Here is a 144,179-nt window from a genome sequence, read left to right on the forward strand (position 1 = left end):
CACCTAAGCAAGAGGCTCCACTAATAAAACAGTGCCATGAAGACCAAGGAACAAGTAAGGGACAAGATTGTTGAGAAGTACAAGTCAGGGTTAGGTTATAAAAAATATATAGAGTTGTGGCCTCTAAGTCCAAACTAGTCAGGCTCAGAGACAGAGGTCAGTGTGGTGGTACCAGCTCCACCTGTGGGCTTGGACACTAAAATATCCAATGCAAAATGAAACTGAAAGGAGAGAGTAGCCACACTGAGGGGGAACTCCAATGCTGACATATATTTAAAAAAATAAATAAATGAAAAAAATACATAACAGCTGCCAAAAATTATCTTGGGATATCCACTGTGTTAAAAATATAATGCTCCAACCCTAAGCTACTGTTACCAAACGACCAAGTAACTCATTATGACTAACTAGTATGTACCTAGCCTGTTGTATTAACCTAAAAATGTGTGCGTTTCATCTAAATGCTATATAACAGTTAACAAATCTGTATGTTCAAACTGAGAATGCTGTTGTGGCATTGCTGACATGCGAATGTTAGTCATGCACAACAAAAAATACTCACAGACCGAGCAAGGAGGGCATTAATCAGAGAGGCAGCAGAGAGACCTTAGGTAACCCTGGAGGAGCTGCAGAGTTCCACAGCAGAGACTGGAGTATCTGTACATAGGACGACAATAAGCCATACGCTCCGTAGAGTTGGGCTTTATGGCAGAGTGGCCAGAAGAAAGCCATTAGTTTCAGCAAAAAACAAAATGGCACCTTTTGAGTTTGCGAAAAGGCATGTGGGAGACTCCCAAAATGTATGGAGGGAGGTGCTCTGGTCTGATGAGACTAAAAGTTAAATTAGGCCATCAAAGAAAACGTTATGTCTGGCGCAAACCCAACACATCACATCATCAAAAGAACACCATCCCCACAGTGAAACATGGTGGTGACAGCATTATGCAGTGGGGATTTTTTCAGCAGCCGAGACTGGGAAACTGGTCAGAGTTGAGGGAAAGATGGATGGTGCTAAATACAGGGATATTCTTGAGCAAAACCTATAACACTGTGTGTGTGATTTGAGGCTAGGACAGAGGACAATGACCCCAAACACACTGCCAAAGCAACACTTGAGTGGTTTAAGGGGAAACATGTAAATTTGTTGGAATGGCCTAGTCAATGCCTAGACCTCAAGCCATTAGAAAATCTGTGGTCAGACTTAAAGATTGCTGTTCACAAGCGCAAATCATCCAACTTGAAGGAGCTGGAGCAGTTTTGCAAGGAGGAATGGGCAAAAATCCCAGTGGTAAGATGTGGCAAGCTCATAGAGACTTATCCAAAGCGACTTGGAGCTGTGATTGCCACAAAGGTGGCTCTACAAAGTATTGACTTTAGGGGGGTGAATAGTTATGCACATTGACTTTTTCTGTTATTTTGGCCTATTTGTTGTTTGCTTCACAATAAAAAAAAAAGTTGTGGGAATGTTCTGTAAATTAAATGATGCAAATCCTCAAACAATCCATGTTAATTCCAGGTTGTGAAGCAATAAAACACAAAAATGCCAAGGGGGTGGGAGAGGTGAATACTTTTGCAAGGCACTGTATGTGTAAGAGGCACTGCCCAGATGAAAGTTTGAACTCTCTTGAGATTATGACCTTCGGACCTTCACATGATTAAATATTTTCTGATTAGTTCAACAACAAAAAAATACCATCCTTTCAAATCCATCGTTTAATTCTTCAAATCCATCCTTTTATATATGCAACCAGTTATATGCATAGCACAAAATTGTAGTGCTTTAGAGAAACAATGGGGAAGGGGTAAGCAGGAGATTTTTATAAAGAGAAGTTCTTTCCAATACCAGCTATTTTTGGTTTGAAGGAGGTCTAGGTTGTTTCCACTATGAAGATGGATTAAAATAAAACTATAGCATTGGCAGCCGGCAGAACTGCAATATTTTACATTGCAGGGTTAAAACAGGGACATGACACCCAGGCTACTTCTACTCAAAGTCAGGGCCGGACTGGCCCACTGGGATACCGGGAAATCTCCCGGTGGGCCGTGGCACCTGGGACTGGGCTGACAGCCCCATTCAGTGATCATGCTCCTGTGATCCCGGCCGGCCATGTGTGAGCTGTGCGGCCGCACAGGGCCCCATGGGAGCAGGGGGAGCCAGGTGGCCGGCACAGCTCACACATGGCCGGCCGGAATCATAAAAAAAAAAATTTGCGGCAGGGGCGGGGCTTTGCATTCGGGTCTTCCTCAAGGTCTTTTGCTGCCTTCTTTGTCAGTGACAGCAAAAAGAACAGACTGATTTAGATGAGTTCTGTAAGTGTATAGTAATTTTTACTGGTGGAAGATAAATACAAATGTCAATTCTTGGGTATAAGACATACAGTACTGTTGTGTATGGGACACTTAACATTATTTTCAGCATTTGTATACATGTGGCGATTTACTCCCCAACAACAGCATCTATATGTGTTCTAAAAGCTAGGTGCCTACTTTATCAAACTTTTCTTCTCAGTGAGAGCAGTCTCTCTCAGGTTGGTACAATCAGAAAATGTTTTGCCATATCTTTTACTGCCACTAGGTGCTGCTCACCGTATGCAGCATGTCAGAAGTTCCTAGTTAAAATACCTCCTTTAAGATCTTGTCATCAATTTTTGTGATCACTTACTTAATGCACACTTTATCACAATTATACCTTATCCCTTAGAATGCATTTATAATTTAACATAGTAAATAGCAATCCTGTAAGTACTGCAGCCACTGGTTGGCCTGCATTTCAGCACTGACCAAACTTATTCACTTAAATGTATGAAAAGCCAAAATAAATTGGTCTCACAAGAAGTATAACTTCCAAAGGGTTCGTTTTGAAAAGCCTTTAAGATTATGAAGTATTTATTGAAATTATGCAAGAGCATACACGAATAAAAAACATCAATTTCTATAGCAGATGTACTCACACATAGGTATTAACTGCAACCCTAGATATATACTCCCCTGGTCTAGCTGGTAAAAAAAAAAAAAATGGCTTTGGTCCAGCCACCAGCCACCTCTTTATTGGCTGTAAACTACAAATTTATATCCCAGTTTTGACTATTCTATGAATGGACTGAATAGATATCCCCCAGTTCCTAAGGTAGCACAGTCTGTTAGCCAGGGTTTCCCTGACACTTGTCAGAGATACACATGCCGGGTGCTCTTTAGTTACTTGAAATGGACTGAAAAACAAATTGCAAAATTCAATCCAATATAGCCAAAATATTGGGAGTCTAACAAATGTTTTTTTTGCAAAAATATTTAGTGCATATACCTGTGTATTTATACAAGTATGTTTTGGATGTGAAAGGGAACATGGCCTAGGTATGCCAGAGGCTTCTTTTAGCCTGTCCTGTTCATATGCTTACTTCCTGAATTAACCATCACCAAAGAAAGAGTTAAATATGTTTGTGTGCTGTTTATTTCTGTTTATTTCTTTAGTATTTTACATTGTGATGCTCTGGCCAACTGCTGCTTTTTAAGTTTAGTTCCACTGAGCTAAATAAAGAAATAACAGCAGTTGTCTGACTGAAAGCCAGACGGGGGTGTAATAAACCTCCCAACATTTTAAATAGACAATAGACAATGACACTTTAATTTCAGGGGTGTGATTAGGAGTATGGCCCAGGGCAGGGCTGTTCTGATAAATGTTAGCTGATTTTCACAGTGAGAAGCACGCAAGCCCTCTAGCGGCTGTCAATGAGACAGCCACTAGAGGCTGGATTAACCCATTTATAAACATAGCAGTTTCTCTGAAACTGCTATGTTTATAGAAAAAAGGGTTAACCCTAGCTGGGCCAGGCACCCAGACCACTTCATTAAGCTGAAGTAGTCTGGGTGCCTATAGTGGTCCTTTAATGAAGTGGTTCTGGTGTCTATAGCCTGTCCCTGCAGGTTTTTTAATGTAAACACATTGCCTTTTCAGAGAAAAGACACTGTGTGCAGCACTGGCATTGGCCCATGTGGCAGATCATACGGGCGGGGCATTGTGTTGTCACATGGCGGGCAGAGCATATGGGGGGGTGGCAATTTTTTGTTTGCCTAGGGCGGAAAAAATCCTTGCACTGGCCCTGGGTACAGTTGCCAGCTGATATAAATCAAGAAAGTAGGGACGCTTAAACCTTTGTTGGATACATACACTTTTAATGCCAACTTCAAGCTTTCAGATAATCTTTAAAGAAATCACTCTCTTGCCTCAGAACCTTGACAGTCTCAGGATCATTTTGTTTTATGTCTATGGTTGAAGATTAGAGGAAATCTTTGTGGTGGATTCATTGCTGATGGAAAGTTTTATTGATTTTATATTCATAACTTTTTGCACGTAGCAGTTGCACTTGCATAAGTAATAGGTTGTGATTGTCACCAGAAATATAGATGGCCGTGGCCCAGGACCGATGCAGCATTATGGCGACACAAAATGGCACAGTCTGGCATTGCTGGCATGCAATATGTCGCAACTTCTCACCTAAATTCTTCTCATGTTAGCCTTTTCTGTTTAACTTTTTTTTACTTTATTTGACCTTTTGTTTATGAATTTGATATGTATTTGCTATGGCGCATAGAATGATCCTTTAAATGAAATGTCTTTAAAGAAGAAATGCACCTTGCTTTAAACTAGTTGCATGTTTTATATTTATTTCTTAACAACTTGGTGTGCTTGCGTTTTTTGTTTTTGGTGCCAAGCATGCAGTTAACGTTTATTATAAAATAAAGTAGAAGTAAGATTACAGCAAGGGCATTGGTTTTGGTCTGGGCAGATTTTTGTTTACAGAAACACAAAGGGATTACTGTTCATTGCACAGTTCTGTGTATTTGCTGTATTAGCAGCACTACATTACCTGATAAAGATCACAAAGGAAATGTACATCGAGCTTATCACACACACTTTAAATACAAACAATGCATCAACTAAAAAAAAAAAGGGAGGGGGAGCTAAAAGGTTATGGGATATTCTAAGCACTCCGGTGGAAAACAATGAGATGACTAGAATTGCTCTCCATTATCTGATGTGGCCCCAGTGAGACACAGGTAAGTTGTCAAAATGTGAAGAAAAAAATCAGTTTGACGTCTTACCATGGAATGCACCATATCCATTAGAGCAGGCTGCAGTCTTTATAGTACTTGGATTCTTCCTAGAAATACATTTATGTTTTACTTTGGGTAGTTTCAAATGCTTCATGCTAACAATACAAACAAACTCAGCAAAAAGGGGACACTGTAACTACCATAACACCATATTTTAAGCGCTACGGAATCTGTTGGCGCTATATAAATGGCAATAATAATAATAATATTTTAGTGGTTATGGTACCAGACGTAACTGAACACAATCCATCAGGAATCTGATAAACTGTTTTTGAATGGATTGCCACTTACCCCTCTGTGTTCTGCACCTCCTGTACACCTTGGCTGAGTTGATTTTAGAAAGTGGAAGTTCAAACTTCCATATCATCATACTCCACGCAAACCAGGTTTAGAAAATAATGATTGGCTGAGAGAGTCAGCTGATGGCTCTGAGTCAATTAATACTTTCTAAACCTGGTATGATAATACGGAAATATGAACGTCCTTTTTTATCAACTTAACTCAGACATGACCATGGGCGCCTAACACAGCAAAGTTACTGTCAAGCAAATCATAAACAGTTTGCTAAATTACTACTGTATAATAAGACTGTTCTGTACCCAGGGATGTGTTTACCGCGAGGCAAACAAGGCATTTGTCTTGGGTGACACTTTCTGGGGGGCGGCAAAAAAAGCCACCCCCTAATCGCCCTGGCAAATGCCTTACCAGCCTCTTGTCCTGGGGGGCCCAGGAGCTGGCTGGGTGGCCACCTCAGGGCCTCCCAGGCTGGCAGCGGCGGCACTCTCCGGGCGGCGAGGGAGCACTGAGTTTTGTCATGCCTAGGGCAGCACAAAACCAGGATACACCACTGGCTGTACCTATTATGGTGATTAGAATGTCCCTCTAAGGATTGTAATCAGTACTGCACTGTTTTTATTCCCTGTAATAGATCACATAATATTTCTAAAATTAACAAAAATAATATGATGTGTTTGAAAACCATTAAATTTGGCAAAAAATGGTGAGATGAATTAGCCACATGAACCTTATCAAAATAGCAATTGTGTAATTAATTTACAAAAAGAGTATATTTTTCTAAGAATTATTTAATTTGGTTGCTGTATACATAGCTTCCATTTGCCCTGCTGTCATTGGTTTTCCTCTTAATGTGTCTACCTTCAAATGTAACAATTTTAGCCCCATCATACTGCAAAAGGCAAACTTACTGTGGGCAGTGATAGACAGCAAGTTTGCAACACAACAGAAAAGGTTAAATAAATCAATTAAATTGAAACATCCTTCTCTCCCATATTATGTTATACTAGATTAAATATACAGGTGTTGTACCTGACTTGCAGTAAGCACATTTTTTGTGAGGTAATAATTCCCCATGGAAAAAAATATCTGCAATGGCACATAGTTTGTGGTGTTATTAAAAAGGCAATTTCTGAGCAAAATGTTAAAATGGAGCAGTAACCATGGAAACCAATGGAATGTTCCTTCAGGGTGCTCAACTTTAAGAACATGGCTCTAAATGTATTTAAATCCTTCTGTGTGTCTGACAAAAATGGATTAATTGTTAATATTCTCTGATATGCGCAAATTTAGCTAACAAGTTTAGAGTATATAGCTTTTACTTCAATAATGAATACAATAGTATTTTGCAAGTACAAACAGTGCCAAATCTAGGTGGGGCTGCCAGCAACACCCCATAGTGTTTATTTAAAGTTGTATGTAAAGTGCAGTAGACTTCAGTTACTAGTAATGACTGCTAGGTACAGTATGTATTAAGCAGTGTTTACTTGGCAATCAGTAAGATCCCCTTTGCCCAGGTCACACATGTTACTGTGCTTACATAAATGGGCACAGGGACAGCCCATCAGTAACACATGCAGGCTGAGGCTTGAGGTTACTGGTCTTATTCCAAGCAGCCTAGGGATGTATTTTTGGCAGGACGCATACTAAGCTCTGCAGTGTGTGCAGGAGACGCACAGGGTATCGCGAGCTCTGCCAGCGGCTGTCTCTGCCTGAATCCTGGGCTCCTAGCTGGAGATTAATGCTGATCACTGTATGGTTATGCTCATCATAGAACAAGTCCTCAGAAAGCACCCCAGGGCCCAGCTACACCAGAGGTAAGAGAGAGAGAGTGGGCACAGTATGTAGAGCGAATTGCTTTATTATTAGTATACTGCGTTATCAAAGTGCACAGGAAGGCCTGCATATTCCTGTGATTTTTTTCTACTGACTATGACTGTCTCAGGCAGCAGATTGTAGATATTATTCAGTCTGAATCTGCAATTCATAAGTGATTTTCTGATATCTACTTCTTGCTTTGCAAAGCTGTCAGGAACAGGGCCATCTTTATTCTTGCTAGTTTTCTACAACTTGTAATGTAATGTCCCATTATTCTTCATGTTATTCCATTCTCAAACTATGTTTGTGGGATCTATCCATCCATCCATCCAACCAACCCTCCGTCCGTCAATCCACCCTGCCTGTTCCTCTGGAGTGGTTTGTCTCCTATTGCATCTTTTTGTATATATTTGGTTATAATGAATTTGTCTTTTACTAACCCTTGCATAACTTGGTGCTTACAGTGGCATTGTTACCCCCACCCTTCCCACCAAATGAGAGAATCTTTGTGAAATACTCACATTGACGGTGTTGGAATTAATAGTAATACTTTCTAATATTAAAAAAAAAAAAAATCATTTAAATTAATTATATGCAATGCCACTTTTGTAATATTAATTTTTAGGATGTCTTATACACTGCCACTTCAATACAATTTGTGTCACTAAGTATATCTTATGCAAATTTTTTGTTCATTATAAAATTAGACACTGCCACTTTAATTTATAGCACTCGTTCACTTTGTCAAAAAATATTAAAATTTTGTAGTAATTTGCCATTATTTATGTGTTTATATAAATTTACTTGTGCGCGCGTGCACACACACACACTTTAATATATTCTTCTAAAGGTGTCCTATACATTGTTACTTTAATATGAGTTGTGCTATTAATGATATTTTGAGAATTAAAAAAAAATAAGTTTTATCATCAAATTAGACAATGTCACTTTAATTTATGGTACTTGTTCAATTTTATATGAATTGGCTATAATTTATGTGTCTATGTACATATATGAATACAAGGTGTGTATATATATATATATATATATATGTATGAATTTTTTTTATATTCAAATATTAATTTTTCTATATACCCCCTGACTTCAGTTGCTTATTTATACCTTTATTCTTTTATTTAATATGCACAATATGGATCTACACCTATTTTGTATTTATTGTTATAATATGTGAATATGTACTACCCTCTATATTCATCTGGGTGCCAGGTCCCTCAGGGTTTAACCCTTCACATGTAAACATAGCAGTTTTAGAGAAACTGCTATGTTTACATTTGGGGTTAATCCAGCCTCTAGTGGCTGTCTTCTGGACAGCCACTAGAGGCGCATCTGCGACGCTGGAGGCGAATTTTGCCTCCATCGCGCAGAGCGTCTATAGGAAAGCATTGAGAAATGCTTTTCTATGGACACTTTGAATGCGCACGCGGCACTTGTCGCGCATGCGCATTCGGCTCCAGTGATGTCAGACGGGGGAGCTGACGTCTCAGAGGGAGCCCGGCGCTGGAATAAGGTAAGCTGCTGAAGGGGTTTTAACCCCTTCAGCACCACGGGAGGGGGACCGTGAGGGTGGGGGGCACCGCTTTGTTTTCCTGACACTATAGTGATCCTTTCATTTTGTGCCTGGTGGCGTCTCCTTGTGATTGGCAGATTTTAACACACTGCCCTCCCTTTTTTTTTAATTCTTTATTTTTCACTCAATGGATATAACAAGTTCACATCAACTTTAGGGCTTGCGCAGAAGCCTGTTTGAGTAACATTTTGGAAACATTATACAGTACGACAAGAAAAACAATATGAGCCCCGACTCTGACTCTAATCCTTGGCACCCGCTATCCATTGAGGTATTTTTCGGATTTAACAATTCCCCATACTAGAATAGTCAGCATAGTTCAATTGACAGTAGTATACATACACTTACAAGTTACTAAAGAGGCCAATGAAATTACCAAGCATTGCGGTGGAACGTCAGTCCCCACAAACTTTGTTTGTCTGAGTGGAATCTTTGGCTCTGGCACTCTCCATTTGTTGGGGAAGCTTATGGTGGATAAAGGTAATAATAGGTAAAAATAAGTAGCCGTCATATGCGCTAATCAGGATCCTAACTGTGCTACTTTGTTCCTCTGATCGCATGATCTAGCCTGAGAAAATGGTATAAAAACAAAGAAAGAAAAGAAAGGAAATAAGGAAAGAAAGAAGAAATGAAGTAAGAGATAGATGGTCAAGACATAGATAAAAGAGGAGAGGAGGGGGGAGGGCGGGGGGTCTGCCATCGTTCCGTCGAGAGTAACGTCTCATCCCGCGGTGGCTTATGTATTTGGTCCTGAATCGTATGGTATCACCTTCAATCGTCACTTGAGCCAGTTATGCTATTGTCCCATGGTTCCCATAGTTTTTGGAACGTCACTGCGGTCCCCCTCACCCTTGACGTTAAGTCATCCATAATTCTACATTCTTTGATTCTGGAGATAACCCCGGAGAAATCTGGACCCTCAGGAGTAAGCCATGCTGTCGCTATTGCACGGCGTGCGCACAAAGTAATCTTGTGTACTAATTTTTGTTCCCGTGCAGTCCATCCGTCCACAGATCTGTTCAATAAGTATATCCACGGGTCCAGTCTCAAAGGTCTATCAAATATCCGCTTCAACAGATCTTCCACGGATGTCCAGAATCCGCGTAACTTTGAGCACCCCCACCACATATGGATATATGTCCCTCGTGCTCCGCAGCCTCTCCAGCAATCGTCATTCTCTAGTTTGTGCATCCTGTGTAATTTAATTGCGGTAGTATACCAGCGAAACATAGTTTTCCACGCCTGCTCCTGGAGGGTGACACACATCGATACCTTAGAATTAGCCTCCCATATCTCCCGCCATTCGATTCCCTCTAGAGTCTCTCCAAGATCCGCCTCCCATTGATCCGTGTACGTTAATCTTCCCCATTCTCCGTTTTCCTCGCTGAGATGAGCGTACAAGAGTGTTATCAGCCCCTTGGGGGGTACCCCATCAGAACATATCCGTTCGTAAAAGGTATGTGTCCCCAAGGCCGCCTTTTTAATATGCGTTTTTTTGGCGAAGTCACGTATTTGGATGTACCTGAAGAAGTCCGCCGGGGTAAGGTGGTGACCTGATTGAAGGTCTGCGAATTGGACAATCTCTCCATTATGATACAGCTGATGCACCCGTTGCAATCCAGCCCGTTCGATGTTGCGGAAATCTCTAGGGGTCATACCAGGCGTAAATTCTCTGTTCCGAAGAAGTGGGGTCATAGGGGAAGGGGATGACGCCAGCTTATATTTGGTGTTACACCTGTCCCATATCCGAATCGAATTGAGTATCGCTGGGCATGTAATTCGTATCTCCGGTCTGTGTTCCTTGGGGATCCATATCGTGAACTGGGGGACGTCTACCCCCACCATCATAGATTCGATATCCACCCACCTCCTCTCTTCCGGAGCGGAATGCCACATAGCTATCTGCGTCAGTTGTGCCGCTAGGTAATAGAAGTGGTGGTTCGGAAGGCCCAAGCCCCCTCTATCTTTTCGCCTATACAATATCTGTTTGGAGATTCTGTGTCTCTTGTTCTGCCATATGAAATTTCCAATCGACCTTTGCAGCAGGATCAGTTGCGTCTTCGTGACTCGGACGGCTAACGCCTGGAAAAGGAACAATAGGCGCGGGAGGACGTTCATTTTTATGGAATTTATCCTACCGATCCAGGAGATGGGTTTGTCTGCCCATTTGTCTAGATCTCCCATCAGCTCTCTGAGCATAGGGGCATAGTTAGCTACGTATAAGCGTTCTGGGTCTGCCGTTATATTAATCCCTAGGTACTTCAGGGAGTCTGTTTCCATGCGGAGCTGGTATACCGCCTGTAACCGATCTGCGTCAACCCGAGGCAAGCATATCGGGAGCTCACTGGACTTTTGGATGTTCGCCTTATAACCGGATAGCCCACCGTATTCCAATATGACGTCCCGAAGTGCCGCCATCGATTCCAGCGGGGTCGTGATGGCTAAAAGAACGTCATCTGCATATGCTGAGACTTTGAAGTCTTTGTCCCCCACTCTGACGCCTGCAATGTTTGGATGTTGACGTATTGCGTGAAGCAGGGGCTCCAATGCCAATGCCAAAAAGAAGGGGCGAGAGCGGGCAACCCTGTCTCGTTCCGTTGTGTAGCCGAAACGGGTGTAATGGGGCTCCACCTCTATCTCTTTTTTGTGTGCCTGGTTGGCACCTCCATTTGGTTTTCAACCTGGGTCCCCCTCTTTTGCTATTATAGTGCCCGGCCATCTGATGTTATTTTGCATTTGGTGCTTACTTTTGATGTAATTGCGCCAATATCACACATATTTTGGAGCCTTTGGTGCTTCATGATGGACACATCATGCCGGTGTTGCACCAGGGGTCTCATCTGTACCAACTTTCCTGTAGGCTCCTGCCATGTGGTCGAGCAACTCACTTTGCAGTTCTAGTTCTGGTAAACTTCTGTTTTTTCTCAGAAGCACACGTATAATATCTGATTGGTAATTTGATTACATTGGAGTACATGACCAATCAGCATCTCCTCACAGAGATGTATTGAATCAATGGCTGATTGGCCAGTGTGGGGTTTGGTTCCGCCCAATAATGTCTCCTTGACAATCTTAGCCAATTCAGTGCTTTCCCTGTGGGTGTGGGAAAGCACTGGATTGACTGAGATTATCAATTCTGATGGTGTCAGCCAAAGAGGTGGATCGAGGGTGGGGCCAGTGCCTGCAGACCTGTGAAGACCTGTGAAGAGCTGAAAATTAGGCAAGTTTTAACTATTTCTAAATGGTGGTTTTAACATCATAGGGTCAGGATTACATGTTTGTGTTCCTGACCCTATAGTGTTCCTTTAAGTCCTACCTCAGTCCTACCTCAGCCCAGCCTACATGCCATCCCTCTATCTGCAAGAAGGGGGAGTGACATCACCAAAGGCAGTGTTTACATTGCTCCATAGAATCACCTCTAGTGGCAGTTACTCAGATAATCATGCTCTGCATGGATGCGCTAAACAATTGATTCAGAGGAGCATGGGCGGAGCCTGACCCAGCACCGAGGGACATCGGCGCTGGATTCAGGTAAGTCACTGATGCTCTCACCCAATCAGCCAGCTCTGCTCTCCGGGGCTTAGTTTGGTGGAGCTAAGGAAACTCCCTGGCAGAGAGAAGGTGACAGATACACAATAGGATCCAGGTAAGTTGTCAAAACTTTCTTAAATTGCTTGCCTACTTACTATGGGAGGGTGCCAGGGCAGTCCTGACACCATAACCACTATAGTGAACTGTAGTGGGTATGGTTCTTGGGGTTTTCTTTTAAGGCTAATCTCAGGGATTTTCTCAAAGCCCAAACTGATTGTGTTGAGTTTTCTTCAGCCAATTAGTTGCTACCCCTTGCTATCATTTGAAATTAGTACATTTTTAATGACATAATTAAATACCAGTATTGCAGAATAAATTAGCAGTGTGCAGTGTATAGAGTCTGCTATCCAAACAGTGTACTGATCATCACTTGTTTTTAAATCTGCAGACTGATTTGCGCTCAGATTATTGTTTAATACACAGTTTATAGTGCTCAGAATCACATGATGGAACATCTTTCTAGGAAGTGAATTATGTAATATTTAAAACCAAGCAGTATAAATATCCAGCTTAGTAAGTCATGTGAGGTAGAAATGGAAATGTAGAGGTCAATTAATGCATTTCAGACATTGCTGGAGGAAATAGCCTGTTGCCTAAGGACATATTGAAAGTCTAATAATAGAGGCTACAATGAACACTGGACCAGCTCAAAAGCCTGCTTCCTTTGTCCAATAATAAAGCCATTGCCAGGAACACAAAGCAAGGATCCACAAGTGGAGTGTAATTAGATTCAACAGTAACATACAAAGTTTATCATCAGATATACCCGAATGGACAGGTACGGTATAGCATCAGAGATATTGTACAGAGAGGAGCTTGATACATTCATCTTAGCTTCATCAGATACAAAGTTTATCATCGGATATTAAGGAAATCACAATAGGTTGCCAAGTGCAATTCTGTTGGTTACATGGACAGAAACACAATATGAAAACAAGAGGCTGCATATTACATACAATATATAACATTGTATTAACATTTCTATGCATGTGAAAGTAATTAACGTATGTGTTAATCTAATAATGTCACCGGAGTATGTAATTATGATTTACTGGGTAGCTACTGGCTGCCATCCTGCATTTGTTGGACAGTTGGGTAAGGCTCTTTGTTTGCGACAGCAGTATCTCAATGGGGCCCATATGCCTTCAAAAGTGACTTTTTGTTTCAAGGTGAATTTCTGGGTTAATTCTCTCCTCTAGCTTTATCATAGTAGGGCATTTATCGCTCTTAGTTCAGGGTGATTGTCTTGCCGCTATGCATAGGTGAGCTATCGGGACTAAATAAAAAGCCATAGGGAAACATCTATCGAGTGTATGATTGTAGTCAGTCCCAGCCAGTTTGTAAGTCTAGCCACTGATTTCCATAAAGGTATAATTTTGTCACAACTCCACCAGATGTGTGATAACGTACCCACCTCTGCGTGACATCTCCAACAATTTGGATCTCTTGTGGAGACCTGCAGGTGGGAAATACCATTGGTGCTCTGTAAAACATTAATTGCTTGGACCATTCTTCTGCTGTGTAACTCCCATCTCTCTCCTACCCCAACATACAAGGTTTTACTGGAATAAAATTACCCTGTAACGCCAAATAACATTTAGAGGAGAGTTTCAATTTTGTTGGTGCTAAACTGCATGTGGATAGTAAATGTAAATAAGATTTAGGTTCGCTTAGATCATGTGCAGGGGGCACCCATACGTAATTACATAGTTACATAGTTACATAGCTGAAAAGAGACTTGCGTCCATCAAGTTCAGCCTTCCTCACATATGTTTTTTGCTGTTGATCCAAAAGAAGGCAAAAAAAACCCCAGTTTGAAGCACTTCCAATTTTGCAATGACCCAGTAGGCTCATGAGTTGTACATAGCTAAATATCAACTGAGTGCCTAAGGAATAGATTTGTTTCAGTATTCCAAATGAGAGCATTTTACCCTTATTGTAGAATTGATTAATGTAATTTAAATTATTCAATGCTCATAGCTGATAATGGATTTGAGTTCTGACATATAAAGCTTTTAGTAGGGTATGTCCCCATACTATGTGGTGTAATCAGGGCCGTTTGAAGGAATTTGGGGGCCCCAAGCAAAATGGACATGGAGGGCCCCCAGCCCCCCCGCATGTACGCAAAGCATGCAGGAACCACAGCATAGCCATACAGTTTAGGTTCACCCACACTTTATATAAATAAAAAATGTTTACAGTGCAAATACTACTGTTGCATATAATGTGCATAAAATCTGAACATTTTTGGGGGCGTGGCCTAACCACCGAAGCGGACAGTCGCACGGCCCTTGAGCTCCTGCTAAACGGAGAAAAATAACCTAAAATTTAGAGGTGACCCGCAAACGAAAGGGACCTTAAAGCACCTTAAAGTAGCTCTACACTTACCAATGGGCAAGAAAACGAAAAAACTGAAGCCAGACCGACCCCAGCAGGGGAGAAGCATAGGGGACCTATGGCGGCAGGCACATGGCGCCCAGGAGTCAGCAATGGCGGCCCTCCACGGAGGATGCTCCGACTTCTCCGATGGAATGTCGGAGGAAGGAGACGACGACCAAATGCTTGCAATGGCGCGGCAGCCGGCACCACGAGCAGCACCTCCGCAGGGATCACCAGATACCGCCCCGGTGACCTTAACGGCTATCCGGGAGATCATGGCGGATCTCCACACTAAACTCTCAGCGGACATGGCCTTGATCCGTGAGGACCTCCGGGGCCTGACAGGCCGCCTCGGGGAGATAGAGCACAAGACACAAGCCCACTCACAACAAATCACTGTCCTGACAGGGCAGGTAGAGGAGCTCATGAAACAGGGAGCAACTTACGAGAGCAAGTTCGACACCCTAGAGGATAAGAGGAGACAGAGGAATATAAAACTAAGGGGAGTCGGAGAGACAGTGCCGCCGGAAGAACTCCCACACCTCGCAAGGCGCCTCCTGACAGCCATACTTCCACCAAAGCAGGCTAAATCAATATCTCTGGAAGGCACTTTCCGCTTGCAGAAGCCTACTAAGGCCCCAGCCGCAGCCGCCGGGGACATCGTGATGCAGTTCCAGAACCTCAGGGACAAGGCGGCAGTGATGGCGGCAGTCAGAGGACAAACTCCCTATAACTTCGAGGGCATGTCATTAACCTTCTTTGCGGACCTGTCTGGGGGAACCCTTGCTTGGCGACGGTCGCTCCGACCACTTACCTCCCTTCTACGCACGAAGACCATCAGTTACAGATGGAGCCAGTCTCGATCCCTACAGATCCCACGCGGAGACACAGTCATCACCATACGAGACCTATCGGATGCATCAAACCACCTACAAGCACTGGGACTCTCACCGGACTCGTTGAGCCCAACTAACCCTCACGGATGGGACCCAGGGGCTACCCGAATCTTTGTGCCCAGAAACAAAGCGCTAAACGCTGGAGCAGGGCCCACATCTTAAATGCCTTGGGAGACGTGACCACATGCCTCGACTTCGCGGCTGACATTTGCCGCAGGATACGGGACAGTGACTGAACCTGCCATACTTTTTCGGGCTGCAAGGATGGCCAGATGTATATCACCCGCTCAAGTACTTTACTGACTACTGTTTTTGTTTTCGTTCCCTGACGTGTGCTCTCTCGCATATCGAGAAAGGGTTCATACTTTTGTGTATATTTTATGTTTGTACTATTGCTGATTATGTTCAGGCACACCTCCTGCCACATCCCTGCTAGGGCTGCACTCTTCCCGCACTCCCAATGTGGATCCGCAGTGCTCTTAATCGTTGCCTTACTGGGTGAAGCAATATACAGAATGGGGCACCTTGAATCTCTCATCTCGCCCAATGCTGTTTACGGCAGATAGGTAAATGGGGCGATAGCCCTCTCCTTTAAGTCAAAACGCATACAACAGTTTCAAGTAACCTCGCCACGTCACCTGCCCTATGCAAACTGCATTTAATTATACCTAACTAGTTCTAAATTTCAGACCCTCACACCTACCCTAATGCAATATTTAAGCCGATAAGCGGCCTCGCGCCAAGCATTCATGACGGAAAGTGAAAACAATGATAGGGTTGTTTGACCGCTCCACTTAGCCATTAGCCATACACCACACGAGAGCACTGCAGTACACCGCTCCATGAGGCGTTTAAAACACAGCCCGAATATACGTGTATGAATGTCCTATTAAAGGCCAGAACGTTTCATTTTTCGAAGCTACCCTTCATATATAACTGTTGGCAAATCCTGTTATTTTGCATTTCTAACTATCCGAGTTACCACTATATATCCGTAGAACCATAACCTTGTTCTGCATCTTTGATCATTGTACGATGTTTTTCCCAAGAGTCCCCTACAACAAACATAAAATGAGCACTGTACTTCTATGTTATGCCACACAGCAATGTTGCTTACTGCTGTATAGCGGGTGCCTGCCGTTGGGGCAAGGCACACGCAAATGTTTGTTAAATCGTCTTGACTTTTAACTAAAAGAAGAACCTGCATAGGTGTAACAAAGTCAAAATTGTTAACGTTTGCCACCCCCAGACCTGCAATGCCATAGACATAATTTTAACAATTAATTTAAAACCTAACTGTCATTACCCAGACAATTCCTAGGCTTGTATAGCATAGTGTGTCTACATTTATTTACTACTGTCATAATGCCAGATACTTGCATGTTTGTTTCCTAAAAAAAAAAAAAAAAGTGCTGTTTCATCTGCCACAATTTAACTTGTTATAATGCTATGAAAAGCCTGCAGCTGCTATCGTGGCCCTGCACGCCTGTTGTTATCTCATGCACAATGAAAATAAAGAATTAAAAAAAAAAAAATCTGAACATTTGCAAAAAAACACCACTGTGCCATAAAATCAAATATACATTAAAAAAGTGCTCAATAACTAAATCCAACATACTTAAAACACACACACACACTCCCTAACAGACACACACACACACTCCCTAACAGACACACACACACTCCCTAACAGACAAACACACTCACTAACAGACAAACACACTCACTAACAGAGAGACACACACTTACTCACTGCCACACACAGACACACACTAACATAAACACACAGACATTCACTCACATTAACACACTCACTTTTTTTGTAACCCCCCCAGCCTCCTTACCTTTGGGAATGCTGGGATGGGGGGGTTCTCCCTATCCCTGGGGTCTAGTGGGGCTGCTGGGCGGTCTGTCAGGTGGCGCTGGCAAGGGAGCACTTTCATCTTAGCTCTCTGCTCAGCTCCCATGCGCACCACAGAGTGATGCCGGGAGCCGGAATATGACGTCATATTCCGGCTCCCGGCATCACTCTGCGGCGTGCTGAGCGCTCTGGGGAAAGTGTTCCTTCGCCAGCGCCGACCGACCGACCGGATTGTTAGTTAGCCGCAAGGCTAACAAGACATTTGCCCTGGGCATTTGAGGGCCTCCTGGAAAGTGCCGCCCAAGGCAAATGCCTTGTTTGCCTCGCGGCTAATATGTCCCTGGTCATTGTCTTGGGGCCACAGGCCAGCTCGGGGGCCCCAAGCAATTGCATGGTTTGCTTGCCTTGTCTCGACGGGCCTGGGTGTAATGTTACCAAGTTTGGAAAAGAGATGGTAGCTCTTGACAGGGAAAGGAGAATGTTTTCTGCAAATAATATTTTGTGTTCCTGATCAACTCTTTTGACTCCAGTGTGTTCAGGATGGTTTCTAATTTTGTGGACTTGGACTAAGTGCTCGAAGGAGAGAGCAAACAACAGGAGTGATAATGGACATCAATGTCGGGTCCCATTGGTAAATTTGAAGGATTGAGACAAAATGCCGTATGTCTGTGTGTGTGTGTATCTGTATGTATGTCTGTGTGTGTGCACTGGCGGTACTACCACAGTCGCAAGGGTCGCAGCTGCGACTGGGCCTGTCACTCTAGGGGGCCCGGCCGCCCTGCGACCGGGTGCCCACCTCCATGTTCTGGGCCCATCGGGTGGCCCATGCTGTTAGGGCCACCCGATGCCATGTGTTTCCAGGGGGCTCGGTCAGCGCTGCGGCACTTTAACAGCGCGACTGGGCCCCCTGTGATGACATCAGACTGAGCTGCCCCGGGCACTCCTCCTCCCAGCTTACACAGAGCCCACATGGGAAGAGGAGATAAGGGAGTCAGTGGGAACTCTGACTCCCATCAGCCTGAGCCACTGGACCCCAGGAAAGTCACCCTCCTGCACCTAAAAGGTAGAAAACAGGAGGGTGACATTTTGCATGTGTGTGTGTTTGTGTATGTGTGTCTCTGTATGTGTGTGTTCTTTATGTGTTTCTATGTATGTGTGTGTATGTCTCTGTCTCTGTATGTGTGTATGTCTCTTTGTGTGTGTGTGTGTGTCTCTGTGTGTTTGTCTCTGTGTGTATGGGTGTCTGCATGTGTATCTGTTTGTCTGCGTATTGTGAGGATATTTATGGAGTGATAAATATTAAAATTTTTATTTTCATAAAAATTATCAAAAATTATTTCAATAATTTTTATTATATCAAAATTGATATATTGGCACTGTTTCCCCGATTATATTAATTTAAAGCTGAGAATTACCAACTATTTTAATTCTCATAGATCCTGGAGTAAGTTTCATTAGAGGATTTTTATTACACCCATTAATCACATTTAATTATAAAAATATAATTTATTGTGACAATAACAATAATAATATGTAACATGCGTGCTTATATCAGTGAATATTTAGGTATAACATAAGTATACAATATGGCAGTGGTTTAACACAATTACAGACAGCTAAATAGCAACATCGACATGTATGCAGTTTTCAACAAGATTTAAGACAGGACACTTCACTTTGAAATCAACTTAACACAGAACACAGTAGCACAGCGTAAAGCAATAAAAACTTTAGCTGACAGTTAAATCACACTGAATTAACTCACACACTGGTGGTTGCAATTCTCATGGGCAAGATATCCTTTTCCATTGCAATGACAAATACAATTTTTCTCATACTAGATAATTGACCATTCCTATGTCCATCTAATAAGAATAATTATAATCAGATTTTACGTTGCAGAATTTTAACTAAGTAAGATTTACTATTTCTAAATTACGTAAGCTAATACCGTGTTTCTCCGAAAATAAGACCGGGTCTTATATTAATTTTAGTCACAACAAACACACTAGGGCTTATTTTCAGGGTAGGGCTTATTTATTTACGGTACCGGTATGTACATTGACCCCCCCTTTAATTAATCCACCCCCTCTAATTAATCCACCCCCCTTTAGTAAATCCACCCCCTCTAATTAATCCACCCCCTCTAATTAATCCACCCCTCCTTTAATAAATCCACCCCCTCTAATTAATCCACCCCCTCTAATTAATCCACCCCTTTAATAAATCCACCCCCTCTAATTAATCCAACCCCCTGTAATTAATCATCCACCCCTGTAATTAATCCACCCCACTCTAATTAATCCACCCCCTCTTTAATTAATTCACCCCCTCTAATTAATACACCCCCCGTTAATAAATCCACCCCCTCTAATTAATCCACCCCCTTTAATAAATCCACCCCCTTTAATAAATCCACCCCTGCAATTAATCCACCCCCTTTAATAAATCCACCCCTCCTTTAATTAATCCAGCCCCCCCTTTATTTAATTCACCCCCTTTAATTAATTCACGCTCCCTTTAATTAATTCACCCCCCCCTTAATTAATTCACCCCCCCTTAATTAATTCACCCCCCCTTTAATTAATTCACCGCCCCCTTTAATTAATTCAGTCCCAGACATAAAATATATCTATCCAACTCAGTTTTAAGGTACTCACATTTCAAAGATGCCTTCCTTGCCCGCCGAGTCCGACCACTGGGTGCCTCACCGCCCGGAAATGGATCCTTCCGCTGAAGATCCGTGAAGGCAGACTGACGGTGCTGCGCACGTCGTCATCACGTTGCGCGATGCCGTCCCCCCCCCTCCTCCTCATAGAAGAAGGAAGTACCGCCGAGTCGCAAAGGTACAATGCCTAGGTCTTATTTTCGGGGTAGGGCTTATATTGCAGCCCACCCCGAAAATTCAGCTAGGGCTTATTTTCGGGGTAGGGTGTATTTTCGGGGAAACACGGTATATCTAGATAATTGCCTGGTATTCTATTTTTAAAGTTAAATGTAATATAGAAAAATTTGGTCCACCTGCAGGGATGGAATTATGAATTCCATATATTATTAATGAATCATGACTCCTTAAATATTGGAATCACCAGCTTTTATCCAAGTATATTCTGCCTTTTAGTAAAATCAAGTAATTTAATTAAATAAAATTAAATAAAACCAGCATAATTACCAGTTATGTTGCAGATTTTCTATCAGATTTGTAGATATGTCCCAGGAATTTTTGAATGTAAGTATGATGAGAGAATTGTATGAAAATAGAAAAGTTTTCAAAGTTGAAAAAGATAAGAAGAATTAGGTGTGTCCCGCTTTGGCTCCAGATGTCAGATCTTAGATTTTAGATGTGAATCCATCCTCAGTGAGTGTGTCTAGTGAGTGTTAGTGAGTCTGAGTCTTTGAGAGTCTTCCTCTCTCTCCTTTGTCCTTAATTTTTAAAGGAGACGTTCTCTATACATCACTAGTTGATGGTAACCAATAGATAACTGTGGGCGTGTTTTCCCTATCATCTAGATTTTGGTCAGTAGATGACAAAATTACATCACAGAAAATTCCATTTACCTTTTTGTACAATGGGTTAACTAAATTTCGTGATGCATTTGACGTCATCTTGGTTATCTTTATGGTATCTATTCGTCAGAGAAGCTGTCATCTTCAAAGTGTTTTGGTTCACTTTTACCCAGACTTGTGTCTGCATTTGGTGTAATAAAATTAGAATTTGACACCTGTAGCCTTAATTTCACCCTTCCTTACAATGGAACTTCCAGTCAGTGCATGCCCTGTGTATCTGTATGTGTGTCACTGTTTGTATCTGTATGAGTGTCATTCTGTGTATTTGAATGTTTTGTCCTTAAGTGTTTGTGTATCTGTCTGTATGTGTGTCTGTGTATCCGCGTGCGTGTCTGTGTATCTGTATTTGTTTCTATAGGAGTGTCATTCTGCGTGTCTGTGTATCTGCATGTATGTCTATCTGTATATATGTGTCTGTTTATCTGTGTGTTAGTTTGTGTTTCTGCGTTTGGTGTGTGTGTGTCTGTGTATTAGCATGTGTGTCCGTGTATGTATCTTTATGTGTTATATGGTGTGTATCTGCATGTATGTCGGTGTATGTTTGTATGAATGAGTCACATTGAGTGTGTGGGGGGAGGAGTAAGATGTATGGGGGGGAGGCCCCAAGGCAATTGTCACACCGGGGCCCCGTGGTTTCTAGTTACGCCTGTGTGTGTGTATCTGTATGTCTGTCAGTGTGTGTGTGGGTGTCTGTGTATCTAAACGTGTGTCAGTGTGTATATATGCAGTGGCGTACTAAGGGGGGGGCGGGGGGGGCGGCCCGCCCCGGGTGCCACTGACTAGGGGGGTGCCATGACGTCCAGTGTCATGTGTCACCCCCCATCATTACGCTGCGGCGGCTGCGCACAGCCGCAGCACCTTTGCGGCCCGGCAGGACTTACTTCCAGGATGAGAAGGGGGAGGAGTGTTGTGGGCCGCGGCGTCGCGCAATGTGATGACGTCGTGCGCAGCGCCGTCAGCCCGCCTTCACGGAACTATCCAGCGGAAGGATCCAATATCCGGGCGGTGAGGCACCCAGTCGGTCAAGGCATCATCAAAATGTAAGTAGTCATTTTATGTGATGGGGCTAAATTAATTAAAGGGGGGGTGGATAATGGCCATTAAAGAATTAAAGGGGAGGGAGGTTTAATTAAAGGAGTGAGGATTAATTAAGGGGGTGTATTAAGGGGGGTGTGAATTAATTAAGGGGGCTGTATTAATTAAGGGGGAGTGAGGATTAATTAAGGGGGTATTATGAGGGGTATGGATTAATTAAGGGGGTGTATTAATTAAGGGGGTGTGGGTTAATTAAGGGGGCTGTATTAATTAAGGGGGGAGTGAGGATTAATTAAGGGGGCTGTATTAATTAAGGGGGGAGTGAGGATTAATTAAGGGGGGGTGTATTAATTTAGGGGGGTGTATTAATTAAGGGGGTGTATTAATTAAGGGGGTGTGGATTAATTAAAGGGGTGTATTAATTAAGGGGGGTGTATAAATTAAAGGGGGTGTGGATTAATTAAGGGGGGTGTATTAATTAAGTGGGGAGTGAGGATTAATTAAGGGGGTGGATTAATTAAGGGCGGTGTGGATTAATTAAGGGGGCTGTATTAATTAAGGGGGGAGTGAGGATTAATTAAGGGGGGTGTATTAATTTAAGGGGGTGTTTTAAGGGAGGTGTGGATTAATTAAGGGGGCTGTATTAATTAAGGGGGGAGTGAGGATTAATTAAGGGGGTGTATTAATTAAGGGGGGTGTGGATTAATTAAGGGGGTGTATTAATTAAGGGGTGTGTGGATTAATTAAGGGGGGTGTATTAATTAAGAGGGGAGTGAGGATTAATTAAGGGGGTGTATTAATTAAGGGGGGTGTGGATTAATTAAGGGGGCTGTATTAATTAAGGGGGAGTGAGGATTAATTAAGGGGGGTGTATTAATTAAGGCAGTGAGGATTAATTAAGGGGGTGTTTTAAGGGGGTGTGGATTAATTAAGAGGGCTGTATTAAGGTGGGAGTGAGGATTAATTAAGGGGGTGTATTAATTAAGGGGGGTGTGGATTAATTAAGGGGCTGTATTAATTAAGGGGGAGTGAGGATTAATTAAGGGGGTGTATTAATTAAGGCAGTGAGGATTAATTAAGGGGGTGTTTTAAGGGGGGTGTGGATTAATTAAGGGGGCTGTATTAATTAAGGGGGGAGTGAGGATTAATTAAGGGGGTGTATTAATTAAGGGGGGGGTGGATTAATTAAGGGGGGGTGGATTAATTAAGGGGGGAGTGAGTATTAATTAAGGGGGTGTATTAATTAAGGGGGGTGTGGATTAATTAAGGGGGCTGTATTAATTAAGGGGGGTGTGGATTAATTAAAGGGGGTGTATTAATTAAGGGGCATTGAGGATTTATTAAGGGGGGTGTATTAATTAAGGGGGGTGTATTAAGGGGTGTGTGGATTAATTAATGGGGGTGTATTAATTAAGGGGGTTGTGGATTAATTAATGGGGGTGTATTAATTAAGGGGGTTGTGGATTAATTAAGGGGGTGTATTAATTAAGGGGGGTGTGGATTAATTAAAGGGGGCTGTGGATTAAAGAATTAAAAGGGGAGGTTTAAATAATGGGGGTGCAGGGTTTTTTTTATTAAGGGTGTTGCAGTATTCTATTTATTAAGGGAGGATGTGCACTGCAGATTTTTGTTTTTTGTTAAGGGGGTGTGCAGGGTTTTTATAAGGGGGGTGTGCAGGGTTTTTATAAGGGGGGTGTGCAGGTTTTTTGTTATTAAGAGGGGTTGTGCACGTTTTTGTTTTTTATTAAGGGGGTGTGCAGGGTTTTTATTAAGGGGTGTGCAGGATTTTTATGTGTAGGGAGTGAATGAAATTTATGTGATCGGGGTGCAGGGTTTTTATGTGTAGGGAGTGTATGAAATTTATTTGATCGGGGTGCAGGGTTTTTATATGAAGGGCGAGACAAGGGGCTTTGTAGAAAGGAGCAGGGCAGTTCTCACCAGCCCCTTTCTACAAAAGCACTGGTCTTCCCCCTTCTACAAAACTGGCGCATTTTACAAATGTTACAAGCAGTTTACAAATTTGTGCAATAAATATTATTGAAAACATTGAAAAAAATGTGGGTGTTTTCTTACATTTTTATTATGGGGGGGGGGGGGGTGCCACACTCAGGGTCCGCCCCGGGTGCCAAATGCTCTAGGTACGCCCCTGTATATATGTCAGGGGTCTGGTTGGCAAGGGGTGCTGAGCAGTGCGGCAACCTCTATAGGATGCATCCCAGAATGCAAAGAAACTAATATACACACAAATAAAGGCAAAAAAATAAGTGTATTGATATTTAAGGAAGACCGTTGAGTAACATACAAACACAGATAACTGAATGTAGGAGAAAGGCCTCTGGATACAGGGAACGCAGTGCAGGCCTCTGGATATGGGGAACAGCCTGCTCAGGAACACAGGGCACAGACTAACTTCATTAGCATTAATGAACTGGCAAACAAGAAAGGGTGAGGATCAACTAAATAGGGAGATGTTAATCACAAAGTAAGGCCAGCTGGGAACAGAGAGAGATCTCAGTCTGGGTGCAGCAGCCTGGAATAGCACCACAGATAGTTAGTGGCACTGTGAGGTACTGCAGACGACTGAGAATAAACCAAATTGTTACAGTACTCCCCCCTTTAACTCCTTAAGGACGGCAGGAGTGCTATGCTGTCCTTGGGGACCTGGCTCTAAACGCTGGTGGGCAGCATAGTACGTCCCCGCCGTCCTATGCACTTACCTGCTCACTGGCAATTGCGATGGGTGACTTGCCTGGGATTCCAGGGAGTCCTCCTGCTTCTGATCCGGCCCTGGGCCATGTGATCACGAGGACCTCATGATAACATGGACGGAATAGCAGTCCATAGCAGTGCCAGCAGGGGGAGTGCCTGGAATGACAGGTAGTACCCCTGCTGCCTTTAATAAAGTAAAATAAAGGTTAAAAAAGTGTAAAATAAAATAATGTATACTTAGATGAGATATATATATATATATATATATATATATATATATATATATATATATATATATGAGAGAGATTCCAATGCTTGCACTCCTGTTATGAGGAAAACAGCCCGGTGCTTATCATCAAGTAAATATAGGATAAGTGGTGTAAAGATAGCTCTCCACCACTTCACCATACTTCTAAGACCCTGGAGTGCTATCTTTACAACACTTAATATATAAGAAATATAAAGAAATATAAAGAATAAAAGAAAAGAGCGCAATATAAAAATCTATAATCGTCTGTGTGACACAAAAACGTATATATAGTTAAAAAAATTAAAATTCAAAGCTGCCAGACAAAAAGTTTATCCACAAACCTGTATAACAAATGTCCAAATGTAGATAAATGTCAGTGCTGTGCAGTAGTCCCCAAAAAATTGTTAAAAGGGGAAGCTAGGTAATATAATAGTTGTGTTCAAATTCCACCTCCACAGCGGTGGATAAGGGAAAAAATTAGGGGTATAGTTCTGTGTTAGATAGGAATTGAAACTTTGTATCCTGTACCCATGGTAACAGTCACGTACCTTAAAAGATACAAAAAGGCAGAAGTACTGTAACACAGTTTTATTATAATCAAGTTAAAAAAATCAACCCCTTATGAAAACTCTTACAAGTTCAAAAGATGGTAATGGAATCCCACTGTCCATCAAAGTCCAGACAAAGTTGTATAACAAATAAGCAGTGTGCTGTGAGTATTACCACTCAGTTGATGCAGCGTGTGTTCAAAGACGTTCCATGAGTCTAGCCGCAATAGTGAAAGTCCAAACAGAGGGATCTTAGAGCACAATACCACCGAAGGAGCCTGTCTGAACCAGTAAGTATAAAGGCTTCTGGCTCATCCACGCATTCCGTCCGTATTCAGCAGGCTTTTTCAAGATAGTGAGTTAGCCTTCTGATGTAGTTTATATACCCTGATAGATTATACCCTTATACCCTGATAGACATTGTGTGTCCTGATGAAAGTCCCGGATTAGGGACTGAAACATCGATTTGACAATAAAGTATTTTGATGTTGGAAATCCAGGAGTGCTGGCAAACGTTTGTTTCCTATATCACAGTGTGGCTGAGCACCCGGTATCATTGGCTGAAGGAAGGATTGCAAAAGTTCTTATATATTTTTATATATATCAGCATTCTAATTTAACAATAAATAAGTGATAAGTGCAAATGTGGATTATTACCCTTATAAAAAAAACATGAATAGATTAAAACTTGTACTATGAAAAATTAAGACAAAATAATAAAAAACAAAACTATGTCTTGATATGCTAAATATTCAATTAAAATATCCTTTTGCACACTGCAAATAAAACAAATCAGTGTATGCCCTGAATCATTCTTCATATTTCTATTATCAAAATATGATTCTGTGAACTAGTCTTTAATTAAAAAAGAAAAATTGTGATTTTATAAATGGTTTTATAAATAAATGTGTGTAGGGATAAAGTCATTGCCGTATAGTATATGTGAGGTGATTCTGGGTTTTACAAAAACAGCATTTTCAGAGAAAAAGAAAATAGAGATTTTTTATTTATCCAATACAATTTTATCATCTAATCAAATAAGAGTTTTTTTTGTTTTGTTTTTAAGGGCTTAAATATGCAGCATCCACTTTATCTAACTCTTTTTGTAATTTTTTAGATGTTGATAAATTTATGAGGAATTTGTCTTTAAAACTCTTTTTTATTACTATCCACATTCCGACAACTAGTGTTTTAATTAATGATGATTTTTTAACGTACAGATCTTAAAAACAAGTCTACCTTCTTCCCCACAAATCAAACTAGTGCCCATATGCAAATCTTCAGTACAGCTGTTATTAGTGACTTGGAACATATGCCATCCAAAATACCCAACTATTTGCAGAACCTAACCATTCCAGAAAGAAAGTCCTTAAAGAACTAAATTACAACAACCGTATTGTCATTAGGGGGGGGCATAGTCATTACGGACACTTCCTACTATGAAGAAGGCCATAGAATTTTAACAGGTGATACTACATATAATGTTTTAAAGACAAATCCAACTGCAGAAACAAACAAAAAAAACTGCACATGCTTTTAGATAGAGAGACAGCGGGGATGTGCGATGCTGCTCCCCGGCGTTTTCAGCCGGGTCCCCAAGGACGGCATAGCACGCCCACCGTCCTTAAGGGGTTGAGTAGCAACTTACAGGTGCTCAAATTGACAACACTTCCCATAAAAGTAAAAACAAGAAAGTGTTGCCCATTTAACTCAAAATAATGAAAAGGACGCTCATATCTGCCTACAACGCAACAACCCTAAACTCAAGCACAGCTTGACTTTGTTTTAAGCTTAAAATGCACACTCACCCATGCAAAAGCTTTTCATCCCACACCACACAATCACCTAGACCAGAGATAGGCAACCTTCGGCACTCCAGATGTTGTGGACTACATCCCCATAATGCTCTTACACCCATAAAGCACCATGGAAGGTGTAGTCCAAAACATCTGGACTGCCGAAGGTTGCCTATGCCTGACCTAGACCCACACAGGTTTAACACTGTTATATATAAAAATGTGCATTATGTTACCAAGTCATGCATTACTACAATGTTGTATATTACCACAGTGTGAGCCCAAGCTGTTGGGGCATGACACGTGCGTTTATAACTGTTATGCCTATATATGCACTTAAAAATAAAGAATAAAAAAAAAAAAAAAGAAGGATGAAAAGGTGGAGGTTCAGGTGGAACAGAAAGTGTCATAGTCCAAGGAACAAACCAAAATAATAAGGGAGTATCAGAGAACAAATGGAAACGTTTTAGAGTAGACATAGGACAGATAACATAAAAGAATGTGCAGAAGAAAACCATAGGTGACAGATCAGAAAAAGAGGCGTTGAAATAACCCTTACCAAGCAGTTGCAGTTTTTCTGATGACAATTGGCAGCTGTTGGGAAAAGTTAACATGTTTTCAACTCCTGGGTCTGACTCGGATACTGGATTGTGTGATCCTTTAAATGAAAGATGAGATACAGGAGAATTGACACATGTTCTCAGCAATGTCTCTTCAGGAACACACACATTTTTAGGGGTTGTACTTGGTGTGGGGGGCATAGATTCGCAATTTGGGACAGGTCTAAGATGTTTATTTAGGCAGAACTTCTTACCACAGTAGAATAGGGAGTGTAACATTTCCGGAAACAGGCAAGTTTTCACAGGTAGAAGGGACGAATAGGACATCAGGGATGGGTAGCACAAAGACTGCATGTACCACTTTAGTTCCAGATTCTGGTAACCAAAGGAGAAACAGGATATAATGTTCAGGAACAAGACAGATTTCATCATCTGAATGGACAGGTATAGCATGAGATATTGTACACAGAGGTGCTGGATACATTCATCTTAGCTTCAGGCTCAGGGAATGCACAGACAGGCAGAATAACATCCTCAGGAACAACAGAGATTTCTTCACCTGAAAGGGCAGGTATAACTTCAGAGATGGGTTGAATAGCCTCTCTTGGCTTCAGGCAATGTAGGTATGAATTCAGCATACCACAGCTGTTTTAGGAATGCAAGAATAGGCATGACAAGATCTTCACTAATAGCAACCGGTTCGGGAGTAAATTTCATTTGTCAGAAGTGATGGCTCATGGGAGTTTGCCATCTCAGCAGGGGACACCACATGGTGCTCTGTCACAACCTTAAGGGAAGGAGCAGAACTATGTAGAGGAATCCTTTCAGCTAGTTGTAACATGGGGCACAAAGTATGGCTTTGTTTTAGAGACAGGAACATCCCCAGATTCACACAGCAGAGGCCTGAACATGTCCTTAGCTTGAGCAGGAGGTAGCACAGTTTCTCCTTCAGCAGGATCCACTTCTAATTCTGCTAATATAGAAATTTCTGTGGAGGTAGGCAAATAGTCTGAGCCCATTTCCAGAGCAGGAATCTGTAACTGTGAAGCAGGTCGTGATTTTCCTTTAAATCCAGAGTCAACCTGAAAAGAGAACTTTGCAGAAACAGTCCCCCCCCCCCCCCCCCCCAATCTTCACTGGAGTCATCTTAGTGGTCCTTTAGACCAGTGTTCTCCAACCCAGCCCATGTTTTGTCAGTATCTCCATTGGAATAAAACAGGGAGACACATAAATCCCGGACTGTTGGTGGTCGATAAGGACTGGGTTGGAGAACACTGCTTTAGACCATAATGCAGTTTGGAATGCTGTATATTCCACTGAATCAGAGAGATCATCATCCAGTGAGGCTAAATACTGAGCGTCATAAAGATCATATATGCGATCCATTTTGGTGTCCCCACTACTATTTGCAGTCTCATTATCAGATTCCCAATCAAAGTATACAGGTTGCTGGGCAGCAATAATAGGTTTAGTATCCCAGTCAGGAGGATCAACAAGCCAGTCCGCTGAATCAGAGAAATCCGAGTCAGAGTCAGTAGGACAGGATGTAAAATCTACATTGTGGGTACTATACATTTTGTGGTGCTCTAATGGTGCTTTGTCCCCAACAAAAAACAGTTTTAACATTGTAGAACCTGAAACAAAACAATTGATTCATGAATAAGTCACAGAAAAGTTAACAGACATATGGGTGTGGTTCTGTAACAGTGTTTACTGCAGAACCTGCAGCCTGAGATGCTTAAAGGATCACTATAGTGTCAGGAAAACAAAGCGGTTTTCCTGACACTATAGTGCCCTGAGGGTGCCCCCACCCTCAGGGTCCCCCTCCCGTGGCGTTGAGTTCATTGAGCTGAAGTGGTCTGGGTGACTATAGTGTCCCTTTAAGATGTAGAGGTGAAGGTGTCTGGCAAAGTGCTACAATGGAATTAAAAGACAATTATTTCCAGCAACAGGTCAACTAAACTAGGTAAGGCTACGGAAATACAATAGCAGTTTGTTTGAATATTTTTCAGATCAGCTTGCATGTGAGACACTGCATGTTTAGCCACTATGTTTCTTAAAGGAACAGATACTATATCATTCATCTGAAGCAAAGCAGGGGGTGTACCTAAAAAACATTCAATAGGCATACTTTAAACAATTTCTTGTATTTTACATATCTGGTTATAACAGGCTTTAAAAGTTTAGTACATTCATATTGTAAGTCAGAATCATTTTTATCAAAGAAACAGGTCATTGTGTGTATAGGAGATTTCCTTGCGGGTTCCATATTTAATGGCCAGTTCATTCTGTCAGGGGTCTGGTTGGGATGGGGTGCTGACTAGTGCAGCAATCTCTATAGGGTGGAACCCAGAATGCAAAGAAACTAATATACACACAAATAGAGGCAAATAATATGTGTATTGATATTTAAGGAAGTCAGTTAAGTAAAATACAAACACAGATAACGGAATGTAGGAGAAAGGCGTATACGGTGGACAGCCGGCACAGACCAACAACATTAATGAACTGGCAAAGAAGAAAGGGTGAGGCTCAACTAAATAGGGAAATGTTAATTGCTGATAACAGAGAGAGATCTCAGTCTGGGTGCAGAAGCCTGGAATAGCACCACAAATAGGTAGTAGCACCATGAGGTACTGCACCAGACTGAGAAAAAAAACAAAATTGTGACAGTATGTGTGTCAGAGTGTGTTTTATCTATTTGTATCTGTATGTGTCGGGTTGTGTATATTTTTGTCTGTATCTGTACGTGTCATATATGTATGTGTATCTGCTCGTGTGTATGTGTATCTTAGTGTAAGTGTGGCAGTGTATGTGTATATATGTCCTCTCCTGCAACTGTCATCAAAACAAAACACTAAGCCCTCAATGAATACTATCCTAGCAACCTACTTTTCTACCCTACCCTTACCCTTTGTGTCACTATGCCCCACTCCCTCTAGCATGTAAGCTCATTGAGCAGGGCCCTCAATCCCTTTGGGTCACATAGTATTAACCCTAACACGCAGAGTTTAGGATAGCAAGGAAAGGACAAATGAAATATAAACGGTTTACCGGGCCTTAGAGTGGCCGGACTAAACGTTAGACAGAGAAAAGCGTAGTTGAAATACGAGCCAAGGTCAGGGTAATGGAGAGACAGCGAAAACGAGTCAGGTACACGGTAATAATCAGAGGGGCAAACAAGACAGGCAAGGGTTAAAGAGAAACTCAGTCAGGAAACAAAGCCAAGGTCAATTCCAGAATACAATACTAATCACAAGGAACGCACTAAAGGGTGCTGGCAACAGAAACCACAATAGGGCACACAATCTAGGGCCAGGTTAATACCTTTATTTTAATTTTGATTGGTCCACGTCATGCCTGCCCCTCAAAACGTTCGTGAATGGGGGTGCTGGGATGACGTGGGCCAATGGGAGCTGACCGCAAGGTTAGGCTCCCATTTCCCCTTAAAGAACGTGCTCACAATGCGAGCAGCGTTCCCAATACTGTACGGGCCGCGCACCCGATCAGACTGCTTGGCGCTGTGACCCGCCTGAAGGCAGGTGTGCTCGAGCCATGTGTGGCTCGATCAAAGGACCCCTGCTGGGACGCTGACCGGGTAAGTACCGTTACGCTCTGTTTCTGTGCATCCAACTCGTCTGGTTACAAATTAGTGTCTGTTAGTCCACCCATTGTACAGTGCTCTGTAATTTGTTGGCGCTTTATAAATAATAACAATAATGTGCGTACATCTCAGCATTCAAAAGTCAACAATACACACAGATACACTCCTGCATTCAAACAACACTACATACAAACACACCCATACAAACACTGTTCAGTGCTAAATACAACCTTGCAAGATTGGGAAAATGGTAGAGCCCCAACTGTCAAAGCAGTTTGGATATACAACCATAGGCGTGCGCAGCCTGTTGCATTAGGGTGTGCACCCTAAAGCACAAACACGCCGCATGTGTATATATGTAATACCCATATATATATATATATATATACACATATACACTGCTGTGTGTGTGGGCTGCTAGTGTGCTGTGTGAGGGTGGTGTGAGGGTGCTGTTAGTGTGATGTGTGTGTGAGGGTGCTGGTAGTGTGCTATGTGGGTGAGGGTGTTTGTGTGGGGGCTGTTTGTGTGTGAGGGTGCTGGTAGTGTGCTGTGTGTGGGTGTTTGTGTGTTTGTTAGGGTCCTGTTACTGTGCTGTGTGAGGGTGCTGTGTGTGCGAGGGTGCTGTTTGTGTGATGTGTGCGTTTGTGTGATGGTGCCGTTTGTGTGTAATGTGTGTCGGTGTCGTGTATTTGTGAGGGTGCTGATTGTGTGTTTGTGAGGGTGCTGTTAGTGTGCTGTGTGTGAGGGTGTTGTGTGTTTGTGAGGGTGCGGTTAGTGTACTGTGTGTGTGAGCATGCTGTGTGTGTGTGTGTGGGCTGTATGTTGGGAGGGATTGTGGAGGTGGGGGCTGATTAGTAAATATCCCCCCTCCCTACCTTATGTAGGGAGGGGGGATCCTTGCTGCCATGTGCCATCCCTTGTGGTCCAGTGGAGAGTGAACTCTAGCCTGCGGAGCTAGAGTTAACTCTCGCGAAATCTGAGTGTTGCCGTGGCAATGCTCAGATCTCGTGAGAGGAACCTGGCAGAGCTGCTGTCTAGAGCTCCCCAGGTCCTCTCCTACCTCCCTCCGTGTTGCTGTGGGTTGGTGAGGTAGATCTTTGATCTCCCCGCCAGCCCATGGAGGCTAAGAGCAGAGCCGGCACTCAGATAGCGCCGACTCTGCGTGAGCCATCAGGGGAGATCCGGACATCTCCAGAGAAGTCCTGGGGAATAAAGTGTGGGAACTCTTTTCCCACCCCCCCAAAAAAATAATATACACGTGTGTGTGTGTATATATATACTGACACACATACACAGACACACACATATATATATGCGTGCACACACATACTCAGACACACACACACAATTACAGACACACACACCCATACACTCAGACACACACACATACACTCACAGACACACACACATACCCATACACTCACAGACACACACACTCACAGACACACACTTACAGACACATACACTCACAGACACACATTCAGACACACACACACACATTCACAGACACACTCACAGACACACACACATACATTCACAGACACACTTACAGACACACACACATACATTCACAAACACACTTACAGACACACACACTCAGACAGACACACTCAGACAGACACACTCAGACAGACACACACACACATACAAATATTTTTATTTTTTTTATTAAAAAATGTCCACCCAGCCTCCCTACCTGGAGTGCTGGCGTGGACTTGTCCCTGGGGTCCAGTGGGTCGGGTGCCTGTGTCCATCTCAGACGCAGTGAGGGAGCTGTGTGCTCTCTGCTTCCACTCGCCGCGCGGGCTGTCTGCTGTAGCTGAGAGCCGGAATATGACGTCATATTCCGGCTCCCAGCTACAGCAAACGGCGCGCAGCGAGAGGAAGCAGAAAGCACACAGCTCCCTCACTGCGATGGACACAGGCACCCGACTGGGGGGTGTCCTTCACCTCTTGCCCCGCCCCGCCCCCGCCATGACAGGGGGAAGCATGGGGGCCGGAAGGGGGCATTTGGGGGCACTGAGTGCCCGCAGGAACAGCGTTCCTGCTCAAATAAAAGTGCAGGAACGCTGTTCCTGCAGGACTCAATATATAGGCGTGCCACGGGGATTAGGGTGTGCCCAGGCACACCCGGCACACCCCGTGCGCACGCCTATGTATACAACAGATGGAGATCTACCTTTTGGCTACTCTTGGCCCTCTCTACTTTAGCTCCGCCACTGTATGTTAACCAAAGTATATAGTAGATTATTAATGTAGGATCAAATATCTACACTACCTCTCACAACTTTTGGACACCAAGGTGAAAGCTACATATTTGCTAATTAGTATGGAGATTCCCTTCTATTTCTTGTTAAAAATCTAAGGTCATGGAAATCTAAGGGGAATTTGGGCAAGTTAAATTTAGGACAATGGTCCCAGCAAAAATGTGTTTCTTGAGTGACATTCACCTTTGGTGTGGAGAATTCAGGCATTTAACATTCAATGAAGATATTGTGAGGGATATTATAAGTATCCCAATTTAGGTCCAGGGATAAGTGGAAAACCCGTACATGACCCCATAATGTTAGAAAATTCCACTGTCCACTAGCCAACAAATTCTCATAAAAAGTGTGCTCAATAAACTAAATGCAACACTTCATGTGATTTGGTGGCTGGTTATTCTACCCAATGGAATAAGTAGAACTCCAAAAAAAGTAAACATGGTCGTAGGGCATGAGAGAAATTTCTCCTGTATGAAGGGTAGTTTTTTATTTTTATTTTTATAGAATTTGACAATTTTTATTGGGAACATTCAACATCACAAGCAATAGTCATTGCATAGTACAGGGGTAAAGTCAGTTTATTCCAACGGTACTTGAGTTCAACGCAGGGAACTATCATGAGAGAGGTCGGTGTTACACATGTTACATTTGCAGTTACATAAACATAAATCCCCCCCGACCATACCTGCGGTAATATTAGTGAATGCTCACAACTTTTGTAACTTAAAGGTAGAGAGAAAGGATGAGACATGAGAGATTAGTGATTGCCTTGCTCCCTTGGTGCAACTGGGTGTGTGGGGAGGGGGGGAGGAGCAAGAACAACATGAGGGGGAGATGGGTTTCCTGGGTGTTCCTTCGCTATGCATCCTGACAGGTCTCTAGATTTTCAATTACATGGTTCAGTGTCCATGTACTCCACCCATGTCTGTCTAGCTTTCGCTTTTGCTCCAGTTGTACCAAACTGTTGCTTGGCCATTGATTCGTAGACCCATTTTAGCTCAACCTGCGTGAGTAAGTCCTCCCAGCTGGGGACGATTGTGCTTTTCCAGTGCCTAGAGATTAACAGATTCACAGAGATCAATACATTGTATAGGATGGTCTGCTCGTGTACCTGGAGACCTGGCGGGACCATGAAGAGCAGACATGTGTCCGGGCCATCCAGCCTACTAGTGAGCAATCCTACCACCCGCAACCAGAAAGGTCTAAGCTTGCTGCATGCCCACCAGATGTGGTGCATGGATCCCTCCTCCTCTTTACACCTCCAGCATGTTTTGGAGGCAGTGGGCCACATCCTGTTTAGTTTTTTCGGGACCATATACCATCTATAAAGGATCTTACGTTGCAATTCGATATGCGTGGCACAGAAAGTCATGCCATTATGTGCTGTTTCCCACCGCTTGTTATCTATCGTGTAACCCATTTCTTTTTGCCACTGGTCCCTACATTTCTGGGTCCTGTTAGCCCCTATTTTGTTAAGCAGGCCCTAGCCTATTTACATTAATTTCTTGGGGGGACGCTTATGTGTACAGATGAGTTCAAAAGTTGATAGGGTGTCACCTTCCCCTGTACTTGGTATTACCCTTTGGGTGCATGACAAGAAATATTTAAGTTGTAGATAAGAGAAGCCTGCTCTGTGGAGTAAGTTGTGTTGTGATTGTAGGACTGGGCATGGGAGTAGGGAACCCCTTTACATATTTGGCGTAGGTGTGACACTCCATCCTTTATCCATAACTCACAGTTAAATGTGGGTATGATGAGGCTCAGCGTCTTCATCGGTGTCACGTCTAAACATTTGTTATGAAGGAACACAACTGCAGATTTCTTATAGTTTGAATATTTATTATAAAAAGTAAAAGGTATTGACTTGAATTCCAATTTACAGGTACTGTAGCTTTAAATGATAACTGAAGTCCACAATTATAGGCACTGTAGCTTTAAGTAGTAAACGATAACTGAAGTCCACAGTTATATGCACTGTAGCTTTAAGCAGTAAACGATAACTGAAGTCCACAATTATAGGCACTGTAGCTTTAAGTAGAAAACGATAACTGAAGTCCACAATTATATGCACTGTAGCTTTAAGTAGTAAACGATAACTGAATCAGATAGAGTCCTTTAGAAGTAGTAATTAATTAGGTGATAAGAAGTTACAATAGCTGTTCCATAGACTTTAACTGAAGTAAGACAGATGCAGCTAACTGACACAAAGTATGAGTTGAAGTTAGCTGTAACGGGTTTGTTTTAACGAAGGACTTTGGAGACAGGAAATAACAGCTTTGAGATGCAACGCTTATCACAGAGGTTTTACTTAGCTTCCGGCACATAGAACACTGGTTCCCGAGATCTCCTCAGAGGCGGTTTATCCTGAATGGTTAGAGTTCAGCTTTAGTCGTGGATGAGGAAAGGTGAAGGGAACTTGAAGTCTTCCAGTCCGGTCCGGTAACAGAGGGCTTTCACAACGATGTTGCAGCCGGTTCGTGAGTACGGAACGTAGTTCAATAATCCAGCGTCGATCAGCTGGTGCGGTCAGATTAAATAGGGAGACCGTGTCATAAAGAGGTGTGGCTAAGCTCCGTGGAACCAGGAAGTAAGAGGATATCATAATTAAGGCATGACAATCGGCATAGCTAGTTCCATGTGTGGGTTCAATGTCACCCGATCCCTGATTTGATCCCATACGTGTAGCATGTGTGTTGTGGTTGGGAGCATGTTGTGCATGGGCGGGCATAGTGTTTTCGATGCCCATTGGAGTGCCCTAAGTTCTCCCTGGGGTACCCAGAAGGACTCCATCTCGGCCCATTGGGGCATGTTTGTTCCAGCATGGAGTTGTGTGATACTGTGTAGCGTGGCAGCTCTGTGATATGCCACCAAGTTGGGAAATCCCAGACCCCTGTCCTCGTTTGACTGTTGGAGTAACTGCGTTGCCACTCTAGGTCTGCCTCCATCCCAAATAAAGTTAACAAAGAGGTTTTGTAAATTTTTTTAGGTATGGTCTTGATAATGGTATATGTAGTGTTCTGAACAAGTATTGGATTTTGGGCAGGAGCACCATTTTTATTGCTGCTATCCGTCCCACCCAGGACAGAAACCTCCCCTTCCATGTCTTAAGCGTCTTTGTGTATGAGCCTGACATAGTTGTCCTTGAAAAGATGTGCCATGTTTCATGTCTCAGACCCAGCAAGGTTATATTATCTGAGCGCCTGTCCAGAGGGAAAGCCTCTTGGAGTCTCTCTAGAAGATTAGACTCTATGTTGATCTATGTTTTAGCGATGTTCAATTTATAGTAGGAGTGGGTTCCATATTTGGTAATCAGGCGCTTAAGGTTAGGGAGGGATATCAACGGTTGGGTGAGGGTTAGCAGGACATCGTCCACAAAAAGACTGAGTTTATATTCCCTATATCCTAGTTGGATGCCGTGTATTGCTGTGCTTGCTTGTATGGCGATAGGGCGCATCCCTGTCTGGAACCATTTGTTATGGACAGGGGCGACGAGACAAATCCCGAATTGAGAACCTTTGCCGAGGGATCGGAGTACAGTGCTTGCACCGCATTGATAAATTGTGTCGGAAAACCCTATTTTCCAAAACTGCTGTCAAGATGGTCCAATTCAGGCGAACGCCTTCTCAGCGTCAAGCGATACTAGGAAGCTGTCCCCCTTTTCCCTATGCAAACTGTGCATAAGGCTTATTACCTTACGGGTGTTATCCGACCCTTGTCTACCCAGAGTGAACCCCACCTGGTCGTTATGTACCAGTGACGGAAGTATGGAGTTTAGTCTTATGGCCTGGATCTTGGCATATAATTTAGTGTCCGTGTTGAGCAGGGAGATTGGTTGAAAGTTTTTACTGTGTTGGTGGTTTACCGGATTTAGGAAGTGCGGTGATATGCGTGGATAACATTTCTTTGTATAAAGTGGACGTCAGGGAGGCGCAATTGTATAGTCTCGTTAGACGTGGTGTGAGGTTTGCGTGGAATTTCTTATAGTAATGGTTGGAGAAGTCATCTGGCCCTGGAGCTTTATGTGCAGGGAGTTGCCTGATAGCTTCTGAGACTTCCTTCTCGATAATGGGCGCTTGCAAAGTATGGATTTGGTCCTGGGAGAGGGATGGAAGGGGAATGGTGTTTAGGTATTGCACGATGGATTCCCTAGATGTTTGGATTATGGTAGAGTCTGTTTTTTGGTTGTACAATGAGGAGTAATATGCAGCAAAGACATTGCTGATCTTTTGTGTATGGCTACTATGTTAGGAGTATTCAGTGCTATCTGTGCTATTAGCAGTAGATGTATACATGCATAGATATACTTGCAGTAAGTGGTACCAACCGTACCAGCCATAACCTAGACTAATCTTCCAGTGTCCATCACAGTTTCACCCTTTTCCAGTCCGGGGAAAACCAGGCAGGCGTCGGGGCATGAGGTGGGGGAGAGTCCACTTGTATGTCCCACTTCTGCAGGGTCTTCCTGGCTCACTCCGGTGAGTGAATCGCCAAAATCGCGCTGTTCCTGTGGATGAGGAGACGGACATGGTATCCCCATCGGTACTGGATATGATTAGCTCGGAGGGCCGCTGTAATGTCTTTGAACTCTTTGGGTTTCTGTAGGGTAGACGCAGACAGGTCTGCGAATAGGGATATGGTGGCATATTTCGGTGGCAGGTCCCTGCTGCTCCTTGTCGCTTTCAGCAATGCTTCCTTAAAGGAACACTATAGTCACCTAAATTACTTTAGCTAAATAAAGCAGTTTTAGTGTATAGATCATTCCCCTGCAATTTCACTGCTCAATTCACTGTCATTTAGGAGTTAAATCACTTTGTTTCTGTTTATGCAGCCCTAGCCACACCTCCCCTGGCTATGATTGACAGAGCCTGCATGAAAAAAAAACTGGTTTCACTCTCAAACAGATGTAATTTACCTTAAATAATTGTATCTCAATCTCTAAATTGAACTTTAATCACATACAGGAGGCTCTTGCAGGGTCTAGCAAGCTATGAACATAGCAGGGGATAAGAAAATCTTAATTAAACAGAACTTGCAATAAAGAAAGCCTAAATAGGGCTCTCTTTACAGGAAGTGTTTATGGAAGGCTGTGCAAGTCACATGCAGGGAGGTGTGACTAGGGCTCATAAACAAAGGGATTTAACTCCTAAATGGCAGAGGATTGAGCAGCGAGGCTGCAGGGGCATGTTCTATACACCAAAACTGCTTCTATAAGCTAAAGTTGTTCAGGTGACTATAGTGTCCCTTTAATATGGAAGTAATGTAAATGGATCAGGACATATCTGGGTTTCTCCTGCGGGAGGAATTGTGGCTTAGCCACCCTGTGATACCTGTCCAGCAACATCATGTCACTTGGAATATCTGGAGCTAGGGCTTTAACAGGCCCACTACGTATTCATGCAGCTCTGCTTGCTTCACCTCTTCTGGAATGCCCCTGATGCAGAGGTTTTGGTCCATTAACTTCGCGGTTGCGGTTTGGACGTAGGCATAATTGCTCATGCGCTGCTCCATGTGAGACGTTCTTTCACCTAGGTCCTGTACATCCTTATGGAGGTCGCTGCTGGACCTGTGGATATTCGAGAGGATTTTATCTGACATGGCGTCCAAGCATGCCCGTAGCACCTCTTGGGTAACTGAAAGCACATGCCTCGTGCGTGATTCCGACAGAGGTAGTGTATCGTCCCCTCCTCCATCTTGGTCTCCAAATGGCAGGCCCGGAGCTTTGCTTGTGGCAGTTTTGGGGGTTGAAAAGAAGCTTGCTTGCTCCCCCCTGTCGGTCTGCTTCTTATTCTTATGTTGGGCCATTCGTGACCCGTCCTCCGTGCTTGTTTGGAGCCGGATTCTGCTTTTAACACGCTGTTTAGGCTAGTTGTTTGTGGAGCTCGTTAGAGTGCGACCATCCATGGTGCTCGACCGGGCCACGCCCCCGTATGAAGGGTAGATTTAAAGGAAGTAAATGTACATAGCAACTGGGTCTAACTATATATTTATACGCCATGGTCCCTAATGGGACAGGGGACCTGAAGTCCAAAGCTAAAAACACAGTAAATTTCCCGTTGTATACAGATATTTAATTGAAGAAGTCTCTAGGCGCTACTGACAGGTGCTGTGTTTTTGTTTTTGTTTTTTTTTAAGAAAATGTTTTTTTTTGTCTAAAGTAAGTGAAAACATTGCAAAACAAATTAACATAAAGAAAATTAGCATATAGTTAGCATTTGACATAGAAACCTAGTTGTTATCATCAACTGAGGATCCAGTCTTGGGTTAAGAAGATGTGCCAACAGGAGGTAAAGTGCACTTTCATGTGCCAGTACTTGTCTACCCGAAGTGGTGAGCGGGCAGTTTTGGTAACATCTTTCTTGGTGATGCATACAATCGCCAAATTGTCAATATCATGCGTCCTTCTTCAGGAGTTTTATAAGTGTGGCCTTATGCTGCAGCAGAGAGAGGGCTGTGACTTGCATTTATTGCGGCCAAGCTTTATTCTTCTTGGTTGACTGGTCATGATAGGTCCTTAGTGTTCAGAGCAGTCTGGGTATATAATTGCAAGGTGAAATCACTGTGGAAGCGTGCAAATAATTCATCGTCATCAGAGGTTTAACCACACACCTGATTGTTTTGGAACGTTACTGAAATTCCAACGCAGTCTTGAGCAGTATTTCAGAAAGAATATGTGTTTATGAAATGCTGAAAAATGACAGATCCGCTTTAAACATAAATTCATTAAAGCATCTGGACATACTTCTACTGTAAAATGATCAAGCTTGATGATCCAAGTTTGACCAAATGATTTTCATAGTGCAGCATTATGAACAATTGGAATATAAACAACAATCATAGTGACATGCCGTTTCAATGCTTCTCTATGAAAAGCATTGAATCTAATACTTCAAGCAGTGAATTTGTACTTTGCATGCTGACACCATATGTAAAATTAATTGAATTAAGTCTGTTCTAGTCAGAAGCCTCTAGCCGCTGTCTAATTGACAGTCACTAGAGGCATTTGAATTTCAAAATGTAAACAATGCCATTTCTTGGAAAGGGTCATGTTTTAAAATCAAGGCTGATGGGACAGAAACTATGCCCCAAATAAATTCATTAAAAATTTTAAGGTTTATTCACTAAAGTGAGAATTGTTGGCAATTCAAAGTGATTTTCAAAGTTAAGACCAAAATAGCCAGACTTTGGTCATAAATTTGAAATTCATGATGAAGTCACTTCGATTTTCTGACCATTCTCACTTTAGTAAATAAACCTAGAAGTGAATTCAGTGCTTCAACTGGCCCTTTAACAAACATATTTTTTCACAGTTTATAAGAGGAAGTGTAATATTAATTGCAAAATGTTCATTACAGCAAGTCATCTTACTTAGTACATTGTATTACAGTACTGTAAATAGAAGATGTCAAGCTGATGGGCAGGGTTCTCAGTACTGGTATGTATACATTGTATATTTATATTTCCCAAATTGAACAGCACTTCTAGGTATGTTGGAGCTTCATATTCCTTTTTCATTACAATTATTTCACTGTGTTTTGGCATTGAACAAAAAAATGTTAGCATTATGTAGCCATTCATTGAGTGTATTTTATTTCATTTCATCATTTCATTAGGGTTAACTTCCTGATGTTTATCATAATAAAAGATTTGATCTGCATATTCTAACTAGTAGATGCAAATGGAAAAAAAATGTACCTTTTGCTCAGCATGGCCAACTTTTTTCTCGTTATGCCATATGTGTGCATGCATGCTCACTCTTTGCATTTAGCATAACTCCCGAGTGTCACTATTTAGGAAGGACAGTCTTTATTTTGGATCCAAATCCCTTTGTCCTTTTCTATTCTAATTTTCCTCTTTTCTAGCAGCGGCATCTCTTTATTGCTGTCTCTGAGTGTATAACAGAGCTTCACAGTAATAATGCTCACAGTAATCTGTCTTTAAATCACAATAAATGGGTTTAGAATCTAGTCTGTGTAAATAGGATACATTGTTCTTGTTTTAAATCATATTTTAGATCCATAAATTATTAGTAAGACTGTAAAGCTTACATTTGAAGTACATTTTTTTAAAATCATATATATTTTTTTTGATTAATTACTGCTGCATTTCTGTTCAGACGCCAACTGTGTTTCATTGCCCTTGTATGCACATGGTACAGTGACAATAAAGCTGCTAAATCTTAATATGAAGTCATATAACATTTCTCAGAACAGCCCTCTCCTGGCCACACCCTCACTGATATATATGCTTAAATCTTAAAACATTAATTTGCACTGAATGCGAAGAGTTGACAGAGTAGAGTTACATTTGGTTTTATAGATGAATTACATGTTGTAGTTACTACTTTTTAGAAAAAAAAATTATATCTGTTAATGCTAGTATTTCCTTTCTGGTGTAAGAAAAACTTTATTGTGCTGCTACATCTATTTCCTGACTTTCATTAGCTTTATATATAGTACATAGTATTAATGTTTTGCTGTATTTGCTATGATGATGATAAGGGCCGGACTAGGGCAATAATTCGACCTTTGACATTTAAAGGCAGAGCAGCCCAATACGGGTGGGGCCAGGTCCAGAGAGGGATGTGTTGTCATCATCCGTGACATGCACACTTCCAAAAGTGGACATGTCAGTTTGTCCCCTCCAGGGTAACTCATGCACAGAGCCCTGTAAAATGCTGCGTGTTAGTTTAGCCCAGTGCACGTGAAATTAATTACATGCTTGTTTTATGTTTGCTTGTGACATATCTCTAGTGTCCCCCACAAGAATATCAGAGGGCAAAAGAGGGAAAGCGCTGGAAGAGGGTGTTATTGATGCGTATTGGAAGGCTGCTTGTGAAAATGCATGTCTGGGGGGGAACCCTGCTTGTGGTGTTGTGTGTGGTAAACTAGCTGTGGCGCTGCGTATTCCTGCATGTGGGGATTCTGCTTGTGGAGTTGCATGTCTCGGTTTGCATGTGGGTGGAGACTGCTTGAGAAATTGCGCGTGGAGAGAGGCTGTGTGGGGTTGTGTGTCTGTGAAGGGGACTGTTTGCAGTGTGTGAGTAGAGGCCTGTCAAGGGTGTAGCAGTGAGGGATATAAACTGTAAAGTGGCTGTACTGATGGGGAAAAAGGACTGTGATTGACCGATAAGGTCTGTGGTAAGGGGGCTAAGGGCAGTAAAATGGGGGATACAGGCTAAAATGGGGATAAGGCCTGTGATGGGGCTGATGGATTGTGTTGGGTAGGGGCAGTAATGGGGGTTAGGGGCTGTGATGGGATATAGGAGCAGTAGTGGGGGATAGAGGTTGTGATAGGCATCAGAATAATATTTTAATAAAAAAAATAATAAGAAAACTAAATTAAAGTTTATTCCTCCCTCCCTGAGACTTACCTTTGGCTAGGAAGGGGGAAATCATAATCCCTGGTGGTCCGGTGGGATAATCAGCTTGTCTTCACCCTCAGTATATATGTGCTGCTTATGGCTATATTTCTTATTTTCTACATTTAGGTCTCTAAATCAACCACTTCTTTCCAAGACTTTTGATGTATGCTGGAAGTGAGGTGCACTGGTTTTAGAAAAAATAAAACCTCCAAACCACAAACAGAATGACTCGGGAAGAAGATGTACCGGACTCTCAGACCTCCCAGGAATTTTATGAAAAATATGAGCCTAAAGAGATTTTGGGGAGGTACGATTTTGTGTATTTCTACATTTAGTATCTTGACTGACCTGTGGTTTTCTATGTAGCAGGAGGCATTGTAAATTAGAGCTTTCATCTATATATAGAAAATATTGTATAAAACCAGAAAATGTGATGTGAAAAGAAATGCAAAATGAATACATTGCAAACCTAATTTAGCTATTCCTGCCTTTGTTAAAGGAACACTATAGTTCAGAAATCGCAGTTTATGTTTCTTGCCCCTCTCCCCGTGAAGATGAAAGGGTTAAAACCTACCTTTCCACCCATGTAACGCTGATTTTGCCGCGTTTTATGATCTGGGCATATACCGGCCTATGCTGAGCCACCCTTGCTGTGTATCCTCTAGGGACGGTAGGGAGAACAAAGATCTCTCTCACCGGCCATTCATTCCAGCAGAGTTAAGGAAGATCAGATGCAGGGGGAATCTACTAGTAACGTTGCTGTGGCAACTCCGATGATCTTGTGAGAGGAGTGAACTCCGCTAGCAGCTGGAGGAGCTGCAGACAGAGTAACTCACACCACTGGACTATCAGAGCCTGCAGTGTCCCCCCCTCCCTGAGAGAAGGTAAGAAGGGAGGGAGCACATACATCAAATGAATAACAATAATAAACGAATAAATACAATTCTCACACACACACTGCACCCCTCACACAAATACACGGCATCCCTCACACATACACACACTGCACCCCTCACACATGCACGCACTGCACCCCTTGCATACACACACACACACACACACAAACACACTGCATCCCTCATACACACACCACCCCTCACACACACACACATTGTACCCTTCCACATGCACACTGCATCCCCTACCCCTATGCACACTCTGGATCCCCTACACACATTAGACCACCTTTAGACACACACTGCACCTACACACACTACATTCCTGATTTACACATTCTGGATCACCTCTGCACACACTAGACCCACTATACACAAAAATACACACTACATTCCCTAAACACACACTCTACACACAATGTCACCTATACACACATACACTACAGCACCTATGCACACACACGCTGCATCCCCTATGCACACACTATGCCCCCTATACACACACTGTGGTCCCTTTACACACAGCACATATACATACAAACTTAGGTGTCCATCCCACCCCCCATATATTATTCCTAGAGTCGCCACTAGGGAGGGCACATTGTAAAGCACTGATATAAAGATATTCTATTTTGATTCCACTGATCACAAGTTAAAGTAAAATACTATATATATATATATTTCTGAAAGTTCTTCAATATATATTTCTGAAAGTTCATCAATATATCTATATATATATAGAATTTGAAAGTAAATTCCAAATTATAGGCCAAAATAGCTAAAACATAACTTCCAATTTAACTTATGATCAGTGGAATCATTTTTATAATAATAATAATAATAATAATAATAATAATAATGTTCATCTAAAAAGTATTTTGCAATACTTTCATATTTAATAAACATAAATGAAAAATCTCCATAATGGTTGATTTTTAACTGTGTTTGGCTGAGAGTGTCAGCTTACCACTTTTAGTCTACCACTGCACCCATTGCTAGTATGAATTGGTATGGCCAGAAGAAAGTGTGAAATCTCTGCATTTGCTACACTGGGCCGTAGGTGGCGGGGAACCCTTATTCAGTGTTAAATTGCTCAAAAATGGAGGAACAGTGTCAGAGGACTCCATGCACTATAACCAATTAAATGAGATGAAAACGATAGAGTGCCTAAGATGTCCCTTTAAACATTACAATTTTTCTTTAAGAGTGAACCAAATAAATAATGATCATAAAATATAGTAAATTGCATGCAAAGTATGTCAACCTTTGGTGAATTAATCAGAATGTGGGTTATGTCAAAGAAATATTCAGTTGCAAAGTTCTAAAATTTGGCCCAGTAACAGGCTCATTACAGTGGTGTCAATGTTCCATTATTTTTTACCCTTGCTCCATAATGGCTCTTTATATATAAACCCATCAATGTAGTGTTTTCACCTAGTTTCATGTATACTTTTTCTATGCTTTCTGCAGAGGAGTTAGCAGTGTGGTACGGCGTTGTATCTACAAGCCCACCAGAGAAGAGTTTGCTGTGAAGATCATAGATATAACTGGGGACCACTTAACTCCTGAACAAATTTTAGAGCTAAGAGACTCTACGATCAAAGAGATAGAAATCCTCAAGAAAGTTTCCGGATACCCCAATGTCAGTAAGTAATAGTAATTTGTAATTTTTATTTTTTTAAGCTTTGTGATGGTGTGTTGAAGTGAATGCAAGGCAGTGTCTTTCATAGTCTTGTTGTAGTACCAGAGTTAAAGGGACAGTATAGTCACCAAAACAACTTTAGATTAATGAAGCAGTTTTTGAGTATAGGTCATGCCTCTGAATTATCACTGCTCAATTCACCTGGGTGAGCTCTAACCTGCAAGCTCGCTGGGTTTTCCTCTCTCAAGCTAGGAGTATTGCCGCTGTTACCATGGCAATGTTCAGAATCTCATGAGAGTGAACTCTAGCCTCAGGAGCCACAGGCTAGAATTCACTCTCTCCACTGGACCACCAGGGATTGCCTTGTACTGTCACCCCTCCGAGGCAAAGGTAACAAGGGAGGGGGAATATAAAGTATATTTATTTTAATCTAAAAAAAAAAACATATATATTTATTAATATGTCCCCCTACCCCCAACAGACCAAGCAATATCTGTCTCTCACACACTGCCCACTCAGACACACACTGCCCACTCACACACACACTGCACCCCACATACACACTGTCCCCCTCACAAACACAGTGCCCCCTCACACACACCCTGCCCTCATACATACACACTGCCCTCCCACACACACACTGCCTCCCTCACACATACACTCCCCTCACACAAACACTGCCCCCATACTCACACACTTCCCCGCTACATACACACTGCCCCCTCACACATACACTGCCCCCATACACACATACTGCCACCCTCACACACACACACACTGCCTCCAGACACACACACTGCCCTTATACACACACACACACTGCCCCAATGCACACACACTGCACCTCTCACATACACTGCCCCCATACACACTGCACTTCCATAAACACACACACTGCACTCCTCATAATCACACTGCACCCCTCACACAGACTGCACCACACACACACACATACTTCACCCCTCACACACGTTGCACCCCTCACAGACACACAGTACTGCCCCTATCCCAGCAGACCCAAGTACGTTGTCAAACTGTTCTTAAATGGTTTGACTACTTGGGAGGGCACCACAGCACTCCTAGCACCAAAACCACTACAGAGAGCTGTAGTGGTTAATGTGCCTATATTGTTTGTTTAAATAATCTGCCAGTGCCCCTCCCGAGATTAGGTTCTGGATCCACCCCTGCTCTCTACCTCTATTCGTATCATGAGCAGGGAATTCTTACCCCTTAAAAACAAAAGTTCCAAGAAAAAAATCCTGGAACTCAAAAGGACCCCATCAAAAAGCCAGCTAACAAGCAAATCTATAACAATTCTAAACTCTCACCCATGCAAGGATAATGGAGCCTGGCATCCCTGAAAGGGGTTGGTTAATCCCAATACCTTAAATGTTTAAAAGGGTTGATTCACTTACTGATGCTGTCCATTTTGTAAGAAAGTGTCCATGAAAAAGGCTGCTCACAGTCATAATACAAGAAAAATAGTGTTTCTTTAAAACACATTATTAAAAAGTCTAAATTCCCAGAACAGCCACCTCTAGTCTTCTTCACTTCTTGTCCCTGTTATTTTCTGTGTGTCAATTACTTGCTGTCGGATATCCTTGTTCTATTATTGTAAACAGGGCCAGATTAAGAGCCCAGTGGGCCTGGTGCTGACAATTATGACGGGCCTAATTACAGAATCATATCGACCAAAAACACTAAAACACTCCCAAGCGTCATGTATCTGATGGAGATGGTGCTGGAGAGAAAGAAAACAGCAGCTATAAGAAAACACATACCCTAGGCTAATCTCTCACTAATTTATGTTTTCATCTTTCAAGTAAATCCATAACCCCTAACAGCAGTGTCCAGTCAAGCAGGAAGTCAATGGGCACGGTAAAAGGGTGGGCCACTGACACAAATCACGTAACCTGCCAAAAGGGCCGAACATGCCCAAAAAGAGGATATGTCTGCCCAAAGAATTAGAAGGCCAGCCTGGCATGAATGCATGTCAGGCTGCCTGCCAATCATGCAGCTGGCCAAGTAAGGGCATACTATGCAGACAGCACCCTGAGCTTGGCATAAATGCATCTAATGATGCGCCCGCTCAACGCTTTTTAAGGACTGTCTCCTAGCACTCGCTGGTCCACTTGTCTCCTTACCTTCTTACTAGCAGGCAGAAGCTCCTGGTATATAGTCTGGGACAGAGAAAAGCTGTATGTAGTGAGTGTAGAAGAAAGGGGACATGCCACAGTGTTAGAGAGACCAAAGTCAGCATTATCTTAAAGGATCACTATAGGCTTAGGAACACAAACATTAATTCATGACCCTATAGTGTTAACACCACCATCTGGCCCCCCTGTGCCCCTCATGCCTCCATAAATATAGCAAAATCTTACTGTTTTCAAGCCTGAAGCTGTAACTCTGCATGCTGTTAGACTCAGAAAAACAAGCAGTCTGCTGACATCATTAGAAGTGGTGGCCTGATCCAATCACAGTGCTTCCCCATAGGATTGGCTGAGACTGACAAAGAGGCAGATCAGGGGCAGAGCCAGCATGATTCAAACACAGCCCTGGCCAATCAGCATCTCCTCATAGAGATGAATTGAATCAATGAATCTCTATAAGGAAAGTTCAGTGTCTGCATGCAGAGGGAGGATACACTGAATGTTTGGATGCATTTTAGGCAGCCATGACCCAGGAAGGATCTCGAACAGCCATCTAAGGAGTGGCCAGTGAAGTTATCACTAGGCTGTAATGTAAAGACTGCAATTTCTCTGAAAAGACAGTGTTTACAGCAAAAAGCCTGACGGTAATGATTCTACTCACCAGAACAAATTCAATAAGCTGTAGTTGTTCTGGTGACTATAGTGTCCGTTTAACTATATTCATTGTCAGCCAGTCCACACAAGTTTTGTTCCCATACATCCCTCTTAAGTTTCCATACTTAAGTAAGAGTATGTGAAAGGTAGTTAGGGTTGCCACCTTTCTTGGAAAAACATACCGGCCTTGCTAATTTGAATAATTAAATATGTATGGGTGACATCACATGATGTAAATCACAAGGAGTGACATAAGAGAAAATGCTGTAAAATCACCAAAAACTACTTAGTTTGATTCTGCTGTATAGATGGATTCCTCCCAGTGCCCCCATGTGTCGATTACTCCAGGTCTCAGTGTTCCTATGTATCAGTGTGTCAGTGCCCCATGTCCCCAGTGTCCCCTAGTATCATGTCCCCAGGTCTCCCAGTTATCCTATGTATCACAGTGTCTCAATGCCCCATGTATCCCAGGGTCCCCATGTCACTAGGACACTAGGAAGATGGGGAGATCTGGGGACACGGGGAGACCTAGGGACACGGAGACACCAGTGACACTGGGAGACTAGGGGACTCTGGCTGGGACACATGGGGACACTGGGAAAATAGGGGACACTTGAAGACATGGGCACACAGACACTAGGGACACTAGCTTGGAGACATGGGGACATTGAGACACTTGAGGCACTGGGAGACATGGGGACAGTGAGACACTGGCAGACTGGGGGCACTGGGAGACTAGGGGGCACTGAGACACCAGGGACACTAGCTGGGAGACATGGGGACACTGAGAGACATGGGGACACTGTGTGCCCATGTGTCTGTGTCATACTGTCTCCCAATGCCCCTTAGTGTCACAGTGTATGTCTCCTTGCAGCCTTTTCCCCCATACCTTACTACCCTGAGCTGTAGGCTGTCTCTGCAGGGTGGGAGTTGCTGTCTGGACTCTCTGTAGCTGGACCCCTACAGATCAGTGAGTATAGATAGGCAGGGAGGGATATGCTGGAACTTCCTATCCCTGCCTGTTTCCACACACAGTGACCCCTACTGGCCAGTGCTGGTATTGCATAGTAATCTCTTGTTTATACTGAGAAAAATACCAGCATTTGTATTGCCAGTATCACTGCAATATTGGCACCAGCCAGGCAGCCTCAAATACTGGCTGTGCCAATAAAATAAAAGCCAGGTGGAATCCCTAAGAGTAGGCCTGGGCCTGGAGCTGCAGCTCCATCAGCCCCTATGTTAATCCGGCCCTGATTGTAAAGCTTTGTCAAATGGGTTGGTGCTATTAAATGCAAATAATAATCATTCCACCATATTGTGTGTGATGGCTGTGTCTAATCTGTGTGCAATGTTTGTGATGTTTGTTGACTGAGAGCAATGTTTGTGGTGTGCGTTGGCTGTATGTAATGTGTTGAATGTGTGCATATTCTTTGTCTTACAAAAATTATTCATACTATCCTCTTTTTTTCAGGTCAAAGTTTTATACAATAACAGTTTTTCCTAATTATTGTATAGGAACTCTCCAGTGTGATATAGTTATTTTATTATGGGTGTTACAGTCCATGTTTATTAGCAGCATAAAATCCTATTGATCTCTTGTCATTCAATCATCCTGCCTACTTTGATATCAATATAATAATTCACTTCTTGGAGTGTATAATAAATACTTACACGGGAAAGATGTTTTTTGTTGGTTTTGTAGAAAAATGCCAATAACCATGACACTACAGTGGTATTTATTTCTATATTAATAAAACTTTTTTTGGTTTTGTTTATTTACAGTTCAGCTTAAGGATTGTTATGAGTCGAACACATTTTTCTTCTTGGTGTTTGATTTGTAAGTACAAAACCTATAGTAAGTTGTTATGTTTATAACCAGTGTTCCATTGTCAATGTTATTATGTGACTTCCATTCTGAGACTGCTGCAGGCAAAGAGCACACACATACGACTCCATTACTGCATTTGTATGACATTTATTTAGCAAGTATGCAGAGTTTAGCATAGCCACAATTCTGATTTCAAGTGTTAATTTATTTTTGATCACAGCTTAAAGTTAAATAGTTTTCCTGGCCATATCCATGGCAGCACAACAATTGGTAGCTCCTCCCGATCCATTTTTAGACAGGAACAGGGAAATATCTACCCCCCACACCTTCAGTCTTTTTACTTACTGTCCTATCCCTATAGGACAAACAGTCATTTTCTGACTATTTAAAATTTTTCTTTTTGACTTACCTGATAGTTGTTCCTATCTGCCCCAAGGGCGTTCAGCCTCTCTTCCTTGGGAAGCTTCAGTATGCGGCCTTGTGCAAAGGTGTTCTCCTGAAGAATCCTCTTTAGTGACCAGCTTGCAGTTACTCTAGGGGTAACAAATATTAAATGCCATTATTTCTCCCTTTTGCAATGACCCAATAGGTTGCAGTATGTGGCTTTCCCATACATCCCCCTCCTGCCCAGTATGGCATAATTTGCGCATTTTTTCAATCTCTTTTTAACCCCTTAAGGACCAAACTTCTGGAATAAAAGGGAATCATGACATGTCACACATGTCATGTGTCCTTAAGGGGTTAAATGTATTTCTCACTTTTTTATGCTTTACCTGGTTGATCATGGTAGATTTTCTCTTTGCAAGTATTTTTTTAATCTTTTATTTGTTTTCATTTACTCCTTTACATAAGTATTTACTATTTCCCTAGTGGTCCTGGGGTTTCTGGGGGAATATGCAGAATTTTCGCCTTGTTTTTGGTTTCCTCCGAGTGTCCCTGGACTTCAGGAGCCACCATGTTAACGGTATCTGTGATGCGCGGCCTGGATCAGTGCCTTGTGCTGTTTCGCACATGCGCAAATGACCCAGTGTACGTGAATGTTCAGTTGCATTTTTCTCCTCCAAGCACAATGACATAATCTAGGACATACTAGCGTGCTTTTTAAGCTCCAAAATTATTATTTTTTTTACCCTTCCAGCTGTTATTTTAAAGGGATCCTATAGGTTTAATAGGTCCCCCACTCCCGCGGGGCTGAAGGGGTTAAAATCCATTCAGCCACTTACCTGAATCCAGCCCGATGTCTTTTGGTGCTGGGTCAGGCTCTGCCCACGCTCCTCCCCCACCAACGTCAGCCGGCGGGGGAGACCTACTGTGCATGCGCGGCAATGGCCGTACACGCTTTTAGCATGTAAGCTCATTGAGCAGGGCCCTCAATCACACTGTTCCTGTGCGTCAAACTTGTCTGGTTACAAATATGTGTCTGTTAGTCCACCGATTGTTGTCACTTTATAAATAATAGTAATAACGGAGCAAAAGTCAGTTTGGATTCTGAATAAATGATAATTATATGGCACTTCATCCACACTGTGGGGGGGGGGGGGGGGGATATTATTTATGCAGGCATCAGTAATGAGTCAGAAAGTTATTGGAAAATGATGGTATTATATAACTGAATACAGTTGCTGATCTGTTGTGCACAGATTTGTTAGACAGGATTTGATTTCGAGCTAGTGGATAAGCCGTCTGCCCTCGCCTACAGACATATGTGGCAATAATTCTGTCTGCTAATATATTTTTTGTCATTTCACATATTGCTTGTTCATAATTGTTGATCAGGGCTGAGCATACCAACATGTTAATGTCATCAAAAGGCATGGGTAAAACATTTTACAGATAATGTAAAAATAATATAAAGTATTATTAATAATACATTTGTCTGGAATTCAAAGTGAATTTCAAATTTAAAGCCATAAAAAATCCAGAATGGAGAAATTCTGAAGTCCGCTTTATTTCAAGTCCAGTTACTTTGGTCTTAAATTTAAAATTCACTTTGAAAACCTAGAAATGATTACTCTAATCAATAATTTCTTTAATACATTTAAAAAAAAACAAAAAAAAAAAAACACCACACGTGTTTGTATCATGAATAAGAGACTAAGTATGTTACACTATTTGCACAAATATGAACACATAACAAAGATTATATGAGATTTATCATGGAAGAAATGTGTGCTATTCTGGGGGACAAATAATTAAACAGAGGAGCTAACATCATCAACGCCACATCCAATATATTACTTTTCATCATGTGTTACCCATTTGCCAGGAAGTCCTAGCCCAACAGAATACCATTACGGAGTCCAGATAAAAACAGTAGCCAATCTATTGTGAAATACACAGCTCCCACCATATGCATGCATTCGACAGTGGAGAGCAAACATTGCTAAGTATCGTCTGCACTTTACAGTGGCATGCGAGCATCAAACACTGTGTGCAACTTAAAAAGCTGGACATAAAAGACCCCCAATCATACAGTAATCTATATAATAACATATGTAGTGATCAAACAAAGAAAAATATACTATATGAAAAAATAAATACAATAAAATCATATAACAAATACAAATATAGATGTATAAGGTCCTGTTTCTGCAGGATTTTGCAAGCGTATATAATGATGCCGTTTATTCTACAAAAAGTATTTGGGAATATTGAATATTGAAGTAGATTGTACTGGTACAAAAGAACTGAAACTTAAAACCAAAAATTAGAGCCTAAAAGTCACATAAAACAATTAAAACCGTTAAATAAATCCTGTGATGTCAATATCTAGATTTAGCCCCTTCTGTAAAGTTCCCAATGTAGAGATCCATTGGGTGCTTTGGAACTCTGTTAACTTATATTATTTAAAGGGACACTATAGTCACCAGAACAACTACAGCTTATTGAATTTGTTCTGGTGAGTAGAATCATTACCTTCAGGCTTTTTGCTGTAAACACTGTCTTTTCAGAGAAAATACAGTGTTTACATTACAGCCTAGTGATAACCTCACTGGCCACTCCTCAGATGGCTGTTAGAGATCCTTCCTGGGTCATGGCTGCCTAAAATGCATCCAAACATTCAGTATCGCCTCCCTCTGCATGCATATACAGAACTTTCCTCATAGAGATTCATTGGTTCAATTCATCTCTATGGGGAGATGCTGATTGGTCAGGGCTGTGTTTGAATCAAGCTGGCTCTGCCCCTAATCTGCCTCTTTGTCAGTCTCAGCCAATCCTATGGAGAAGCATTTTGATTGGATCAGGCTACCACTTCTGATGATGTCAGCAGACTGCTTGTTTTTCTGAGTCAAACAGCATGCAGAGTTACAGCTGCAGGCTTGAATACAGTAAGATTTTTCTATATTTATGGAGGCATAAGGGGCCCAGGGGGGCTAGATGGTGGTTTTAACACTATACATGTTTGTGTTCCTGACCCTATAATGATCCTTTAATATATCATTAAAATTCTCCAGTAGTCTAGTATGTAGCTGATTACAAGTCCATCCTACATATTGTGCACCGCACTCACATTGGAGCAGATATATTACAAAAGTACTAGAGCAATGCATATAATTCTTTATTTGATACTCTTTATTATTTCTAGAACTGAGAAAAATAGTAGTTTTTTATTTTTATTTTCTTATTCTGGTATTCAAGTGGTACAATGCACTAACATTTATGGAAACGATTAGATCTATTTTGAAAACTTCAAAAAAAACCTTTTACATGTTTGTTCTAGGTAATAGCCTGGATGCTAATTTTTTTTTTATGTTACTTGCTTTTGTATAAATTACTACATGTTGACCAGGTGTCATATTTCTTAATAATAGATTTTTTTTAAATGGACCAATTTTTGTATTATTGTGTATTTCTTTGGGTAAATCACAAGAGGAGGGAGCCGCTGTGTGCCTTTATACACACTTTTATGTTGTTATTGCAATAGTTAATATCTTTTGTGCTATTGCTGGGGAAAAATGCTAAATAAGAAACAATCACCACGACAACCAGTTGAAAGTCTCTCAGCATTTAACACTCTGCACTACTTAGCACTTTAAAGAAACGCTAGTAAAATATAAATCACACCGCTTGCTGGAGTGCTATGTGTGTGAATAGCGTGTTCCCTTTTTTAAAAAAAGATATTGGCACTTTTATAATTCTCTCTAGTTGGATTTTTCTTCCGCATTGCTTAGAATTCCATAGCTAAACGGAAATGAACAGGGTCCTGCCCAATATTGGTTTATCTCTCGCCTGCAGTTTCAGCCATCATATAGGATGGTTGACATTACATATATACCCAGAACTGTCCAGTCTGTAAAAACTTCTGCCATTATGATACAGCTGTCAATCAGATTAACAGCTGCCACTAAGCCATCTCTGCGAAGTAGCTCCCAGGGTACTTTAAACAGTATGCACTTTGCTGTAATACAGAGTGCTTATTGTGCTTGGACAATTTTGTGATAAGTTGCACTTCAAAATGATGCATTTTTCCAATTTTATTTTTATTGGTTTTCAACAAATGCATAAGAACCACATGCAGTTACAGAGACCATGTATCAGTGAAGAGAAAGTAATTTAAAACTTACTTTGTTACTAACAACAAGGGTTCTTTAATAATATATTGTAATAAGTCATCCGATTGTGAGATGTTGAGGGATTCAGTATCAACTTACTGCAACAATATGTCTCTGCATTCATGTGTAGGGTTAGTGAGGGGGAGTAGTGAGGGCACGGAAGAATTTGTACCCGCGAGTTCTTACATACATACAGGAATGAAAATGCTTCTTATAGAATTTGTCCCAAGGTTCCCATACATGCTTTGAATCTGGCACTGGAGTTTATGAGCCAGCGAGCCATTTCTTCGTGATTTGTAGTTGATTGTAGTCCTTGCGTCACTCTAGAGCAGGGGTTCCCAATTAATTTTTCCCGTGGAACCCTTTGACATAGCGTATCAACATTGTGGAACCCCCCAGTAAAAACAAAAAAAATACACACAGATACACACACTAAGATACACATACACACACTCTGATGCACACAGTGACACACACATCTTGACTCACAAATACACACACACTAACATACACACAGTGACATATACACACACTGGCACCCACAGATACACACACTGGCACATACACACACTCAGATACACACATTGACACATACACACTGTCATACACACACTCGGATACACACACATACACACACACATAGGCAAATACAAACACACTGATATACACTGGCACACACGGCAATACACACATACTGACATACACACACACTCAGATACACACTGTGACACATACACAAACCTTGACACACAGTTACACACACTGACACACACTCAGACACACATACTCCTTTGACAGACACTCACTGACAAACACAAATACTCTTTGACAGACACACATACAAACACATATACACTCGCTGACAAGCACACATACATTCTTACTGACAAACACATACACACTCTCACTGACAAGCACACATACATTCTCACTGACAAGCACATAAACACAGACACACTCACTGACAACCACACCTACAAACTTCTTAACACACACACAATTTTTTATTTTTTTTTAAATTTCACTCCACCTGCCTCCCTACCTTTGGGAGTGCTGGCATGGAGTCTCTATTTCCCTGAGGTCCAGTGGGGCTGCTGGGCTAAAAGACTGGCGTGCAGTCCCTGGGGTCCAGTGGGGCTGCTGGGCTGAGCTGCTGGCATGCAGTCCCTGGGGACGAGTGGGGCTGCTGGACTGGCGTGCGGGTGGTGAGGGAGCAGTGATCTTCCTGCTCAACTCCTTAGCGCGCCTCTTAGTGATGCCGGAGCCGGAGTGACGTCATATTCCGGCTCCAGCATTGTGAAGAAATCACCAAGTTATTTTGTTTAATTTACTTTTGTTCATTCGGTAGTTGTAACTACCGAACACCAACCACTCCCCTGGTTCATTAACTTCAAAGAGAACAGTCAATTAAGTGCTCTCCCTGTGTGACATGAAAGGAGACAGCGGGACTTGGTCATCGAGTGTCTGGACCTAAAATCGGACACTCGACTTACCGAACACCGTTAAAACTGAACAAACACCTGCGTCCTTTTCCCTAACAGCCAGGAAAGCGCTGTTCGGTAGTTTGGTTCCCACGAACCAGGGAAACAATCGCTACCATGAGCCAGGGGGAGCCGTTCGGGCATTTGTTCGTTTTTAAGACTTAGTGAAATAGACCGGCCGCACTGCCTAAATTTGTGGAACTGTTTCTGGGCAGGAGTGTGCGGTCGGTCAAATGGAACTTCCATAGAATTCGAAAACCCCTGAACTGATCTGGGTGATTTTTGAATATGTTGGTCACCCAGATCAGGGCTATCAGGGGATATTTATGGGGATTTGGTATATTTTGGGGTGTTTTTCAAGTTTAGTGAAAATTATGTTTTTTCTGCCTGGAGATAATTGAGTTATTACTTTATCTGGCCCAATTATCTCCAGGCAGAGAGAAGAGAATTACTTGTTTGAAGTGGGAGTGTCACAGTTTGTCACTTTTTATTAGTTGTATGCTTTGTGTCCCTGTCCCCCACAAGGTCCACGAGGGGAGTGCCCCTTTCATGGGGACTTGCATAAAAGCCAGTGTGGCACCCATTAAAATCATTCCTGTTACACCCTTCATCTAGTTTCGACTGATGTTTGGGTACCTGTCTACTTTACTGGGAGAATCTACTTGGGAGACTGTCATTCGTATGGAGAATCAACACCCGAATATAATCACTCATGCTAAGACAGTTCAGGAGGAAATAGACGAACTGGGAGCTGTGATACCAGCGTTCGTTACAGGCATCACTGCTGTGCGTGCCACAATAATGGCCGCCGCGATAATTGAAACGGCGGCGAGGGAGCACTATGCCCTGCTCAGCTTCCTTGCCGCCGCCCGTCACCATTTTGTTTACCGAAATTTTGTCGGAACCCCATTTGTGTTCTCCAATTGGGAAACGCTGCTCTAGAGAGTGGGGGTGGTGTTTTCCATTTCCCGCATCCTGCTATGCTCGTTCTTGCTGCTAATAAGATGTTCAGTATTAATGATTTAATAGGGCTGAAGATATAGAGTGGAAGCATGTCTCATAAACAGCTTTGTGGTGTGGATAAAGTTATGTCCGTGACCTTATGGATGAGCAAGAGGAAGTCTTTCTCCTGTAGTTGTTTAGGGCAGGGCATTTCCAGAAAATGTGAAGCATTTTGCCTGGATGCTGTGTGCATCTTCAACAAGCTTTGAGGTTCCTGGATAGATCTGGGCTAAGCGTGCAGGTACTATGTTACAACAATATAACAATTTACAGCTCACCTCCCTGTGGTCGATGCATTTTAAGACATTCTTCATGTTAGATGCCGCTCTTTTTCAGTCCTCTGCAGGCATTGATTGGCCTAGTTCGTGCTCCCACTGTTGAATATAAGCGGGTGTACTGTGTTTTAGACTATCTACTATTGTTCTGTAACATATTGATAACGGTTTATTCATGCTGCGGATGTCTGTACCCGTTTATGTAAACGGGATGCTGGCTTGAACAGAGTATTTGACTTGCAGTTCAGGTAATGGAATTTATCCTTGAGGAAAAGTAACAGGTGGATTTGGAACCTCTCCAAATTCCCTGCTTTTGGCCATGGTTGCCGTGGAGAGGTCTGCGTACAGCATCAATTCTGTGAATGGCTTGGGTAGGGATTGAAGCTTCCATGCCACCAAAATAAGTGTCTCTTTGGAGCCGGGCGGGGGCAGGGCCTGACTGCCAAGCGGAGCAGATGTGTGCAGAGCACCTAGCTGGTTAGCTGATTCGGCTGCAACAACTCGACCTCTATACTGGGGGGACCTAGGTGAACTCGGGGATACCACACTTGTGGCTCGTCTCGACTACACTACCCGCACCAAGCAAGTTGCGGCCTACAGGCATTCTAGCTGGCCTCATGAATCTGGCATAGCTGCTACTCCCCTCCTCCCTTTGGACCTTTGAGGGATAACACGGTCCCAGGAGTCCATCAACTGCCACCAGCCACTCACCGATTCGGCCCGCGAGGCTCCCAAGATGGCAGGTACAAGCACTGGAGGCACAAAGCTGGCAAATACAATGTATGTTCTAGACCACATGTTCACAGAATTCCTGGCAAGAATAGCTGAGAGGAGACTGAGAGCGCAATCCCTCTTACAGATGGAGAGTATGCAGGGGAAAGATAAAAGCAGTGTGTAATAAAAAGGTTAATGCTGAAAATCAATGCTCAAATCACCTAGTATGTGTCACTCAAAACCACACAAAGTGCAACAAATAAAGTGAAATAAACAATTGGTGAGAGCATACAAAATAGTGTAAAATACAGTGTATATAAAAAATGCAAGTTACCATATAGTTCAGTACAGCCTAAAACCACAAAGAATAGTAGATGATAGTATAGACTGTATAGGTAACAAAATGTAAATATAGGAAGAAAATATCCCACTCATGTGGTGCTGAGCCGTTTAGAAAGTGGCTCAGACTATTTGTGCCTTTTCAATATGCAAGTGCTTGCAGAGATCAAATATATACATGTTCTGCCACTTCCCTTAGGTTTTTCAAGTCAAACACCAGATATAGGGGTAGTTGCAGGAACAAACTTTTAATAAATCCGATTAAAATGCAAACAGCAAAATATAAATACAATCACACTAACGCGTTTCGACTAAATGTCTTTATCAAAGTGCTACGTAGCCTGTACTCCCAAGCTGTGAGGCTCAAGACAAGAGGCTGAACAGCCAGTTACCACGAGACCTAATTGGGTTCAGAGGTTGCCCTCTGAAAGCTGCGGCGTTCATCTGTTTTCTTATTAATTTACTTAACTTAAGGTGGACTCCTGATATTACTATTACTTTGCCTACCTACTAGCATAGTCAATCGTTATTACCAAACTTGCTTTCCATGTCTTATTATTTATATTTCTGTTTAAGCACCGTCAACAAATAGACAGGATTGCCTAATCTACTCTATCAATGCCTTCACTCAACTAAAAAAATAAAAATGTGTGCATTAATCTTCATATACTTTATACCATGCAATGTCCTATTTAAAATTGCTATCACTGCATTATAAGCATGTCTGTCTTTATCTGCACAAGAAAAATAAAGAATTATATAAAAAAAAAAAATAGCCGGGCAATGACATTGCGAGTAGCCTCAGCCTTCGCTACTCGATCGCCTTGAAGGAGGCCAGCAGATGGGCCAGGAGTTCTTCGTGATCCACACCCTCAGGCACCCACATCAGCCTGATGTTGTTACAGCGGCATGGAACCTCAGCACAGCATCTGCCACTTTTAGTAACAAAGTTGTGGTCAGCTTCGAGGGAGGTCAGTTTCCCAATTACCTCATTGTGTGCTTTGCAGAGTTCATAGAATTTTGCCTCCGGGTGGTCCGTTCTTTCTCCCAGAGCCTGTAGGTTTCGGTGGAGATTTACGGTAATGGTTCGGAAATCTGCCTGTATCGTAGTGTGGAATGTATCTTGCGTTTTGATGCAAGGCATGTATCCAGCAGTCCAGACAAAAACCCAGATTCGGATGTAAGACTGTGGAGATAGCGCAGGAGCATAATTACTATTTTCCGTAAATTTACTGCAGCTTAGTTCTGCGTGTTTTTGCTGTTTCTGTGACTTGGTTGGCTTGGAGGGTCATGGTGACATTTGGGCAACATTCTGTGATGATAGGGAGATAGGAGACAGAGCGCTACTCAGCATCAATGTGGTGTGTGTTGCAGTATCATTGTTGCGTCCTAGTTGATATCAGGAGCTACATGGACATGCGTCTGTTCTGGACAGCTATCATGATACCCCTCTCCCTCCCCACCAAATTATGCATTTTTCTGACCTCTTCCCAGAGAGAGTTTTATGATTTGGATAGATGTCCTATATGTGGTTAGGAGATGGATCTTTTTCATTGTATGCATGCATACTACCACATTCAAGGGTTTTCTGTGTACCATTATTTAAAGGGACACTGTAGGCACCCAGACCACCCCTAATTGAAGTGGTCTGGGTGCTGTTTCCCTTTTACACTTAGTGCTGCAATGTTAAACACTAGAGTGCTTCCTGAATTAAAATGGACCTTTGGTCGGGTATCTGACGCTGGAGCATTTGCCACGCATGCACATTAGACCCTGCTTGTCACAGGACAGAAGAGTTAAAAAAAATATTTTTCATTCTTTATTTACCGGAGGCGCGAAGGAGGCTGGTAGGCAGGGGGAGCAGTAGTGCCAGGAATTCAGCTTTGTATTCCTGGCACTACAGTATCCCTTTAAATTGTTTTTGCAGGCAGCCCATAACTTTTCAAAAGATTGGATGGTAGTGTGAACTGTGGCAGTGAGCTTATCCATAAGATAATTTTCTGTAATCTTTTGTATTAACTCTGCCATACTAGGGGCTGTGTCTCCAAACCATCTTGAGGCCAAAACCTTCCTGACCGCCAGCGTTATTCTATTCATACGTTATGCTATCTGTTATATGCTTTCTTAGGAAGAAAATGCTACAAAATCTATTTGATGTTAATCCTGTTACCAAAGGTATTGCTTGTATTATTGTACCCAGTGCTGGATTAAGTGCTTCATGGCCCTGGAACTGAAAATGTAATGGACCTAATTTACCTAATTCATGGAAGCTTTTATAGACTACATGTGTAACATACAGCATGATGCTGATCCAAATGGCATCTGAAGTATCTCTCCTTTGCAATAGCAAGGTTTATATATTGGGCTTTGAGGCTGCACACAACAAGAAACACAAATGTCAAGCACAGTGCAACCTGAATACAGGGTGGCCCTACCCATCCATATATCTTATGTATCCAGTGTATCTGTGTGCTTGATGGGTAGGCGCTTATGGGCCACCCTGTACAATACAGTGACTGGGAATCAATTGATAGCTAAAAAAAACAATCCTAATACCTAATGAGGGCAAACTGAATAAATGAAAAAATTATGAATGTGACAAAACTACATCCTTGGTGCCTTTGGCAGAAGCCCTGTTCATTCTTTTGTATGTTTCACCGCTATATTATTGTGGTTCCCCTAGCTTTTTATGTATTATGCCCTGTTCCCCGTTTGGGAGCGTTTATATGAACTTAACCAATTTGTCTCCCGAACGGGGACCACCTTGGTGGCCCACTAGAATGTTCATACCGATTAATCAGAACGTTCGCACCTGCAACATAAGTGCAAAACCACAAGGGAAGTAATTAATGAGTGCTCCCCTGGGAGGCCACCATTTTGTGTAGATGAACGCCATTCGGGGAGAGCATTCGTATCCCGAAAGGAGATGCTTCTCTTGCCCGGGGTTTGCACAGGAGCCCCTCGAACGGAGACCAGTCAGGAAATGCATGGTGTGGGGGTTCTGGAGGTTGGTGAGGACACTTTTAGGGCACTGGCCAGTTTGGCGGGTTTTCTGTGCCTGGGGGACAAAAAGACTGGGTCCCTTTTCCCACGCGTGGGCTCTCAGGTACAGAGGATCCTGGGTATAAACCCCTGGTTGGTTGGGTGGAAGACCCCTTGCACGGAGTTATGCATAAAAGCCATGTATTAGGCATAATAAAGCGTAGTACCCTTTATCTAGTCTCGACTGATGTTTGGGAATGTGATTGCTGAAACAGCGCGATTTACTTATATGCTGTACTTGGGTTCTTGGAGAACGTACGAATCAGCGCCCCAACTGCGAGCTATAATCACTAAGTAACTAGCAGTTCGGGAGGAATCAAACGAACGGGCATACGAAATAGCAGCGTTCGTTACAATGAACATTTATTGTGGATGCTTTTGGCCTATTTCAAAGCATTGGCATGGAGCTGCCTCTCCTGTAGCCCCTATGCTAATCTGCCCCGATTATAGCTTGCATTTCACTTGAAATTGTCTTTAATCTTCAATAAAAAAACTTTAGTTTTTCCAATTTTTTTTTAAATTAATGTTTATTTAATATATGCCAATAAGAAATAAACCGTAAATAAGAGATATAAAAGTGCAATGTCAAATACACATGCATAACTGTATTGCTCATGGCTTCTTTTTCCTCTCTACCATTTGAACTTAATCTGTGTTATTGGTATTCAAAGATTACAAATATAATCACCTTACTCAAGTTAACAAACCTGCATTCTACAATTCCGAATTGAATTAATTAATGAAGCCTTAAATGAATGCCTCGTTTCCACAGAGAGGATTGGTTCAGGTCAGTACGGTTCGGAAGGGTTAGAATGGTCCAGCCTACTCAGGTGAGAGTTTCCACGTCAAGTTGGACCGCCAGGGGCCATGCAGGGTTTAGACCAAATGCCCAGCATGTCATTTGTCGTGAGCATTGACATTTTCCTGTCCGCCAATCAATGGATTGTATAGTGACGCCAGTAGCTCCACCCTAACTGTTCCGTATCATTTCCTATGGACCTACATCTGAAAGGGGCCCAGGAATGGTGCGGTTTGGTTCGGTTGTATGGGCCACTTTTTTAATGGAAACACTCAAAATAGCGTACCAGACCGTACCAACCCGAACCCTACCGCTCAGTGGAAACGGGGCATAAGTGTTTTGGAATTCCTTCTGCATCAAAAATCTCAGGCCATTTGTGATCACCAAAGTGAAACCTTTCAAAACCATCCCTAAACATATGAGTTTTTCTACTTACTTAAATGGCACAATCTGCAGGTACATTTAATTGGTTTCCATGTTGATTGCTAAACTTTTAGAATACTTGCTCTACATAGCTCCCATTGTGACTGTGACAAGTGATTCTACCATAAGCTAGTATTCCCCTGTACATTCTAACTGCTAGGGTGTGGACCGACACACTATTATCTATTTATGATGTAACTAAAATAAAAATGCTCTATGTACATTTTACTGTGCACACTAATTTTATTTATTATTTTATAATACGGTCCTTTAAATCAACAAGGTTGTCTCCATCTATGGTCCACCTTTGTGCAACTGTTGCCTCATGTAGAAATATGGCGTATTTACATTATCAATCAATGAATATAGAAATCTCATTCATGGCACAATGCAACTTCCTCCAGAAATATAGTAAATTGCAAGGACTTTACACATCAGCAGTTGAGTGAAGAGCATTTGACTAAGGGTTTATGAATAGGATTACAAATGGGCTTAGTTATGTAGTTTAATGCCAAAATATCCTGCTTGGTTTTCAGGGAGTAGTTGTAATCATTGTTGCGTACAGTACCTGCTATAATGAAGTGACTGGACTTGTTTGTGCAACAGCTGCCCATACAAATAGTTTGCGGGAAGCCTTCCAGGCTCGTATTTCCTTAACCTTTGCTATGGCCATTTAAAATTATCAGAGGATGTTATTTTTAAATTCTACCTCCTGGAATCCTAAACTGAGACTGTAAAAGAGATCCAGGCACATTAAGATCTTGACATTTTAGAAGAGGCTTTATTATATATTTGACTCTTCTTGGTGGACTCTGCCATGGCCTAATGAATAATTAGGAGCCAGAAAGCCTTTTTTTTTTTTTTTATAAAAGTTTAGTTATTCCTAGGCCCATGACATTTAGGAAACCAAAAGCATATTTAGCTCAACTAAGTCCAAACTAGGTCTAGATAGGAATTTTCACTAGAGTACTTAGAAAACTAAGATAAGACGATGTAGGCCAAACCCCTGCCCTGTGGAGGCCCATGTGATTATGCAAGGTTTAAAGGGACATTATAGGCATCACAAGCACTTTAGCTTAATAAAGTAGTATTGCTGTATAGATCATGCCTCTGCAGTGTCAATGCTCAGTTCTCTGTCATTTAGGAGTTAAATTACTTCTGTGTATGTTTATGCAGCCCTAGCCACACCTAACTCACAAAGCCTGCATGAAAAAAATGTTTTAATTTTCAATCAGATTTTATCTTGCTTTATAAGTTTTGATCTCCTGTTCTGTAAACATAATCACGCACAGAAGACCCCTGCAGGGTCTAGAAAGCTATTAACAGAGCAGGAAATAAAACCTTTTAAAGGAAGTTTAAACGTTGGATCTCTCTTTACAGGAAGTGTTTAGGAATCTAATCTCAGCTCGTTACCTGTATAAAAGACACCTCTCCACAGAAGCAAACAATCATTCAGATTCCAAACTCTCAACCATGGCCAAAACCAAAGAGCTGTCCAAGGATGTCAGGGACAAGATTGTAGACCTACACAAGGTTGGAATGGGCTACAAGACCATTGCCAAGCAGCTTGGTGAGAAGGTGACAACAGTTGGTCACCACAAACCCCCTGCCCAACCACACCTCACGTTACCCATCTCTTCCACTAAACGCACCTAGTCACTTACATGTAGCACTACATTCTGTCTTCAAAACGTGGAGACAGACCGGTAAGGGCTGCATTGACTAGATAGATCATCAGCACTGCGCAATAAGCTGGCGCTATAAAAATACCGATAATAATAATGATAATCAGGGATTCATGATGTGACCCAAAAGAAATGAGAATGTATTCCATGCATTCTTATTGAAGCATATGTCCAGCTTGATGACACAGATGCAGGAGTTTCTGATTTCTGCAGTATCATGTACTCAGATGTGTATAGTATATATAATGTCAGATTTAAACATTGTAAATGTATTAATCTGGTGTAATTTCTGTTTAGTTGATATGATTATCTGACTAATGTGTTTTAGGATGAAGAGAGGGGAGCTGTTTGACTATTTGACTGAGCAAGTCACTCTGAGTGAGAAGGAAACCAGGTAAGATGCTCTTAAGTGTGTGTGTGGGGGGGGGGGGGGGGAGCGCTAAGTCTGACAATAATAAAATCTCTTTTTAAATTCATATATATCTGATTTGAAATTGCCGTGCTGGAAAAAAAACTAATCATCTAAGCTTACATTTTAGTCATCACAGTTTGCGTTTTAATTAGCAGATCAATGATCCATCAGTGTTCAATACAGCAAGTGTATGTGTCCAGTGGTGTATCCTGGTTTTGTGCTGCCCTAGGCACTGGCTTGCGGGCGGGCGGCGAGGGAGCTCTTCCTCTGAGCACTCTGCTCAGCTCCCTCGCGCGCCGCAGAGTGAGTCTGGGAGCCGGAATATGACGTCATCTTCCGGCTCCCAGCCTCACTCTGCGGCGCGCGAGGGAGCTGAGCAGAGTGCTCAGAGGATGAGCTCCCTCGCCGCCCGCCAGCCCAGCATGTCAGTTAGCCGCAAGGCTAACAAAGCATTTGCCCTGGGCATTTGGGGGCGGCTTTTTTTGCTGCCCCCTGGAAAATGCTGCCCAAGGCAAATGCCTTGTTTGCCTCGCGGCTAAAACGTCCCTGTATGTGTCCGAAGTAATATGTGACTGGCATTGGAAATATGAGAAAAGAATTTCTCAAATCATCAGCATTTTTCTGCAACTGTTTTAGACTTACAAGGACTAATTGTCTTTGTATCAGTGACAGGCATTTGTTCTCTAAATAGTGTTTTTTAGGTCTTTCTTCCTAGGATGCATGTATGTATGTATTGATTCCTACATGAAATTCATCCATATATTGCGAAATCTGCGTGAGACAGGTACAGATAGATTTTGAAATGTCTTCTTTTATCTATAAATCTTGCAGCTCAAATGTAAACTTCATCTTTAGACAGCAGATGTTTATAAGACACATTGTACATTTCACATTTAGTAGTGTATGGGATTCATTTAGTTAATAAAGAGATGTCAGATTTGAAATCAGGCTGCACAGACAGAGCAATATTTGCAAAATGTAATGTAATCTATCCAATTGCTCACAATTTTATTTTACTGGAAGAATACATTGATTTTGAGTATATATATAGAGAGAGAGAGAGAAGTCATCCATGTAAGGCTTACACTCATACATGTTACATTTTACATTTGCAATTTCACATTAGAATAAATATTTCATATATAAAATGTGAGGGAGCCAATGACTCTGCACCACAATCCACAATGTGGCACTGTAACAAACTTTCCTTTACCCAGCGCCCGCACCGCTCCTCTGCTCCTCTGGCTGCGCGGCCTGAATAGATTGCTTACCTTCGGTCCCACAAATGGGACGAACTGCAGCCCCTATAAATAAAATATTGAGATTACGTCATGACCTTAAAGGGACCACAGCATCTAGGCGACCCAATGCTGTTTAGGGTATCAGAGATGACGTGGACCAATGGGAACTCTTTTGAACCTATTTAAGGCTTGTTTTAGCCTCCATTCCCCCCAGCAGTGGGGGGAGATATGTAATCTAGTACAGCATTGTGCCTTAGCTAGTAAGACCCAGGAAACCGCATTTAAAGTATTATCTATGTGGTATCGAACCCCGCAGGCCCTTCAGAAAAAAAGATCTTAAATACGGCAAAAGAGGTCGTCCCCTCATACTGGAAACAAGACCTTATGCCACCTCTCAATGTCTGGTTTGATAAAATGGAAGACTTAAGACGAATTGATTTATATAGCACATGACCGCTCCCAATTATACGTAGATATTTAGACGCATTGGCTGACAACTGCATATAACACTGACTTCCAGAGGTTACTGACATACGAGACCCAAGGAGAGTAGTGGGCATGGGTGTGTGTAGGGGAGGGTTGCCGCGTTGTGGGGTCTTGGGTCATCGGCCGTGAGTATAGGACTTGTGTTAGCGGAGCTTGGGGTACGATGCTCTTCCCTGCCTCTGACCTCTGACCTCTCGCCCCTCATGTTGAGACACCTTCCACAGTCCGATTCCTGAACCCCTCTCAGGCGGGTCCAAGGGGGGTATAGCGACATGTTTTTACCAGATCAGGATGGACTGGCGAAGGGATGGAGGGAGGGTGGTGCGCTTAAACTATCTAAGCTTATCTCTAACCAGTACAACTTTGCGCCTGAAACATGAATGGATAAAATTGGTGTATTACACAGTGTTACATTATAATAGAAATCCGTAAACTGATCGCAATGGATCTGCGCGTCCTTGCAAGTTGGTTATGTTGGTCCTGCGCGACCTATAAATACTTGCTTATTTGGACCTGCGTGTCCATGAGTTACATCGGATGCTTTCCTTTACGATAAATAATCGATACGATAAAAAAAAGTAAATGGGTCCCAAACAACAAACTGTAAGTTCTAATGCTGACAGCAGGTACACTGCAAGTTCTAACAGTAACAGCAGGTGTAATGTGAGTTCTAATGCTGACAGTAGGTGCACTGCAAGTCCGAACGCTGACAGTAGGGGCTGACAGTAGGGGCATGGCGAGTTCAAACGCTGACAGTAGGGGGATGGCAAGTTCTAACGCTGACAGTAGGTGCACTGCAAGTCCAAACGCTGACAGTAGGGGCATGGCGAGTTCAAATGCTGACAGTAGGGCGATGGCAAGTTCTAACGCTGACAGTAGATGCACTGTGAGTTCTAATTCTCACAGCAGGTGCACTGCGAGTTCTAACATTGACAGTAGGTGCATTGCGAGTTCTAACGCTGGCAGTAGGTGCACTGCGAGTTCTAACGCTGGCAGTAGGTGCACTGCGAGTTCTAACGCTGACAGCGGATGCACTGTGAGTTCTTATTCTGACAGCAGGTGCACTGCGAGTTCTAACGCTGACAGCAGGTGCACTGTGAGGTCTAACGCTGACAGCAGGTGCACTGTGAGGTCTAACGCTGATGGTAGGTGCACTGTGAGTTCTAACGTTGACGGTAAGTGCACTGCGAGTTCTAATGCTGGCAGTAGGTGCACTGTGATTTCTATTGCTGGCAGTAGGTGCACTGTGATTTCTATTGCTGGCAGTAGGTGCACTGTGAGTTCTAACACTGGCAGTAGGTGCACTGTGAGTTCTAACGTTGACAGTAGATGCACTGCAGGTTCTAACGGTGACAGCAGGTGCACTGTACGTTCTAACACTGGCAGTAGGTGCACTGTGAGTTCTAACGCTGACTGTAGATGTACTGTGAGTCCTAATGCTGACGGTAGGTGCACAACGAGTTTTAACACTGACAGTACGTGCTCTGCGAGTTCTAACGCTGACAGTAGATGCACTGTGAGGTCTAACGCTGACTACAGGTGCACTGTGAGGTCTAACGCTGACAGCAGGTGCACTGTGAGTTCTAATGCTAACAGCGGATGCACTGTGAGTTCTAATTCTGATAGCAGGTGCACTGTGAGGTCTAACGCTGATGGTAGGTGCACTACGCGTTCTAACGCTGACGGCTTAGGCGTCTGCAGGAATTTTTCCAGGGGGGGCATAATTGCCATGACATCCATGCTGGGTCCCTTTTTGACAGTGTCATGAAAGGGAAGGAGCATAGTCATTATCACATAAAACCGGGGTGAATAGCGTTTTCACAGCTCTGGTGTCAGGAATACACGTTTGTATTCCTGACACTATAGTGTTCCGTTAAGCAAATTAAAGGAACATTCTGGTCACCATAACAACTTAATCTAAATGAAAATGCTATGATGCCAGGAAGCCCCTGGATGCTCTCTTTCCTTTAAGGGGCTAAACCGCTCTCAAGTGGTTTAACTCCAAAGGCTTCCTCCAGCTCCAGATCTCCAGGTCGCTCAGCGGTATTCGGCTTGTGAAACGGAGAGTCAGGAAGTGCAGATTGACGTCAGGCATGGGTGCTGCAGATTGGCTAGAGTGGTCAGTTGACACTCTAAGCCAATTGCTAGTGCCTGGTTCATAATTTTTTAAAACTTTTTTATGAATGGGGAGCTACTGATTGGCTTAGAGTGCCAGCTGACCGCTCTAGCCAATCAGCGACACCCCTACTCAGCGGCACTCTGTGCTTCCTGACACGCAGTAAATAAAAGTGAACACTGATATTTTTTTACCTGGGGAGTTGAGAAGGTCCAAAGTTTCCCTGCCAGGCCCAGGTACCAAAGCCTTATGATATGGTGTCCAGAATAAAGTGAAGGGGTTCACTTCACTTGTCCTTCCTGCTCTAATCTCCTCTTCTTCTCCTTCATTTGACAGTCTTCTTCTGACACTGTCTTCTCTCCTCCTTGGCTCCTACTGCTCCTTTACCTTTCTGCTACTTTCTGCTTATTTTGCACTCTTCTGCTCCTTTCTCTTCCTGATCCTTTCTGCTCCTTCTCCTACTTTACATTTGTACTCCTTCTGATTCTTTCTGTTCCTTTACCTTTGTGCTCCTTCTGTCCATTTCTACTCTTTGCAGACCCTTCCTGTTCCTTGCTGCCCCTTCCTGCTCCTTGCAGACCCTTCCTGATAATTTCTGCTCCTTCCCCTACTTTACGTTTGTGCTCCTTCTGCCCCTTCCAGCTCATTTCTGTTCCTTCTCCTACTTTACCTTTGTGCTCCTTCTGTCCCTTCCTGCTCCTTACTGCCATTTCCAGCTCCTTGCTGACCCTTTCTGCTCCTTCTGCTTTACCTTCCAACTCCTTGCTGACCCTTCCTACTTCTTGCTGACCCTTCCTGCTCCTTGCTGACCCTTCCTTCTTCTTGATGACACTTCTTGCTCCTTGCAGACCCTTCGTGCTCCTTGCTGCCCCTTGTTGCTCCTTACTGCCCCTTCCTGCTTCTTGCTGCTCCTTCTCTTACTTTACCTTCCTGCTCCTTGCTGACCATTCCTGTAGGCTGTTTCCCCCATCCCTCACTTACCTAATCTGTAGGTGGATCTCCATCTCTAACTTACCTGATCTGTAGGTGGATCCCCCTATCTCTCACTTACCTGATCTGTATGCTGCACACTCTCCCATCTCTCACTTACCTGATCTATAGGCAGTCTCTCCCCCCCCCCATACCTCACTTACCTGATCTATAGGCTGTCTCCCCTCCCCCCACCATCCCTCACTTACCTGATCTATATGCTGTCTCTCCCCCATCCCTCACTTACCCGATCTATAGCCTGTCTCTCCCCTCCCCACTCCCTCTATTCCCTGATCTATAGGCTGCCCCCATGCCTCACTTCCCTGATCTATAGGCTGCCCCCCATGCCTCACTTCCCTAATCTGTAGGCTGGCCCCCATGCCTCAATTCCCTGATCTATAGGCTGCCCCCCATCCCTCACTTCCCTGATCTATTGGCTGCCCCATCCCTTACTTCACTGATCTATAGGCTGCCCCCATGCCTCACTTCCCTGATCTATAGGCTGCCCCCCATGCCTCATTTCCCTGATCTATAGGCTGCCCCCCTATCCCTCACTTACCTGATCTATAGGCTGCCTCCCCCATCCCTCACTTACCTGATCTGTAGGTGGATCCCCCCATCTCTAACTTACCTGATCTGTAGGTGGATCCCCCATCTCTCACTTACCTGATCTGTATGCTGCACCCTCCCATCTCTCACTTACCTGATCTATAGGCTGTCTCTCCCCCCCCCACCCCTCACTTACCTGATCTTTAGGCTGTCTCCCCTCCCCCATCATCCCTCACTTACCTGATCTATATGCTGTCTCTCCCTCCCATCCCTCACTTACCTGATCTATATGCTGTCTCTCCCTCCCATCCATCACTTACCTGATCTATAGGCTGTCTCTCCCCCTCCTTCACTTCCCTGATCTGTAACCTGCCCCCTCATGCCTCACTTCCCTGATCTATAGGCTGCCCTCCATACCTCACTTCCCTGATCTATAGGCTTCCCCATGCCTCACTTCCCTGATCTATAGGCTGCCCCCCATCCCTCACTTACCTGATCTGTAGGTGGATCCCCCCATCTCTCACTTACCTGATCTGTATGCTGCACCCTCCCATCTCTCACTTACCTGATCTATAGGCTGTCTCTCCCCCCCACCCCTCACTTACCTGATCTTTAGGCTGTCTCCCCTCCCCCATCATCCCTCACTTACCTGATCTATATGCTGTCTCTCCCTCCCATCCCTCACTTACCTGATCTATATGCTGTCTCTCCCTCCCATCCCTCACTTACCTGATCTATAGGCTGCCTCTCCCCCCTTCACTTCCCTGATCTGTAACCTGCCCCCCCATGCCTCACTTCCCTGATCTATAGGCTGCCCCCCATACCTCACTTCCCTGATCTATAGGCTTCCCCATGCCTCACTTCCCTGATCTGTAGGCTGCCCCCCATCCCTCACTTCCCTGATCTATTGTCTGCCCCCATCCCTTACTTCACTGATCTATAGGCTGCCTCCCCATGCCTCACTTCCCTGATCTATAGACTGCACCCCATCCCTCACTTCCCTGATCTATTGGCTGCCCCCCATCCCTTGCTTCCCTGATCTATAGGCTGCCCCCATGCCTCAGTTCCCTGATCTATAGGCTGCCCCCCATGCCTCAGTTCCCTGATCTATAGGCTGCCCCCCATGCCTCAGTTCCCTGATCTATAGGCTGCCCCCCATGCCTCACTTCCCTGATCTGTAGGCTGCCCCCCATCCCTTACTTACCTGATCTGTAGGCTGTCCCTATCTCTTACTTACCGTATCTGTAAGATGCCCCCCATCCCTTACTTACCTGATCTGTAGACTATCTCTCCCCCCATGCCTCACTTACCTGATCTGTAGGCTGCCCCCCATCCCACACTTACCTGATCTGTAGGCTGCCCCCCATGCCTCACTTACCCAATCTGTAGGCTGCCATCCCATCCCTCACTTACCTGATCTGTAGGCTGCCCCCCCCATCCCTCTATTACCTGATCTGTAGGCTGCCCCCCATCCCTCACTTACATGATCTGTAGACTGCCCCCCTCATCACTGACTTACCTGACCTGTAGGCTGCCCCCCATATCCTTCACCTACCTGATCTGTAGGAGGCCCCCCCCCATATCCCTCACTTACCTGATCTGTAGGTTGTCTCCCATCTCGCGCTTACCTGATCTGTAGGCTAACCCCAATGACTCACTTACCTGATCTGTAGGCTGTCTCCCATCCCTCACTTACCTGGTCTGTAGGCTGACCCCCATGCCTTACTTACCTGATCTGTAAGCTACCCCCCTCCCCCATTCCTCACTTACCTGATCTGTAGGCTGCCCCTACATCCCTCACTTACCTGATCTGTAGGCTGTCTCTGCAGTCTGGGAGTTGCTGGCTGCATGTGCTGCTCCCTTGTGGATTCAGTCAGGAGAGAGAAGCATGGATAAGCTGTAGATTCCTAGCCTCTCTCCATACACACCTAGTGGCCGGCGCCAGTATTGCATTGTATTTTCAATCTCACACGAAAAATAGCAGAACAAACTGAAAAATCCGTGGCTGACGGTAGGTGCACTGCACGTTCTAACGCTGATGGTAGGTGCTCTGTGAGTTCTAAGGTTGACAGAAGATGCACTGTGAGTTCTAATGCTGATAACAGGTGCACTGTGAGTTCTAATGCAGACTGTAGTTGTAGTCACACATTAGTAGCTCTAATGCAGATAATAGCTAATGTAGCAAACACCATCTGTGCTTATTGATCAGAAAACTACAGCCAACGGTTCCAGGGAACGTTCACTGCAAAATCTTCCCATGTTAAGTAGAAACTTTCTCATTTTCGGTATTGACCTTGAGGTGTGATTTTGATGGCAGCACTGCACATTGATGGACACCAATAAACTGAAACAGCTGAGCAAGTACATTGCAAGGGTCATTTTCTGTGCTTATACAAACTGCATATTTGTCCATTTTGACAATGTATTCCTCTGTTTTCTAGGAAAATAATGAGGGCTTTGCTGGAAGTTGTCTCCAGAATGCATGCTGAGAACATTGTACACAGAGACCTGAAACCAGAGAACATCCTTCTGGATGATAACATGAACATAAAGCTGACTGACTTTGGGTTCTCTTGTCAAATACCAAGGGGAGAAAGGCTAAAAGGTAGGAGGTTTTTTCACATATGTTCCTGAATCTAATTAAAGGGAATATAATTTTATGTAGCTCAGTAAACATTTTTGTATGCAAGAGAGATAAATACAGGGTTAACTAGGGGAAAGCTGTGAACAGACCTTTATCATCATGTCACGTATTAAAAGAAATACACATTAGATTTACTAGTTTTAAACATTGTGCCTGATTCAAACATGTGAAATAGTTACAGAGATTAACACCAACAAAACCATGCAGGATCTAATAAAATAGACTAAAATCATTATCATTTTGTATTCAAGTACATGTCTTCTTTTTAAATATGGTAGTGGTTTTATGTCTTTAGAATGTGTGCTTGAATGTATCTACTTGTAGTAAATGATGAAGTCTGCTCAAAAATGTCCACTGTAGCACAGACAACTGAAAGAAAATATGACTTGGACAGAAACAGAAAGATGGCTGTAGTACAAGTGTTGCAAAGCATTACCAGGAATAATACTCAGTGCCGGGTAGTGTCTATGGATTTTTGAAGTCAGGCAGTTCTCATCTGGAAAGGATTTGTATACGATGTATTCAGTCTAACACTGTAATAACCTATGCTCACTGCAAATATCATGATGCAATGAAATGTGTTCCTGTCCAGGGTGGCATGTAGACATGGCAGTTTACAGCTGTAAGACTGTCTTTTCTCCCGCTAACATCAAATAAGTTTTACTTTCACCTTTGCCATCCAACTTGTGTGTGCATCTTTGCGGAACTATGGTTTGGGGATGAAATGTATATTCCATAAAGTACTGCTGTTCATAGATTTATGGGATAAGATCAGACCCATAGATCAGAATGAGGAGTTCATGATTGGTGGAGACTCTTCCTGATCTCTGGGTAGTTTCAGTGCATTATCTGTATAATGAATTACAAAGGAGAGTCACTTCCAGCCTAGAGTATCTCTTTCTGTTTAAAACTTTGTTTCTTACCCTAAAATGGAGGGAATATACATAAGTTTACACTGTTATGGATTCTGGGAGAGAATATCCGCACATTAATTAAAACCTTTTTCTTTTTTTTTTTAACTTTCTATCTAATAGTCATTGTTTTATTCAAAACCTGAAGTGCTGGCTGTGACAAAATGGCTTTTGTCACTGGGTCTGCATGTGACAAACTGCCCTACCCCCCTATCGCTTGGAGGAGCCGGATTGTTAGCCTCTTACCCTGGGATGCTGGCCCTTTAAGTTATGGAGTCTTAAGGCACTTGGGACAGAGCCCTTTGTCCCTGGATCACACCATTTGCCTTAGTTGCTTGGATTTTACATTTCCCCTGGTGCATTCATATGTTGGTTCGTGCAGTTTAACTTCCCGTACAGCCAGGATAATGCTGTCGGCTACAAACACGCGAACAGCCGGTGAAAGCCAAACTTCAGTCGACGTTTTTGAGAACTGTGTTCTTGGGGGGATCTGAGTGCTATTCGCCTATAATATGCGCTCAGATCCAAGCTATCTGGGGGTGTGTGGAACATGGGGACTTCGTTCAGCAAAACATGAGTTATTGATTTTAATACAGTTTTGTTAAAAGGTAAAAAGCACATGTTTCTCTCTGCCCGGAGATAATTAGGTTCTCTGCAACCACTTAAGTTAATTATCTCCAGGATAGAGAGGAGGGGTAAGTTAATTATCTCCAGGATAGAGAGGAGAGGTTACACTCTTCCTGTGGGTGTGTGTAATATTTGTAAAGTACAGTGATTGGTTCTGTATATTCTGTTTCAGTCTTCCACAAGGTCCCATGTGGGAGTGTCCTTGCTGGAAGACCATCATAAAAGGGCTGAGTTTGGCCATCAATAAACACATTCGTTTTACCCCTTCATGAAGTCTCGACTCATGTTTGGGGAATTGGGAGCTATAATCACTACTTCACTCTTTTCAGCTTGGATTTCGGGAGACACTACAAGGATCAGTGCTGCACGGATAGCAGGATCCTTTACACTGGCAAACAGAATTATTATATCCCTATAAACTGTACTGGATATTGCATAATATCTGATTATCCAAATACATGTTTGCGCTTGTGAAATATTATATATTATAATATAAAAGTACCAACAATATACAAAAATAAGAGTGTCTGTACCATTTTCCACCATCATTTTCTTAAATATTCCTACTTTTAATTTTTAAAGAAATATGCGGCACACCAGGTTACCTGGCTCCTGAAATTCTGCAATGCTCCATGAATGAGAATCATCCAGGATATGGTATAGCAGTGGACATGTAAGTATCTGTGTTAATTGATTTTTACTTTTAGAATCGTAGTACTGAAATGTGACTTGATGTATAATCCCTAACATCATAGTGATGCAGACTGTGCCTTAACCCCTTAAGGACACATGACATGTGTGACATGTCATGATTCCCTTTTATTCCAGAAGTTTGGTCTTTAAGGGGTTAAAGTTGTCCAATTGTCCAAATAATATCTTTATTTTACATTTATTAGTAAATTGTGGCACAAATCCTTAAGGATCTTGAGAAGTTACCTTATCTACTTGAACACAACCAAGTCTAATGTAGCGCTGTACAATGGGTGGACTAACACACACGTATTTGTAACCAGACTCACAGGAACAGAGGGGTTGAGGGCCCTGCTCAATGAGCTTACGTGCTAGACGGAGTGGGGTATAGTGACACAAAGGGTATTGGTATACGGTAGAAAAGTAGGTTGTTAGGATAGTATTCACTGAAGGCTTAGTGTTGTTTTGATGACAGTTGCATGAGAGGAATCAGGGTGTGGGGAGGGAAAGCTGTTCAGAGTTTCATTGATAAGCTTTCCTAAAGAAGTAAGTTTTCAAAGATTTTTGGAAGGAGTGGACATTGGGTGAGAGTCTAACAGAGAGGGGAAGGGCGCTCCATAGGAACGGTGCAGCCCTAGAGAAGTCTTTAAGGTGAGCATCAGAAGTAGGAGCACGAACAGAGATTAGACGAAAGTCTCTGGCAGAGCGTAGGGGCCTAGATGGGACAAAATTGTGTATTAGTGAGGATAAGTAGGTGGGAGCAGCATTGTGTAGAGATTTGTTAGCAAGTGTCAGGATCTTTAATTGAGCCCTATATCTTATAGGAATCCAATAGGGACTGACAAAGGGGGGAGGCGTGGGAGATGCGGGCGGACAGGAAGATGAGCCTCACCACCGCATTCATTATAGACTGTAATGGGGCAAGTTGGGAACACGTAAGACCTCTGAGAAGCAGATTACAGTATTCAAGGCGAGAGAGGACAGCAGCATGCACCTTTGCCATATCAGGTGTTAAATAAGGTTGGATGCATGCAATGTTTTTGCAATGGAAGTGGCAGGATTTGGCGATTGATTGGATATGAGGGGTGAAGTAGAGGTCGGAGTCAAAGAGAACACCTAGGCAGCGGGCCTTAGAGGTAGAGCGGATGGTAGCGCCATTGACTTGCAGGTACACAAGTGAATGGACAATTGAGTGAGGGAAGACCAGAAGTTCTGTTTTGGACAGGTTCAGTTTAAGGAAATGAGCAGCCATCGAGTTAGAAATAGCAGAGAGGCAGTCAGAGACACGAGTCAAGAAGGGTGGTGAGAAATCAAGGGAGGACAGATAAATTTTTGTGTCATCCGCATAGAAATGATACTGGAATCCGAAGGAGCAGTTTACCAAGGTAGGCAGTGTAGATTGAGAACAATAGGGGACCAAGAATAGACTTTTGGGGAACACTAACAGCGAGGGATTGAGGGCAGAGCCAGAACCAGAAAAATAAACACTGAATGAGCGCTGGGAGAGGTAGGAAGAGCACCAGGAAAAAGCAGTATCTCGTAAACCGAGATTACAGAGGTTGAGAAGAAGCTGTTGATGATCAATAGTTTCCAATGCAGCAGAAAGGTTGAGGAGAATTAGGATAGAGTAGTGGCCATGGGATTTAGCAGTGATAAGATCATTTTATACTTTGGTCACAGCTGTTTCAACAGAGTAACGAGCGTGGAATCCAGATTGAAGCGGGTCAAGCAGAGAGTTGGATTCGAGGAAATCTGTCAATCTCACATACACAACTCGCTCAAGGATCTTGGAAACAAATGGCAGTAGCAAGATAGGGCAGTAGTTGGATGGGGAATTAATGTCAAGGTTGGGCTTTTTTAGAATCGGGGTTACGGTTGCATGTTTGAAGGTTAGAGGAGGGTAAAAAAATTTTAGTGAGAGGCAAAACAAGAGACAAAGTGCGGATGAGATTCAAGGAAATAGAATCGAGGGAACAGGTGGTGGGTCGGGAGTAACGGAGCAGAGCAGAAACCTCTTCTGCTGTAGCGGGTGCAAATGAGCGTAGACCAGCTGAGGGAGTGTGGTTAGGGGAAAAGTTCATAGTGGTTGGAAAGATATGAGAGATCTCTTCCCTGATCGTAGAAATCGTCACATTGAAGTGAGTTGCAAAGTTTGGTTGGGTCAAGTTGATAGGAGGAGGAGGCACAACAGGGCAAAGAAGAGCGTTAAATGAAACAGTTGTTTGGGCTCGCGGGAGAGTGTGGTTATGAGTGTATTGAAGTAGTTTTCTTTTGAAGAGGAAAGAGTCAGACTGTAGGAGCGCAGCATAAATTTGTAGTGGAGGAAGTCAGACGCAGAGTGAGACTTTCTCCAGCAGCGTTCAGCAGTTCTGGACATTTTTTGGAGGTATCGAGTCAGCTTGGTGTGCCATGGTTGTAATTGGGGGCGCTTAGTGCATTTAAGTGTAGGAGGTGCCATGATGTCTAGTTGAGAGGAATGAGTGGAGTTGTAGAGAGAGGTTGCAGTGTTAGGGCAGGTGAGATTTGATTGGTGAAATGAGACTTTGCGGGTTGGTGGAGAATTGCTGTAGGTCAAGACAATGGAGGTTTCTGTAAGCCTGATGTGATGAGGGTGAGGTACTTTGGGTATGGGGTATGCGGATGTGAATGGACAGCAGGTGGTGGTCAGATAGAGGAAATGGAACATTGGAGAGACTAGAGGAGGTACAGAGATTGGTAAAGATGAGGTCAAGAGTGTTTCATGCTCTATGAGTTGATGAATTAGACCACTGTGTTAGTCCAACAGAGGAGGTTATAGAGCGAAGACGAGAGGCATCAGGGCAGTTAGTGTTGTTGATTGGAATATTAAAGTCCCCAAGAATGAGGGAAGGAGTGCAAGAGGAGAGGAAATGGGGTAGCCAGGAAGAAAAGTGTTCAATAAATAGCCTAGGATGGTACCGGGGGTACGATAAATAATGGCAATTCTTAGAGGAGTGCGTTTTAAACACGGACAGCGTGAACTTCAAAGGAAGTAAAGGATACGGGATAAGGAAGCAGGAGTAGCAGTATAAGAGGGGGCAGCCAGGTGTCAGTGTGTGCAAGAAGTGTGAAAGAATTTGAGATGATGTCGTGTATGGCTGTTGATTTATATTGCTACAGATAGAGCGAGCGTTCCAGAGTGCATACTGAATATTGGTAGATGGGGATAGACGGTATGGTATTGGGATGAGGCTTGTGTGGTTTCTGGTTGACTTAGTGTGAGTAGAGAAGATCACGGGCCCTGAGTTGGGAGAGACATCACCAGCTGCTGGAAGCAGGAGGAGAGATAGACAGACGGCCGCTGTCCCGCTATCCTGCCTACCATAACCCAGCCATGGGCCCAAACCCGCGTGGACCTGGCCCTGTCCTCCCCCCCCCCCCCGGTCCTCTCCCTGTGGCCCCGACCACAGCAACGCAACCAAGGCTCAGCGACAACAACACCTCGATCTGCAGCCTAAGTGTTGCATCTAAAATGGCGGGTGCCATGTGCGCCGAAGTCAGAGGGAAGAACTGCTCTTTCCCTGCTTTCACAGCAATCAGCGCAGCTCCCAGGCACAAGCTTGATGTGTTCGCGGCCTTCCTACCCCACAACGCAGACAGATGGAAAGTACTCTCACCTGTCCCCACAACAATCCAAGCCAGCAGCGAACTCTGCAGGCGATCTAACCAAGCTGATGCCAGCTGCTGCACTGAAGGGACGGAACACCGCACAGCGACCATTCCTGCCAGTAACAACTAACCCTGCCACCAAGCAAGGTACTCCTGCAACTGGGCCAACCCCATACTCACCTTACATCCATCTTGTATTACGGCGACCCCGAAAAATCCAGCGTGGAAGTCAGCAGCAGCAAGGTTTATTGGACAACATCCAGCTCCCTGCCTTAGCGGACACTAGCCTCCTGATGATCAAACATGGCAGGCCCAACGTCACACAGCTGCGGCCCAAGGGAACCCAGCGAGGAGTCAAGCGTCAAGCCTTGATGGACTGTGCCCAGATTCCTGCCTCGACGGACACTCGCTCCCTGCTTCACCGACATGGCAGAGCAGGCATTGGCTAACCACAAGACTGCTCCCTTCTACGAGGTCTCAGACCCGCCATGGTGATGGTTCCTGTCTTTTGAATCTGCTCATGTAACCTCGATCAACCAGGGTAACTCCTTTAAAGCTCCTTACCTAGATCCAGCATGATTACCATTTTACTTTTGTAATTCTATATTTCTATAATCTCATATAGCACCCACTAGGAATCCGTTCAGATAGCCTTTTACCAACTAATCTCACAATGACATATCTGCTAGCCTAACAATCTACTTGTTTATAATCTTTTTTTGTCAACACTCATGTCACACCAGCTTGTTTTAAACCTCAAATTCATATACCAACTCACATGTCTACGTAACTCACATCGACTACATCTTATGTTTTGCTATATACTCTAGACATGTTTGACTACCCTGTGACCTAGCTACTTAACTTAAAATATGTGTGCAGTGACATTCTATGCCTTATACTATGTATTTTACCAATCTTGTACTTGCTGTTGGGGCATGGCAAGAGCTCGTGTTAACTATTTGCACCACACAAATAAAGAATTTAAAAATAATATTACAACTTACTGCTCATTGCTATAAGTATTACAGCTAAGAGTTATATTTACATTATTATTATAATGTATTATATGTTTATGTGATAGAAAGTATGAGCTATTTTTTCTGCATTGTTAGGTCAGAAAATGAGGATCCACAACTCTGACCATTTTATTGTTAAAGGAAAATATCAAGCACCATGACCACTTCAACAAACTGGAGGGTGGTTTACAAATGTAAATTTTTCATGTGTGTCTGTTTGTGTGTGTGTGTGTTAGTATGTGTGTCAGTATGTCTGTCAGTGTCAGTATTTCTAAGTAATAAAATAGAAGAACGGTCCAGGCACTCCAAGGTACAAACCAGGCAATTTTATTGAACCCACTCCGGCACAACGTTTCAACCTATCAGCTTGACAAAGACCGTGTAGGTCGAAACGTTGTGATGGAGTGGGTTCAATAAAATTGCCTGGTTTGTACCTTGGAGTGCCTGGACCTTTCTTCTATTTTATTACTTAGAAATACTGACACTGACAGACATATACACTGACAGACATACTAACACACACAAACAGACACACATGAAAAATTTACATTTGTAAACCACCCTCCAGTTTGCTATATTTTGCTGGAGAGTGGCTTCCCTGGGGTTCAGTGTGATGCCTGAGGCTGTTAGGAGTTAGGGTCTAGCTGTTCATTCCCCCTCCTCACTGCCGCCTCCTGCTCCCTCTTGCACAGCTCTGTGTTTTCTCTGGGAGGAAGTGACTCACAGCCATCACTTGCTCCCATGCTGCCGAAAAGCAAGGGGGCCTGGTCACACTATTAAAGGGCCACAGCACCAGATCGGGTCCCTGCACATACAAGCCTACCGGGTAGCTTTAAGTGCATGGGCCACCATATTGGACTCCTTTTATTATGCCCTTGGAATGAACCTATAGTGATTGGACTCCCACAACACAGTTAAGGTACTTGTATTGAATTTGAATTTGTATTAAAAGTCTAATAGAATGAGATCCTACAGACTCTTATGTACTTTGGACCATTCATGGGCAGGTCTCGATGTGCATATGACTTTTCTTCAAAGTGATATGTATCTATGCTAACATGTCCATCTGGATCATTCTGCAATGTAGGTGGAGTGCAGGAGTGATAATGTACACCCTCCTGGCTGGTTCCCCACCCTTTTGGCACCGGAAACAGATGTTGATGTTACGGATGATTATGAGTGGACAATATGAGTTTGGTTCCCCAGAATGGGATGATCGGTCGGACACAGTGAAAGATCTGGTAAGGACAATTTAATTGAGTACTGGGATACATTTCAACTGTGCAATATATATATATATATATATATATATATATATATATATATATATATATATATATATATATATATATATATACCACATTCATGGAGAAAGCGTAATACTAAAGAGTACGTTATGGAAGGTTAACAAAAATTTGTAGCTAGTGTATCATCCACAAGAAAAGTCCAGGAAATGATTTAATTCTTAGTCGAGGGTTTCTGAGAGGTTATGACACTTGACTAGACAAAAATGTGCAGCACCAGGCATAAGGCTATCCTAACTATAAGATAAGGCCAGGGACTAATGAAAGTATTTAGAAAACTGGGCAGACTAGATGGGCCGAATGGTTCTTATCTGCCGTCACATTCTATGTTTCTATGTTTCTACCAACATCCAGCGTCTCCACGCTTTATGGAGGCGCTGAATGTTCCCAAATGAGATTCAATCTCTATGAGGAGACACTGATTGGTGAAGCACACCGTCTTGCCACGCATACACAATACCCTCCTAATGCTTTCTTAGGGGAAAGCATTGGATTGGCGGATATCATCTATTTTGATGATCTCAGCCAAGGGAGCAGAGATAGCTGCGACAGCCCCATGTGGAGCTGGAATAAAGGTGAGTAAAATCACCTTTTAAATTGCTTACAGAGGAGCCGGGGGCTAGGTACATACAGGTTTGTATTCCTGTCACTATAATGTTCCTTTAAGTCTGCTCATGATGGCAGACAGGTAACAGCCTCTCTTAAATAAAAATTGTGCCACTCCTAATTGTTGTGCAGATATTTGGGTCTGTGCTTAGTAATAAGTAAAGTTCAATCTTCGTTCTCCTGGATACACTCGTGTCTCAATGTATGTCATACAGGACTTCCAAACAGTGATTTTGAGATTGATGCCCTCCTTAGCCTGTAAATAAAGCCTAGCGGAGGAGTATAGTTGTTGCAATATATTTTATGTTGTATGTTTTCCCATCTTTAATAACCAATTTATTCGGTGGTGTGTAGGCACACTGTATATACTTCTGTTCACATTTCCTTTTTTGTTTCTTAATTCACTTGAGTTAAAGGGATTCTCCAGTGCCAGGAAAACAAACCCATTTACCTGGCACTAGAGAATCCTGGAGTGCCCCTCTCCCACCCTCCCCCATCCCATGTCGCTGAAGGGGTTAAAACCCCTTCAGCTACTTACCTGAATCCAGCGCCGATGTCTCTTGGTGCTGGGTCAGGCTCCTCCCCCACTGGCTTATTCAAAGCTTTCCTATGGGGAAAATCTGATGCTGAAGGTCCGTGAGGACGTCCAGCGTCAGATAACGGACCACAAGTCCGTTATGAATCCGGAATCGCCCCAGCCACAGAGGGCAGACTTAGAGCTGCAATGTAAACATTGTAGTTCTCTGGAACTGCAATGTTTTACATTGCAGCACTAAGTGCAAAAGGGACACTGCACCCAGACCACTTCAATTAGCAATTTGGCTTGGGACCCAGCAACCTTAGTTCATCTGAGGAGGACGGAGGGGGAAGAAAGAAGGAGAAAGCAAAATTTGTTTTTTTTAACACAAACCAACATATGATACCACCACTCAAAGCCTTTTTTTTCTCCAATCTTTATTCCATAATACAATACCATTCAACATGTTCGCTTTGGTATAAATCTTTCACGAGGACTGTTAAAACTTGCTGCTTAAAATTCACAGTATTAGTCGATAAAATTAGATATGAGAACACTGAGAAAGGTGAAAATTTAATAGCATGACTTTCAGTTTGTCCCCACTCAGATCTCAAATACATTTTTGCTGAAACAAGTTTTTACTGATAGCAAGTCTTCTTCCTAGATTGCTCGTATTTTGGTGGTGAACCCAGAGAGAAGGCTCACAGCAGATGAGGCTCTGGCCCATTCTTTCTTCCAGCAGTATGTGGTTGAGGAAGTGCGCCAGTTTAGTCCATACAGGAAGTTTAAGGCAAGTAATTGAACATGGTTCCATTTTATAGATGTTTTTGCAATAGTAATAACTTGCCATATTTACATTACTACATGGTCCGTGAGATGAATACATGTTTATTACAAGCTTCATTGAAGACCTTGGTAGTTTTGTCGGTCTGTAAATTTGGACGTTAATTATGTGTAAAACTCAGTGGGCCATATCAGCACATTACAACTAATGCCATCTCCAAATGACTAAAGTATGTGTCAAGCTGTGGAAATTAATATGCTTTACTCCTGATGTGCATAACCTTTTTTGAAAGAAACTAAACTATGCATATGGCAAAATATTCTGTTCTTAGTTTTTAAATTAGCTCAGTGACCCGTTCATGAATCATTCAGTAATATAATATATAGTAAAGTCCGTAAACTTCCTCTCTAACCCAGTGTACAAACAGTAGCCATAAGATTAGAGAACAGCTACAGTAAACAAGTATTATTGCTTATGGCCTGATTAATTATAACGTGCTGGTCCTAATTAGTCAGACCTACTAACTATAGAATGGGGATACAGTTGGGGGTCCTCGTCCACAGGTTGATGTACTAAACATATCTAGGACACATAATTACAAACAAGAAAAGAATGGAAAGGTGCAATAGAACTCTTACCCCCTTATAAAGACACTACACACACCTACACATTCTGTAGGTTATTTTATGAAATGTCATTGCCCATCGATTTTTACATTTTTTTTATTAATTTTTAATTACAACCTACAAGTGTACCATTTTTACCTCTACATGCCAACCTGCAGTGTTTCCAGTTGTGTTCCAACTTCCAGGTTGGGTGAAAGACTTTTTTTTGTAAATCAATGATTTTATTATTTTGCATGTAAGTATACAGAGAAAAAAGTAGGCTGGTTAATTCGTAATGTTCAGTGAGACACGCAGGTCTCCACATGACTAGACAAAAATGTGACATAACATGAGGTCACGCAGGACCTATTTCGAACATTGAGCTCTCAGTTATGGTATAGCCAATTGCAGAAACGGTGTGGGAAAACACTAGCTCTCATCACCTAGGGTGCCTTAAGATTACTTAGTGTAAAACATGTCATCCAGGCGGGAGCAGGTGCTGAGGTAATCAGAAACACACGTGGGAACCCATCACTTCTCCTCAGTGGTCTGCATAATGCGTGTGTAACGGATCAACTGGCACCCCGACTGGGTACCTCCGTTGAAAGATGCTCCTAGCGCTTCCAGAGGACTCCAAGCACTCCACCAGACACCATAAGCACCGCAGGCTGCAGCTATCTCCCTTCAGAACGAAGCAGGAACAAGCTCTTACAAGAGCTCAGTGATTATAGCAAGGGAATATGCCTAGCATAGCAATCCCTTGTAGCAGATTCCCCCAATAAGAGACAGGACTCAAGTTGAGGGTAAAAATAGAACTCTCTGGCTGCTAGCTTGCAGCCCTTTTTATTAGGTGCTCCCATGAAGGGGAGGGACACACACAGTAACGTACATTAACCAATCACACAATAGTTACATCCCACACATAGCCCTCCCCTCTACCTGTAAACTAATTATCTGTACACACAGGAAAATACAATTATCCTAGGTAGGGAAAATACAGTTTTTACACAACATTCATAACTCCCAAAATATACATCACATTCGCATAAAAATACATATACACAATCAATCCATTCGGGGGAACAACATACTCAAAAATCATACGAATTGGACCAGGGGTTCAAAAGTTAGTACAAATGTGCATTTGACCTTCTGGAAGCATGGTTTTTAGAAGCTCAAACTAGTTCCCCAGAATCCTCTATCCTGGAGACAATGGAGAAGCTGATTTAATTATATCCAGGGACAAACACAGCCTCCATTAAGCACATGTTACCAGCAACCACCAAAAGACATAAAAATACATAACTCCTGTTATACTAAACAGAACCCCCACATTTAACCCATCCCCAGATGGCTTGGATCTGAGCGCTCAACATATCCAAACAGCGTTTAGATGCCACAAACACAGTTCAAACGCCATGGGGTTTAAGTTTCGTATGGGCTGATGAGAGGGCCCATAATCCTGGGGCAGCCCAATAACCCACACTATGCCCAAATACCGTGCATAAAGGGCCAAATCGCCCAGGGACCGTAGTCACAGGGTAAGAGGCGGGCAAGCAGCCCCCTCCAAACCACAGTGGCGAAGTGGCTTTCGCTACAGCGTGGTCGGAGCATATATTGTACATTATAAACCTCTCGTCTGTAGTGGTATTTTGCGTGTGGTTGGAGGGGGGGAGGGGGCTGTCAGGGATAAGAGGTTTTACCGGAGCATGTGGGTTAGTTATGTATTGTCAATAAATTCAGGGCGGGTCCCTATCAATGTTGTTATCGATCCTGCATCTCTGTCCTCTGATATGTAGCAAGTAACCTGTCAATAATCTGTCAAGGTGTGTGAGTCACCTAAGTCTTATGATCATCATGTCTGCAGGGCTAGGTCCTGTTAAGAGTAGTCGTAGTGCTAGAGGTGAGAACAACTTCAAAATTCCTATCTTGCAAGCGAGTTTTGCTGCCCCACACTCTCAATTTGATCAAATGTTAGGCAGGTGGGACTAATGTTGAATATGTCCTGCTGGAAGCGCTTGTCCCTCTGCTTCTCCCGGATCCACCAGCTGCTGCAAGTTTAGAGAAAGATACCTGGAGTATATAGCCTGGGTATCCAGTTGAGTCAAAATCAGGGTGAGAGAGTTTTAAGTAGGAAAGTAAGGAAATTAAAAGGAAAGTAAGGGTACGTCATAGAGGGAACTGGAGCACGCGTGTACCCCCCTGCTCCCCCAAGTAAATCACCGCGCTCCTCATGTTACCCTTGCCCCTGTGTGAGCCAGGTAAACACACCATGGTCTCTATTGTTCAGCGTGTTTGGTGCCCCGTCCCAACAAGTCCTCATATTTCGCTTCTGCGGTATGAATCTCTTCAACTTTCTGTAACCATTGTGCCGTGGTGGGGGGGTTAAGTTTGCTTCCACGTGGCGAGGATCACTGACTTAGCTGCGTTGAGAAGGTGTCTCAGGATTGACTTTTTGTATTGAGCAATAGATCGGTCTGTGAAATGGAGGAGCACGGTTTCGATGCCGAGATCTGGTGGTTCGCCCAAGATGTTCGCCAATTCCAATTTGATCCCATCCCAGTATGATCTAATCTTAGTGCAGTCCCACCAGATGTGTCGTAGGGTGCCTACTTGTGATTCGCCTCTCCAACATATGTCAGGGACCTCTGGGAATATTCTGTGTAATAGCAAAGACGTGCGGTACCAGTGAAAGATTAACTTAAAGTTAACTTCCTGATACCTGGAGCTTACAGAGCTTTTTTGTTGCAGGATGAGTATCTGCTCTCATTGAGCTTCGGTGGAGGTCCGGTCTGTCAAGTCTTTCCATTGTCTCTTAAAGGCATCTTTTCTAACATGGTCCCCTATAATCAGTCGCTGGTATAGGGCAGATACTCTGCCGTCTGCTTCAGTGTCGGTCACATAAGTTGCCATGTGGCTTCCCGGTGTACCCCAGCCATGTTTGCACGTAATGGAGGTCTGCGAGAGTGGGAGTCTCTTGTGTAGTCCACTCTCACAGGTTTTTCAGCCCCGCATTGCCTTAAACCACACTCAGGTGGACATACTTACCTCTGTCTGCAAATAGACATTTGGTGGTAGTCTGCCACCTAAGGCAGTGTTCTGTGTCAGTGGAATTAGCGGGCTCGGTTGCAGAGATATGTATGAGTCCTTTCTCAGGGTAACCCAGGTATTTAACGTCTGTGTGAAGGAAGAGTCTCTACCCAGGACTTGTGTCTATGGCACATGTATCTGTGGAGGGCTTTATTTGGGTCTGCTCTGTCTAGTGACACCCATAATTTATGGGTCGGGGCTGTATTCTATTCCCAGACCCATTGGAGTACTGACGCATGGAAATATTTGCGGAAGCCCAGTAGTGCCAGTCCACCCCATGCTTTGGGAATGCATATCTTATCATGGCTAAGTTGCGCTCGGTCTCCTTTCCAGACATATCTAATGACTGCCGTTCTTAGTGTTGCGAAGAAGTCTTGCGGTATGTGCCAGGGGATGGTGTTGAATAAATATAAAATTCTTGGGGGGGCGGAGCCTGCACGCTGAAGCGACTGGATGCATGCTAAGGGAGCTCCGAGCCCCAAACGGCCACACAGACCCACCCCGGGCCTCACAATAGGGGAGATATGGATGCAGGCACGCGGTACCACTTAAGCCAACATGGCGGCCCAACACGGCGGGTGCTCGGATTTCTCTGATGACCTATCCGATACAGACAAAGGGGTATATCATCGGCCCCCAGACCCACCACGGAAGGCACAACGTTGTGGTAAAGAGGTTGAAGCAGAACTGCTTCACTGTGGCGGTCATGAAGGAGCTCATGGCGGACCTGAAGCATAGCTTTCACGAGGAAGTCCAAGCGCTCCGAGCAGACCTACAGGGCCTGACAGGCCGCATCTCCCAACTGGAAGGCTCTTCACTGACCCAAGCCAAAGACATCACCATCTTACAACACACGGTACATGGCCTGGAACAACAAAACCGGCAACTTGAGCATCGCCTCGCAGCGCTTTAAGATGCCAGGAGGGCACCCAACATTAGAGTCAGGGGAGTCCGCGAGGACATTGCTGAGGCCGAACTACCTAAATTGATCGAACGCATGCTACAAGCTATATTGCCACATGGAAAGCGTGCAACGATCGCCCCGGAAGGGATATTCAGAATCCCCAAACCAACAAACGCGCCTAATAATACCACAAGAGACATCATCCTCAACCTCAACAACAGCGGACACAAGGCGACGATTCTATCAGCCTTCCGAACCAAAACCCCCTTCCGATTTGAAACCATGGACATTTCGCTCTTTCCAGATCTGTCCAATAGCACACTAGCTTGGCGCAGATCGCTAAAGCCACTCACCTCGATCCTCCGTGAACACAAAGTGGATTACAGATGGCGACCTTCCAGGACACTCAGTCACAAGGGGTACGGACTCACACAGCATTCAGGACATCCGAGCCGCCCCGGCCTTCCTTCAACTTCTGCACTTACCCCACGAACAGCTGACCCTGACGGGGCCTGTCAACACAAGCGACCACAGCCCTCCCAGCCGCACCCATACATGGGACCCGGATAGGAGCGTCCCATTCGTCCCCCAAAGCTCCACACCGGAGGCATACGCAGCGATCACCACTTAGAGACATTGGGATTGTCGCAGCCTGCAGCTGGCTGAGCTCGCTGCCTGCCATTCCACACTTGGAGAGGGCAAAAACAACTCATCCTGCTACCTCTCATTGATTGCTGGAGTTAAACAAAATGAATACCTTGAAGTTGACGTGTTATGCACAAAGTATAGTATTAATCTCAGATGTTATGTTAATCTACTGTTTTCTCCCATACCTTGACTAGCACAAACCATGGCCTCCTGCTTTAGGTATTGCCAGTTAGCGTAATCAGACTGCTCAAGACCATATACACATCACGGGGCGGTTGTGACCATACCCCCAGATAGCACCAGTGCATACCCCTTCGGCACTTAATGCCTAGGACCCGTGTCGGCGCGGACAGCCTGTTACTTATACTAATCTCTGAGTGAGAGACCCATCTCTCCTTGCAGGCCGGTCCCGCAGGTCGGCAACATGTGTTACCATTACACACAGCTCACTCCCCTGTAATGCGGGCGCTACTGTTCATTGCCCTGTTGCACGTTATGTGCTTTAAAAATCGCCCAAATTGCCACAGACAATCTTCTTTCCACAGGGAGCACCCTAAGCTCCACGAATCGACCATGACTGTCTAGCAAGAGGACCTACTAGTCCCTGTCCTCTAGGTCCCTTGCACAGACGTGCCACCCACCACGCTGACCACATACACATTCGTCCTCTAAGCTAGGTTTCCACATTGACTCTTACAGGAGCTCACAGAAGGGACTAACTGGGGGATTACAGCATGACACAGCTGCTAGTGATTGGCCTTACACATGTACCCTAGAGAGTTAGAGCTAGGACTGATAGACGGCACTTGAGGCGGCCATCTCTTCACTCTAAATGCCGTTTCTAGGCATCCTTTCTTAATCTGATGTTGATATTAGCCAACGTTGACTGAACCTGATTTTGTCTACATTCTCTAGGTCGAATATACCAAACATATGTGATTTCCTCAGGTTCTCCACAGCTAAACTGTCAGGCTGGGTACCCAGTTTGAACGCTAAGACTGCTTACCCATCCACTGACATACCCTGCGTAGGCATGTTCCATTTATTTAGCAGTGTGCAGTAATAGCCAGTTATATTTTGCTAGCATGATGCATTTTTATTCTATTAGCTAATACGCATAGAAAACCCAGCATGCTCCTGATATTTGTTGGCAATGTTTTGCCTAGTGTTTTCCTTTATGTTTTTAACTCATGTAAACAAGATGTGCCTAGAGGCCCATACATGATAAAGGACTATGCCGACATAGAGGAACTAGGGAGAGAACTCCAGATCACACCAGCCCCTCTACAATGGCCAGATCCCTTAGTCCTCTATACACCCACCCAGGGCCCGAAGCCACGAACGGCAAGTAACCAACCCCCAAGGATCACTCGACAACAAGCGACCGGCCCACGTGGCCTCTGAAAGGGGGTAAAGCCAGCCATTATCAGGACTTAAATCGACACAACCCCCCCTACTGGGAACACACTCCACCTTGCTGAACTCAATCCCTCCCCGCCACCGGACTTGCACAGACCGAGAAGAACTTCGGCATGACCTACACAAACTTGGGGCTACCCGTCGCACGAGAATGCATCTTTTACATGCAGACAAGTGGCCTACTCTTGCAAGTTAAAGACCCAAGGACTATGACGCAAGGACATTTTGCAATGGACACCATGACTCGCACCTCTAATCGCAAGTATCACACTTTACTGGCCGACAGGCCTGAGAGACTTTTAATGCTCATGTGTAACCCTGCTTACAAACTGCTAACTACCCTATGAGTGCCAAAACGTGGGGGCAAGGGGAGGGGGGTGGGAGGGACAGATAACAAGGGCTCGAAGATAATCAGGGGCCAGCTCTAGGGGAGGCGAGAAGGGAGGGAACGACCGGGATGGGCAACCGTCCCCCCCCATGAAGGCCTTGTGATGACCTGGACAGGAGCAGGCCGGAGGGGCGGGGGCCCGCCTCGCTCAGATAGAATTGGGCTCCAAGCAGGGTACGATCTCTAAATAGGACACGAGTTGATGGGCTGCTTTATAGCGGTGGGAGGGGGGGGGGCGTGAGAGGGAAATAGCCACCCAAGGGCTCAAATATAAGACGGCTACACAGGAGCCGGGAGGTACTTTTATATGGCTGAATCTTAACAGATAGAATGGGGAGCCGATGGGTAGGGATGGGAGGGAAATGGGAATCCCAGTGGGTGGGGGACGGGTCGACAAAAAACATATAGACGCCTCCATAGGTGAACGGAGGAATTAGGATGCGGATGACAACCTAAGAGGGCATATGGCTAATAATTGACAATGCATGTTGTTATTTTCACTGTTACTGTTTTCCTTTATGTTAATTATCATGTTATATGGTATACGTTGCTAATGTACACTGGCGAGGACACGAGACACATACACGATCGTACAGAGCCACAAAGGGGACACCTAGGGACTAGGTGAGAGACACTAGGTCACACCAGAGAGAGACTCGCGGAGCGAGCAACCAGGACACTTCCATACACACGTTGAGGCCTAGGCCTTCCAGCCACACCCACGAGGGACAGGCGCCACTTACAAGGGGTCGAAGTTTAACACCTAGGGGCGGCCAAGAGCCCCCACGACCACCGAGACGCTAATACCCTAACGCCGAACAGAAGGCGGATACCCCACACTACACACTCACAAACACCTCAAACACTACACATACTCAATTTAACTTCCGGCCTGGGACTGCCGGGTCCGAGGACCAGATAGGTATAGCGCAAAATGTCGTTGACCCCGGCTAACCTCACACTTATAACCGTAAATGCAAGAGGCTTGAACAAACCTGAAAAGACCTGAAAAGATTTTCACGCCGCTAGGGCATCCATAGTATTTATCCAAGAGACGCAGACCGAAGAGGGTGCCAGACCGAAGCGACATAATCACCATTATCCCACGGGCTACTATAGTGACTATCACGGGGGGAAGGCCAGGGGAACAGCAATTTTGATACACAGAGGAATCCCATTTCAGGAACGGGGCCTACAGACGGACAGGGAGGGGAGATATGTTCTCCTAAAGGGAAGGATAGCGGGTCAGACATATACTTTCGCCAACATATATGCCCCCAACCAGAGACATCACAAATTCCTGGCAGGAATACTCCGCAAGATACAGGGGTTTACGGAGGGTACACTGATCGTAGGAGGGGACTTCAACATTGCCCTAGACCCTAAATGGGACACGTCCACAGGCACATCCCACACAACATCTGAACACGCTCAAACGCCTCATATCCAAATACAAACTAGTAGACAGTTGGAGAGCCCACCACCCAGACGAGAGGGACTATACGTTCTTCTCCCACCCACACAATTCTTATACCAGAATAGATTACTTTTTTATGACCCAATACCACCTCCCACTCGCCCTACGAATAGAACACGGCACGGCCACCTGGTCAGACCATGCTCCCGTGACACTCATGATAAAATCCCCACTCTACAGACCCAAAGTCACTAAGTGGCGGCTCAACGAACACATACTCTCCATACCGGAGGTAAAAGCGGAAATCGACACAGCTCTCCGTGAATATTTTGCCACAAACACCCCATCCCAAACATCCCCGACGATCATGTGGGAAGCACACAAGAGTGTGATTAGGGGCCACTTTATTCAAAAAAGCGCTAAACTAAAGAGACAAAGGGAGGCAGCCATGGCAGACACACTGACAAAAATTAGGGAGATCGATAACCTGAACAAAGCCAACCAGACGCCCGAATCGCAAAGTCAACTACTCACACTACGCAGGGACTTGACCAAGATGCTCCAGACAAAATATCACAGAGACGCGCTGCGACATACCGCCTTTTTCGCACTACATGGCAACAAAAGTGGCACGGATGATAGCCAAACGCAGACAACAGACGTACATTGACCGCATACGAAATGATAAGAACACATTACACAGACTGCCTTGCAAGATACAGGAAACAATCAGGGCATACTACGCTAATCTGTACGCACTACACGGGCCACACACACACCAGGCAGACACGAGACTGACGGACTCCATCGATGCATATCTGACGCTCAACTCGACGCCTACGATAGGCAGGGACACGGCTGAACTACTAGACAGGGAGATAACATTAGATGAACTGACCACAGCAGTGAAACAGACGAAAACAGGCAAAAGCCCAGGCCCAGACGGCTTACCGCTATGCTATTATAAGGCGCACGCAGACATACTATATGCCCCACTCATATTGACGTTTAACGCCATAAAAGAGGATCACCCACTCCCCAAGCAATCCCTGGCAGCGCACATCACTATTATCCCAAAGGAAGGAAAGGATAGGGAACACTGCGGAAGCTACCGCCCTATTTCCCTAATAAACAGCGACCTCAAACTCTTGACTAAAATACTAGCGAATAGACTACAATCATATATACCCACTCTGATACACCCAGACCAGGTGGGGTTTGTACAAGGGAGGGAGGCGCGAGAAAACACCATGCGCACCCTCACATTGATGCATAGAGGTGCGCGCACTGCCGGTGGCCTTCTCCTGCTATCCACGGACGCGGAGAAGGCCTTCGACAGGGTGGGTTGGAAATACTTATTCCGGACCCTCGCCCACATAGGCCTGGGCCCGGGCATCAGGGGTTGGATAGAAGCTCTGTATGCGCAACCATCCGCGCAGGTGATTGTAAATGGGGCCCCCTCGGAACCATTCGATATACTAAACGGTACACGTCAGGGATGTCCCCTGTCACCGATCCTCTTTGTCTTAGCCCTGGAGCCACTACTGGTGGCCATTAGAAACAACCCGGACATAACGGGGATGAGGACGGGGCCGACCCACAACAAGGTAGCGGCATATGCCGACGACCTACTATTCTACGTGACTAATCCCGAAATATCACTCCCAAACATACTTCAAACATTACAGGAATACGGGCGACTTTCTAATCTGAAAATCAATTTGAACAAATCATTCATACTAAACATAAGCGTCCCTGAACGACGGGCGGAACCCCTGCGCCAACACCACTCGATCCAATGGGCGACTCAGAAGCTCAAATACCTAGGAGTCTGGTTGACAAGGAAGGCAGGGGACCTATTTAAAGTAAACTTTACTGACCTACTAACGAAAATGAGCACAGAGATGCAGGAATGGGCACACCCCCATATATCATGGTTAGGCCGCATTCAGGTGGTAAAAATGAACTTCCTACCGCGCCTGCTCTACCTGTTTCAGGCTATCCCAATACAGATCCCACGCACATATTTTGCTACGCTACGTACAGCCATAATTCAATATGTGTGGAATGGGAAAAAACCCAGAGTCAACCATGCTCTTCTAACGCAGCCAAAGGACAGAGGTGGTCTGGCATTGCCGGACTTCACTCTGTACTACAGGGCATGCCACTTTCTACGGATAGTGGAATGGACCAAATCAGGCACACAAAAACTATGGAAACAGGTGGAGGAACATGAGGCGGGAATTCCGGTCGCAGTGCTGCCGTGGCTGCCACCTGAGATATCGACAGGGCACGCAACACACTCCCCATACACAAAAGCGACTCTATGGGAATGGAACCATGCCAAAGGGAAGCACGGTCTCACCACTTATCCCACCCCCCTACTACCTCTCACTTATAATCCCGACTTCCCCCCCGGAACAGACCCGAGAGCATTCAAGGACCTAATCCAAGACCCTCTACCCAGACTCACACACGTACTCACACCTAGAGGCCCCAAGACCATAGACGACTTACGTGGACAATCGGAACACACCTTCTTAACACACCTCAAATACAGGCAAATTAGGAGCTACATAACCTCCCTCCCTCAGGGTCCCATACTGACAAGGGCAACCACCGCTTTCGAGAATCTCTGCATGGACCCCCACCCACTGACACATGGAATATCCGTCCTATACACCCTCCTACTAACACTTACGCCAGTAGAACAACCACGATTTATGGGGAAATGGGAGGCAACACTAGGCCACACAATGGATAAAGATGAATGGGAAAAAATTTGCTACCTCACACACCACTGTTCAAGCTTTAGTAAGACACAGGAAACGGCGTACAAGCTATTGACCCACTGGTACTACACTCCCGCAACACTACACGCATGAATCCCGACACATTCCCCCCTATGCTGGAGATGCGAAAAGGAACAGGGCACTCTCCTACATATATGGTGGGAATGCAACAAGATTACCTCATACTGGAAAACCATACACCAAATCATTTGCCAATACACAGACGATCCGCCACCTTTCACCCCGGCAGCAATGCTGCTACATCACACCCAGATCACTAAGAATGCATACAAAAGATCGCTCACTATCCGCATTCTGAATATAGCCAAGGCACTGATACCCCAATTCTGGAAGCAACCAGTCACTCCTCCCCTCAAGATATGGTTCACACAAATGGAGGAACTCAGATCCCTTGAGGAACTCCACAACACAGCAAATGACACCTTCCAAAAATACCTCAATACATGGACACACTGGATACTAAATTCTACCACATCAGATTTCCAAGAGATGATTATATCTCTACCAGATTCTTAATATGCAACAGCCTTACGAACACAGACCGCAGGAGGGAACGAATCCCCAATACAGGGATACCTCACCACTACTCCAAAATGCTGAGACTGGGACCCCGACCCCCACCTAGATAGAAGGGTGAGAACCCACACACATATTGACCCCACACATACCACCAAAGAGAGGGTTAAACCCGGGACGTCCTCAAGACAGACGGGACACATAACCCCGGACAGACAAGGTAGTGAGGGGATAGGACACACATCCAACAGGAAACTCAGACCTCTGCCATAGCAGAGAACAGGAGACACATAACTCATACCTAGGAAGAGAGACGAAACACGTAAGAAACGAACGCCAAAGACAGGGCCTCGGAACGGAGGAAGCTCGGACCCCGGCAGTCTCGGGACCCGCCACACGCTACAATTAGATGAGGGCCAAACAATACAGACACACACACACACAGACATAATACAAAGGACATGAGATACAACTACTAATGAGGGTAAATGCGTTCACTGATTTAAGAAGCTGGGACAAATTAGGGTTGAGAACCCAGAGCCTACACATTCTAAAGTTCTAAAGTGAACCAAAATGTTATATAAGCCAAAAGGCAACAGTTTATATGTACTTCGCAAGGGTCCTGCGAGTCCCTACTACATAGAGGCGCATGTGCCCTTGAAACACTGAATTTATACAACTGATGATACTACCTATTGAAAGTTTTTACGGAGACCTGCGAGTCTCGACATGCTACTTACCATATGTTGAAAAAATTATTTGAAAATAATAAAAATCATATTTACAAAAAAAAAAAAAAAAAATAAAGAATTTAAAATTCTTGGTAGGATGTTCATTTTGACTACCGCTATGTGGCCCTGCCAAGATATGTGGTCATAGTTCCATGTCTTAATATATTCTTTATATATGAACCCTTTTACTGTTGGTGTTTGCCGGATCCTGTCTAGAAACTTTTTCAGGGTTAAGGCAAAGAGGAGAGGTGACAGTGGGCAGCCCTGCCTGGTGCCATTGAAGATGTCCGAAAGTGCTCCATTAATTTGGACCCAAGCACTCGGATTTTAATATAGTGCTGCGATCCATGTAAGCATTCCTCTACCTAATCCCACTCTAGACAACGTCGCCATCATAAAGCACCATTCCACTCGGTCGAACTCATTTTCTGCGTGCATGGAAAGCAGGAATAGGTTCTTTCTCTCCCTCCGCGAGGCACTGGATAGAGAGCGCCCGCAGAGTGCAGTCCCTAGCTTCTCGGCCCGGTTTAAAGCCTGTCTGATCCGGATGGACCAGTCAGAGCATGTACAGTTGTAGTCTGGTTACTAGAATCTTAGTGAAGAGCTGCACAGCGGTGTTAAGGAGGGAGATGGGGCAATAGTTGCCACAATTTTCTGGGTTTTTACGCGGTTTAGGTATTACTGTGATTGTGGGAGCTAGTGTTTCCTGATGGAACATAACTCTGCTCTGAAGTTGGTTTAAGGCATCAGTGAGCCATGAAATCAGACTCTCTCTGAATTTCTTGTAATACCCCGCTGGACGACCATCCGGGCCGGGTGCCTTGCCATTTTTTGCCGCCTTTATTGCTGCACATACTTCATCTTCCGAAATCTGGGCGTCTAATGTGTTGGCTTCTTCCGGTGTGAGTGTGTCCGGCCGAAATCCTAGCAGGTACTGTTCTATGGCTACAGTCGTCGTGTCCTGCAGGGTCCTCGCTGGTTCAGTATGTTGTACAATCGCTTATCATAGGTCCGGAACTCTTCCGCTATTTCCTCAGGAAATTGCGTTAGGTCGCCCTTTGATGTCCCTAATGCTTGTACTTGTGCTCTAGCTTGTTGATCTCGGATCATGAGGACAAGCAGTCTCCCGCCTTTATTGGCGTGAAGGTAATAAAAGGCTTTAGAGCGCTGGAGCGCTGGGTGGTGTTTATGGTCTATGAGCACCATTAGCTGGCAGCGGGCCGCGAGTAATTCTTGGTATTGGGCTTCTTTTTGAGTCAGTTTATGGAGGGATTCCAGTCTTGCTATATGGTTCATCTATTAGTTGTCATCTATTAGTTGTCGGGCCTCCTTTTTGCGTGATGCTAACCTAATAAAATGTCCCCTAAGGACACTCTTGGGGGCTTCCCACAGCGTGACTCAACATTCCCTCTGTGTTATTTTCTTCAAAGTAATGACGCAAGTGTTCCGTCAGCTGCGTCTGGACTGCAATATCTAAGAGGAGCGACTCATTCAACCTCCACGTCGTCTGAGTGGATCTGAAAAGGGGCGAACCCAGGAGTATGGAAACCTCGCAGTGATCGGACCATGGTGTAGGCAGTATCTCTGCCTTCCTAAGGCGAGTGAGACGTTCCTGTTGGATGAGAAGATAGTGGATGTGCAAGTATCTTTAATGTAGAGCTGAGTAGTATGTGTAGTCTTGGCTATCTCGGTGGAGTGCCCTCCAGGTATCAACTAGCCTCAGGTCTTGGAGAGTTCTGCGCATCGTCCTTATCGCCGTTTGTGGTATACTACTACATCCGGTTGACGAGTCTGAGAGCAGGTCTAAAGGCACGTTAAAGTCCCCTCCTAGAACTAACACTCCCTTCGTAAAGTTGGTGAGTTTTAAGATCGTTTTACATAGGAATCTGGCTTGGTATATTTTCTGTGATACTACACCTTTCACAAAAAGGTATCTGCCCTCCGGATCTGCAAGCATCTCTGTCAGAGAGAAATCGCCACACCAGCTTTGCGAGCAGTAGGGTGATTACTGTAGTAGTTGATCAGATAGCATTTGTCTTTCAGCCTTTGGTTTTCTTTTGCTCTGAGGTGCATTTCTTGTAGGAAACGCGGCGGCGTTTAAGTTTGCGTAATATATGCGCGCGCTTTTCTGGTGTGTTTAGGTCCCTGCAATTTTGTGTTATATGAAAGGGTGTGACAGCATACGCCATGATGTGAGTGCAGGTGTTAAAACATGTTCAGAGTTGCATGAACGTCCAATCGGGAGGCCCACACGCGCCGCAGGGAGGAATGAAGGGGAGAGCGAAAAGAGGGGTCAGGGGCAGGGTTACTCAACTGCGGCCCGCGGGGCTTCAGAGGCGGCCGCCAGGGGAGCCAAGAGAGGAAAGAGTGGGAAGGAGAGAAGGAGGGGAGAATCAGAGGAGTCTACGCGGTCACTTTGCAGCCGCCCGGCCCCAAACTGGGACGTCTGGCATCCAGGGGAGCCCAGACTGAGCTGATAGGAAAGCTAGGTGTGGGAGTGAACCTGCAAGACTGCAGTCAAATGGAGCAGAGAGCACACAGACAGTCCAATCCCCCACCAAAAGACACAACAAATAAAAATTCCCTCAATATGAGGGGTACTTGTGTAACTGGGTGGATGTCAAAACTGAACCGCCACCTAGTGGGTACTAGGGCATCAAGGGCAGTGTTCCCCCCATTAGTCTAAGTATACATAGGTTCAGTCAGGAGACATGGCCCTCTATCAGTAGAAGTTGGCTTCTGCAATTGTGGTAATGTATATATGAGGTAAAGTATGAACAATATATGGAACCCCTGTGAGTCTCATATCCCACGTGTCCAAGCAAATTTACTGCACTAAACTGCAACTAGTATCAGACCATAAGGACAAGGTATGGGTGGTCATAGGCTATTATTGGGGCAGTAGCCTCGGAGAGGTGGATGAGGTAAGTAACCACTGGAATGAAATCTACGGTCGTCACAGGGCCGTATCGGCCATGTCGGGTCTCCTGCTGTAGGGGTAGGGAGGCGCAGTATTTAACAGTGTGCTGTCGGTCTAACCCCATGAGGTCCCAAAAGCCTCATGTTATGAGTTTTGCCGTTTGTCACAGGGGTCTCAAGTTAGGTTGCGTGATATAGGTACTTTCCCGTCAAGAGGTCACCTGTATTGGGAGGGTTCACACATGGTATTCGTGTCATGTGTAACAGTTACCAGGGTGTCGAGGTAAGCAACAAGGGGTCCAAAAGTAAAAAACATGAGTTAGGCACTCCTAGCCTCTGATCAATTCACTTTGCATCATGTATGAACCTATTTGTCTGATCCCTTTATACTTTTACTGTTTCCTTTATCTGTCCATCCCCCTCCCTTTTCCACTGCTATTCTCTATCTCCTCCTCCCTCCCTTGCTATTTGCTGCGCTTCAGGTTTCACCTCAACTCAGCCCATCTGTGCGTAACCACATTCCCATACGATGCGTTGAACTATCCCGTTAAGTACCCCCCCATCTCCGCCCACCACTGCCAACATCGCCCTATTAAGCAAATCCAATGCAAACATCCCCAACTGCCATTCCCCCCCCCCCCCCATACCCCAACGGACTACGTTTAAGACAACTTAGCCTAGTCGGCCAGTCACTTGGCCATAGCATTCTTACTCCTTACTGGCTTCTGGGACTTGCAACAACGCAAGATCGCCAGGGCGGGGAGTAAGCAGCATACTTGTAGAGAAACAGTCTCCCTTGAGGTGTCAAACAGGAAAACAAGACAAACCCCACTGTCCAGCCCCAAATGAAAGCTGAAGCCCAGCATGGTGGCATCGTCCACGGGCCAAATAAGTGGTGCTCAGAGAGCACGTAGGAAGGCTAAAATCAGGGACCCCCCGAGGGCAAGGGTACAAGTCAGGACTTATCTGTCATTTCTGCTAAACTGGAAGTCCCTGGTCACCCAACAGGGAGTGTGATGGCCACGGCTGAAGTGGGGTCTTAGGAAGAAGCCTTTGTCACTCCTCCGGGTCAGTTAGTTCCAGGTGTCGGCAGCCGTGGGGCGCCGTGGCGAGTCACCCCTGCATCTTCATGATTGTCTCTGTGTTTGTGGCCCCAGGATCTAATCTGCGAGTTCTGTGGGTGGTAATCCTAGGTGTTGTAGAAACCTTGGGACCTCTTCGCCAGCGTAGGGAGATCCAATCATTTTGGTGTCGTGCAAGGAGAGTGAAGGGGAATCCCCATTTATATGGGAAGCCGTGTTCCCTGAGGAGTAACGTGACGGGCCATGCGGGCTTTTAGCGTTAGTGGCGACAGATCCTGATCTAAGGCCACCTCTGCTCCATGGAATCTCCACAGTGGTCTCTAGCGTGCTTTAGCCATTCTTTCTTTGAGTTTATAGTTGTGTAAGCAACAGATGTCACGTGGCATGTTGTCTGCTATGCACGACCTGTTCGCTCTGTCCATCCGCCCTGAGAATTTCGTAGAAGAGGGCATTCAGTATGGCCTCCACATCTTCCTCCGCAGTGGGTTCAGGTAAGCCGCACATGCGAGGTCTTCTTTAGTGACTATTGAGCAAGACAGCGCTCTTGTATCTCCCTGCTGGAGTTGCTCCTTGGGGTCTGAGAGCCATCAGGGCGTTTTGTGCGACCCATTTGTGGTCCTTGCTGAAGGTTTAGCGTGCTTAGTGTGGGACAGAGCTCCCCAGTTAAGCTGCCATCTTCCTCAGTGTCTAGTCCACACCCCCGGGTGAAAGATTTTTTAACAAATACTGATTTTAGGAAGTTTTTTTTAAAACAAAATTTTAAGGAGGTTTTGATGCATCTACATAATACTTTACAAAAATAAAAATAAATCTAAATGAATATTTCAATTCCATGCTTTAACACGAGTGTAATTATATGACTATATCTTCACTAATGTGAAATATGAAACCCCAAACTTGAATACATTTCAAAGGACAAAAAAAAAAGAAGTCTGTTACCTCATGCCATACCACCAGTCACTTAGCTCCAACCAAGGAATTGAATCAAACATAGAGGATATGAAACACAGGTGAGTTAATGAGTCAAATTAGACCAAACTTTAAGTAAAGTATAATTTATTGTCCAGTAAAAATAAACTTAGTCATATATTAACCCCAAAAGTTAGTTAATTCATTAAGCTTGACACGTTGCTCACCACACAGGGTGCTTACTTATAAGTAATGTATGTTGCTTATGATTAGGCTCCCTGTATGAATGCAAAACACATTTAGCTTCATTAACTTGCTGAGCTGCATGTTTATTATTTTTTTGCTGTGTTTTTGGGTCCTTTTTTTTATTTAACAGGACAATACAGGCCAGGTTTTACTCAGTGTTTTGGCTTCATTTTGTTTCACATTCTACAGGTCAAAGTTTTTTTCAGTTAATTCTTTGTATCTGCAACTCAAAAGGCAGTAAAATGTGCATGTCATCCTGCAGCGTTGGCAGGGGACACAGAAAGGCAACCACACTTATGTGATGGTAGTTATGCCCCCAAAAATACCTTGCTTGGCTACAAGCAGGATCCCAGTGAAAACCTTGTCCCAAAATCTGGTCTTATCCTTCAACTGTACTTAATAAGGCAGGAATGGGAATAATGAGTTGTGTTCTCTGCATAAATCTGAAATAAAATTCAGATGAAGAAATAAAATACTTTTGGATAAGGTGGTGTAATAGCATGACTTACACAGAATATAATTGACAGTTAAATGCAGGTGGGGCAAGGGTACAATGAAGAGGCTACGATCACATACATGTCAGCATCTTGTTTACGAATTTTATGGGACCAGACAGACTTCACAAAACCAGTGTGTTTACTTTGAATTTGCAGCATGTGTAATAAACTTAACTAAGAAGGGTCTCAGCTGGTCATTTTCAATAAAGGTGAGAATCTCCCATGAACCTCTGCCCAGTAAGGTTTTATGGGACACATTTGGACTGCCGGTCCATTCCACTGATTTAATAAAATGAGTGTCCCACTACTGCAATCCGGTTACCGACAGTTCCATTCAGTTTAGTGAGCTGGATTGTCAGCTGCTATCACATGACAACAGCCCAGGCTTCTTCAAAGCAAGCTAGATAGAAGACATGAGAAAAATGAAAAAGAAAAAAAAAAAACACGATGAGCAACCAGTCAGAAAAATTGTAGTTAGATGCACAAAAATAAATATAGCCAAAGTGACAGGGAATGTAAGTGCAAATGCAATTAATTATAATTAACTCGGTTCAGCAGTTACAGTTGTCTTCTCTTTACAGGTGGTCTGTCTAACAGTTCTGGCTTCTGTCCGAATATATAATTACTACCGTAAAGTGAAGCCCATCACTAAGGAAATCGTCACACGGGACCCATATGCCATCAAACCCATTAGAAAGCTTATTGATGCGTGTGCATTCAGGATCTATGGACACTGGGTGAAGAAGGGTGAAACACAGAACAGAGCTGCCTTGTTTGAAAATACTGCAAAAGCCATTCTTTTGTCTCTGGCTTCTGAGTCCAGTTTCTCTTAAATGTTCTACTTCTTACCGATAAGACAAGCATGCCTAAACCAATAGTCAGCAGACAGCGGCACAGTCTGCAGTACATAATTGTGTGAATGTAAATATATTTATGCAACAGCAGTCATGAAATACTTATGGTAAATATCTATATATAAAGCTGCCTCTGGTCTCCAGTTTTTTTTTTTTGTTTTTTTTCTGATGTCTTATCTAAAACTGAAATCTTCTCTAGAGAGAGAAATGAACGCCAAAGTTCTATGCTGGTCCATTAGAATTATGGTTCTAGCATATAATTGTCAGGTGAAACATCATAAAAATAAATCAGCAATAGCCACCAATGGCAGAAATTTGTTTTTTGTTTCTTCCTGCAGACAGCATTACCATGTCATAAGTCCACTTTTTTTTGTCCATTTGGTTGTTTGATTCCTTTGGCACATCGGAAGCTCAGGTTATCAGACGCTGAATCTGGGGTATTACCCATCCTAGTAAGCAAACCAAAGAAAGAATTACAGGGTTTATGGTTATATTTTCATTATGGCAGGCTTCAAACAGCAATATAATGTTATATAATTATTTGACAAAGACAATTCTCAATAGTTCTTTCGACATGCATTCCTATCTAGCATACAGATAAGAAGTAGAACAAATATTTATATGTATGGATACATTTTGATAACTATGTAGTGCTTCATTTATTATTTTTGTTAACATTAAAAGGACATGCCTGAACCTTAACATATCTATCAAAGAAATCTGAAGAATGTAAACCGTTAATGGTTTGTTACCTGGTCGTTACCCGAGCCTTGTGATTGAATGAACCATCCTGCGTATCAATCCAAGAAGCCCCACGTAGTGTGTACATCTTCTGACCATGTTGTTTCTTAGTCTCCCCAGCTACTGTGTATTCTGAAGACGTCCATTCCCATGTGTTCCCAAGCATATCAAATAATCCTGATATAAAACAAGGGCACATAAAGCTACTCCTGATTAACCTCTAAAATATGTTTTTAGATCCACAATTTTTTGATATGTATATCTGAAAAAAGTTCAAAAAGACAAAACCTTTTAAGTAGATCTGATTTGATGTACACAATGATAACTTCCCATGACTAGTAAGGGGTTGGAGTAGGTTGCACATGGCCAATTACACTCAATGCTCTGCAAAGCAGCCTAGTCATCCTATTATTCAGAATGTGAATACGCCCCAGCTCTGCCATTTATCTGGCACTAAATGTATTTTATTGCTGCAAAACAGAATAGATTTCTTGCATTTTGAGCTGACAGGATCGGTTCATACAGAATATAGGGCTAACTAATATAAAGCCAAATTATGAATGTGCTACAGTGAGCTTACACAGAAAAAACATCCTTAGGATTAGGGGTAGAGAAGTAGATTACAACAAGGCTATCTGCAATGTCTTGACCGGAAAAGGCAAGCAACACACTAGAAATGTTAAAGTTAAGCTCCTCCTAAGACAACTCCAAAAAATCCCAAAACCAACTCTGTTGTTACTTGGCTTGTTTATTGTCTGGGGTTTAGAGAAAATATATTTATTAAATAGGGAGGGAAATATGTGAACTGCCTCTGTAGCTCAGAGTACCTCAGTTGAAATTTTCCTATTCCAGGGAAAGAAAACAAAACACAAAATCGCACTTCAGCGATTAAAGCTCCCCACAGACACATAGTGCTGGGGACAAGAATTGTTTCTTGCAGCTGTGCAGAGGTGTTTATACACACAGAGGGTAATTTGCATTCAATGGGAAATTAACAAACATTTCCCCATCAAGTCTTCTTCCCAAAATTCCTAGTTTTTCCTGCTGAAAAAAAACCCTCAGCCTTAAACAAACAAAGGTAAAGGCCACAGAAGACAGTTGTCCCAGGTCAGAATGCTGCGATTGCATTCCTCTAACAGTTCAAAAGGGGATTCACAAAGTGCTAAAAAGGACTAAAAATCCAACGGAGAAACCATTTCACTGACAGTTCAGAGTAGATTAGAAATATCTCTGAAAAACATGGAGATCAGAGGATTGGAAGTCAAGTCTATAATGGTGTAGAAATGCTGTTCAGAGCATCTGCCAAAATATTGTTTTCCCTTAGATATAACTGCAGATAGAGAGAGAATGTGACTTGTCACAAGAGCATCACACTGGAACACATGGTTGCTAGGTTAGATAAGCGCCTGTGCTTACATTGTTTCCTTGAATTTGGATGTGGTGTCCCTGTAGGCGTTTCCCTGTAGCCAACCAGGTTACCTTGAGTTCTCAGGAACTCTATCACTTCTGGGAATTCTGGTATGTCCTTAGACCCTTTGTTCGGTATTACCCCAGAAGAGTTCTCCAACCAAAAGATGAGGAGTCTGTGGAGATTGTAAGGAATTTTAAATTCTGAATGAAAGAGGTCTGTAAGAAAATTCAGCGAAGAAGCTCCTTGGTCCCATTCTGCCAGAATATTTCTTTGTAGAGGCCTCATTCATGCCTTGGTCCAGCTGACAACGGGAATTGAAGTGATATAGAGATACAACAACAACTTCATTGCTTCTCTTACTGAACAGACATTTTGTTTGAAGAGCCATAATAGACCTGAAGATACCGTATATACTCGAGTATAAGCCGACCCGAATATAAGCCGAGGCCCCTAATTTTACCCCAAAAAACTGGGAAAACTTATTGACTCGAGTATGAGACTAGGGTGGGAAATGCAGCAGCTACTGGTAAATTTCTAAATAAAATTAGATCCTAAAAAAAATATATCAATTGAATATTTATTTACAGTGTGTGTATAATGAATGCTGTGTGTGCGTATGAGTGCAGTGTGTGTGTGCGTATGAGTGCAGTGTGTGTGTGTGCGTATGAGTGCAGTGTGTGTGTGCGCGTATGAGTGCAGTGTGTGTGTGCGTATGAGTGCAGTGTGTGTGTGCGTATGAGTGCAGTGTGTGTGTGCGTATGAGTGCAGTGTGTGTGTGTGTATGAGTGCAGTGTGTGTGTGTATGAGTGCAGTGTGTATGAGTGCAGTGTGTGTATGTGTATGAGTGCAGTGTGTGTATGTGTATGAGTGCAGTGTGTGTGTGTTGCAGAGCCTTGGTGGGGGGTGGGCAATTTTATTACTTTTTTTAATTATTTTAATTTTTTTATATTATTTCTTATTATTATTTTTAATTTAATTTAATTATTATTATTATATATTTTTTCGCCCCCCCTCCCTGCTTGATATATGGCAGGGAGGGGGGCTCTCCTTCCCTGGTGGTCCAGTGGCATTGGCAGTTCAGTGGGGGGCTGTCAGAGCTGTAACTTACCTCTCCTGCAGATCCTGTCAACTCTCTCCTCCTCCGCGCCGTCCGGTCAGCTCTTCTGTCAGCTCCCACTGTAAGTCTCGCGATTTACACTGGGAGCTGACCGAGGTGAGGAGGAGGGAGCTGCAGGAGAGGTAAGTTACAGCTCTGACAGCCCCCACAGCCCCCAGTCTGTATTATGGCAATGCAAATTGCCATAATACAGACTATTGACTCGAGTATAAGCCGAGTTGGGGTTTTTCAGCACAAAAAATGTGCTGAAAAACTCGGCTTATACTCGAGTATATACGGTAATTGTTTACTCTGCTGCAAGAAGAACTTTCCTTCCAACAGAGACTAGATGAGACCCAAAAAAATAATTCACTCCATTTTCTCTTGATATAAAATCATATGAACTTAGGCCTACACAGGCTATTTCAATGTCTTTAACAAGCGGTTTTGAATTGACAGACTTATTTAGATCTAGAATGGGTCCAAACGGCCAGACTGGCTTTTGAACTAGAAACAGCCATGAGCAGGTTCCTGAAAATTATTCTGCTGGGTGGAGTTCTTTGCAAATAGAGCTGAAGTAGCTTTGGGTGAGTGCACTGAAGAACCTAGAAAATTTCTTGGAGGAGGATTATTTAATTCTAAATCATATACGCTTCTTATAATGGCGAGAACTGATTTATCTGTGGTGTTTTTTCCCACTTAAAAAGAAGGCAACAATTTTTCCTCCTACTGCAATCTTTAGTTTTTGCATCCAACTTTCCTTTTTTTCTTATTTCTGTAATGGTTGTCTCTGATTTCTTCTTGTCTTAAGGTCTGCGAAAGGAATCTCTATAATAAGCCTAGTTTATATAGAAGACCTGTTGAAATGTATGAACCAGGCTGCTCATTTAGCCATAGTGGAGAGGCTCACTGATTTGGCTGATAGAACAATCAAAAAGTAAATCTGTAGCCATTCTAATGATTTATAAAAGCCTTACAGGATCTTCCTTGGATTCTCCCATGTAGACTTTGAGTGAATCTAGCCAAAAACATTGAGTCTTGGATACAAACGTTCCTGCAATAAGAGCTTACTCTGAGTCACATATGTGGAGAATAGTTTACATAACGTTTACTCCTCTTTTGTCCATTGCATCTTGCAGTCTATTGGAACATCTTTGGAGGAGGTAAACTTTTAAAATTCTAGTTTGCTGCCTGCCTTTTCCTGTCAAGATATGTTGGACGCCTTACAGTTGTGTACTGCATCTTATCGGGAGGAAAAAAGGAAGAATAGATTGATGGGACCCTGAATCTTTACCATAGTCATTCTGTGCAGGATATGCAGTTACTGGGGACACCCCATGATAGCCATCCTTTGTCAAGTCCTTCTTAGGAAATGTACCCTGCAAATTACAAAGATCGTCTTAAAAGGCAAACTAGTGTAATGGAATTCATAAAACAATAAAAGCATTATATTTAAGGAAACTAGTTCCAAAATAGAGATATAAAACCTTGGGGTTATTACAGTAAGCATAAATAATTGAATGGACTAACCAATGAGAAAATTGGATAATGATCCTGCTAAATTCAATGGAATATCTCTGCTTTATTTACCTTGCTGGTGTCTCTGATTTTACGCTCACCTACCCACATCCTTCCAGAGGAAGTCTATATATATATATATATATATATATATATATATATATATATATATATATATATATATATATATACACACACCAAGCTTGTCATTGGCCCTCCATCTCTTTGTCCTTTGTACTACTGCTTTACTACTTGTCTCATCTTAAAAAACACCTCCACATGCACATCGGCTCTTGCTTTTCTCATATTACCTTCTGAATGTCCTCACATATCCTACAAATCAAGCCAGCTAAAAAGACTGCTCTACTTGATCTTTTACCTCATACTATTTTCTTCCCACTGACTTTCCTTTTACTCAAAGCTTTCATTTTATGAGACAACTTTAAACAAAGATATACACTCCATTACCTCCACCCCTAACATTTCAAAAATCTGGACAACAATCACATTTGCCACTACAAATTATGTCATCCACTTTCCCATCTCTACCAGGCTTGACTGCTACAAATCTCACCAACCAAACCATACTCGGAACTCAAACAAACAAACCTCTCAGAACCTATAATTGCCACCCAAGGTTAAACAGATGCAATTTTCATATTAACAGCTGCAGATGAGGGGTGTCGGGGATATATGTCAAACTACCCAAATAAAGGGCCCAATAATAGTACTCAAATGTCATTGTATGGAGACTGATTTTTTACCAAGCAAATTGCTAGAAACCATGCAACAATGTAATTTTTACTTTCCAACATGTTGCTTCAGCAAATAGGTCTTTAAATCAAAAACAACAATACATGATATTACCTGCCACAGATTGCTGCGGTTTGCCTGAAACATGTCCCCCCATGGGTAGTTTCTGCCTGTGTATTCAAAATAAGGTTAATAAACAGCAGTCAATACTTTGAAAATGTATACAATTATTAATTTTATGGTCAAATGAATGCCAAATTTAAAACGTATCTAGTAATGTAAAGAGGACTCTACCTCTTTATGTTACTATTACAGTCATGTCTATACTATACCATGGTCATACGTGTTAAATTGACTACCTAAAAAGAGGAGTTTTGTATTCATTTTCTGCTTTCATCCTAAAGCAACTTCCCACAATGCATAAAGTACAGCCACCTGGTAGCATAAATGCCCCATTAAATATAAGTGACAGGTTGTTAACATACCTTGAAGGCCACCGCGAGCAGCAAATTCCCACTCCTCTTCAGTAGGCAACCTCTTCCCCAGCCACTGGCAAAAAGCCTTAGCATCATTCCAGCTAACCTGCAGCACGGGGTAATTCAGCTTCTCTTTTATCCCTGTTCCTGGACCGCTTGGCTGGAAGTATTAACTAGAAATGGTCAGGGGCCGTTTCATTACATTAGGAAGCCACTACGCAGATCATTATTAGCACCATACCATGATTTAGTTTAAATAATGTAATCTGAGCATTGTAAAAGGATGTTCACTGCACTCCTAAAATGCATACATCCTACATTCACACAACATGGTAGACAGGGATCTGGGTGAAACACCACTCCACCTCCCCCCTTGTTGACCTGCCTTCGAGGTCTGACAATTCACAAGCAACCCAGGACCTCCAGCTTACTCCCAATAAGGTTCAAAAAATAAAAATAAAACTGGTTACTTTAGTACCAAAGAGATTCTAAAAATAAACACAAAGCTCCTACGGTGCTGCTAAGCAGACCTCACCATTGTTGCACACTTGTACTGTAATTGTAATATAGATACACTAAAAAAAAACTGTCAAAAGCTTGTGAGTCTAGCTCTTTATCAATGTATCATACCCTTCAGAGGCATCATGCATTTATAAAAGGTTAGACCACCACCACATGTCTGCTTTGTTCAACATCCCCTTCATATACTGTCAATGTGTGCAGCATTGCGATGTACCTGTAGTTTAGCTGCACTCTTAACTGATTTTATTTTACTACAGCTCACTAACATGTTTAATTAGCTATAACTGACAATTCCTCTTTAACTAAAGTATATCTACTTTGAGTTCAAACATGACGCAAAAGAGCATGCCTGCCAGTCATGACAACGCATGAACTAGGTAGTAATCTTTTTTCTTTTTTTTTTAATCTATGTAGGGAAGGAAGGTACCATTTTCTTTTTGTAATTTACATTTTATTGTGTAGTTCACATCTTTCTTTATATTGACATCAAAGTTATACCAGCAAACTAAATTTAAAGAACTGTCTTAGCATCAGGCTAGACATACAGAGCGCAATTAAAATGCAATTTTAGATAACATCCACATGTAAAAAGTGTCTGACTCTTGTCAGATCACACACTAAAAGGGCATTGGGCAGTATAGATCAAACGACAACCAAATGATAGGCAGGCATGCTGCAAAAAGATAAGTAATGACTATGAAGAATAGATCAGTCTTTAGAATAGAAAATAGATACCCTGACAGACTAAATTAAAATTAGAAGGCCAGCAAAATAAAAGGCAGGACAACAATAGTAAGACAGCTGAACTACAGCTAATACTGGTAATGGCACAGAAACATCTAGTCCAAAGCCAATCCAGATGAGGAGAGCATCAGGGTAGCTGTAAGCAAGGTTTCAAGTCAGTGTTCAGTAGTTAAAGGAACACTATAGTCACCTAAACCACTTTAGCTTAATGAAGCAGTTTTGGTATGTAGATCATGCTTCTCAGATTTTACTGCTCAATTCACTGCCATTTAGGAGTTAAATCACTTTGTTTCTGTTTATGCAGTCCTTGCCATACCTCCCCTGGCTATGATTGAAACAGCCTACATTAGAAAAAAATGGTTTTACTTTCAATCAGATGTAATTTACCTAGATGTAACAATTGTATCTCTTGCTCTGTAAATTGAACTTTAATCATATACAGGAGGCTCTTGCAGGGTCTAGCAGGCTATTAACATAGCAGGGGATAAGAAAATCTAAATTAAACAGAACTTGCCATAAAGGAAGGATAAACATTAGATGACTCTTTACAGGAAGTGTTTAGGAAGGCTTTGCAAGTCCCACGCAGGGAGGTGTGACTATGGTTAATAAGAAAATAAAAATAAAGTGATTTAACTCCTAAATGGTAGAGAATTGAATTGACCAGTGAGGCTGCAGGGGCATGTTCTATACACCAAAACTGCTTCATTAAACTAAAGTTGGTTTGGTGACTATAGTGTCCCTTTAAATAAAACCTTGTGAAGCTTAGAGGCACTAGGAAACACTGTGTTCTCTAGTGTTGCAAGTGTGTGGATGGTATACAAATGTCTTTAAGGGCCCAGCTGAGGAAAGTCCTATTATCTGATCATGTTAAGCGCTTTGTAAAATATGCATATAAATAAATATAATATATATATATATATATATATTTATAATTTATACAATGTTAAACAGAAATCTGCACACCAGTCAAGCCATAAGACTTGCTTTTCCCACAGAAATCACCAATTTGCAGTGATGTTACAACCACAAAGTATTCTGTGTGTGTATGTATATATATATATATATATACACACACACACACACACACACACACACACACAATTTATGCTGTATAATGCTCTGATAAGTGTCGCAGAGCACTGTGTCTGAAAGAGCCGAAGATCTAACATTGCAGGACAGTAGGCTATGCTTACCTGACGCCAGAATGCTCTTTCTATTGGAAGCCACCAGGGGGCAGACTACAAAGGAGAAGAAGATATCCACTCTTTATATTATTATTTTATTATTTATATAGCGCCATATATACAGGAAACATGCATCAATTTCAAGCACATAATGAGGATTTACAGTCAAAATATATTTTCAAAATAAGCTAACCTGTCAAAGTAATTATGTAAATTTATGTATAAAAAATTATAATTAAATGTAATAAACATGTTCTGTACTGCTAATAAAGTTTAGTGTGTGTTTCCAATGCATGGCTTTCTTCTAGTATTGGATTGTCTTACAAGTAAAATTGTATTTTGTTTTTTTTCCATTTAAATTCTTTAGTCAACACAAAGTAACACACATATTGAAGTACATCAGTGCAACTGCACGGAATTACTTTTTTATTATTAGTATTATTGGTATTTATATAGTGCCAACTAATTGCTCAACGCTTTACAATATTATGAAAGGGGGAAATGTACAATAAATGAGACAATTACACAGTGACACAGGAACAATAGGTAGATGAGGTCCCTCTCAAACAAGCTTACAGCGTAGTAGCCAAACTAAAGTACAAAATCAAGATTTACAATGAGAGCTGCTATGATCAAGAACTACGTATGTAATACACTTCTCTAGTAATAGAATTGTAAGGACAGAGGACAGTGTGGCGAACGCCCCTTTACCTGGACGTTCGCCACTGGCTCCTGGAGGAGTGTGGAGGCTAGCCTCCTGCCCACTGACTATAGGCCATGCTAAAAGGCTATTAAAAGACTTGGTTTGTGGGATTCCCTTGGACTGTTCGGGAACCGAACCAACTGCGGACCACCTCTAAGCTTATTGATCCTTGTTAACCTCTCCTGACACTTCAACCAGCGTGGGTTCTAATTGTGCAGCTGGGTGGCCGCCGTTCGTATGCACGAACACGTGGGAACTGTGTGGCAGGCATGCGAGAATGCAGGCAGCGGTGTTTGGGCATCGATCGTGTGGAACTAAAATCGGAACACTGCTGAACTTGGACAGAAGCCTGAGGCAGAAGAAAGAATTATAAGAGTACTAGCAGTGACATCTCCAGGATTCATACTTAGGGGAGAAATATAAGGGGCCAGGGCCAAAAGTAGGGGGGCAGTTCTAAAATGTTTTTTCCTGGTGCCTGGTATTTGTAAGCCCTTTGCTAAGCCGCACAGGAAACTTTAAAGCCGGCCGCCGCGGGGAGCAGGCGGTAAAGGTAGGGATGCTGGGTGGATTTAAATTAAAATAAAAATAGCAAATTGTGAGGAATTGTGTGTGTATGTGTCTCAGTCAGAGAGTGTGGGCCTGTCATGGCATGTCTGTCAGAATGTGTGTCTCAGTCATTGGATTGGGAACGTATATTGCGTACGGGAAGTTGATCATCCATGCAGGGGCAGAGCTTGTGTGTATAGAGGAGTCTGTTTATGGTGTACTATGTGTAATAGGGGCTGTAGTTTGAGCATGTGCTCATGTATAGGAGCTTTTGAGATTGTGTGTGTGCTGAGAGGGCCTGTAAAGTGTGTGCGTGTGCATCTAGGGGCTACATTATGAGTGTATGTGTATTGGGGTTGCATATGTGTGCTTATCAAGGAGCTGTAGATAGATATATATGTATATTTGAGATTCAGTGTGTAATGGGGTGAAGTATGTATGCATGTGTGTGGGGGTGAAGGTATGTGGGGAAGAAGTGTGTATGTGGGTGAAGAGATAATGTGTGTGAGGGGTGCACTATGTTGATGGGAGATATTTGGGGATTTCACTGTCTGTGAGGGTGTACTGTGTTCAGGGGGGCTTTACAATTTTTACTTTATTAATTGTTACAAAAAAAAAATATTCCCCTTTCCCTGATGTTACCTTGCAGGGAAGGGATGGTACAATCAGATCTGTGGTGGTTGAGAAGGCTGCCTATCTTCTCAACCACCAGGGTATCTCTCTTAGAGCTCTAGCACTTAAACAGACTGACCCATACAAACCCACAGACTGAGCCCCCCACACAAACTGACTTCCATACACATAGACTGACCCCCCCCCCCTCCTCTCCACACACACTAACTTACCAGCAGAGCTGAGCTTCCACTTCCTGTCTCTCAACTGCGCTGCTCTCTGTGACCCAGCAGGAAATCCTTCCAGCACAGCGCCCCTTCTGGCTGCACGTGGGAAAAGGGTGGAAAACAGTTCCACAGTGACAGTGCTGTTGCAGCTTGTTATGGGCGGCTCAGTGCTCCCGACTTCAATTTTAATTGGGAGGGCACTGCATCATGTATGGGGGATGTAACTTTTATGGGGTTTTCTGTGTTTTTAACCCCTTAAGGACACAACGTCTAGAATAAAAGGGAATCATGACGGAATATTTCTGTCGTGTGTCCTTAGGGGTTACGGTACTTTTTGGGGTTTCATAAAACTATCTTTTTCTGTGCTTGGAGATAATTGGGTTAGATTAGTACAGTTCCTGATTCAATTATCTCCCAAGCACAGAGGAGGGATTATATTGTTTGTGTGTGGGAGTGTCTTACTGTATGACTGTTTTTATTGGTTTATTCACTTTGTGTCCATGTACCCAACATGGTCCACCTGGGTGTCACCCTTGTTGGGAAACTTGCATAAAGGCCAATGTGCCTCCATTAAAATTCTATTCCAGCTTACACTCCAAAACTGTGTGTCGTCCTGTTATTGGCCACATATGGTGGCCTATACTAAATATATATATACCTCTAGCTTCTGAGTAACTTTCTTCTTCAGTTCCTCTGATGTGAAGTCCTCAAAAACAAAACTCCAACCAAATGTTTCTGCTTCAGTCTTGTATTTTTTTGATCGCACAAATTCCCTGAAAGAAATTAGAGAAAATGCATGTGTGTTTTATTTTGACGGGATGGGTAAGAGGTCTCTTAATACAAAAATGAATTTTGAGAACAATGTATTAATCTCAATTCTATGGTATGATGACTAGCTTGCACACTCCAGGCCAATGCTGTTCTCCATCTTTAAAGCATCCAGAGACAATGGGTTAATAAAAACATGCAAATTCCAGGTTAGTAAGCCATTCACATATCAGCCAGTCCTGGTGATCTCATTATTACCCATGAGAGTGCTGAGCAAATTCCATAAACTCCTGTCCAGCAGAAGATTATGTGACATGTAGTCTAGAACAAGAAAGCAGCTGAATTTATAACAGCAGCCGTGGCTTCTAACATCATTAAAATATTATCATTGAGATTTTTCCATGAATGGAGGTAATTGCATCGCCAACACTTGCTCACGCAAACAGAGACAAGCATGTACGTGGTTTCCTTTTTAAATCCCCGATGGTAACACTATCAAACGCAGAAATGTCCAAAGGGGTCGGATTCTTATGCAAGGCATTGTATGTCCTACAAATGACACAGGTGTATGTGCTCAATGGTGATCAATCACAAGTACATCTATTTTAGATGCGCATATTTAAAAAAAAAAAAAATTCCCTAATATAATCAAGGTGTACACGTGTAGTAGATGCAACTTTACATAATCCACAGGCCTATAAATGTGACCAACATAATTTCTTCATTAATAATTATTTTCTACTGAATTGCTAACTGTGAAATGATAACTGTGAACCCATGTTTTTTTTTTATTATATCTGCCCTGTATAAAACGCATGACTACCACAGCAATAAATAACAGAAGATTGCAAAAAAAATTCTAACTAAAGGCACGGATCATTGACACAGCTAAATGCCACTTTATCATACACATATCTGTAACAGCAATAATTCATTTACCTGAAATCCTGATTGGTAACTGGATACTTGTCTATAAGAAATGGTTTAACAGCCATATGCCTTATGGGGCCTTCTCCATCTTTACCATCAGGGGCATTTGTTCCCATCTGGAATTTTCCACCATCAAGATGTACCATATTTCCTTCATCATTCCCTATAATTACAAGTATTGAATTTATCTTGTGTATATAGGATATGATATTAAAGAAATTATTTTATGAAAGTAAGTTATTTAATTAGTCCCCGGAATTTTAGACAAGCATTTTGAAGTTAAACAGTGCTTTCTTCCATTGAAATGTTTACTATGGCTCAACAAAAATAGTTACAGAGAAATTCTATTAAAAGAAGAAAGGACTTGCATGGGGCTAAATGAGAAGACATTTTTTTTATTTATTTTTTTTAAAAACATTGCTAAAGGTCAAGCAACAAAATAATTCTGTGGAGTCACACACACTGAGGGGTCGAGGCAGGTTCTGCAAAACCATGAAGCAAACCCTGAAATTTGAACTTTCAGGAAGTAAAAACGACCAAAGCAGCAAATTGAAATCTAATAAAGGCCTAGGTTTAATAACCTTTCCAAATGATTCAATACTGTTAGAAAGGTTTTCAAGTGATTTAGCTACAGAAGTCCCCATAAAATTATATAAGAATTTTTGTAGATAACTTATTTGGAAATTGACACAGCCGGTTTTCTCTGAGTCAAAAGCTATAATAGAGCCCCAAAGCCCGTTTCGCCAGCTGGGCGGCTCTTTAGAGGGAAACTAGACCGAACAGGACCAATTATTTGAGCCTTTGGAATATTTAAACCTCCTTAATTGGAGGCTTGATTCCCCCCCTAATCAGCCGCCCAACTGAGCGTTGGGGCTCCATTATACCTTGGACTCAGAGATCTGCCATGTCTGGCGCCACAGTTTCACACTACTCGCAATCATAGAAGGAAGAATCCCCCTTCTCACCCATTTGAGAGGTCCAGGTATACTGATTAGGTCCTGGCACTACTAAAATCAGAGATAGTTAGCTTAGGCTTGCATTTCAAGCCCAAGTGCCCTCGAAGGCACCGAATAGAGGTTTGTTAGCAGTGTCGAATCTCATGTCGCTCTAACACACTAAACAGCATTAGAGAGACAGTCAGCTCTGGCTTATCTTTCAAGCCCAGGTGCCCCTGAAGGCACAGGATAGCAGTACTTACTCGAGGTGTGTTGGCAGTTCCATATGTATTTTTTTGGTGTAGATATAATAGTAGACTAACTTGGTGACTGAGGCTGAATTGGAAGCACTACTTAGTTAAAGGACCACTCTAGTGCCAGGAAAACATACTCGTTTTCCTGGCACTAGAGTGCCCTGAGGGTGCCCCCACCCTCAGGGACCCCCTCCCGCCCGGCTCTGGAAAGGGGAAAGGGGTAAAAAATTACCTTTTTCCAGCGGTGGGCGGAGAGCTCTCCTCCTCCGATCCTCCTCTTCTCCTCCCCGTCGGCTGAATGCGCACGCGCGGCAAGAGCTGCGCGCGCATTCAGCCGGTCACATAGGAAAGCATTCATAATGCTTTCCTATGGACGCTTGCGTGCTCTCACTGTGATTTTCACAGTGAGAATCACGCAAGCGCCTCTAGCGGCTGTCAATGAAACAGCCACTAGAGGAAATAGGGGAAGGCTTAACCCATTCACAAACATAGCAGTTTCTCTGAAACTGCTATGTTTATGAAAAAATGGGTTAACCCTAGAAGGACCTGGCACCCAGACCACTTCATTAAGCTGAAGTGGTCTGGGTGCCTAGAGTGGCCCTTTAAAGGATCCCCTTGCTTTGGCATTTAGACACCCAGCTTGCAACATTGTTGCTCTTCGGTCTGTTACTGTTTCACAACAGAATCAGCCAGGGTATGACACATTTGAATACTTTCTTACCAATAGGATATTTTGCTAAGCCTGAACACCAAGTTAGATCTACCGGGTAGATCCAAAAGCCATTATTGCCTCCAGATCAAGTATTCTACGATAATTAGGTTTAGGCTCTTTCACCATTATTGAGACTCTCACACCATTGTACATACTATATATATATATATATATATATATATATATATATATATATATATATATATATTTTGATATCCTTGTCTATATCCACACTTTTAAATACCTTGGTTTACACGAGATCCATCTCTCATGTTTTTTTTTTTCATGTTTTAATTTATATGTGGTAGTATTCTACTATTTAAATAGATTCCTTTTAACTAACTACTCATTCCCCCATTAAGTGATACCCAATAAAGGTTAAGTTTTCATTTATTTAGCGATTCTGTGGTCAAGGCACATGTCCATTTTTTGTCCCTCATATTATTGGGTTCATGCCCCTTCAGCCCTTTGACCTTAAATATATATAATTCTTCTCCCATCTTCTCTCAAACATCATCCAACCAGGTTAGGGACTACTTTGTCTCTGTATTTCTCCTACGCCTGACTTTCTGACACAGGCTGTGTCTAATGGAGGATCTTCCTGCGGTCTTCCGAGATCCCCCATAGACCTCAATGCAGTACTCTCATGAGGACCCCACCGGATCAAGATGGCTGCAGCAGCGGTGATGTCAACATCGGGGGACTTTGCGAATTTGGCAAAGTCCTCAAACAGTGACAGTACCGCTCTCATTTGTAATGCCAAAAATGAACACGTAATTGTATTTGGAAGAATTTTTGTAAAAGTGCTATTTTTACCTATATTTTAAATTGACTTTCCGCTCCCAGCAGTTCTCACTTTAGTGAATAACCCTGTAAGCCAAAACTGGAAACACGCGTGGCTTTTTCGCTAGTTAACCTGGCCTAAAAGTTGTGATTGAATTATAATTGCTGACAATGCACAGTGTAGTGAATGGCCCTCTCCAGGGAGCACAGTCAGCCTTGCATGTGGGCAGTGCATGCTTTACCATTCATTCATGCAGCCTTAGTGCAGGTGACGCTCCATTAAAGTTACACCCTGCAGGGCAGCACTTATTTCGAGTTCTCCTCCTGTATAACAGCACACCCACTTATTATAACACAGTCACCCGGCACCGGGTGTGCAGGAGCCGCAATGCCGAGCTCCATGGAGCTCACTCACCCTGTGATATCGGCAGAGTAACCGTGCTCAGTAATGCCAGACACAGGGCTGCCCGCATCGTAAAACAAGGCAATGCTCTCATTAACCAGAGAGCCCTAAGGAGACACCTCGTGACCCGGAACTCATTCACTCCGGCAGCCATGTTGCTGGAGGCAGTGGTGGAGCTTGATGGACGCCATCTTGCTGGGGGCAAAGGAATGTCATCCACACAATCACTTCAGCACCATAAACTGCACACGTGATACTCCAAGAACGTGCCCTTAGTGTGCAAGAATTGTAGCTTTTAAATATAGCATATGTATAGAAATATAAATAGAGATAGAACAAAAGTTCAAATACAAAAGAAAGATCATGTTTTGTTTTTTTTGTTATTATTATTATTCTTTTAAATAGTGACTTGGAAGACAATGACAAAATGTAGGCAAAAATAACTGACTTGGAATATTTTTTTTACTGAGCTATAGTTACAGATTGACACTATATAGACTGTTTTTCAATTTGGATTTTACTCCACTTCTGTTTTTAGTGAAGAAACAGATTTTAAAGTAAATGCTAGATATTATTCACTCTGCAAAACTGCCTTTCAGATAATGTGTGCTTCACTTGTTGCTATGTTTTGTACTGAAGTGTTAACAGACCTTTTTTACCCTTAATTTGTGTTACCAGTTGGTGTAATATTGAGTGAGCCATTTAAAAGTAATAATGATTACATTATTAATCTAATCTATTGACTATGTGGTGTTACTCCAACCACCATGACAACTTCAGTGATTTGAAGTGGTCATGGTGGTAGGAGCCTGAATGTGCAGTGTTTGTGCTCGGCAATCTAAGGCACAACCTGCCTCCCATCCTTGCCTCTCTGTAGTGATGTCTGTGGGACATGTTTTCAGTGACTGGTCAGCAGCCTTTGTTTAATATATAAAAATGTGCTCTATTACTAGGGCAAAGTGGGCACATTCTGAGTGTAAAAGATTCTTTAAAACTCTGAACATGCCCCCTTTGCACTAGTAATAGTGATACCGGAGAAACTGACGGAAGCCAAGCACAGAGAGATGGACACAGGTTTCTTCAGGAAGGAAGAGATTCTTTATTCGGTTCACCGATCGGGACTCAGAGGGACTAATGTCACCAAAATACAACAAGTTCTGAGCCCCGGACAATAGTGCAGGCTCCCTATATAGGCACATAACTCCTCCCATATTAAGCTCCACCCGCACATTCTCTTGACCAATCAATACAAATAAGAATTAACTTCCTGTTTGACCGCATGGCCTGTCCAGCACAATGGAGGAGGGGAATACTACATCCTGTATTCTCGCACATGCTCCGTACACTACTGATCGTATCTTGCCACGTGCAACCAACTGATCGATACGTCAGCATATGCACGTACACATGCCACGTGGTAATCTCGGCCTACTAAATTTATTTTTACCGAGATTCCACCACAAAAGAGCAATATTTTCTTATTTTGCTGATTTTTTTTCTCTCTTTTTGGGTGCATAGACCTTTTACAAATACATTTTTTGTGGATTTTCATTCTTGCTGCTACTTATTTATATTAATTGCTGTATTCTCCAACTGAAGCCACAAATTGCATGATTACGTTTATACGTACTAGTCCTTCCTTTAGTTGTATTTACTGCTTAATCCAGTGTTTTTGGTATCTCAAAAATAAAGATGCTTCTGCTCAGTGCCATCTTAACAGCATTATGGGCCCCGGGCAAAACAGTGCACTGGGGCCCTACTTACACAACCACTCACAGGAAAAAAACTGTAAATTATTGATAAAATTAAGCTTATATTTATTGGTACCTCTAACAAATGCAATGCATTCATACAATACAATCACACAGACTGCTGAATACATCCACACCAGGCTTCCCCAAACTCTGGCCCTCCAGATGTTGCTGAACTACAACTCCCATGATTCTATGAATTAAATAGATAGGCTGAGAATCATGGGAGTTGTAGTTCAGCAACACCTGGAGGGCCAGAGTTTAGGGAAGCCTGATCCACACAGAGTGCTTAATACACCCACACAAACTGCTGAATACACACAGGCTGCAGAATACACACACAGACTGCTTAATACACACACACTGCTAAATACACACACATACCTCTGAATAAATACACAGAGACTGCTGAGTACACACACAGACCTCTGAATACATACACATAGACTGCTGAATACAGACAGAATGCGAAGTTCACACACACAGACTTCTTAATACACACACACAGACTGCTGAATACATGGACAGACTGCTGGGTATATACACATGCTGCTGAATACACACACATGCAGACTGCTGAATACACACACACGCAGACTGCTGAATACACACACACGCAGACTGCTGAATACACACACACGCAGACTGCTGAATACACACACACGCAGACTGCAGAATACACACACGCAGACTGCAGAATACACACACATAGATAGTAGTGAGGGGTGCAGTGTTTGTGTGTGTGCGTGGGTGTGTGTGAAAGATGCTGTGTGTATGTGAGGGGAGCAGTATGTGAAGGGTGCAATGTTTGTGTTGTGTGTGAGAGGTGCTGTGTGTGAGAGAGTGAGTGGTGCTGTGTGTGTGGAGGGTGCAGTGTGTGTGTGTGTGAGGAGTGGGGGGTCAGTGTGAGTGAGGAGTGCTGTGTGTGTGAGGGGTGCTCCATGTGTGTGAGGGGTGCTTCATGTGTGTAAGGCAAGCATGTCAAACTCAAAGTCTGGCACGGGCCACATAAACAAGGTTTAAGTTTGTGGGCCGCAAAAAAAAAAAACCTTATCATAGAAACTTTGGTTTATTTTAAAAAGTACAGTATAACCCCCCCCCCCCCAGCATCCCCCTCTACTAAACCACAGCACCCCCTCTACTAAATCCCAGTTCCCCCCTCTACTAAACCACAGCACCCCCCTCTACCCTCTGCCACCCTGTGCCAAATCTGATCCTCCCGCTGACACACACACAATCACTGACAGACAGGCACACACCCACACATACACTCACTGACAGACACATGCATACTCAAAGACAGACACACAGATACAGACACACTGAAAGACACACACACATACTCACTGATAGACAGACACACACACAGACACACACACACACTCACTTATCTTTATTGCTCCTTACCTTTTGGAGCCGATGTGGGGCATCTCCCTGGGGTCCTTCTATCTGCTCCTCACTGCTCCCACATGCGGTTTAGTGATGCCCGGTGCTGGAATATGACGTTATATTCCGGCGCCCAGCTTCACTACAGACGGCGCATGCGAGGGAGCAGTAAGGAGCAGGAACACTGAGCTCCCTCGCTGGCCCTCCTCCCTGGCCGGGTAAGTGTTAGCAGAGTAGGAACCTGCAATGTGGGGAAAGCAGGTGCCTACTCTGCTATAACACCAGCATGTACTCGCGGCTCGCCGGGCCGCAAAGATAGTCCTTGTGGGCCGCGAGTTTGACATGCTTGGTGTAAGGGATGCTCTGGATGTGTGAGGGGTGCTGTGTGTGTGTGAGGAGTGCTCTGTGTGTATCTGAGGGGTTGAATGTGTGTGTGAAGCTCCTCTGGCTGCAGGCAGTCTTCACTCCTCCTGTGAGCAGAATGCGGTGTTGAAGCGTTGCCACAGCAACGCACGGCAACGCTCAGACAAGCATGCTCGCAGGAGGAACTGCCTCCAAAGTCCTCCCTCCTTCAGGGTCTCTCTCACCCTCCCTGTCACTAACGAAGGGCCTTTGGGCCAGTGAGGGAGATCTTTGATCTCCTCACTGGGCCGAGAGGGCCCAAAACAAACGAGTAGGGCCGGCTCTCCGTGGGCCGGCAGGGGACATCAAAGGATCTCCCATGTTGGCCCCAGGACATGGGCAACGCTGTGGGGCCCCTATGCTTGTGGGACCCCTGGGCAAGTGCCCAGCATGCCCATGCGGAAAGATGGCCCTGCTTCTGTTGTCTTAAAATCCAGTTACACTCTCATATTCTGCACAATAGTAGCAGCACAGAAGGCGATCTATATTTTCTTTCTGCTCCACACATTACACAATTAGTCTGTGCTGGCAATATAGAGTTATTTATTTTATAAAATATTGTCAACCATAACAAGTTGTTTGAAATTAAATTGGCTAACGTCTCCAGAACTGTTACTTGCTTTACATCAATTTGTAAATAAAACTCCGGGTTAGTCGATGGATAAGCTAAATTTATATTTCATTATATAATCTCATGTGTAATCATTTTTTTTTTTTTTTTTAAATGCCCTTGTAAAGTTTGTGTAACCATGCAAAGATTTCATTTACTAGGTCTCTGAACTAGTCTTTTAAAGGGATAGAAAACCCATCACTATATGTATGGTACGCTAATCAGGGCCAGACTGGGGGAAAAATTGGGCCCAGGCATTTTTTTAATCACAGCGGCCCACTTAGAAGGATGCAGGGCAGAGAGGGTGTGTTTTGTTATCACCAATGACAAGCACGTCCTCTCTCAAAGTGAACATGTTGGTTCAATGCTCTTCCAGGGCATTCCATGCACAGAGCTCTGCTGAAGAGCTCTAGCATGAGAAAAAGGCCCTGTATTTGTTCTGCACACTGCAAGCAAATTTAATAACATGCTTGCGCTGTGTTTTCTTGCACCTTGTCTCTCGTCTCTCTATAAATGGGATACCAGGAGACAAAAGGGCAAGGAAAGAGTATTGTGCATGTGTTTGGAGCCTGGTTGTGGGATTGCGTGTGTGTAGAGTGAGCTGATTGTGGTGTGGTATTGTGTAATAAGGTCAGTTTTAGTCGTGTTGTGTTTGTGGTGTGATGTAATGCATGTGTGGCTAGGGGCTGTAGAGACGAGTGTGGGGATGCAGTGTGTGAGGGGTGCTGTAGTGTGTGTGTGTGTGTGTGTATGTATGTATATGTGTATATATATATATATATATATATGTGTGTTTGGAAGTCTTGTGTTGGGGGGTTCTGTGTGTATGTGTGAGGGATGCATTGTGTGAAGTGAAGGGTGCAGTGGGTGTGTGAAGGGTACAGTATGTATGTCAGGGGTGTAGTTTGTGTTTGTGTGTGTGTGTGTGTGTGAGGGGTGGAGTGTGTGTGAGGGGTGCAGTGTGTGTGAGGGTGTTGTGTGTGTGATTGTATCCCCCCTCCCTTCTTACCTGGTGGTGCTAGTGGTGAGTGAACTCTAGACTGTGGGAACGCCCTGGATATCTCGAGAGGAACCCGGCGGAGCTGCAAGATAGAGCTTCGCCTGGTCCTCTCTCTTTGATCTCCCCACCGGCCCGTCATGGACTACTCAAGGGCCGGTGCTCATATAGCACGGGCCCTGTATGGAGCGCCCGGGGAGGTCCTGTGACCTGCCCTGCCGGCCTGGGGCCATAGCCATCGCAGCCCTCCGGGCATTTGCCCAGTGTGCCTGATGGCCAGTCCGGGCCTGATGCTAGTGATCATGATAATTCCACCATACATTTAGCAGTGTGCTCATTTGTAATCCATTTTATTTTATTTTCACCAGTGTCTTAAGAAAAATCTCCCAGATCTCTCTAAGATCTCCCAGGCAAATCCAATGTCAGCAATTGCCAAGTTGTGCCAGTAGAATGCTTGTCATAGAGAAAATCAAATCCAGTGTTTCTCTATGAAAAACCTTTAAATCTGCTTTGAATGAGTGCTCAAACCAATTGAGGAAGAATACCTTCATGACTGTTTAAAAATGGAAGGGTTACAGGCCTGACTGTCAAGCTGAGTGGACGCTGGTCACATTGGCTCCCAAGCTTAAAGGGACACTATAGTCACCAGAACAGCTACAGCTTATTGTATTTGTTCTGATTAGCTTCAGGCTTTTTGCAGTGAACACTGTCTTTTCAGAGAAAAGGGAGTGTATACATTACAGCCTAGGGATACCCTGGCCACTCCTCAGATGGCTACTAGAGGTGCTTTCATGTGTCAGTGCTGCACAGTGTGCCGCACTGCCATTCAGTGTCTCCACCCTCTGCATGGACACATTGCACTTTCTTCTTAGAGATGCATTAGTTCAATGCATGTCTAGAAGGAGATGCTGATAGGCCAGGCTGTGTTTGGCTTGTGCTGGCTCTGCCCCTGATCTACCTACTTGGCAAGCTCAGCCAATCCAATGTTTTCCTATGTGACAGCATTGTGATTGGCTCAGAACATCCCTTCTGATTATGTCAGCCAAGTAGGCAGATCAGGGGCAGAGCCAGCAGCAGCAGCAGACTTGAATAAATGTAAGATTTTGATATATTGAGAGAGGCAAGGGGCACCAGGGGGGCTAGATGGTGGATTTTAACACTATAGGGTAAGGAATACATTTTTGTATTCCTGACCCTATAGTCTTCCTTTAACTCACACATTTGATCAATATTAATGATTTTAGCCCTTTAAAGATTTCCAATCTACATCAGGAGACTCCTGGGTATCTCTCTATACAAGAATCAATTCTCAATTTACCGACAGCTCGTGCCGATTAGCAGATGACACTTCCAGCATGGTCCATGCCCTGCTAGGCAAAGTACTAAGCCAGCTTGTATAACCAAACGCAGGCCACCCGTCTGGAGGCAACATCACTTCTCCAGAAGTGATTACAGAGGGCAAAGTTTGTAGGCAGTGGGCACAAGTTCCTGTTGGAGCCTTGACCTTGTGGGCAGCCATGCTGGGTGATAGAATGTGTGACTCCAACTACTTTCTCTATTTTCCTGGACTCTGCCTGAACACAAGGGGCATTGGTTGAACAGGCTGCTACCCTGGGATCACTCGACTGGACAGTATATCTGGACTGTAGCCCCTAATTTGTTGCTCATATTACAGTAACAATCCTGCTGCAGATATCAATATACTCTTTAAGTGTCTCTCCTCTTGAGCACCTTCACTTGTTGTATCTGCCCTGATAAACATCTAGTGTCCAACTAGTAGTACCCTTGGTGGTTTGACCCTCAAATATCACTTGTTTGCTTTGTATTTTCTTTCATTGATTCGATCAATCATCAATGTTTTATCTGATGCTTAGACGTGTTCACTTTGCATTTTTTTTTTTAATTAAAAAAATGAGACAGTTCAAACAGGAGTATATCTAATGACAGTTTCTTTGACATGTGTTTATCTGATACAGCTCCTTTTTTCTTTATTAAGTGTTCTTGCATAGCAAGACCACTTAATGTTATCTCACATATATATTATTCTTATTATTATAGCCAAATTTACCACCCTAACTCCTCCCACAGTTTTTACACTACAGGGACAGTAATATACTGAAACGTGAAGATTGTTCCCAATTGGTGTGCTATTACTTTGTGGAACGTTTCGCCGAATGGTTCACGGAATATCGTCGTTCTTGTGGCAAAATTGGTCCCATAGGAATGAATGGCAAAATGTTCAAAACTAGAGTGGGAGCTGGCAAAAGCTGAAAAATCAGGACATGATTCCTAAACTGCCACCACTCCCTCATTTTCAAGCCCACCTACACAAATCTTATATCAAAACGTTCAGCTATCCCTGCTGCCACTAAAAATGTGCCAGGCTGGAGCAGCAAGTGATGTCATAGACAGGGCCTTTTGTACACCTGCTAATGTTTTTATAAATGTATGTTTTAATGTAACTGTGAGGCACTTTGGGCAACAACGTTGCAATTAAATGTGCTATATAAATAAATAAAAGTTGAAATGCATTTCTCACTCTATCAATATCGGCAATATCTGTATCTTTAGGGACCGATACCGATATTCCCGAAAATACTGAATATCGGTAAAACCGATAATCACTCGATCCCTAGTTGTAGACTACTGGTGGAGGCAAGAACACTTCACACAATTTACCCAGAAATTGTAACTTTTCTAGTTGTACTGTACTATGCAATGTCTAAAGAAAAGATAGATTGACAAGAAAATGGAAGGGTACAACCTAGGAGTTTAAAAAACAAAACAAAAAAAAAAGTCTGTTTCATATGAGTTTTGATTTTTTTGTGTGCAAGATGTGCAGGAAAAGTAGGTATTAAAAAAAGACAAGCAGGGGGCGTGGTTTGAGCGCTGAACGAGATGGCCGCCTAGAGAAGGAGCTCCGCACCCGAGACTCCCAATACCGCCCTGTAACCCGCTGAAAACCTCGACTCACCACGTTAAAATCCCGATCCTGACTCAGCCCGAGGAGGTGCACCCCCGTACCCGCGGATGTCCAGCCGCAAAACCGGCAAGTACGGCCGCAGAGAGGCAGTATCAGTAGCAGACATGCTCACCACGCCGAGGCCCGCTGCACGTGGCGCACACAGAGACCAGGCTGCATCTCAGAGAGGAGACGAAAGTCCACCCGCGTGGTCGGATGCCCCTCCAGAAGCCTCCAACGCTGCCATCCTCCAATCCCTGGCAGAGGTAAAGGGGTATTTAGCAGCAGAGATCGCACGAACGGCGGCGGAAGTTAAGGCCGAAATCGCCGCCATTGGGGCCCGCACCACGGCCATAGAGCAACGCATGGCTCGCATAGTTACAGCACACAACGGCTCCACAGCAGCCTCCAACGCCATGAAACAGCGAATCACGGACATGGAACTCGAGATAGAAGATATCTCTAACAGAGCGCGCAGAAACAACTTGCGCGTCCGCGGCCTACCTGAGTCTGTACCAGATGCTGAACTGGAGACTACCCTTATACACTGCCTCCGCCAAGGTCTGCCTGACATACCAGATCAACACTGGCTAATCGACAGAGTCCACAGAGCCCTCCGGGCCAAGGGCCCCAACAACAGCCCGCCCAGAGATGTGATTATAAAGTGGCACTATTTCCAAACCAAAGAAGCCATACTGAAATGCAACAGAACACAAATATATAAATGGAACGAAGTAGAGCTGCAGCTATACCAGGACGTAGCGCCGGCAACGTTACAGCGAAGGCGAGAATGGAAACCGATCACAGACCTCCTCAGAGCAAAGGGAATCCGGTTCGCATGGGGATATCCATTCAAGATAATAGCATTTAATGGCGCGAAGCCTGCCGTCCTCCTACCCTCTATGGACGTTCATGCCTTTCTGAAGAGCGTCGACATCACGGCTCCTGCGGACCTCCATATCCCCACCAGCAACACGGAGGGACTAACCCTGCTACCAGAAGCGTGGGGAGCTGGTGGCTCACACCACCCCAGCACGAGGGACTCCAGATAAGAAGGACATAAAACACGCAAGCTTCAGCTGATTACCATAAGTTTTACATTGCCATACTGCATATTGTTATTGCACCTAAGATAGCTCATTATGTTTGGGACATAGGATAGTGGGGGGGTAATTTGCACTATGTCACTACGGGCGGGGGGGGGGAGACGAGTTGTGCCTCAGGGGCCCTGGCTACTCTTAAAAGCACCAGCCCACCTACTGTGCGGACAGGGGGTGATGTGGGAACTCCGACCACCCAAACACGTGGCAATAAGCCACCAGCAAAGGGGGACGCCCGCAGGCCTGCTAGCCAAACTAGAGCGGGGAGCGGCCTGGATGCCCGCCCTACGGGGGGCAGCCTGGTCACCTCTGCCTAACCGCAGCCATCGGACAGCGATGTCTTACGGGCATGATACGGGAGACCCAGCACAAGCACACGCACAAAAAAAAAAAGAAAAACTAGGAATAAATAAATAACCATATGATTGTAAAAATGTTTATTGATATATTAAAAAAAAAAAAAAAAAAAAAAAAAACAGCCACAAGCACCAACCACCTACGAACTCTATACTAAAACCCTAGAAGGAAAATGACAGGCCCTATGCCTACCCCAGTCCTACCCTGCCCACCAACTACAGCATGTGAACCCTACTACCTAAGGTTGTATTTGTTCTAAATGGGAGCCTCGTTAGGGTGCTAGGCGGCTGAGCCTCCACCCCGCCTGAGGCGAATCCCTCGGCGCGGTGGATGCACACCCCCATAGCTCCTGGCGACTGGTAAGACCCGGAATTGTTATATTATTATTTTGTTACAGTATCGTATTTATACACTGTTATACCGACCCACCACTTAGGGGGTTGTATTGTAGAACTGTGAACGGTAAACACGCAGATCAATACTAAATTGTATTTTGCTTTCTCTAAGGTAGCAGACCACCTATCGTCTACTACCCCTTCTCCTCATCTTCTCTTTTCTTCCTACCACTCTCTTGCTTTCCTCTCTCTCCCCCCCCCCCCCCCCCCCCCACCTTCTCCCCCTCGGAGGAGCTACAACACCTGAAAGGACACAGATTACACGGAAGCAGACGGGCGAGCCTCGGACCTACAGTAAGCGACAAGGCACAGAGTGAGTACACCTTTACAACACACACTGACACAAAATGGACCTCAAACTGACCTCACTGAACGTTAACGGACTTAACGCCCCTAACAAACGCAGGTTACTTCTCAGGGAGCTACGCAGACAACAAACAGACATTGCATTCATACAGGAATCCCACATACCGCGCTCAGCTAAAACGCAGCTAACAAACCATATTTTCACGAAAGCATACACCTCCAGAGCTCCTTATAAAAAAAACGGAGTGGAGATCCTCATACATAAAAGGTGCCCCATTCAAATCACGGGCACACACACTGACACTGAAGGCCGGTACGTGGTACTCACAGGCACGCTGCACGCTAATACGTATCACCTAATAAATGTATACGCCCCAAACACCCCCACCCCGCAGTTCTGGACGAACCTAACCAGCCTGATTAGGGACCTCCCCAGGGGGATACTCATCCTGGGAGGCGACCTCAATGCCACACCCTGTCCCGCTTCTGACCGTAGTGGAGGCACACGCCTCCCCCGTTCGCATAACAGGGGAGCGCAAGATAAACTCCTACACCAGTTTATCCAGAGCACAGGCCTGCTGGATCCATGGAGACTCCAGCACCCTGGAGAACGGGACTACACGTTCTTCTCCGCGGCACATACCACTTACTCACGTATAGACCTGTTCCTTACAAACAAACTCGGCATGCATTGGCTTAAGACCACCGAGATTAACCCCATATCGTGGTCTGATCATGCAGACATTGCTCTTACTCTAAAAACCCCAAGCAACCACACCCCCTGGAAGTGGAGACTAAACGCCTCCCTCCTCAGGGATCCACACATCAAAGAGGACCTCCTCAAAGAAATAGTCCTCTACTTCCAAACCAACGACACCCCTGACATATCCCCAACCATCCTCTGGGCGGCCCATAAAACAGTAATCCGGGGTCTCCTCATAAAGATAGCGACACGACAAAAACAAAAAAAACACGAGAGGTTAGTAGACCTGCAAAATCAACTACGCAAGCTAGAAGCACAACACAAGCAAACAGCCACCCCGGCCACGACTAGCGAATTGACAAACACAAGAAGATCCCTCAGAGAACTCATGACAGATGACGTTGCTAAAGACCTCCTCAGGACTAAAAGACTTTTCTATGAAAAGTCTAACAAAATGGACACCCTCCTTGCGAGAGCCCTTAGACCCAGAGCTGCCAACACCTTAATAACAGCTATAAGAAACAAACATGGACAGGTCCTCACAACCCCTAAAGAGATAAATGAGGAATTCACAAACTATTTCGAGTCCGTGTATAACCACTCCCCCACACTAGCAGGAGATAATGCAACATACGCAGCAACGGTGTCCTCCTTCCTAGATGAAACCCAGCTACCACAGATAGGGGCCGACCTTATGGCACCCCTGGGAGAGCCCATAGATGCGGAAGAGGTAGAAAGAGCAATCGCAGGGCTCAAGGGGAACAAAGCCCCGGGCCCCGATGGTTTTGACGGCACCTACTACAGGGCCTTCAAGGACGAATTAACACCCTACTTAACGAAAATGTACACACAGTGGACTGGGGGGGCTGCCCCCAACCCAGACATGGCGACCGCGAATATAACACTCCTCCCCAAGCCAGGGAGGGATGCCACGCAAGTCACCAACTATCGCCCCATCTCTCTCATAAACTATGACGTGAAGGTCTATGCCAAGGTACTTGCAAATAGATTAAACCCCCTCCTTACCACATGCATACACGCTGATCAAGTGGGCTTCGTCCCCACCAGACAGCTCTATGAAAACACGAGAAGGGCCACTGACCTCATGTGGTGGGCCGGGAGGACTCGAACGCCTTCTCTGATCCTCTCTCTGGATGCGGAGAAGGCGTTCGACAGAATCCAGTGGCACTACATGTTCGCGGTCTTGCGTAAGCTACAACTACCGGACCTTTTTATAACGGCTGTGAAGGCCCTGTACACCAACACCAGAGCGCAAACGCTTATCCAGGGCGCTGAAACACGCCCATTTACTTTGACGAACGGAACACGTCAGGGTTGTCCCCTCTCGCCCCTTCTATTTATAATAGCCCTTGAACCACTACTACAACGCATCAGAGCCCACCCCCACATAACGGGCATGACTATAGCGCAGACAGACTTCGTGGTCTCTGCTTACGCAGACGACATATTGCTCACCCTCACCGACCCAACACGCTCAGTACCTAACCTCATCACCCTACTGGAAGAGTACCGACTGGTCTCTGGCTATAAGATCAATCTGGACAAGTCGGTGGGCATGCCACTGGGGTTGACAGAGACGGAAGTGACTTGGCTGCAACGAGCCACGAACCTACACATCAGCCCCCGACCAATCAAGTACCTAGGTGTACAACTAACCGCCGACCCCAAGGACCTCTACGCGGAAAACCATCAGAGACTCATGACCACCCTAATAAAAGACCTTGATAAATGGCACGAAAAACCCATCTCTTGGATAGGGAGACTCCATAGCGTTAAGATGAACCTTCTCCCTCGCCTCCTGTTCCTTTTCCAAGCACTACCAGTCAAAGTAACTAAGGGAGATCTCAAAACACTACAAACATCCATAGACAACTTTATCTGGGCGCACAAGAGGCACAGGATAGCCAGACAGACATTGTATACTCCAAAGAGCAAGGGGGGACTGGGGCTCCCGAACCTCTACCTCTACTACCTTTCAGCACAGCTTGCACAAATCATCGAATGGCATTCACCACCAGATGCCCATAGATGGGTCGACTTAGAGACCCTGCTCATGAGCTCCGACCTCCCGCAGTTCTGGATCTGGGTGCCACGACCCGACAGACCAGAACTTCGAACGAGGTGCCCGGCCATCCTGAACTCAATCAGGATTTGGGACTTAACAGCACATAAATATGCCCTAACACACCAAGTGTCTCCACTAACCCCATACCTCCGTAATAAAGCATTCCCACCAGGACTAGTGGCGAGGGATTTCCGCAACATTGAAAATACGGACATACAGCGTTATCACCAACTATATCAGGGGAATCACATCAAAACATTTGACGACCTCAAAGCATTGGCCCCACTAACCACGAAAGACTTCTTTCGTTATATGCAACTGCGTGACAACCACAAATACGCACAGCAGCTCAGGCCAAATTTACCTTCTACGAAACAATGTGCACAACCGGGGGACCACGTACCGGCCTCATCACCCTCCTCTACACACAGTTAAGCGCACCAACAAAAAACACACAGACACCCACATATGTGGCACAATGGGAGGCAGATCTACAACAACCCCTTGAGTGCGGGGAATGGCAGGACGTGTGGGAGGCGGCAGCAAAGGCATCCATTTGCGTCCTACACCAGGAACAATGCTACAAAACCCTGATGAGGTGGTACACCACACCAGTCAAACTCTGCAGAATGGGTAAAACAACCACAGACACATGTTGGAGGGGATGCGGGGACAAGGGGACATACTTCCACATGTGGTGGACTTGCCCAAAAGCGAGCGCCTTCTGGAGCGAGATAGCCAAGCTACAAACAGAAGTACTACACAAACACATACAACCGGACCCTGGTGCATTCTTAATCGCAAAACCACTAGATGCTCTGACACACAGGGAACAAAAACTATTCAATAAACTAAACTTAGCTGCCAGACGAGCCATGGCACAGACGTGGTTGCACGCCGACTTACCCCCAATGGACAGAGTTACTGGTAACATAAAAGAAGCACATATCATGGACAAACTCACAGCTCAACTCAGAGTCACGTACCCCTCCTTTATCAAAACGTGGGAACCCTGGGAAGACTATACCGACCATTAGACGACATAACACCGACTCGCACACACATACAAGAACATTGCGCGCATTTACAGACGAATAGCTCAAGCTCCAACTGCAAAGTGTAAGTCCGTCCCGCTCCTCCCCCCTAAGCTTCTCCCCACCCCCACCTCTCTTTCTTTCTCTCTCCTTATTTTTCACTACCTCATACTGCATCTCACCTCTACTAAAATAAAGGAAAACTCATGCCTAAACTCAAGCACTCTCGATCGTGGCATTAGTACTTAAAGTACAAACTACGGATAGGGAACGACACTAATACGCAACGTTGAAATACAATGGCCAGGTATTGACAAAAGCACCACCAACAGCAACCAGAAGAACTGAAGGTGCATGCCGAGTGGGGTGCCCCTGGCGGGTGTCGGGGTGGGAACGAGTGGCCTGCTGTGTGTGGCCGTCTTGGCGGCGGTGCAGGGCCATCTTTGGTGTCTCTGTGTGGCCGCCTGGATGTCCGCGCATGGGGGCTGTGGCTCTGGTACACAAAAGCAACGATGCCTGTATATAACCACCTGAATGTAAATAGACAGCTTACAATGAACATGTGTCCATCCCGGCATCCCTGTGTGGCCGCCCCTCTGTATATGTGTAACAGATATGTAAACTGTGCATGGCTAACCCGGCATCTTTCCTAGACCTTCTCAGAGACTAAGCAATATCGATTGAATATGTTTCCCTGTGTATATGTTACCATGAGTAATGTGCTCACTTTTGTACCCAGTTTGTGCATGACCTGACAAATAAAGAATTTAAAAAAAAAAAAAAAAAAGACAAGCAAATTATAAATTAAGATTATTTTATTACTAATATATTAAAGACAGAATTGTCTGAATTAGAAAGAGCAAAAAAATAAAGTATAGCCTTGGGCATCAACACAAAGTTTAAACCACAGGAAAAAGATTTAGTTTCACAATCAACCGTGCATTTTTCTATACATATTTGTGCGTATACAGTATGTAAGGAATAATTGATGACAGGCTGTTGAATTATTAGAAAAATAATGCACACCCGAGGTGGTAATGCGGTCGTGAAGCAGAGTGGCCGTTACACCTCTGGTGTGCATATTTTTTTTTTTCTAATAATTCAATGGCCTGGAGTAAATTATTCCGCTTATACTACAGTTACCAAACCTCGAAACATTGTTCAGATGATGTATTTCAAGACATTTGTCAAGTTTTTGTCATTAAAACGCTCTTGTATGTAGGACTAATTTCTTACGCAACTGTAATGCGGTAAAGACCTGTCTGGAACTACTTTAGCCGTGTGTCTCCCTGAAAATAATGCACACCTTAGAACGTTCATCAACCAATCAGATTGAAGCATTCAACGGCCCTGTAGTATAAGTAAAAATATTTTTTGCCAACAGCAATATTCGGGATTCTCTTGCGGTCAATTGTGTGAGACCCACTAACACTGCTTGTTGATATACTTTTGGCGCAAGCTCAAGCTGAGCATATGCCAACTCAGTTCAGTTATATATTAGACTGGCAAGCTACAAACCAAGAAAGTACATAACTAACTTACAATGTTCACTTAAGTGTGCTTTGTCAAGAATTCAAAGTGAATTTAAAATTTGAGTACACTATAGTCGAATTGGATTAAAAAATGTTTACTGATGGATGTGTATGTGTGTGTCATTGTATCTGTGTCGTTATGTGTGTGTGGCAGTGTATGTCCATACAGCCCAGCAATCAAATGCCAGCACTATACACAAATACACTCCTGCATTCAAATTCCAATGCTACACATAAATGTACACGTGCATTTGAAAGTCAAATAGCCAACACTCAGAGTACCTAGGTTAAAACCTGGGTGGGATAGTATGATGACACCCTCCTTGTCTGTGCCTCCTAACCCCTCCCATTCACCTGTACAAGAGTACTACTGTCTTTGTTCATTACATACAAACACTATTAAAATAGGCTCTAAATGTGTTTGGCTATGGCCAAATGCCAGCTGGAAAGATTGATAATGTTTATTATTTGACATTTAGGCATTTCAGTTTTCAACAGATTGTGTGAAAATTACAAGTACGTTTAGAAAACGAAAAAACAAAAAGAGAAACAAAAAAACTTTGCTCACAAACAGTTGTAGTGAAGATGTTCTAAAACATTACATCCCGATTTATTCTTCTTTTCAGTCACGCTTCCCTCAAGAGTGTGTTTGAAGTTAATGGTAGTGATGTCGTCATCACAGTCTGTCCTGCTAACAGGAAGTTGACTTTCATTGGCTGGCTCAGCAAAAAAAAAAATCATAGTTGGAAGTGCAGTATATTGACCCATTGATGTGATTAGCCAAATGTTACTACAAAAATAATGGAATTTATTTGCTAAACTAAAATTGCATAATAGCCAACATTTCTAGACCAGTTTCCAGGTTTGATCTCAAATGTGCAATTCCCAGTTTAGCAATTAAATCAAAATGTTGTAAGCAATGATTAATGTGGGCTGCCCTAGAATAAATTAGCACGGTCATCTCATTGTCCTCTCATTGATCCTTAATGCCAAGTAAGGAATGTGAGAGACATTATTTCACAGTCAGGGATAAACAGGTCTTTAGAGTTGGTTGGTTGGTTCAATTGACCAAATTAAATAATGCATCCACAATAGTGGAGATATGGAAAACATTTAACATAAGTATGTCAACTTAATAGCATCTGCTTAAAACAATGTGAAAAGTGATACAGTCTATTACATACACCCAATTCTCAAACAACACAAATAAAAGTGCTTTAGGTTCTTGCACACACCACTAGAGCTAAGTAAACCAAAATGACTAAGAATGAATGCATGTTAAATACAATGCAAAATGTGCATTCAGTTTTTCAGAGCTCAGGATTTCTTATTTTTTAAAAAGTATTAAAAATAAAGTATTACCTTGAATATGGGCCCAGTATACATTATTTTATACTGGATACTTTTAAGCTAATCCTTGCTCAACGGAGGAGGCCATCTTTAGGTTCTCTTTAGCTGGAAATGTTGCTCCAAACATTAACTGCACGGTTCAAAGACCATGCAGGATATCAAGAACCAGTGCAAGTTCATGAATCTGAACATCTTGCTCAAGCGTCTAAAAAAAAAAAATGCATGCTGGGACAGTTTAAGACCTTTCTTTATATTGTGCATGACCTTAATAGAGAAGCAGTGTTTATGATCAAAAAATGACTCAAAGATGACCACCTCCGCAGAGCAAGGGTAAATAAAACCCAAAGACACTTAAGGAAGGACCAATTCTCATGGTATTCTGACTTTCTTATAGAGCAAAGAGTTAATGGAGAGTGTTGCATTTGGAGTGAAACTACTTCTGCAGGTGTAATATTATAATAAAAATATAGTCCAACTTAGATCATGAGAGAGAAAATATATAATAGGTAAATTAGTCTAAAGACTCTAATATAATTAGTGAGTAATTTGTTAAGCCTAGGAATAGGAGAATAGTATAGCCTTTCTATTTGTTCAAAAACTACTGGAAATATAAAAGGACACAATTATATAAGCACCTTTGTGTTCTACACTGAATTTAAAAAAAAGTGGAAAGGGAGGTGATCTAGACCAGATATCCGAAGAAGACAAGACAAATGTAACTAATGCCTGTAATAATACTAGTAAAATATATCATTGTGATTCATTTTGATACTGTCGCTGTCTAGTTCTCTCAACAGCTCCTCGAAGTCTGTAATATACCACTTGGCTTTCTCCTTCACCTGCTGTCTTGTCACGTTGCCTCCAAACCCGATGAATCCATCCTAAATTTAGGAAAGGTTAAAAGTACAGATGAAAATCTTCACTGGAATGAAGTTTCCAAAAACAATATTATAAAGAATAACAGACTATATTTGAAGTGGGTCTGTCAATTTCCAGATTTTGGTCTAATTACATTTACCTTCTTTACCCGCCTAAACATTATCCTTTTTTTTTTTTTCCTGCAAAACTTGTCACTCACCTAATTTCCTCTTACTTCTCCCTCATCGAGTGTCTGGATATAAAATCTACCATCAGAGGTATAAAAATAATATGGAGTAATGCAAATAAGATTAGATGCTCTAATACTGGTCTTTTGGTAAAAGGCTAGAAACAAAAATCCCTGCTACGCAGAGACAGATTACCCATAAGGCAGTATAGGCTGCCTCCTAGGGCTCGATGGTCCCATAAATGAGCCTAGAGCTTCAACTCTATCTGTGAGGGAACCCTCTCTAAATCGAACCTACCTTGAGGGAGCATTGTGGTCCGCACCTCAGTCAGGTGAAGACCATTTTACGAGCTCCCTCATGGTCGTGGCACTTCTCATTGGCTCAAAGTACTGCAGAGATCCTGCCTAAAGCGCATTCCACTAAACACCTTCCTGATAAAAGGTAAGCAGGAGGGGGACAAATTAAAAGCTTCCAGCCATGCACACTCTACTTCCTTTCCCAACAAACTTATACGTCACACACTACTCTCACACAACACTCAAACACACACACCACAGAATTATGTCCAACAGGATGCACATTATCGTTCACCTTCTTTGTGCAAGTCATTTGATAATTTCAAGTACTATGTTACCACTGGCAGCGCTACCAACCAGCTGGCAAATAGTTATTTACCTCCGGTAGAGCAAGGGTAAATAGTGTGACAGCTGGTCAGCGCTTGCTAGCCAGCCTCCACATTAAAAAATTAAAAACAAATATATAAAAAAAAAAAAAAACACTATGGAGTGGGAAGGTATATCTACTAAATGTTTAAAACTAGCAACAGGACACTAATTGCTAGAAAAGCCTTTTCCCCATTGCATGGGGCCTGTAAAATAACAGGAGTGGACATATTCTTCCCTGTGGGCATCAGGTGGGATCGTTTAACATAAATAATGGTGGGGGGTGGACAGATTACTGCCCCATCTGCGGTCAGTGGGTGGGTTCTAATGTCCCCAGCCCCCACCCACTAGCGGAGGGTGGGGGCTCTAATAAGAATATCCATGTACAATGGAAGAGTGAAGCCATTGTTTATCACCACAAATTGCTAATGTCACCACCTCAGGATTGTGGTGTGGACACTAGGTCCCATGCCTTAATATTACATTAGACTCCAACTGCCACCAGGCTCAGTCTGGCCATCGGGCATACCGGCAAATGCCTTGTGGGCGATGGGCATGGGCCGAGGCCGGCAGGGGAGATCACAGGATCTCCCCGGCCGGCCCATGCAGGGCCGACACTATCAGAGGGCCTGCCCTGCTGTGTGCCTTCATGAGATGGTGGGGAGATCAAAGAACTCCCTCACCGGCCCACAGGAACTGTAATGCTGCCGCTGGCTGGGGAGGGTTCCTCTCGCGAGGTCGGAGTGTTGCTGCGGATACCATGGCAACGCTCAGATCTAGTGAGAGTGAACTCTACCCCAGGACCTGCAGGGTAGAGTTCACTCACCACTAGGACCACCAGGGACTGCAGCACGGCCCTCCTCCATGGCAGCATGGCTCCTCCCTCCCAGACTAAAGGTAAGAATATGTCCCTCCAGACATATTCACACACACAGCACACTTACACAAACACACAGCACCCTCAGACACACACAGCACCGTCACATATAGAATATAAAAAATAACCCTCAGTGAGAACAGACAAAGAGAATTAGACACATAGAATGCAAGGGCAGATAAGAACACCCTCACACACACAGCATCCCTCTTACACACACACACACTGCACCCCTCTTACACACACATGCTGCACCCAACACACTGCGACCCTCACACATACAATACATCCAAACATACATACACACACACACACACACTACAGCACCCCTCACACTGCACCACTACACACATTACGCTCCAGATACATGCTAGATCCCTTACCCAATTCTGCATCATCTAATCTACACACACACACACGATCCATATACACACTCTAAATCCTCTATACACACACACACACACACACACACACACTCTCCTATATACACTCTGGGTCCTTTACACAATAGATCCCCTACACACACACACACACACACACACTGCACCACTTACACACACTACATTCCTGACATACAAACTCTGGATCCCCTATGCACACACTACATTCCTTGTTAGCAAACACTTGCTACATTCTCTAAACACACTATGCCCCCTATACACATACACTCTCTACAGCCCCTAGCGTGATACGCTTTCCTGGCCCTTTTGTCCTCTGGTATCCCACTTATGGAGACACCAGAGACAAGTTAAAAGCAAACACAGCGCAAGAATGTTATTAAATTTGCTTGTGCTGAGGGCTTGGAAAGAGACAGAATTATACAATTGTGGGCTAGAGTGGGTGGAGTTCAGATGCTGTTGGACGGAGTTAAGTTACAATGATTGGCTGACCAATAACATGACAATAAATTAAACGTGAAATCCAACTGAAGGAGCAGCAAGACAGGAGCTAATTATGGGTCTGAGACAGGTTTGGAGCGGATTTTCACAAAATTTTTAATGTTTTTTGCTTTAGACGATTTCATAGTTCTAAAATTCAGGATAAGGAATCATTTTCTGTAAAGTTAGGTTTTTTGGGGACGTTTGTCCTTTAAGTAGTTATGGGGGTTGGAGTGTTCATTTAATTTGTATAAAATAAATAATGCTATACTTACTGCTGGGGGACAAGCTTCCATGTCAGTAGCACCATCACCAATCATCACTATTTTTTTTAATCCAAACTTTTCCCTTAGTAAACCAATGACTTTTCCTTTCCCACCAGACTCTGCCGTTAGTTGAGACTCATCAAATCCTGCATACTCTCCTGCAAAACAAATACATGGCTGTGCATGATTAAATATACTAATCCGCTTTCCATTACAGATTCATGCTGAAATAAAGCAATAGGAATTGGGGTTATTATTTCAAGTGGCCCCAAGCTATAGGGATCTTAATGGCAGTTATGTGCCTTATGTCCAGCTGCCTTCATACTGGAATCATATCTGGCCCAAAAACCACCCTTCCAAACAAAAAGCTAAGTACACACAAATTATCTCAATTTCATGCTTGGTAGGACCAAAGGAATTGTACATCTGCGTCTGCTAAATTAAAACTTGAAGGGCAGCATTATTTTGATGAGATTATTATCAAGTGGCATCAACGCGTGAAGTCTTATATCCTTTTTAGAATATTCTGAGAAATTTAGCAACTCCTCGCTGCCAAAATAAAACATTCAGAAGAAGCTATGTCGTGTCCCCCCCCCCCCTCCCCCACTCCCCTGGTACCACTTCTTTATTGTATTTGTGTTCATAAACTTCTATGATAATGATACAACTTTGATGAATATTTTGTAACATTTAGAATTGTGTTTCATAAATATATTTTTTATGAAAAAATCATCATGGTGCGGCCTTTGTTTATTTTCTTTTTTTTTGTTTCAATATCAAAATACGGTAGCTGCAATTTACGCCCTAAAATTCCAATGTTGTTGTAATGTAAGAGAAACTTTAGTACTGACAGAGTCATAGGCGAAAAAAAATACCTTTCTAAAAATAAAATATTTTACAAGTAGTATGAGCATGAAAAACATACATGTACAGTATTACTCTAACCACCATGACCACTTCAGTGATTAAAAGTGGTCGTAATGGTAGGAGTACATATGTGCAGGATTTGTGCTTGCACATACAGAGATATTTTAATTGTGTGCTGGAAGCTAAACGTGACATTGGCAGCCCAGCACACGTGACATTGGCAGCCCAGAACTCTGTTCCAGGCTGCCTAATGTAAATTCTGTACATATTCAATGTCTGTCTTTAATGCGCACTGCATGCTGCCGCCAGATGTTAGAATCTTTTAACTATCCTCGTTCACCCTCCCACCTTCCTTTTTTTTAAATTAATTTTAAAAAACCATCTCTACCTCTACATCCCCACTCCCTCCACCTTATTCCCTTTGCCTGCCAGGAGTGCACGCATGTTCCCATGTTGCCCAGAGATCCATGGTGCCAGCTTACCATTCGGGGTTTAACCATTCACAAAGTGGAAGTACAGGAGCAGAGCTAAACAGTGCTGTAGAGAAGACTTTGAGGTTAAACCAGCACTAAGGACCTCCTGAGACCATAAAAACTTAGTTCCAACAAAGTTGTTATGGTGCGAGAAGTGTGAAGGTGTGAACACAAAAGAGATTTTTTTTTAAAGTGTAAGACCTTTAAAACAGCACTGTTTTTTATATTAACAATAAAATGTCTCAATCTGCAAAAAAAGAAGTAACACATTTGTAAATGATACATGGATGCAGAAAGAGGACAACTTATACCAAATTTGATGCATCATATCAAACATTTGGTTCCAATTCAAAATAAAGCAGTTATGCTAGATCTTTAGGACTTTTGTGAAGAAAGATTTTAGCATCTGTCTTTAACTATAAAAGTCTTCACATACCATTAAAGTAGAACTTGAGTCGGTTTGCATAAACATTTCCCAAAGGTATATCCAATCTTGTAGCCACGTGCTCCACAATACTCTGAAATCCACCTGATATGAGGAACACCTGGACATTTCTCTGATGCAGCTTACCAACAAGTTCCCTTGAAAGATTAGAAATTGCAACAAAGTTAGGGATGACATAATTACTGTATTGCTCATCAAAAGGTGAATTTGTCTACAAGTGTTTTGAGAAGGACAGATGTTAGAGCTCTCATACGTGGACTTGTGGGTCTTTAAAGAATGTGTTTCTTTCCCATATCATGTGAATAGACTTTTATAATTTTAGATTCTAAATTTGCAGTCATGACTATACACTTTTCTGCAGCCTTTCATTTTAAAATTTACACACCAAACATCACCATAATTATTATGTTAAAGAATAAACTATACCCGTAATTGAACACTCCGAAAACCCCCCACATAAAACAGATGAATATATTTTAATAGGTTTCTTAGTTCTGTTTAGATTACCGACACCCTATTTCAGCACTGAATTAGTTAAAAATTAAGTAAAGTAAACTCACTTTTATCCCAGCACCAAAAGAGTCTTCTCATTGCAGCTCTGATCTGTCTATGGTATAGTGATCATTACTGATAACCTGTTTCCAATCATATGATTTTTATAGAGAAATAGTGGGAGACACTGTATGCATGGCAATAGCCTACATCCACCAATAAAGCCTTCCATGGAGAAATATTCAAACCATTGCTTCTCTATGAGAAGCACGGACTTCCACTATAAACTATGGTTCAAAGCAAGTGAGGCAGGGTCCCCACCTCGCCATTTGCTAGAAAGGTGGGAGGTGTTAGAAGTGCTGAATTTATGTGATTTATGGGACTGTAATGTCAATTAGTAGAGGTGCCTACATACTTTTGGCCATATAGTGTATACTTGCAATCTTGGGTTCTGCAGGCACTCGTCTAAACATACATAATATAAAAAAAAGAGTGTTGCTGTGACTAATAAACATTACAAGTGGGTTATATACTTAGAGCAGCCATTAGGTTGGTAGAATAGAATCTGCCAAATATGGGATACTATGCTAATAGTGGCAGACTTGTGTAATGATCACAAAGAATAATTGATCTAAATTATTATTATCTGGCTGGTATTTTTAAAAACTTTGTAGGCTTTAAAAACAAATATATAGCAGCTACAGTAATATCGAAATACTGCCCAGACTGGAAAGGTAAGAAATTGAATTAACACTAAAAACATTGCTGGAATTGAGGGAGAAAGCCTTGCATACTTTTTTCTTAGTAAAAAAAAAAAAAGTACTATTGGAGGATTTTTAGGAGAAAAGGTTTTGAAATGGAAGGGCTTTGTAACCCCTTAAATGACCCCTATAGGCACCCAGACCACTTCAGCTCAATGAAGTTGTCTGGGTGCCAGGTCCATCTAGGGTTAACCCTGCCTGCTGTAAACATAGCAGTTTCAGAGAAACTGCTTTGTTTACATTAGGGTTAATCCAGCCTCTAGTGGCTGTCTCATCACAGTGAGAAGACGCCAGCGTCCATAGGAAAGCATTGAGAATGCTTTCCTATGAACTGACTGGATGCGCGTGCGGCTCTTGCCGCACATGCGCATTCGGCGGAAGAGGGAGGAGAGTTTTCAGCGCTGAGGGAGCCCGGCGCTGGAGAAAGGTAAGCCTTTAACCCCTTCCTCCCCCTAGAGCCCGGCGGGAGGGGGACCATGAGGGTGGAGGGGACCTATTAACACTATAGTGGTCCTTTAAGGACACAACTTCTGAAATAAAAGGGAATCATGATGGAATATTTCCGTCATGTGTCCTTAAGTTAAAGTAGAGTTATGCATTTATGTTTATTATTTGTAGCCTGTGATAAAGTGCCTTGAGTGTAAGAAAACGCAAGCAAAATACCTACCAAACTGAAAACATCGAAACCCTCCTGAAACTATAAAGCACTGCACAAAGCAGTAACTCACCGTATACCCTCTGTGAGCCTCGGAGGATGTTCTGTTATCAGAGCCTGAACCTGTTCCCTCGAGGGCCGGATTAATGCAAGTCTTTCTGTAAGGGCTGCTCTAAATGTCAGAGACCCTCCCATTGCTCTGCGTGTCCTAAAACAGGATAAATAAGCAAATTGGCAAAAAATACAACATTTACACATTTTATAGGAAAATTATCACATGAGGAAAGATTTTTTAAAAAATAATAATCCATTTATGACGTTTTGAATGGACATGTATTTTTATTTAAATGAAGGATATGTAGAAAATAAGTAAAAATATGAGGTAAAACTCATCTCAACCTTTAGTATATGTCAGGATCCTTTAGCCATATACACATGCCTTATGCCAGACAGTGTTTGAAAACTGATAGTTAGTCTCTCTGGTGTTCCCTGCTTTGGTGCAGCGAGTGATGTTCATGGAGACTTAGGAGCTGTCTTGGTTACAGCAGCTCCTAGAATTTTAATTTTGTGTTTGTTTGTTTGTTTTTTTTACATTTTTTTTGCTCTCTTGTGTGTCTGATGACAAGCTCTACAACTGGCATCATAACAGGATCAGACATCTATGAATTATTCCTTGTCTGTGGCATAAAAAAAAAAAAATGTTCCCAGGGTACCAATATGCCCACATGATTTGCAAAGTATAAACTGCTAGATTTCTGGCAGTCTGCCACCTTCCACTGTGCAGCCAGCCAGAGAAAAGACAAGTTTCCACTTCTAAAGAACTAAATCAGTGACATGTGGGATATCTGGAATGGAAATACACCAGGAGAGCGTATCACACACAGAGGAAAAATAAGCCATATGAGACATTTTCTAAACATATTAGAGAAATATTTACTAACTTGTTAACTTGTTAACAAACTTGCTGTTACTGAATATATGATCTTGCTGAAACTGACAGAAATTGTTGGAATACTGATGCACGTAAATTTTTCTTAATAAAATGAAAACTAATCCACAAACCAAAATTAGACTTTGGTCCATTTATTCAATGTGTGCTACTCCATATACTGATCAAACAATTTTCATCGAATACTCTTGCTGTAACAGAACAGCCTGGTATAGGATGGGACTAAAAACAGTATTAGTATTTCTGCACAAAACACAAACGTGACAGTAGTCCCCCTTTTATGCGCTCTCTATAGAGACAGAAAAACTTACAGTGCAAGTGAGTTGCACTCATTAACACTCATTCTAAGATTGACTGTTCATACGTGCTGTAATAAATAATTTTGGTTGTTTCTCTCCTCTCCCTGTTCTGCTCTCACACAGAGCCGATTTCCTCTTGCAGAAAACTAGACATTTGTTAGCAATTCTGTTAGATCCTATACCATTAAAGATTAACTTGTGTTTGTCATGAAAGAGTACCTTAAATTTTTTCTACAAGCCAGTGGAATGGCAAAGGGCACCAAAATGTTGTAGGCCATAGGTTTGAAACAGCCACCTTCAGGGGCTCTTTTAAAACAATTGTATCTCTTCATTACAGTGGAACCAAACCCTGTTTTCTGTTCAACTGTATGTGAGAGCAATCACCCTATTACTGCCATCAAGGTAGGATAAAATTGATAAGTGTAAATTCTGCAATATCAAGTCATCCGAGGATAAGGTAGTCTCTGGAGGGAAAAAAAAAGAGGCATCCTGCTTTTTGTCAAACTGCTTCTAAATGATTTGACAAAAATATAGAGGACAACACCCACAGACTATTGACAGCATACTCACTACACACAGCTGTACAGATATGTTGCTTAGAGTGACCCTTTAAATAAAAGGTGTACACAACATTAAGCATTAATGAACATTAAGCCCCATTGGCCTAATGGATAAAGCACTAGCATCCTAAGCCAGGGATTGTGGGTTCAAGTCCCATCAGGAGTGTGTCTTTGGTAATTAAACTTGAGCAGGGGTTGAAGGAGTTTAAGTATGCGTGGGATAGGCATAAGGCTATTCTAGCTATAATATAAGGCCAGGGACTGATGAAAGCATATAGAAAATTGGGCAGATGGGCCAAATGGTTCTCACCTGCCGTTACATTCTATGTTTCTATGTATGGTTTCAGAAAAGTATTGTAAAAGCTAAAAAAAACATTAAAAATAACAAACTAACCTGAGCTATA

The 144,179-nt window shown here is 43.3% G+C and overlaps 3 protein-coding genes across 5 annotated transcripts in view; 1 reads left to right on the plus strand and 2 right to left on the minus strand.

The window, feature by feature from the left end:
* The first annotated feature begins 6,875 nt into the window (after positions 1 to 6,875).
* Positions 6,876 to 102,387, plus strand: PHKG1 (phosphorylase kinase catalytic subunit gamma 1). Its single transcript, XM_063457271.1, has 10 exons — positions 6,876 to 7,223; positions 43,360 to 43,540; positions 45,600 to 45,775; positions 50,358 to 50,412; positions 65,045 to 65,110; positions 72,931 to 73,094; positions 75,254 to 75,344; positions 81,095 to 81,248; positions 83,099 to 83,224; positions 101,984 to 102,387. Exons 2-10 carry the CDS (start codon positions 43,458 to 43,460, stop codon positions 102,233 to 102,235), a joined length of 1,167 nt encoding a protein of 388 aa, XP_063313341.1. The 5' UTR covers positions 6,876 to 7,223; positions 43,360 to 43,457; the 3' UTR covers positions 102,236 to 102,387.
* SUMF2 (sulfatase modifying factor 2) lies at positions 101,661 to 117,754 on the minus strand. The gene is made up of 10 exons (XM_063457282.1): positions 117,587 to 117,754; positions 114,497 to 114,650; positions 113,448 to 113,562; positions 110,711 to 110,755; positions 108,261 to 108,411; positions 107,890 to 107,945; positions 106,799 to 106,883; positions 103,009 to 103,174; positions 102,605 to 102,705; positions 101,661 to 101,802 (listed from the first exon to the last, which is right to left on the minus strand). Exons 1-9 carry the CDS (start codon positions 117,726 to 117,728, stop codon positions 102,609 to 102,611), a joined length of 1,011 nt encoding a protein of 336 aa, XP_063313352.1. The 5' UTR covers positions 117,729 to 117,754; the 3' UTR covers positions 101,661 to 101,802; positions 102,605 to 102,608.
* Positions 117,755 to 134,290: 16,536 nt separating this feature from the next.
* The window catches only part of PSPH (phosphoserine phosphatase), a 12,508-nt gene continuing 2,619 nt past the window's right edge, over positions 134,291 to 144,179 (minus strand). For all 3 annotated transcript variants that reach the window (XM_063457344.1, XM_063457359.1, XM_063457349.1), the window contains exons 3-6: positions 142,041 to 142,175; positions 140,051 to 140,196; positions 138,284 to 138,432; positions 134,291 to 135,426 (exon numbers count right to left, since the gene is read on the minus strand). In XM_063457344.1, the coding sequence (XP_063313414.1) occupies positions 135,283 to 135,426; positions 138,284 to 138,432; positions 140,051 to 140,196; positions 142,041 to 142,175 (574 nt within the window). In that variant the 3' untranslated portion in view covers positions 134,291 to 135,282. The remainder of the gene's footprint in view (positions 135,427 to 138,283; positions 138,433 to 140,050; positions 140,197 to 142,040; positions 142,176 to 144,179) is intronic.

The sequence above is a fragment of the Pelobates fuscus genome, chromosome 1 (genome assembly GCF_036172605.1).
Source record: "Pelobates fuscus isolate aPelFus1 chromosome 1, aPelFus1.pri, whole genome shotgun sequence".
NCBI classification, from domain to species: domain Eukaryota; kingdom Metazoa; phylum Chordata; class Amphibia; order Anura; family Pelobatidae; genus Pelobates; species Pelobates fuscus.

Coding starts and splice junctions, on each gene's coding strand:
- PHKG1 (XM_063457271.1), top strand. CDS start 43,458: ATGACTCGGGAAGAAGATGTACCGGACTCTCAGACCTCCCAGGAATTT. Junction 73,095..75,253: donor AAGGGGAGAAAGGCTAAAAG/GTAGGAGGTTTT, acceptor TAATTTTTAAAG/AAATATGCGGCACACCAGGT. Junction 83,225..101,983: donor GTCCATACAGGAAGTTTAAG/GCAAGTAATTGA, acceptor TTCTCTTTACAG/GTGGTCTGTCTAACAGTTCT.
- SUMF2 (XM_063457282.1), bottom strand. CDS start 117,728: ATGGCTGCCGGAGTGAATGAGTTCCGGGTCACGAGGTGTCTCCTTAGG. Junction 108,412..110,710: donor AAAGAGCATTCTGGCGTCAG/GTAAGCATAGCC, acceptor TAATACTTCCAG/CCAAGCGGTCCAGGAACAGG. Junction 103,175..106,798: donor TCCTGCACAGAATGACTATG/GTAAAGATTCAG, acceptor GTTTTATATCAG/GATTATTTGATATGCTTGGG.